Source organism: Leptidea sinapis, chromosome 30 (genome assembly GCF_905404315.1).
Source record: "Leptidea sinapis chromosome 30, ilLepSina1.1, whole genome shotgun sequence".
In the NCBI taxonomy this organism is placed as follows: domain Eukaryota; kingdom Metazoa; phylum Arthropoda; class Insecta; order Lepidoptera; family Pieridae; genus Leptidea; species Leptidea sinapis.
In genome coordinates, this window is record NC_066294.1 from 12,189,776 (window position 1) to 12,333,954 (window position 144,179).

Below are 144,179 nucleotides of genomic sequence, written 5' to 3' on the forward strand. Positions count from 1 at the left end.
GAGGGTGCAGAAAACAATTTTGGGATCATTTTTAAATCTGAGATGGCCGCTGCTCAAAATTATGATAACAACATTATGGGTATCGTATCAGTGGTTCTCGAGGGTGCAGAGAACGATTCTGTGATCATTTTTCAAATCCAAGATGGCCGCCGCTCAAAAGTATGATAACTAGATAATGGCTATCGTATCTTAGGTTCTCGAGGGAGCAGAGAACGATTCTGTGATCATTTTTGAAATCCAAGAGGGCTGCCGCAAACAATAATGTTGTCAGCAATATGGATATCGTGTCTGAGGTTCACGAGGGTGCAGAAAATAATTTTGGGATCATTTTTAAGTCCGAGATGGCCGCCGTGCAAGATTATGATCACAAAAATATGGGTATCGTATCCGAGGTTCTCGAGAGTGCACAGAACGATTTTTTGATGATTTTTGAAATCCAAGGTGGCCGCCGCTCAAAATTATGATAACTAGATTATCGGTATCGTATCCTAGGTTCTCGAGGGTGCACAGAGCGATTTTGTGATAAGTTTTCAAATCCAAGAAGGCCGCCGCTCAAAAGAATGATAACTACATTATGGGTATCGTATCCGAGGTTCTCGAGGGTGCAGAGAACGATTTTGTGATCATTTTTGAAATCCAAGATGGCCGCCGCACAAAATTATGATTTCAGCAATATGGATATCGTACCCGAGGTTCTCGAGGGTGCAGAGAACGATTTTGTGATCATTTTTGAAATCCAAGCTGGCCGCCGCACAAAATTATGATTTCAGCAATATGGATATCGTACCCGAGGTTCTCGAGGGTGCAGAGAACGATTTGGTGATCATTTTTCAAATCCAAGAGAGCTTCCGCAAACAATTATGTTATCAGCAATATGGATATCGCGTCCGAGGTTCTCGAGGGTGCAGAAAACAATTTTGGGATCATTTTTAAATCTGAGATGGCCGCCGCTCAAAATTATGATAACGACATTATGGGTATCGTATCAGTGATTCTCCAGGGTGCAGAGAACGATTTTGTGATCATTTTTCAAATCCAAGATGGCCGCCGCTCAAAAGTATGATAACTACATTATGGGTATCTTATCCGAGGTTCTCGAGGGTGCTGAGAACGATTTTGTGATCATTTTTCAAATACAAGATGGCCGCAGTGCAAGATTATGATCATAAAAATATGGGTATCATATCTGAGGTTCTCGAGAGTGCACAGAACGATTTTGTGAATATTTTTGAAATCCAAGATGGCCGCCGCTCAAAATTATGATAAGTAAATTATGGGTATCGTATCTAAAGTTCTCGAGGGTGCAGAGAACGATTTTGTGAACATTTTTGAAATCCAAGATGGCCGCCGCTCAAAATTAGGATAACTACATTATGGGGTATCGTATCCGAGGTTCTCGAGGGTGCTGAGAACGATTTTGTGATCATTTTTCTAATCCAAGATGATCGCCGCACAAAATTATGTTGATGGCCGCCGCTCAAAATAATGATAACTAGATTATGGGTATCGTATCCGAGGTTCTCGAAGGTGCAGAGAACGATTTTGTGGTCAGTTTTCAAATCCAAGATGGCCACCGCTCTAAAGTATTATAATAACATTATGGATATCGTATCCTAGTTTCTCGAGGGTGCTGAGAACGATTTTGTGATCATTTTTCAAATCCAAGATGGCCGCCGTGTAAGATAATGATCACAAAAATATGGGTATCGTATCCAATATTCTCGAGAGTGCACAGAACGATTTTGTGATCATTTTTTAAATCCAAGATGGCCGCCGCACAAAATTATGATTTTTGCAATATAGATATCGTGTCCGAGGTTCTCGAGGATGCAGAGAACAATTCTGTGATCATTTTTGAAATCCAAGAGCGCTGTCGCAATCAATTATGTTTTCAGCAATATGGATATCATGTCCGAGGTTCTCGAGGGTGCACAGAACGATTTTGTGATCATTTTTTAAATCCAAGATGGCCGCCGCACAAAATTATGATTTTTGCAATATGGATATCGTGTCCGAGGTTCTCGAGGATGCAGAGAACAATTCTGTGATCATTTTTGAAATCCAAGAGCGCTGTCGCAATCAATTATGTTTTCAGCAATATGGATATCATGTCCGAGGTTCTCGAGGGTGCAGAAAACAATTTTGGGATCATTTTTAAATCTGAGATGGCCGCCGCTCAAAATTATGATAACGACATTATGGGTATCGTATCAGTGGTTCTCGAGGGTGCAGAGAACGATTCTGTGATCATTTTTCAAATCCAAGATGGCCGCCGCTCAAAAGTATGATAACTAGATTATGGCTATCGTATCTTAGGTTCTCGAGGGTGCAGAGAACGATTCTGTGATCATTTTTGAAATCCAAGAGAGCTGCCGCAAACAATAATGTTGTCAGCAATATGGATATCGTGTCTGAGGTTCACGAGGGTGCAGAAAATAATTTTGGGATCATTTTTAAGCCCGAGATGGCCGCCTCGCAAGATTATGATCACAAAAATATGGGTATCATATCCGAGGTTCTCGAGAGTGCACAGAACGATTTTTTTATCATATTTGAAATCCAAGGTGGCCGCCGCTCAAAATTATGATAACTTGATTATCGGTATCGTATCCTAGGTTCTCGAGGGTGCAGAGAGCGATTTTGTTATAAGTTTTCAAATCCAAAAAGGCCGCCGCTCAAAAGAATGATAACTACATTATGGGTATCGTATCCGAGGTTCTCGAGGGTGCAGAGAACGATTTTGTGATCATTTTTGAAATCCAAGATGGCCGCCGCACAAAATTATGATTTCAGCAATATGGATATCGTACCCGAGGTTCTCGAGGGAGCAGAGAACGATTTTGTGATCATTTTCAAATCCAAGATGGCCGCCGCACAAAATTATGATTTTAGCAATATGGATATCGTGTCCGAGGTTCTCGAGGGTACAGAGAACGATTTTGTGATCATTTTTCAAATCGAAGATAGCCGCCACTTTAAAGTATGATAACTACATTATGGGTATCGTATCCGAGGTTCTCGAGGGTGTTGAGAACGATTTTATGACAATTTTTCAAATCGAAGGCCGCCGCACAAAATTATGATTTCAGCAATATGGATATCGTACCCGAGGTTCTCGAGGGTGCAGAGAACGATTTGGTGATCATTTTTCAAATCCAAGAGAGCTGCCGCAAACAATTATGTTATCAGCAATATGGATATCGCGTCCGAGGTTCTCGAGGGTGCAGAAAACAATTTTGGGATCATTTTTAAATCTGAGATGGCCGCCGCTCAAAATTATGATAACGACATTATGGGTATCGTATCAGTGATTCTCCAGGGTGCAGAGAACGATTTTGTGATCATTTTTCAAATCCAAGATGGCCGCCGCTCAAAAGTATGATAACTACATTATGGGTATCTTATCCGAGGTTCTCGAGGGTGCTGAGAACGATTTTGTGATCATTTTTCAAATACAAGATGGCCGCAGTGCAAGATTATGATCATAAAAATATGGGTATCATATCTGAGGTTCTCGAGAGTACACAGAACGATTTTGTGAATATTTTTGAAATCCAAGATGGCCGCCGCTCAAAATTATGATAACGACATTATGGGTATCGTATCAGTGGTTCTCGAGGGTGCAGAGAACGATTTTGTGATCATTTTTCAAATCTTAGATGTCCGCCGCTCAAAAGTATGATAACTACATTATGGGTATCTTATCCGAGGTTCTCGAGGGTGATGAGAACGATTTTGTGATCATTTTTCAAATACAAGATGGCCGCCGTGCAAGATTATGATCATAAAAATACAGGTATCGTATCTGAGGTTCTCGAGAGTGCACAGAACGATTTTTTGATGATTTTTGAAATCCAAGGTGGCCGCCGCTCAAAATTATGATAACTAGATTATCGGTATCGTATCCTAGGTTCTCGAGGGTGCACAGAGCGATTTTGTGATAAGTTTTCAAATCCAAGAAGGCCGCCGCTCAAAAGAATGATAACTACATTATGGGTATCGTATCCGAGGTTCTCGAGGGTGCAGAGAACGATTTTGTGATCATTTTTGAAATCCAAGCTGGCCGCCGCACAAAATTATGATTTCAGCAATATGGATATCGTACCCGAGGTTCTCGAGGGTGCAGAGAACGATTTTGTGATCATTTTTGAAATCCAAGCTGGCCGCCGCACAAAATTATGATTTCAGCAATATGGATATCGTACCCGAGGTTCTCGAGGGTGCAGAGAACGATTTGGTGATCATTTTTCAAATCCAAGAGAGCTTCCGCAAACAATTATGTTATCAGCAATATGGATATCGCGTCCGAAGTTCTCGAGGGTGCAGAAAACAATTTTGGGATCATTTTTAAATCTGAGATGGCCGCCGCTCAAAATTATGATAACGACATTATGGGTATCGTATCAGTGGTTCTCGAGGGTGCAGAGAACGATTTTGTGATCATTTTTGAAATCCAAGATGGCCGCCGCTCAACATTATGATAACTACATTACGGGTATCGTATCCGAGGTTCGCGAGGGTGCTGAGAACGATTTTGTGATCATTTTTCTAATCCAAGATGATCGCCGCACAAAATTATGATTTCAGCAATATAGATATCGTACTCGAGGTTTTTGAGGGTGCAGAGAACGATTTGGTAATCATTTTTCAAATACAAGATGGCCGCCGCACAAAATTATGATTTTAGCAATATGGATATCGTGTCCGAGGTTCTCGAGGGTGCAGAGAACAATTCTGTGATCATTTTTGAAATCCAAGAGCGCTGTCGCAAACAATTATGTTTTCAGCAATATGGATATCATGTCCGAGGTTCTCGAGGGTGCAGAGAACAATTCTGTGATCATTTTTTTAATCCAAGAGGGCTGCCGCAAACAATTATGTTTTCAGCAATATGGATATCGTGTCCGAGGTTCTCGAGGGTGCAGAAAACAATTTTGGGATCATTTTTATATATGAGATGGCCGCCGCTCAAAATTATGATAACGACATTATGGGTATCGTATCAGTAGTTCTCGAGGGTGCAGAGAACGATTTTGTGATCATTTTTCAAAGCTTAGATGGCCGCCGCTCAAAAGTATGATAACTACATTATGGGTATCTTATCCGAGGTTCTCGAGGGTGATGAGAACGATTTTGTGATCATTTTTCAAATACTAGATGGCCGCCGTGCAAGATTATGATCATAAAAATACAGGTATCGTATCTGAGGTTCTCGAGAGTGCACAGAACGATTCTGTGATCATATTTCAAATCCAAGATGGCCGCCGCTCCAAAGTATGATAACTAGATTATGGCTATCGTATCCGAGGTTCTCGAGGGTGCAGAGAACGATTCTGTGATCATTTTTGAAATCCAAGAGGGCTGCCGCAAACAATAATGTTGTCAGCAATATGGATATCGTGTCTGAGGTTCACGAGGGTGCAGAAAATAATTTTGGGATCATTTTTAAGTCCGAGATGGCCGCCTCGCAAGATTATGATCACAAAAATATGGGTATCATATCCGAGGTTCTCGAGGGTGCAGAAAACAATTTTGGGATCATTTTTAAATCTGAGATGGCCGCTGCTCAAAATTATGATAACGACATTATGGGTATCGTATCAGTGGTTCTCGAGGGTGCAGAGAAAGATTCTGTGATCATTTTTCAAATCCAAGATGGCCGCCGCTCAAAAGTATGATAACTAGATTATGGCTATCGTATCTTAGGTTCTCGAGGGAGCAGAGAACGATTCTGTGATCATTTTTGAAATCCAAGAGGGCTGCCGCAAACAATAATGTTGTCAGCAATATGGATATCGTGTCTGAGGTTCACGAGGGTGCAGAAAATAATTTTAGGATCATTTTTAAGTCCGAGATGGCCGCCGTGCAAGATTATGATCACAAAAATATGGGTATCGTATCCGAGGTTCTCGAGAGTGCACAGAACGATTTTTTGATGATTTTTGAAATCCAAGGTGGCCGCCGCTCAAAATTATGATAACTAGATTATCGGTATCGTATCCTAGGTTCTCGAGGGTGCACAGAGCGATTTTGTGATAATTTTTCAAATCCAAGAAGGCCGCCGCTCAAAAGAATGATAACTACATTATGGGTATCGTATCCGAGGTTCTCGAGGGTGCAGAGAACGATTTTGTGATCATTTTTGAAATCCAAGCTGGCCGCCGCACAAAATTATGATTTCAGCAATATGGATATCGTACCCGAGGTTCTCGAGGGTGCAGAGAACGATTTTGTGATCATTTTTGAAATCCAAGCTGGCCGCCGCACAAAATTATGATTTCAGCAATATGGATATCGTACCCGAGGTTCTCGAGGGTGCAGAGAACGATTTGGTGATCATTTTTCAAATCCAAGAGAGCTTCCGCAAACAATTATGTTATCAGCAATATGGATATCGCGTCCGAGGTTCTCGAGGGTGCAGAAAACAATTTTGGGATCATTTTTAAATCTGAGATGGCCGCCGCTCAAAATTATGATAACGACATTATGGGTATCGTATCAGTGATTCTCCAGGGTGCAGAGAACAATTTTGGGATCATTTTTATATATGAGATGGCCGCCGCTCAAAATTATGATAACGACATTATGGGTATCATATCAGTGGTTCTCGAGCGTGCAGAGAACGATTCTGTGATCATTTTTCAAATCCAAGATGGCCGCCGCTCAAAAGTATGATAACTAGATTATGGCTATCGTATCTTAGGTTCTCGAGGGTGCAGAGAACGATTCTGTGATCATTTTTGAAATCCAAGAGGGCTGCCGCAAACAATAATGTTGTCAGCAATATGGATATCGTATCTGAGGTTCTCGAGAGTGCACAGAACGATTCTGTGATCATATTTCAAATCCAAGATGGCCGCCGCTCCAAAGTATGATAACTAGATTATGGCTATCGTATCCGAGGTTCTCGAGGGTGCAGAGAACGATTCTGTGATCATTTTTGAAATCCAAGAGGGCTGCCGCAAACAATAATGTTGTCAGCAATATGGATATCGTGTCTGAGGTTCACGAGGGTGCAGAAAATAATTTTGGGATCATTTTTAAGTCCGAGATGGCCGCCTCGCAAGATTATGATCACAAAAATATGGGTATCATATCCGAGGTTCTCGAGGGTGCAGAAAACAATTTTGGGATCATTTTTAAATCTGAGATGGCCGCTGCTCAAAATTATGATAACGACATTATGGGTATCGTATCAGTGGTTCTCGAGGGTGCAGAGAACGATTCTGTGATCATTTTTCAAATCCAAGATGGCCGCCGCTCAAAAGTATGATAACTAGATTATGGCTATCGTATCTTAGGTTCTCGAGGGAGCAGAGAACGATTCTGTGATCATTTTTGAAATCCAAGAGGGCTGCCGCAAACAATAATGTTGTCAGCAATATGGATATCGTGTCTGAGGTTCACGAGGGTGCAGAAAATAATTTTGGGATCATTTTTAAGTCCGAGATGGCCGCCGTGCAAGATTATGATCACAAAAATATGGGTATCGTATCCGAGGTTCTCGAGAGTGCACAGAACGATTTTTTGATGATTTTTGAAATCCAAGGTGGCCGCCGCTCAAAATTATGATAACTAGATTATCGGTATCGTATCCTAGGTTCTCGAGGGTGCACAGAGCGATTTTGTGATAAGTTTTCAAATCCAAGAAGGCCGCCGCTCAAAAGAATGATAACTACATTATGGGTATCGTATCCGAGGTTCTCGAGGGTGCAGAGAACGATTTTGTGATCATTTTTGAAATCCAAGCTGGCCGCCGCACAAAATTATGATTTCAGCAATATGGATATCGTACCCGAGGTTCTCGAGGGTGCAGAGAACGATTTTGTGATCATTTTTGAAATCCAAGCTGGCCGCCGCACAAAATTATGATTTCAGCAATATGGATATCGTACCCGAGGTTCTCGAGGGTGCAGAGAACGATTTGGTGATCATTTTTCAAATCCAAGAGAGCTTCCGCAAACAATTATGTTATCAGCAATATGGATATCGCGTCCGAGGTTCTCGAGGGTGCAGAAAACAATTTTGGGATCATTTTTAAATCTGAGATGGCCGCCGCTCAAAATTATGATAACGACATTATGGGTATCGTATCAGTGATTCTCCAGGGTGCAGAGAACGATTTTGTGATCATTTTTCAAATCCAAGATGGCCGCCGCTCAAAAGTATGATAACTACATTATGGGTATCTTATCCGAGGTTCTCGAGGGTGCTGAGAACGATTTTGTGATCATTTTTCAAATACAAGATGGCCGCAGTGCAAGATTATGATCATAAAAATATGGGTATCATATCTGAGGTTCTCGAGAGTGCACAGAACGATTTTGTGAATATTTTTGAAATCCAAGATGGCCGCCGCTCAAAATTATGATAAGTAAATTATGGGTATCGTATCTAAAGTTCTCGAGGGTGCAGAGAACGATTTTGTGATCATTTTTGAAATCCAAGATGGCCGCCGCTCAAAATTAGGATAACTACATTATGGGTATCGTATCCGAGGTTCTCGAGGGTGCAGAGAACGATTTTGTGATCATTTTTCAAATCCAAGATGATCGCCGCACAAAATTATGTTGATGGCCGCCGCTCAAAATAATGATAACTAGATTATGGGTATCGTATCCGAGGTTCTCGAAGGTGCAGAGAACGATTTTGTGGTCAGTTTTCAAATCCAAGATGGCCACCGCTCTAAAGTATGATAATAACATTATGGATATCGTATCCTAGTTTCTCGAGGGTGCTGAGAACGATTTTGTGATCATTTTTCAAATCCAAGATGGCCGCCGTGTAAGATAATGATCACAAAAATATGGGTATCGTATCCAATATTCTCGAGAGTGCACAGAACGATTTTGTGATCATTTTTTAAATCCAAGATGGCCGCCGCACAAAATTATGATTTTAGCAATATGGATATCGTGTCCGAGGTTCTCGAGGATGCAGAGAACAATTCTGTGATCATTTTTGAAATCCAAGAGCGCTGTCGCAATCAATTATGTTTTCAGCAATATGGATATCATGTCCGAGGTTCTCGAGGGTGCAAAAAACAATTTTGGGATCATTTTTTAATCTGAGATGGCCGCCGCTCAAAATTATGATAACGACATTATGGGTATCATATCAGTGGTTCTCGAGCGTGCAGAGAACGATTCTGTGATCATTTTTCAAATCCAAGATGGCCGCCGCTCAAAAGTATGATAACTAGATTATGGCTATCGTATCTTAGGTTCTCGAGGGTGCAGAGAACGATTCTGTGATCATTTTTGAAATCCAAGAGGGCTGCCGCAAACAATAATGTTGTCAGCAATATGGATATCGTGTCTGAGGTTCACGAGGGTGCAGAAAATAATTTTGGGATCATTTTTAAGTCCGAGATGGCCGCCTCGCAAGATTATGATCACAAAAATATGGGTATCATATCCGAGGTTCTCGAGAGTGCACAGAACGATTTTTTTATCATATTTGAAATCCAAGGTGGCCGCCGCTCAAAATTATGATAACTTGATTATCGGTATCGTATCCTAGGTTCTCGAGGGTGCAGAGAGCGATTTTGTGATAAGTTTTCAAATCCAAGAAGGCCGCCGCTCAAAAGAATGATAACTACATAATGGGTATCGTATCCGAGGTTCTCGAGGGTGCAGAGAACGATTTTGTGATCATTTTTCAAATCCAAGATGGCCGCCGCACAAAATTATGATTTCAGCAATATGGATATCGTACCCGAGGTTCTCGAGGGTGCAGAGAACGATTTTGTGATCATTTTCAAATCCAAGATGGCCGCCGCACAAAATTATGATTTTAGCAATATGGATATCGTTTCCGAGGTTCTCGAGGGTGCAGAGAACGATTTTGTGATCATTTTTCAAATCGAAGATAGCCGCCACTTTAAAGTATGATAACTACATTATGGGTATCGTATCCGAGGTTCTCGAGGGTGTTGAGAACGATTTTATGACAATTTTTCAAATCGAAGGCCGCCGCACAAAATTATGATTTCAGCAATATGGATATCGTACCCGAGGTTCTCGAGGGTGCAGAGAACGATTTGGTGATCATTTTTCAAATCCAAGAGAGCTGCCGCAAACAATTATGTTATCAGCAATATGGATATCGCGTCCGAGGTTCTCGAGGGTGCAGAAAACAATTTTGGGATCATTTTTAAATCTGAGATGGCCGCCGCTCAAAATTATGATAACGACATTATGGGTATCGTATCAGTGATTCTCCAGGGTGCAGAGAACGATTTTGTGATCATTTTTCAAATCCAAGATGGCCGCCGCTCAAAAGTATGATAACTACATTATGGGTATCTTATCCGAGGTTCTCGAGGGTGCTGAGAACGATTTTGTGATCATTTTTCAAATACAAGATGGCCGCAGTGCAAGATTATGATCATAAAAATATGGGTATCATATCTGAGGTTCTCGAGAGTGCACAGAACGATTTTGTGAATATTTTTGAAATCCAAGATGGCCGCCGCTCAAAATTATGATAAGTAAATTATGGGTATCGTATCTAAAGTTCTCGAGGGTGCAGAGAACGATTTTGTGATCATTTTTGAAATCCAAGATGGCCGCCGCTCAAAATTAGGATAACTACATTATGGGTATCGTATCCGAGGTTCTCGAGGGTACTGAGTACGATTTTGTGATCATTTTTCTAATCCAAGATGATCGCCGCACAAAATTATGTTGATGGCCGCCGCTCAAAATAATGATAACTAGATTATGGGTATCGTATCCGAGGTTCTCGAAGGTGCAGAGAACGATTTTGTGATCAGTTTTCAAATCCAAGATGGCCACCGCTCTAAAGTATGATAATAACATTATGGATATCGTATCCTAGTTTCTCGAGGGTGCTGAGAACGATTTTGTGATCATTTTTCAAATCCAAGATGGCCGCCGTGTAAGATTATGATCACAAAAATATGGGTATCGTATCCAATGTTCTCGAGAGTGCACAGAACGATTTAGTGATCATTTTTGAAATCCAAGATGGCCGCCGCACAAAATTATGATTTTAGCAATATGGATATCGTGTCCGAGGTTCTCGAGGGTGCAGAGAACAATTCTGTGATCATTTTTGAAATCCAAGAGCGCTGTCGCAATCAATTATGTTTTCAGCAATATGGATATCATGTCCGAGGTTCTCGAGGGTGCAGAAAACAATTTTGGGATCATTTTTAAATCTGAGATGGCCGCCGCTCAAAATTATGATAACGACATTATGGGTATCGTATCAGTGGTTCTCGAGGGTGCAGAGAACGATTCTGTGATCATTTTTCAAATCCAAGATGGACGCCGCTCAAAAGTATGATAACTAGATTATGGCTATCGTATCTTAGGTTCTCGAGGGTGCAGAGAACGATTCTGTGATCATTTTTGAAATCCAAGAGAGCTGCCGCAAACAATAATGTTGTCAGCAATATGGATATCGTGTCTGAGGTTCACGAGGGTGCAGAAAATAATTTTGGGATCATTTTTAAGCCCGAGATGGCCGCCTCGCAAGATTATGATCACAAAAATATGGGTATCATATCCGAGGTTCTCGAGAGTGCACAGAACGATTTTTTTATCATATTTGAAATCCAAGGTGGCCGCCGCTCAAAATTATGATAACTTGATTATCGGTATCGTATCCTAGGTTCTCGAGGGTGCAGAGAGCGATTTTGTTATAAGTTTTCAAATCCAAAAAGGCCGCCGCTGAAAAGAATGATAACTACATTATGGGTATCGTATCCGAGGTTCTCGAGGGTGCAGAGAACGATTTTGTGATCATTTTTGAAATCCAAGATGGCCGCCGCACAAAATTATGATTTCAGCAATATGGATATCGTACCCGAGGTTCTCGAGGGTGCAGAGAACGATTTTGTGATCATTTTCAAATCCAAGATGGCCGCCGCACAAAATTATGATTTTAGCAATATGGATATCGTGTCCGAGGTTCTCGAGGGTGCAGAGAACGATTTTGTGATCATTTTTCAAATCGAAGATAGCCGCCACTTTAAAGTATGATAACTACATTATGGGTATCGTATCCGAGGTTCTCGAGGGTGTTGAGAACGATTTTATGACAATTTTTCAAATCGAAGGCCGCCGCACAAAATTATGATTTCAGCAATATGGATATCGTACCCGAGGTTCTCGAGGGTGCAGAGAACGATTTGGTGATCATTTTTCAAATCCAAGAGAGCTGCCGCAAACAATTATGTTATCAGCAATATGGATATCGCGTCCGAGGTTCTCGAGGGTGCAGAAAACAATTTTGGGATCATTTTTAAATCTGAGATGGCCGCCGCTCAAAATTATGATAACGACATTATGGGTATCGTATCAGTGATTCTCCAGGGTGCAGAGAACGATTTTGTGATCATTTTTCAAATCCAAGATGGCCGCCGCTCAAAAGTATGATAACTACATTATGGGTATCTTATCCGAGGTTCTCGAGGGTGCTGAGAACGATTTTGTGATCATTTTTCAAATACAAGATGGCCGCAGTGCAAGATTATGATCATAAAAATATGGGTATCATATCTGAGGTTCTCGAGAGTGCACAGAACGATTTTGTGAATATTTTTGAAATCCAAGATGGCCGCCGCTCAAAATTATGATAAGTAAATTATGGGTATCGTATCTAAAGTTCTCGAGGGTGCAGAGAACGATTTTGTGATCATTTTTGAAATCCAAGATGGCCGCCGCTCAAAATTAGGATAACTACATTATGGGTATCGTATCCGAGGTTCTCGAGGGTGCTGAGTACGATTTTGTGATCATTTTTCTAATCCAAGATGATCGCCGCACAAAATTATGTTGATGGCCGCCGCTCAAAATAATGATAACTAGATTATGGGTATCGTATCCGAGGTTCTCGAAGGTGCAGAGAACGATTTTGTGATCAGTTTTCAAATCCAAGATGGCCACCGCTCTAAAGTATGATAATAACATTATGGATATCGTATCCTAGTTTCTCGAGGGTGCTGAGAACGATTTTGTGATCATTTTTCAAATCCAAGATGGCCGCCGTGTAAGATTATGATCACAAAAATATGGGTATCGTATCCAATGTTCTCGAGAGTGCACAGAACGATTTTGTGATCATTTTTGAAATCCAAGATGGCCGCCGCACAAAATTATGATTTTAGCAATATGGATATCGTGTCCGAGGTTCTCGAGGGTGCAGAGAACAATTCTGTGATCATTTTTGAAATCCAAGAGCGCTGTCGCAATCAATTATGTTTTCAGCAATATGGATATCATGTCCGAGGTTCTCGAGGGTGCAGAAAACAATTTTGGGATCATTTTTAAATCTGAGATGGCCGCCGCTCAAAATTATGATAACGACATTATGGGTATCGTATCAGTGGTTCTCGAGGGTGCAGAGAACGATTCTGTGATCATTTTTCAAATCCAAGATGGCCGCCGCTCAAAAGTATGATAACTAGATTATGGCTATCGTATCTTAGGTTCTCGAGGGTGCAGAGAACGATTCTGTGATCATTTTTGAAATCCAAGAGAGCTGCCGCAAACAATAATGTTGTCAGCAATATGGATATCGTGTCTGAGGTTCACGAGGGTGCAGAAAATAATTTTGGGATCATTTTTAAGCCCGAGATGGCCGCCTCGCAAGATTATGATCACAAAAATATGGGTATCATATCCGAGGTTCTCGAGAGTGCACAGAACGATTTTTTTATCATATTTGAAATCCAAGGTGGCCGCCGCTCAAAATTATGATAACTTGATTATCGGTATCGTATCCTAGGTTCTCGAGGGTGCAGAGAGCGATTTTGTTATAAGTTTTCAAATCCAAGAAGGCCGCCGCTCAAAAGAATGATAACTACATTATGGGTATCGTATCCGAGGTTCTCGAGGGTGCAGAGAACGATTTCGTGATCATTTTTGAAATCCAAGATGGCCGCCGCACAAAATTATGATTTCAGCAATATGGATATCGTACCCGAGGTTCTCGAGGGTGCAGAGAACGATTTTGTGATCATTTTCAAATCCAAGATGGCCGCCGCACAAAATTATGATTTTAGCAATATGGATATCGTGTCCGAGGTTCTCGAGGGTGCAGAGAACGATTTTGTGATCATTTTTCAAATCGAAGATAGCCGCCACTTTAAAGTATGATAACTACATTATGGGTATCGTATCCGAGGTTCTCGAGGGTGTTGAGAACGATTTTATGACAATTTTTCAAATCGAAGGCCGCCGCACAAAATTATGATTTCAGCAATATGGATATCGTACCCGAGGTTCTCGAGGGTGCAGAGAACGATTTGGTGATCATTTTTCAAATCCAAGAGAGCTGCCGCAAACAATTATGTTATCAGCAATATGGATATCGCGTCCGAGGTTCTCGAGGGTGCAGAAAACAATTTTGGGATCATTTTTAAATCTGAGATGGCCGCCGCTCAAAATTATGATAACGACATTATGGGTATCGTATCAGTGATTCTCCAGGGTGCAGAGAACGATTTTGTGATCATTTTTCAAATCCAAGATGGCCGCCGCTCAAAAGTATGATAACTACATTATGGGTATCTTATCCGAGGTTCTCGAGAGTGCACAGAACGATTTTGTGATCATTTTTCAAATACAAGATGGCCGCAGTGCAAGATTATGATCATAAAAATATGGGTATCATATCTGAGGTTCTCGAGAGTGCACAGAACGATTTTGTGAATATTTTTGAAATCCAAGATGGCCGCCGCTCAAAATTATGATAAGTAAATTATGGGTATCGTATCTAAAGTTCTCGAGGGTGCAGAGAACGATTTTGTGATCATTTTTGAAATCAAAGATGGCCGCCGCTCAAAATTAGGATAACTACATTATGGGTATCGTATCCGAGGTTCTCGAGGGTGCTGAGTACGATTTTGTGATCATTTTTCTAATCCAAGATGATCGCCGCACAAAATTATGTTGATGGCCGCCGCTCAAAATAATGATAACTAGATTATGGGTATCGTATCCGAGGTTCTCGAAGGTGCAGAGAACGATTTTGTGATCAGTTTTCAAATCCAAGATGGCCACCGCTCTAAAGTATGATAATAACATGATGGATATCGTATCCTAGTTTCTCGAGGGTGCTGAGAACGATTTTGTGATCATTTTTCAAATCCAAGATGGCCGCCGTGTAAGATTATGATCACAAAAATATGGGTATCGTATCCAATGTTCTCGAGAGTGCACAGAACGATTTTGTGATCATTTTTTAAATCCAAGATGGCCGCCGCACAAAATTATGATTTTAGCAATATGGATATCATGTCCGAGGTTCTCGAGGGTGCAGAGAACAATTCTGTGATCATTTTTTTAATCCAAGAGGGCTGCCGCAAACAATTATGTTTTCAGCAATATGGATATCGTGTCCGAGGTTCTCGAGGGTGCAGAAAACAATTTTGGGATCATTTTTATATATGAGATGGCCGCCGCTCAAAATTATGATAACGACATTATGGGTATCGTATCCGAGGTTCTCGAGGGTGTTGAGAACGATTTTATGACAATTTTTAAAATCGAAGGCCGCCGCACAAAATTATGATTTCAGCAATATGGATATCGTACCCGAGGTTCTCGAGGGTGCAGAGAACGATTTGGTGATCATTTTTCAAATCCAAGATGGCCGCCGTGTAAGATTATGATCACAAAAATATGGGTATCGTATCCAATGTTCTCGAGAGTGCACAGAACGATTTTGTGATCATTTTTTAAATCCAAGATGATCGCCGCACAAAATTATGTTGATGGCCGCCGCTCAAAATAATGATAACTAGATTATGGGTATCGTATCCGAGGTTCTCGAAGGTGCAGAGAACGATTTTGTGGTCAGTTTTCAAATCCAAGATGGCCACCGCTCTAAAGTATGATAATAACATTATGGATATCGTATCCTAGTTTCTCGAGGGTGCTGAGAACGATTTTGTGATCATTTTTCAAATCCAAGATGGCCGCCGTGTAAGATAATGATCACAAAAATATGGGTATCGTATCCAATATTCTCGAGAGTGCACAGAACGATTTTGTGATCATTTTTTAAATCCAAGATGGCCGCCGCACAAAATTATGATTTTAGCAATATGGATATCGTGTCCGAGGTTCTCGAGGGTGCAGAGAACAATTCTGTGATCATTTTTGAAATCCAAGAGCGCTGTCGCAATCAATTATGTTTTCAGCAATATGGATATCATGTCCGAGGTTCTCGAGGGTGCAAAAAACAATTTTGGGATCATTTTTTAATCTGAGATGGCCGCCGCTCAAAATTATGATAACGACATTATGGGTATCATATCAGTGGTTCTCGAGCGTGCAGAGAACGATTCTGTGATCATTTTTCAAATCCAAGATGGCCGCCGCTCAAAAGTATGATAACTAGATTATGGCTATCGTATCTTAGGTTCTCGAGGGTGCAGAGAACGATTCTGTGATCATTTTTGAAATCCAAGAGGGCTGCCGCAAACAATAATGTTGTCAGCAATATGGATATCGTGTCTGAGGTTCACGAGGGTGCAGAAAATAATTTTGGGATCATTTTTAAGTCCGAGATGGCCGCCTCGCAAGATTATGATCACAAAAATATGGGTATCATATCCGAGGTTCTCGAGAGTGCACAGAACGATTTTTTTATCATATTTGAAATCCAAGGTGGCCGCCGCTCAAAATTATGATAACTTGATTATCGGTATCGTATCCTAGGTTCTCGAGGGTGCAGAGAGCGATTTTGTGATAAGTTTTCAAATCCAAGAAGGCCGCCGCTCAAAAGAATGATAACTACATAATGGGTATCGTATCCGAGGTTCTCGAGGGTGCAGAGAACGATTTTGTGATCATTTTTGAAATCCAAGATGGCCGCCGCACAAAATTATGATTTCAGCAATATGGATATCGTACCCGAGGTTCTCGAGGGTGCAGAGAACGATTTTGTGATCATTTTCAAATCCAAGATGGCCGCCGCACAAAATTATGATTTTAGCAATATGGATATCGTTTCCGAGGTTCTCGAGGGTGCAGAGAACGATTTTGTGATCATTTTTCAAATCGAAGATAGCCGCCACTTTAAAGTATGATAACTACATTATGGGTATCGTATCCGAGGTTCTCGAGGGTGTTGAGAACGATTTTATGACAATTTTTCAAATCGAAGGCCGCCGCACAAAATTATGATTTCAGCAATATGGATATCGTACCCGAGGTTCTCGAGGGTGCAGAGAACGATTTGGTGATCATTTTTCAAATCCAAGAGAGCTGCCGCAAACAATTATGTTATCAGCAATATGGATATCGCGTCCGAGGTTCTCGAGGGTGCAGAAAACAATTTTGGGATCATTTTTAAATCTGAGATGGCCGCCGCTCAAAATTATGATAACGACATTATGGGTATCGTATCAGTGATTCTCCAGGGTGCAGAGAACGATTTTGTGATCATTTTTCAAATCCAAGATGGCCGCCGCTCAAAAGTATGATAACTACATTATGGGTATCTTATCCGAGGTTCTCGAGGGTGCTGAGAACGATTTTGTGATCATTTTTCAAATACAAGATGGCCGCAGTGCAAGATTATGATCATAAAAATATGGGTATCATATCTGAGGTTCTCGAGAGTGCACAGAACGATTTTGTGAATATTTTTGAAATCCAAGATGGCCGCCGCTCAAAATTATGATAAGTAAATTATGGGTATCGTATCTAAAGTTCTCGAGGGTGCAGAGAACGATTTTGTGATCATTTTTCAAATCCAAGATGGCCGCCGCTCAAAATTATGATAACTAGATTATGGGTATCGTATCCGAGGTTCTCGAGGGTACTGAGTACGATTTTGTGATCATTTTTCTAATCCAAGATGATCGCCGCACAAAATTATGTTGATGGCCGCCGCTCAAAATAATGATAACTAGATTATGGGTATCGTATCCGAGGTTCTCGAAGGTGCAGAGAACGATTTTGTGATCAGTTTTCAAATCCAAGATGGCCACCGCTCTAAAGTATGATAATAACATTATGGATATCGTATCCTAGTTTCTCGAGGGTGCTGAGAACGATTTTGTGATCATTTTTCAAATCCAAGATGGCCGCCGTGTAAGATTATGATCACAAAAATATGGGTATCGTATCCAATGTTCTCGAGAGTGCACAGAACGATTTAGTGATCATTTTTGAAATCCAAGATGGCCGCCGCACAAAATTATGATTTTAGCAATATGGATATCGTGTCCGAGGTTCTCGAGGGTGCAGAGAACAATTCTGTGATCATTTTTGAAATCCAAGAGCGCTGTCGCAATCAATTATGTTTTCAGCAATATGGATATCATGTCCGAGGTTCTCGAGGGTGCAGAAAACAATTTTGGGATCATTTTTAAATCTGAGATGGCCGCCGCTCAAAATTATGATAACGACATTATGGGTATCGTATCAGTGGTTCTCGAGGGTGCAGAGAACGATTCTGTGATCATTTTTCAAATCCAAGATGGACGCCGCTCAAAAGTATGATAACTAGATTATGGCTATCGTATCTTAGGTTCTCGAGGGTGCAGAGAACGATTCTGTGATCATTTTTGAAATCCAAGAGAGCTGCCGCAAACAATAATGTTGTCAGCAATATGGATATCGTGTCTGAGGTTCACGAGGGTGCAGAAAATAATTTTGGGATCATTTTTAAGCCCGAGATGGCCGCCTCGCAAGATTATGATCACAAAAATATGGGTATCATATCCGAGGTTCTCGAGAGTGCACAGAACGATTTTTTTATCATATTTGAAATCCAAGGTGGCCGCCGCTCAAAATTATGATAACTTGATTATCGGTATCGTATCCTAGGTTCTCGAGGGTGCAGAGAGCGATTTTGTTATAAGTTTTCAAATCCAAAAAGGCCGCCGCTGAAAAGAATGATAACTACATTATGGGTATCGTATCCGAGGTTCTCGAGGGTGCAGAGAACGATTTTGTGATCATTTTTGAAATCCAAGATGGCCGCCGCACAAAATTATGATTTCAGCAATATGGATATCGTACCCGAGGTTCTCGAGGGTGCAGAGAACGATTTTGTGATCATTTTCAAATCCAAGATGGCCGCCGCACAAAATTATGATTTTAGCAATATGGATATCGTGTCCGAGGTTCTCGAGGGTGCAGAGAACGATTTTGTGATCATTTTTCAAATCGAAGATAGCCGCCACTTTAAAGTATGATAACTACATTATGGGTATCGTATCCGAGGTTCTCGAGGGTGTTGAGAACGATTTTATGACAATTTTTCAAATCGAAGGCCGCCGCACAAAATTATGATTTCAGCAATATGGATATCGTACCCGAGGTTCTCGAGGGTGCAGAGAACGATTTGGTGATCATTTTTCAAATCCAAGAGAGCTGCCGCAAACAATTATGTTATCAGCAATATGGATATCGCGTCCGAGGTTCTCGAGGGTGCAGAAAACAATTTTGGGATCATTTTTAAATCTGAGATGGCCGCCGCTCAAAATTATGATAACGACATTATGGGTATCGTATCAGTGATTCTCCAGGGTGCAGAGAACGATTTTGTGATCATTTTTCAAATCCAAGATGGCCGCCGCTCAAAAGTATGATAACTACATTATGGGTATCTTATCCGAGGTTCTCGAGGGTGCTGAGAACGATTTTGTGATCATTTTTCAAATACAAGATGGCCGCAGTGCAAGATTATGATCATAAAAATATGGGTATCATATCTGAGGTTCTCGAGAGTGCACAGAACGATTTTGTGAATATTTTTGAAATCCAAGATGGCCGCCGCTCAAAATTATGATAAGTAAATTATGGGTATCGTATCTAAAGTTCTCGAGGGTGCAGAGAACGATTTTGTGATCATTTTTGAAATCCAAGATGGCCGCCGCTCAAAATTAGGATAACTACATTATGGGTATCGTATCCGAGGTTCTCGAGGGTGCTGAGTACGATTTTGTGATCATTTTTCTAATCCAAGATGATCGCCGCACAAAATTATGTTGATGGCCGCCGCTCAAAATAATGATAACTAGATTATGGGTATCGTATCCGAGGTTCTCGAAGGTGCAGAGAACGATTTTGTGATCAGTTTTCAAATCCAAGATGGCCACCGCTCTAAAGTATGATAATAACATTATGGATATCGTATCCTAGTTTCTCGAGGGTGCTGAGAACGATTTTGTGATCATTTTTCAAATCCAAGATGGCCGCCGTGTAAGATTATGATCACAAAAATATGGGTATCGTATCCAATGTTCTCGAGAGTGCACAGAACGATTTTGTGATCATTTTTGAAATCCAAGATGGCCGCCGCACAAAATTATGATTTTAGCAATATGGATATCGTGTCCGAGGTTCTCGAGGGTGCAGAGAACAATTCTGTGATCATTTTTGAAATCCAAGAGCGCTGTCGCAATCAATTATGTTTTCAGCAATATGGATATCATGTCCGAGGTTCTCGAGGGTGCAGAAAACAATTTTGGGATCATTTTTAAATCTGAGATGGCCGCCGCTCAAAATTATGATAACGACATTATGGGTATCGTATCAGTGGTTCTCGAGGGTGCAGAGAACGATTCTGTGATCATTTTTCAAATCCAAGATGGCCGCCGCTCAAAAGTATGATAACTAGATTATGGCTATCGTATCTTAGGTTCTCGAGGGTGCAGAGAACGATTCTGTGATCATTTTTGAAATCCAAGAGAGCTGCCGCAAACAATAATGTTGTCAGCAATATGGATATCGTGTCTGAGGTTCACGAGGGTGCAGAAAATAATTTTGGGATCATTTTTAAGCCCGAGATGGCCGCCTCGCAAGATTATGATCACAAAAATATGGGTATCATATCCGAGGTTCTCGAGAGTGCACAGAACGATTTTTTTATCATATTTGAAATCCAAGGTGGCCGCCGCTCAAAATTATGATAACTTGATTATCGGTATCGTATCCTAGGTTCTCGAGGGTGCAGAGAGCGATTTTGTTATAAGTTTTCAAATCCAAGAAGGCCGCCGCTCAAAAGAATGATAACTACATTATGGGTATCGTATCCGAGGTTCTCGAGGGTGCAGAGAACGATTTCGTGATCATTTTTGAAATCCAAGATGGCCGCCGCACAAAATTATGATTTCAGCAATATGGATATCGTACCCGAGGTTCTCGAGGGTGCAGAGAACGATTTTGTGATCATTTTCAAATCCAAGATGGCCGCCGCACAAAATTATGATTTTAGCAATATGGATATCGTGTCCGAGGTTCTCGAGGGTGCAGAGAACGATTTTGTGATCATTTTTCAAATCGAAGATAGCCGCCACTTTAAAGTATGATAACTACATTATGGGTATCGTATCCGAGGTTCTCGAGGGTGTTGAGAACGATTTTATGACAATTTTTCAAATCGAAGGCCGCCGCACAAAATTATGATTTCAGCAATATGGATATCGTACCCGAGGTTCTCGAGGGTGCAGAGAACGATTTGGTGATCATTTTTCAAATCCAAGAGAGCTGCCGCAAACAATTATGTTATCAGCAATATGGATATCGCGTCCGAGGTTCTCGAGGGTGCAGAAAACAATTTTGGGATCATTTTTAAATCTGAGATGGCCGCCGCTCAAAATTATGATAACGACATTATGGGTATCGTATCAGTGATTCTCCAGGGTGCAGAGAACGATTTTGTGATCATTTTTCAAATCCAAGATGGCCGCCGCTCAAAAGTATGATAACTACATTATGGGTATCTTATCCGAGGTTCTCGAGGGTGCTGAGAACGATTTTGTGATCATTTTTCAAATACAAGATGGCCGCAGTGCAAGATTATGATCATAAAAATATGGGTATCATATCTGAGGTTCTCGAGAGTGCACAGAACGATTTTGTGAATATTTTTGAAATCCAAGATGGCCGCCGCTCAAAATTATGATAAGTAAATTATGGGTATCGTATCTAAAGTTCTCGAGGGTGCAGAGAACGATTTTGTGATCATTTTTGAAATCAAAGATGGCCGCCGCTCAAAATTAGGATAACTACATTATGGGTATCGTATCCGAGGTTCTCGAGGGTGCTGAGTACGATTTTGTGATCATTTTTCTAATCCAAGATGATCGCCGCACAAAATTATGTTGATGGCCGCCGCTCAAAATAATGATAACTAGATTATGGGTATCGTATCCGAGGTTCTCGAAGGTGCAGAGAACGATTTTGTGATCAGTTTTCAAATCCAAGATGGCCACCGCTCTAAAGTATGATAATAACATGATGGATATCGTATCCTAGTTTCTCGAGGGTGCTGAGAACGATTTTGTGATCATTTTTCAAATCCAAGATGGCCGCCGTGTAAGATTATGATCACAAAAATATGGGTATCGTATCCAATGTTCTCGAGAGTGCACAGAACGATTTTGTGATCATTTTTTAAATCCAAGATGGCCGCCGCACAAAATTATGATTTTAGCAATATGGATATCATGTCCGAGGTTCTCGAGGGTGCAGAGAACAATTCTGTGATCATTTTTTTAATCCAAGAGGGCTGCCGCAAACAATTATGTTTTCAGCAATATGGATATCGTGTCCGAGGTTCTCGAGGGTGCAGAAAACAATTTTGGGATCATTTTTATATATGAGATGGCCGCCGCTCAAAATTATGATAACGACATTATGGGTATCGTATCCGAGGTTCTCGAGGGTGTTGAGAACGATTTTATGACAATTTTTAAAATCGAAGGCCGCCGCACAAAATTATGATTTCAGCAATATGGATATCGTACCCGAGGTTCTCGAGGGTGCAGAGAACGATTTGGTGATCATTTTTCAAATCCAAGAGAGCTGCCGCAAACAATTATGTTATCAGCAATATGGATATCGCGTCCGAGGTTCTCGAGGGTGCAGAAAACAATTTTGGGATCATTTTTAAATCTGAGATGGCCGCCGCTCAAAATTATGATAACGACATTATGGGTATCGTATCAGTGGTTCTCGAGGGTGCAGAGAACGATTTTGTGATCATTTTTGAAATCCAAGATGGCCGCCGCTCAACATTATGATAACTACATTACGGGTAACGTATCCGAGGTTCGCGAGGGTGCTGATAACGATTTTGTGATCATTTTTCTAATCCAAGATGATCGCCGCACAAAATTATGATTTCAGCAATATAGATATCGTACTCGAGGTTTTTGAGGGTGCAGAGAACGATTTGGTAATCATTTTTCAAATACAAGATGGCCGCCGCACAAAATTATGATTTTAGCAATATGGATATCGTGTCCGAGGTTCTCGAGGGTGCAGAGAACAATTCTGTGATCATTTTTGAAATCCAAGAGCGCTGTCGCAAACAATTATGTTTTCAGCAATATGGATATCGCGTCCGAGGTTCTCGAGGGTGCAGAAAACAATTTTGGGATCATTTTTAAATCTGAGATGGCCGCCGCTCAAAATTATGATAACGACATTATGGGTATCGTATCAGTGGTTCTCCAGGGTGCAGAGAACGATTTTGTGATCATTTTTCAAATCCAAGATGGCCGACGCTCAAAAGTATGATAACTAGATTATGGCTATCGTATCCGAGGTTCTCGAGGGTGCAGAGAACGATTCTGTGATCATTTTCAAATCCAAGATGGCCGCCGCACAAAATTATGATTTTAGCAATATGGATATCATGTCCGAGGTTCTCGAGGTTGCAGAGCAATTCTGTGATCATTATTTTAATCCAAGAGGGCTGCCGCAAACAATTATGTTTTCAGCAATATGGATATCGTGTCCGAGGTTCTCGAGGGTGCAGAAAACAATTTTGGGATCATTTTAAGTCCTAGATGGCCGACGTGCAAGATTATGATTTTAGCAATATGGATATCATGTCCGAGGTTCTCGAGGGTGCAGAGAACAATTCTGTGATCATTTTTTTAATCCAAGATGGACGCCGCACAAAATTATGATTTCAGCAATATAGATATCGTACTCGAGGTTTTCGAGGGTGCAGAGAACGATTTGGTGATCATTTTTCAAATCCAAGATGGCCGCCGCACAAAATTATGATTTTAGCAATATTGATATCGTGTCCGAGGTTCTCGAGGGTGCAGAGAACAATTCTGTGATCATTTTTGAAATCCAAGAGGGCTGTCGCAAACAATTATGTTTTCAGCAATATGGATATCGTGTCCGAGGTTCTCGAGGGTGCAGAAAACAATTTTGGGATCATTTTTATATATGAGATGGCCGCTGCTCAAAATTATGATAACGAAATTATGGGTATCGTATCAGTAGTTCTCGAGGGTGCAGAGAACGATTTTGTGATCATTTTTCAAATCTTAGATGTCCGCCGCTCAAAAGTATGATAACTACATTATGGGTATCTTATCCGAGGTTCTCGAGGGTGATGAGAACGATTTTGTGATCATTTTTCAAATACAAGATGGCCGCCGTGCAACATTATGAACATAAAAATACAGGTATCGTATCTGAGGTTCTCGAGAGTGCACAGAACGATTTTTTGATGATTTTTGAAATCCAAGGTGGCCGCCGCTCAAAATTATGATAACTAGATTATTGGTATCGTATCCTAGGTTCTCGAGGGTGCACAGAGCGATTTTGTGATAAGTTTTCAAATCCAAGAAGGCCGCCGCTCAAAAGAATGATAACTACATTATGGGTATCGTATCCGAGGTTCTCGAGGGTGCAGAGAACGATTTTGTGATCATTTTTGAAATCCAAGCTGGCCGCCGCACAAAATTATGATTTCAGCAATATGGATATCGTACCCGAGGTTCTCGAGGGTGCAGAGAACGATTTTGTGATCATTTTTGAAATCCAAGCTGGCCGCCGCACAAAATTATGATTTCAGCAATATGGATATCGTACCCGAGGTTCTCGAGGGTGCAGAGAACGATTTGGTGATCATTTTTCAAATCCAAGAGAGCTTCCGCAAACAATTATGTTATCAGCAATATGGATATCGCGTCCGAGGTTCTCGAGGGTGCAGAAAACAATTTTGGGATCATTTTTAAATCTGAGATGGCCGCCGCTCAAAATTATGATAACGACATAATGGGTATCGTATCAGTGGTTCTCGAGGGTGCAGAGAACGATTTTGTGATCATTTTTGAAATCCAAGATGGCCGCCGCTCAACATTATGATAACTACATTATGGGTATCGTATCCGAGGTTCGCGAGGGTGCTGAGAACGATTTTGTGATCATTTTTCTAATCCAAGATGATCGCCGCACAAAATTATGATATTAGCAATATGGATATCGTGTCCGAGGTTCTCGAGGGTGCAGAGAACAATTCTGTGATCATTTTTGAAATCCATGAGCGCTGCCGCAAACAATTATATATTCAGCAATATGGATATCGCGTCCGAGGTTCTCGAGGGTGCAGAAAACAATTTTGGGATCATTTTTAAATCTGAGATGGCCGCCGCTCAAAATTATGATAACGACATTATGGGTATCGTATCAGTGGTTCTCGAGGGTGCTGAGAACGATTTTGTGATCATTTTTCTAATCCAAGATGGACGCCGCACAAAATGATGATTTCAGCAATATAGATATCGTACTCGAGGTTTTTGAGGGTGCAGAGAACGATTTGGTAATCATTTTTCAAATACAAGATGGCCGCCGCACAAAATTATGATTTTAGCAATATGGATATCGTGTCCGAAGTTCTCGAGGGTGCAGAGAACAATTCTGTGATCATTTTTGAAATCCAAGAGCGCTGTCGCAAACAATTATGTTTTCAGCAATATGGATATCATGTCCGAGGTTCTCGAGGGTGCAGAGAACAATTCTGTGATCATTTTTTTAATCCAAGAGGGCTGCCGCAAACAATTATGTTTTCAGCAATATGGATATCGTGTCCGAGGTTCTCGAGGGTGCAGAAAACAATTTTGGGATCATTTTTATATATGAGATGGCCGCCGCTCAAAATTATGATAACGACATTATGGGTATCGTATCAGTAGTTCTCGAGGGTGCAGAGAACGATTTTGTGATCATTTTTCAAAGCTTAGATGGCCGCCGCTCAAAAGTATGATAACTACATTATGGGTATCTTATCCGAGGTTCTCGAGGGTGATGAGAACGATTTTGTGATTATTTTTCAAATACTAGATGGCCGCCGTGCAAGATTATGATCATAAAAATACAGGTATCGTATCTGAGGTTCTCGAGAGTGCACAGAACGATTCTGTGATCATATTTCAAATCCAAGATGGCCGCCGCTCCAAAGTATGATAACTAGATTATGGCTATCGTATCCGAGGTTCTCGAGGGTGCAGAGAACGATTCTGTGATCATTTTTGAAATCCAAGAGGGCTGCCGCAAACAATAATGTTGTCAGCAATATGGATATCGTGTCTGAGGTTCACGAGGGTGCAGAAAATAATTTTGGGATCATTTTAAGTCCTAGATGGCCGACGTGCAAGATTATGATTTTAGCAATATGGATATCATGTCCGAGGTTCTCGAGGGTGCAGAGAACAATTCTGTGATCATTTTTTTAATCCAAGATGGACGCCGCACAAAATTATGATTTCAGCAATATAGATATCGTACTCGAGGTTTTTGAGGGTGCAGAGAACGATTTGGTGATCATTTTTCAAATCCAAGATGGCCGCCGCACAAAATTATGATTTTAGCAATATTGATATCGTGTCCGAGGTTCTCGAGGGTGCAGAGAACAATTCTGTGATCATTTTTGAAATCCAAGAGGGCTGTCGCAAACAATTATGTTTTCAGCAATATGGATATCGTGTCCGAGGTTCTCGAGGGTGCAGAAAACAATTTTGGGATCATTTTTAAATCCGAGATGGCCGCTGCTCAAAATTATGATAACAACATTATGGGTATCGTATCAGTGGTTCTCGAGGGTGCAGAGAACGATTCTGTGATCATTTTTCAAATCCAAGATGGCCGCCGCTCAAAAGTATGATAACTAGATAATGGCTATCGTATCTTAGGTTCTCGAGGGAGCAGAGAACGATTCTGTGATCATTTTTGAAATCCAAGAGGGCTGCCGCAAACAATAATGTTGTCAGCAATATGGATATCGTGTCTGAGGTTCACGAGGGTGCAGAAAATAATTTTGGGATCATTTTTAAGTCCGAGATGGCCGCCGTGCAAGATTATGATCACAAAAATATGGGTATCGTATCCGAGGTTCTCGAGAGTGCACAGAACGATTTTTTGATGATTTTTGAAATCCAAGGTGGCCGCCGCTCAAAATTATGATAACTAGATTATCGGTATCGTATCCTAGGTTCTCGAGGGTGCACAGAGCGATTTTGTGATAAGTTTTCAAATCCAAGAAGGCCGCCGCTCAAAAGAATGATAACTACATTATGGGTATCGTATCCGAGGTTCTCGAGGGTGCAGAGAACGATTTTGTGATCATTTTTGAAATCCAAGCTGGCCGCCGCACAAAATTATGATTTCAGCAATATGGATATCGTACCCGAGGTTCTCGAGGGTGCAGAGAACGATTTGGTGATCATTTTTCAAATCCAAGAGAGCTTCCGCAAACAATTATGTTATCAGCAATATGGATATCGCGTCCGAGGTTCTCGAGGGTGCAGAAAACAATTTTGGGATCGTTTTTAAATCTGAGATGGCCGCCGCTCAAAATTATGATAACGACATTATGGGTATCGTATCAGTGATTCTCCAGGGTGCAGAGAACGATTTTGTGATCATTTTTCAAATCCAAGATGGCCGCCGCTCAAAAGTATGATAACTACATTATGGGTATCTTATCCGAGGTTCTCGAGGGTGCTGAGAACGATTTTGTGATCATTTTTCAAATACAAGATGGCCGCAGTGCAAGATTATGATCATAAAAATATGGGTATCATATCTGAGGTTCTCGAGAGTGCACAGAACGATTTTGTGAATATTTTTGAAATCCAAGATGGCCGCCGCTCAAAATTATGATAAGTAAATTATGGGTATCGTATCTAAAGTTCTCGAGGGTGCAGAGAACGATTTTGTGATCATTTTTGAAATCCAAGATGGCCGCCGCTCAAAATTAGGATAACTACATTATGGGGTATCGTATCCGAGGTTCTCGAGGGTGCTGAGAAAGATTTTGTGATCATTTTTCTAATCCAAGATGATCGCCGCACAAAATTATGTTGATGGCCGCCGCTCAAAATAATGATAACTAGATTATGGGTATCGTATCCGAGGTTCTCGAAGGTGCAGAGAACGATTTTGTGGTCAGTTTTCAAATCCAAGATGGCCACCGCTCTAAAGTATGATAATAACATTATGGATATCGTATCCTAGTTTCTCGAGGGTGCTGAGAACGATTTTGTGATCATTTTTCAAATCCAAGATGGCCGCCGTGTAAGATTATGATCACAAAAATATGGGTATCGTATCCAATATTCTCGAGAGTGCACAGAACGATTTTGTGATCATTTTTTAAATCCAAGATGGCCGCCGCACAAAATTATGATTTTTGCAATATGGATATCGTGTCCGAGGTTCTCGAGGATGCAGAGAACAATTCTGTGATCATTTTTGAAATCCAAGAGCGCTGTCGCAATCAATTATGTTTTCAGCAATATGGATATCATGTCCGAGGTTCTCGAGGGTGCACAGAACGATTTTGTGATCATTTTTTAAATCCAAGATGGCCGCCGCACAAAATTATGATTTTTGCAATATGGATATCGTGTCCGAGGTTCTCGAGGATGCAGAGAACAATTCTGTGATCATTTTTGAAATCCAAGAGCGCTGTCGCAATCAATTATGTTTTCAGCAATATGGATATCATGTCCGAGGTTCTCGAGGGTGCAGAAAACAATTTTGGGATCATTTTTAAATCTGAGATGGCCGCCGCTCAAAATTATGATAACGACATTATGGGTATCGTATCAGTGGTTCTCGAGGGTGCAGAGAACGATTCTGTGATCATTTTTCAAATCCAAGATGGACGCCGCTCAAAAGTATGATAACTAGATTATGGCTATCGTATCTTAGGTTCTCGAGGGTGCAGAGAACGATTCTGTGATCATTTTTGAAATCCAAGAGAGCTGCCGAAAACAATAATGTTGTCAGCAATATGGATATCGTGTCTGAGGTTCACGAGGGTGCAGAAAATAATTTTGGGATCATTTTTAAGCCCGAGATGGCCGCCTCGCAAGATTATGATCACAAAAATATGGGTATCATATCCGAGGTTCTCGAGAGTGCACAGAACGATTTTTTTATCATATTTGAAATCCAAGGTGGCCGCCGCTCAAAATTATGATAACTTGATTATCGGTATCGTATCCTAGGTTCTCGAGGGTGCAGAGAGCGATTTTGTTATAAGTTTTCAAATCCAAAAAGGCCGCCACTCAAAAGAATGATAACTACATTATGGGTATCGTATCCGAGGTTCTCGAGGGTGCAGAGAACGATTTTGTGATCATTTTTGAAATCCAAGATGGCCGCCGCACAAAATTATGATTTCAGCAATATGGATATCGTACCCGAGGTTCTCGAGGGTGCAGAGAACGATTTTGTGATCATTTTCAAATCCAAGATGGCCGCCGCACAAAATTATGATTTTAGCAATATGGATATCGTGTCCGAGGTTCTCGAGGGTGCAGAGAACGATTTTGTGATCATTTTTCAAATCGAAGATAGCCGCCACTTTAAAGTATGATAACTACATTATGGGTATCGTATCCGAGGTTCTCGAGGGTGTTGAGAACGATTTTATGACAATTTTTCAAATCGAAGGCCGCCGCACAAAATTATGATTTCAGCAATATGGATATCGTACCCGAGGTTCTCGAGGGTGCAGAGAACGATTTGGTGATCATTTTTCAAATCCAAGAGAGCTGCCGCAAACAATTATGTTATCAGCAATATGGATATCGCGTCCGAGGTTCTCGAGGGTGCAGAAAACAATTTTGGGATCATTTTTAAATCTGAGATGGCCGCCGCTCAAAATTATGATAACGACATTATGGGTATCGTATCAGTGATTCTCCAGGGTGCAGAGAACGATTTTGTGATCATTTTTCAAATCCAAGATGGCCGCCGCTCAAAAGTATGATAACTACATTATGGGTATCTTATCCGAGGTTCTCGAGGGTGCTGAGAACGATTTTGTGATCATTTTTCAAATACAAGATGGCCGCAGTGCAAGATTATGATCATAAAAATATGGGTATCATATCTGAGGTTCTCGAGAGTGCACAGAACGATTTTGTGAATATTTTTGAAATCCAAGATGGCCGCCGCTCAAAATTATGATAAGTAAATTATGGGTATCGTATCTAAAGTTCTCGAGGGTGCAGAGAACGATTTTGTGATCATTTTTGAAATCCAAGATGGCCGCCGCTCAAAATTAGGATAACTACATTATGGGTATCGTATCCGAGGTTCTCGAGGGTGCTGAGTACGATTTTGTGATCATTTTTCTAATCCAAGATGATCGCCGCACAAAATTATGTTGATGGCCGCCGCTCAAAATAATGATAACTAGATTATGGGTATCGTATCCGAGGTTCTCGAAGGTGCAGAGAACGATTTTGTGATCAGTTTTCAAATCCAAGATAGCCACCGCTCTAAAGTATGATAATAACATTATGGATATCGTATCCTAGTTTCTCGAGGGTGCTGAGAACGATTTTGTGATCATTATTCAAATCCAAGATGGCCGCCGTGTAAGATTATGATCACAAAAATATGGGTATCGTATCCAATGTTCTCGAGAGTGCACAGAACGATTTTGTGATCATTTTTGAAATCCAAGATGGCCGCCGCACAAAATTATGATTTTAGCAATATGGATATCGTGTCCGAGGTTCTCGAGGGTGCAGAGAACAATTCTGTGATCATTTTTGAAATCCAAGAGCGCTGTCGCAATCAATTATGTTTTCAGCAATATGGATATCATGTCCGAAGTTCTCGAGGGTGCAGAAAACAATTTTGGGATCATTTTTAAATCTGAGATGGCCGCCGCTCAAAATTATGATAACGACATTATGGGTATCGTATCAGTGGTTCTCGAGGGTGCAGAGAACGATTCTGTGATCATTTTTCAAATCCAAGATGGCCGCCGCTCAAAAGTATGATAACTAGATTATGGCTATCGTATCTTAGGTTCTCGAGGGTGCAGAGAACGATTCTGTGATCATTTTTGAAATCCAAGAGAGCTGCCGCAAACAATAATGTTGTCAGCAATATGGATATCGTGTCTGAGGTTCACGAGGGTGCAGAAAATAATTTTGGGATCATTTTTAAGCCCGAGATGGCCGCCTCGCAAGATTATGATCACAAAAATATGGGTATCATATCCGAGGTTCTCGAGAGTGCACAGAACGATTTTTTTTATCATATTTGAAATCCAAGGTGTCCGCCGCTCAAAATTATGATAACTTGATTATCGGTATCGTATCCTAGGTTCTCGAGGGTGCAGAGAGCGATTTTGTTATAAGTTTTCAAATCCAAGAAGGCCGCCGCTCAAAAGAATGATAACTACATTATGGGTATCGTATCCGAGGTTCTCGAGGGTGCAGAGAACGATTTTGTGATCATTTTTGAAATCCAAGATGGCCGCCGCACAAAATTATGATTTCAGCAATATGGATATCGTACCCGAGGTTCTCGAGGGTGCAGAGAACGATTTTGTGATCATTTTCAAATCCAAGATGGCCGCCGCACAAAATTATGATTTTAGCAATATGGATATCGTGTCCGAGGTTCTCGAGGGTGCAGAGAACGATTTTGTGATCATTTTTCAAATCGAAGATAGCCGCCACTTTAAAGTATGATAACTACATTATGGGTATCGTATCCGAGGTTCTCGAGGGTGTTGAGAACGATTTTATGACAATTTTTCAAATCGAAGGCCGCCGCACAAAATTATGATTTCAGCAATATGGATATCGTACCCGAGGTTCTCGAGGGTGCAGAGAACGATTTGGTGATCATTTTTCAAATCCAAGAGAGCTGCCGCAAACAATTATGTTATCAGCAATATGGATATCGCGTCCGAGGTTCTCGAGGGTGCAGAAAACAATTTTGGGATCATTTTTAAATCTGAGATGGCCGCCGCTCAAAATTATGATAACGACATTATGGGTATCGTATCAGTGATTCTCCAGGGTGCAGAGAACGATTTTGTGATCATTTTTCAAATCCAAGATGGCCGCCGCTCAAAAGTATGATAACTACATTATGGGTATCTTATCCGAGGTTCTCGAGGGTGCTGAGAACGATTTTGTGATCATTTTTCAAATACAAGATGGCCGCAGTGCAAGATTATGATCATAAAAATATGGGTATCATATCTGAGGTTCTCGAGAGTGCACAGAACGATTTTGTGAATATTTTTGAAATGCAAGATGGCCGCCGCTCAAAATTATGATAAGTAAATTATGGGTATCGTATCTAAAGTTCTCGAGGGTGCAGAGAACGATTTTGTGATCATTTTTGAAATCCGAGATGGCCGCCGCTCAAAATTAGGATAACTACATTATGGGTATCGTATCCGAGGTTCTCGAGGGTGCTGAGTACGATTTTGTGATCATTTTTCTAATCCAAGATGATCGCCGCACAAAATTATGTTGATGGCCGCCGCTCAAAATAATGATAACTAGATTATGGGTATCGTATCCGAGGTTCTCGAAGGTGCAGAGAACGATTTTGTGATCAGTTTTCAAATCCAAGATGGCCACCGCTCTAAAGTATGATAATAACATTATGGATATCGTATCCTAGTTTCTCGAGGGTGCTGAGAACGATTTTGTGATCATTTTTCAAATCCAAGATGGCCGCCGTGTAAGATTATGATCACAAAAATATGGGTATCGTATCCAATGTTCTCGAGAGTGCACAGAACGATTTTGTGATCATTTTTGAAATCCAAGATGGCCGCCGCACAAAATTATGATTTTAGCAATATGGATATCATGTCCGAGGTTCTCGAGGGTGCAGAGAACAATTCTGTGATCATTTTTTTAATCCAAGAGGGCTGCCGCAAACAATTATGTTTTCAGCAATATGGATATCGTGTCCGAGGTTCTCGAGGGTGCAGAAAACAATTTTGGGATCATTTTTATATATGAGATGGCCGCCGCTCAAAATTATGATAACGACATTATGGGTATCGTATCCGAGGTTCTCGAGGGTGTTGAGAACGATTTTATGACAATTTTTCAAATCGAACGCCGCCGCACAAAATTATGATTTCAGCAATATGGATATCGTACCCGAGGTTCTCGAGGGTGCAGAGAACGATTTGGTGATCATTTTTCAAATCCAAGAGAGCTGCCGCAAACAATTATGTTATCAGCAATATGGATATCGCGTCCGAGGTTCTCGAGGGTGCAGAAAACAATTTTGGGATCATTTTTAAATCTGAGATGGCCGCCGCTCAAAATTATGATAACGACATTATGGGTATCGTATCAGTGGTTCTCCAGGGTGCAGAGAACGATTTTGTGATCATTTTTCAAATCCAAGATGGCCGACGCTCAAAAGTATGATAACTAGATTATGGCTATCGTATCCGAGGTTCTCGAGGGTGCAGAGAACGATTCTGTGATCATTTTCAAATCCAAGATGGCCGCCGCACAAAATTATGATTTTAGCAATATGGATATCATGTCCGAGGTTCTCGAGGGTGCAGAGCAATTCTGTGATCATTATTTTAATCCAAGAGGGCTGCCGCAAACAATTATGTTTTCAGCAATATGGATATCGTGTCCGAGGTTCTCGAGGGTGCAGAAAACAATTTTGGGATCATTTTTATATATGAGATGGCCGCCGCTCAAAATTATGATAACGACATTATGGGTATCGTATCAGTAGTTCTCGAGGGTGCAGAGAACGATTTTGTGATCATTTTTCAAATCTTAGATGTCCGCCGCTCAAAAGTATGATAACTACATTATGGGTATCTTATCCGAGGTTCTCGAGGGTGATGAGAACGATTTTGTGATCATTTTTCAAATACAAGATGGCCGCCGTGCAAGATTATGATCATAAAAATACAGGTATCGTATCTGAGGTTCTCGAGAGTGCACAGAACGATTCTGTGATCATATTTCAAATCCAAGATGGCCGCCGCTCCAAAGTATGATAACTAGATTATGGCTATCGTATCCGAGGCTCTCGAGGGTGCAGAGAACGATTCTGTGATCATTTTTGAAATCCAAGAGGGCTGCCGCAAACAATAATGTTGTCAGCAATATGGATATCGTGTCTGAGGTTCACGAGGGTGCAGAAAATAATTTTGGGATCATTTTTAAGTCCGAGATGGCCGCCTCGCAAGATTATGATCACAAAAATATGGGTATCATATCCGAGGTTCTCGAGGGTGCAGAAAACAATTTTGGGATCATTTTTAAATCTGAGATGGCCGCTGCTCAAAATTATGATAACGACATTATGGGTATCGTATCAGTGGTTCTCGAGGGTGCAGAGAACGATTCTGTGATCATTTTTCAAATCCAAGATGGCCGCCGCTCAAAAGTATGATAACTAGATTATGGCTATCGTATCTTAGGTTCTCGAGGGAGCAGAGAACGATTCTGTGATCATTTTTGAAATTCAAGAGGGCTGCCGCAAACAATAATATTGTCAGCAATATGGATATCGTGTCTGAGGTTCACGAGGGTGCAGAAAATAATTTTGGGATCATTTTTAAGTCCTAGATGGCCGCCGTGCAAGATAATGATTTTAGCAATATGGATATCATGTCCGAGGTTCTCGAGGGTGCAGAGAACAATTCTGTGATCATTTTTTTAATCCAAGATGGACGCTGCACAAAATTATGATTTCAGCAATATAGATATCGTACTCGAGGTTTTTGAGGGTGCATAGAACGATTTGGTGATCATTTTTCAAATCCAAGATGGCCGCCGCACAAAATTATGATTTTAGCAATATTGATATCGTTTCCGAGGTTCTCGAGGGTGCAGAGAACGATTTTGTGATCATTTTTCAAATCGAAGATAGCCGCCACTTTAAAGTATGATAACTACATTATGGGTATCGTATCCGAGGTTCTCGAGGGTGTTGAGAACGATTTTATGACAATTTTTCAAATCGAAGGCCGCCGCACAAAATTATGATTTCAGCAATATGGATATCGTACCCGAGGTTCTCGAGGGTGCAGAGAACGATTTGGTGATCATTTTTCAAATCCAAGAGAGCTGCCGCAAACAATTATGTTATCAGCAATATGGATATCGCGTCCGAGGTTCTCGAGGGTGCAGAAAACAATTTTGGGATCATTTTTAAATCTGAGATGGCCGCCGCTCAAAATTATGATAACGACATTATGGGTATCGTATCAGTGATTCTCCAGGGTGCAGAGAACGATTTTGTGATCATTTTTCAAATCCAAGATGGCCGCCGCTCAAAAGTATGATAACTACATTATGGGTATCTTATCCGAGGTTCTCGAGGGTGCTGAGAACGATTTTGTGATCAATTTTCAAATACAAGATGGCCGCAGTGCAAGATTATGATCATAAAAATATGGGTATCATATCTGAGGTTCTCGAGAGTGCACAGAACGATTTTGTGAATATTTTTGAAATCCAAGATGGCCGCCGCTCAAAATTATGATAAGTAAATTATGGGTATCGTATCTAAAGTTCTCGAGGGTGCAGAGAACGATTTTGTGATCATTTTTGAAATCCAAGATGGCCGCCGCTCAAAATTAGGATAACTACATTATGGGTATCGTATCCGAGGTTCTCGAGGGTGCTGAGTACGATTTTGTGATCATTTTTCTAATCCAAGATGATCGCCGCACAAAATTATGTTGATGGCCGCCGCTCAAAATAATGATAACTAGATTATGGGTATCGTATCCGAGGTTCTCGAAGGTGCAGAGAACGATTTTGTGATCAGTTTTCAAATCCAAGATGGCCACCGCTCTAAAGTATGATAATAACATTATGGATATCGTATCCTAGTTTCTCGAGGGTGCTGAGAACGATTTTGTGATCATTTTTCAAATCCAAGATGGCCGCCGTGTAAGATTATGATCACAAAAATATGGGTATCGTATCCAATGTTCTCGAGAGTGCACAGAACGATTTTGTGATCATTTTTGAAATCCAAGATGGCCGCCGCACAAAATTATGATTTTAGCAATATGGATATCGTGTCCGAGGTTCTCGAGGGTGCAGAGAACAATTCTGTGATCATTTTTGAAATCCAAGAGCGCTGTCGCAATCAATTATGTTTTCAGCAATATGGATATCATGTCCGAGGTTCTCGAGGGTGCAGAAAACAATTTTGGGATCATTTTTAAATCTGAGATGGCCGCCGCTCAAAATTATGATAACGACATTATGGGTATCGTATCAGTGGTTCTCGAGGGTGCAGAGAACGATTCTGTGATCATTTTTCAAATCCAAGATGGCCGCCGCTCAAAAGTATGATAACTAGATTATGGCTATCGTATCTTAGGTTCTCGAGGGTGCAGAGAACGATTCTGTGATCATTTTTGAAATCCAAGAGAGCTGCCGCAAACAATAATGTTGTCAGCAATATGGATATCGTGTCTGAGGTTCACGAGGGTGCAGAAAATAATTTTGGGATCATTTTTTAGCCCGAGATGGCCGCCTCGCAAGATTATGATCACAAAAATATGGGTATCATATCCGAGGTTCTCGAGAGTGCACAGAACGATTTTTTTATCATATTTGAAATCCAAGGTGGCCGCCGCTCAAAATTATGATAACTTGATTATCGGTATCGTATCCTAGGTTCTCGAGGGTGCAGAGAGCGATTTTGTGATCATTTTCAAATCCAAGATGGCCGCCGCACAAAATTATGATTTCAGCAATATGGATATCGTACCCGAGGTTCTCGAGGGTGCAGAGAACGATTTTGTGATCATTTTCAAATCCAAGATGGCCGCCGCACAAAATTATGATTTTAGCAATATGGATATCGTGTCCGAGGTTCTCGAGGGTGCCGAGAACGATTTTGTGATCATTTTTCAAATCGAAGATAGCCGCCACTTTAAAGTATGATAACTACATTATGGGTATCGTATCCGAGGTTCTCGAGGGTGTTGAGAACGATTTTATGACAATTTTTCAAATCGAAGGCCGCCGCACAAAATTATGATTTCAGCAATATGGATATCGTACCCGAGGTTCTCGAGGGTGCAGAGAACGATTTGGTGATCATTTTTCAAATCCAAGAGAGCTGCCGCAAACAATTATGTTATCAGCAATATGGATATCGCGTCCGAGGTTCTCGAGGGTGCAGAAAACAATTTTGGGATCATTTTTAAATCTGAGATGGCCGCCGCTCAAAATTATGATAACGACATTATGGGTATCGTATCAGTGATTCTCCAGGGTGCAGAGAACGATTTTGTGATCATTTTTCAAATCCAAGATGGCCGCCGCTCAAAAGTATGATAACTACATTATGGGTATCTTATCCGAGGTTCTCGAGGGTGCTGAGAACGATTTTGTGATCATTTTTCAAATACAAGATGGCCGCAGTGCAAGATTATGATCATAAAAATATGGGTATCATATCTGAGGTTCTCGAGAGTGCACAGAACGATTTTGTGAATATTTTTGAAATCCAAGATGGCCGCCGCTCAAAATTATGATAAGTAAATTATGGGTATCGTATCTAAAGTTCTCGAGGGTGCAGAGAACGATTTTGTGATCATTTTTGAAATCCAAGATGGCCGCCGCTCAAAATTAGGATAACTACATTATGGGTATCGTATCCGAGGTTCTCGAGGGTGCTGAGTACGATTTTGTGATCATTTTTCTAATCCAAGATGATCGCCGCACAAAATTATGTTGATGGCCGCCGCTCAAAATAATGATAACTAGATTATGGGTATCGTATCCGAGGTTCTCGAAGGTGCAGAGAACGATTTTGTGATCAGTTTTCAAATCCAAGATGGCCACCGCTCTAAAGTATGATAATAACATTATGGATATCGTATCCTAGTTTCTCGAGGGTGCTGAGAACGATTTTGTGAACATTTTTCAAATCCAAGATGGCCGCCGTGTAAGATTATGATCACAAAAATATGGGTATCGTATCCAATGTTCTCGAGAGTGCACAGAACGATTTTGTGATCATTTTTGAAATCCAAGATGGCCGCCGCACAAAATTATGATTTTAGCAATATGGATATCGTGTCCGAGGTACTCGAGGGTGCAGAGAACAATTCTGTTATCATTTTTGAAATCCAAGAGCGCTGTCGCAATCAATTATGTTTTCAGCAATATGGATATCATGTCCGAGGTTCTCGAGGGTGCAGAAAACAATTTTGGGATCATTTTTAAATCTGAGATGGCCGCCGCTCAAAATTATGATAACGACATTATGGGTATCGTATCAGTGGTTCTCGAGGGTGCAGAGAACGATTCTGTGATCATTTTTCAAATCCAAGATGGCCGCCGCTCAAAAGTATGATAACTAGATTATGGCTATCGTATCTTAGGTTCTCGAGGGTGCAGAGAACGATTCTGTGATCATTTTTGAAATCCAAGAGAGCAGCCGCAAACAATAATGTTGTCAGCAATATGGATATCGTGTCTGAGGTTCACGAGGGTGCAGAAAATAATTTTGGGATCATTTTTAAGCCCGAGATGGCCGCCTCGCAAGATTATGATCACAAAAATATGGGTATCATATCCGAGGTTCTCGAGAGTGCACAGAACGATTTTTTTATCATATTTGAAATCCAAGGTGGCCGCCGCTCAAAATTATGATAACTTGATTATCGGTATCGTATCCTAGGTTCTCGAGGGTGCAGAGAGCGATTTTGTTATAAGTTTTCAAATCCAAGAAGGCCGCCGCTCAAAAGTATGATAACTACATTATGGGTATCGTATCCGAGGTTCTCGAGGGTGCAGAGAACGATTTTGTGATCATTTTTGAAATCCAAGATGGCCGCCGCACAAAATTATGTTTTCAGCAATATGGATATCGTGTCCGAGGTTCTCGAGGGTGCAGAAAACAATTTTGGGATCATTTTTATATATGAGATGGCCGCCGCTCAAAATTATGATAACGACATTATGGGTATCGTATCCGAGGTTCTCGAGGGTGTTGAGAACGATTTTATGACAATTTTTCAAATCGAAGGCCGCCGCACAAAATTATGATTTCAGCAATATGGATATCGTACCCGAGGTTCTCGAGGGTGCAGAGAACAATTCTGAGATCATTTTTGAAATCCAAGATGGCCGCCGTCCAAAAGTATGATAACTAGATTATGGCTATCGTATCTTAGGTTCTCGAGGGTGCAGAGAACGATTCTGTGATCATTTTTGAAATCCAAGAGAGCTGCCGCAAACAATAATGTTGTCAGCAATATGGATATCGTGTCTGAGGTTCACGAGGGTGCAGAAAATAATTTTGGGATCATTTTTTAGCCCGAGATGGCCGCCTCGCAAGATTATGATCACAAAAATATGGGTATCATATCCGAGGTTCTCGAGAGTGCACAGAACGATTTTTTTATCATATTTGAAATCCAAGGTGGCCGCCGCTCAAAATTATGATAACTTGATTATCGGTATCGTATCCTAGGTTCTCGAGGGTGCAGAGAGCGATTTTGTGATCATTTTCAAATCCAAGATGGCCGCCGCACAAAATTATGATTTCAGCAATATGGATATCGTACCCGAGGTTCTCGAGGGTGCAGAGAACGATTTTGTGATCATTTTCAAATCCAAGATGGCCGCCGCACAAAATTATGATTTTAGCAATATGGATATCGTGTCCGAGGTTCTCGAGGGTGCAGAGAACGATTTTGTGATCATTTTTCAAATCGAAGATAGCCGCCACTTTAAAGTATGATAACTACATTATGGGTATCGTATCCGAGGTTCTCGAGGGTGTTGAGAACGATTTTATGACAATTTTTCAAATCGAAGGCCGCCGCACAAAATTATGATTTCAGCAATATGGATATCGTACCCGAGGTTCTCGAGGGTGCAGAGAACGATTTGGTGATCATTTTTCAAATCCAAGAGAGCTGCCGCAAACAATTATGTTATCAGCAATATGGATATCGCGTCCGAGGTTCTCGAGGGTGCAGAAAACAATTTTGGGATCATTTTTAAATCTGAGATGGCCGCCGCTCAAAATTATGATAACGACATTATGGGTATCGTATCAGTGATTCTCCAGGGTGCAGAGAACGATTTTGTGATCATTTTTCAAATCCAAGATGGCCGCCGCTCAAAAGTATGATAACTACATTATGGGTATCTTATCCGAGGTTCTCGAGGGTGCTGAGAACGATTTTGTGATCATTTTTCAAATACAAGATGGCCGCAGTGCAAGATTATGATCATAAAAATATGGGTATCATATCTGAGGTTCCCGAGAGTGCACAGAACGATTTTGTGAATATTTTTGAAATCCAAGATGGCCGCCGCTCAAAATTATGATAAGTAAATTATGGGTATCGTATCTAAAGTTCTCGAGGGTGCAGAGAACGATTTTGTGATCATTTTTGAAATCCAAGATGGCCGCCGCTCAAAATTAGGATAACTACATTATGGGTATCGTATCCGAGGTTCTCGAGGGTGCTGAGTACGATTTTGTGATCATTTTTCTAATCCAAGATGATCGCCGCACAAAATTATGTTGATGGCCGCCGCTCAAAATAATGATAACTAGATTATGGGTATCGTATCCGAGGTTCTCGAAGGTGCAGAGAACGATTTTGTGATCAGTTTTCAAATCCAAGATGGCCACCGCTCTAAAGTATGATAATAACATTATGGATATCGTATCCTAGTTTCTCGAGGGTGCTGAGAACGATTTTGTGAACATTTTTCAAATCCAAGATGGCCGCCGTGTAAGATTATGATCACAAAAATATGGGTATCGTATCCAATGTTCTCGAGAGTGCACAGAACGATTTTGTGATCATTTTTGAAATCCAAGATGGCCGCCGCACAAAATTATGATTTTAGCAATATGGATATCGTGTCCGAGGTACTCGAGGGTGCAGAGAACAATTCTGTTATCATTTTTGAAATCCAAGAGCGCTGTCGCAATCAATTATGTTTTCAGCAATATGGATATCATGTCCGAGGTTCTCGAGGGTGCAGAAAACAATTTTGGGATCATTTTTAAATCTGAGATGGCCGCCGCTCAAAATTATGATAACGACATTATGGGTATCGTATCAGTGGTTCTCGAGGGTGCAGAGAACGATTCTGTGATCATTTTTCAAATCCAAGATGGCCGCCGCTCAAAAGTATGATAACTAGATTATGGCTATCGTATCTTAGGTTCTCGAGGGTGCAGAGAACGATTCTGTGATCATTTTTGAAATCCAAGAGAGCAGCCGCAAACAATAATGTTGTCAGCAATATGGATATCGTGTCTGAGGTTCACGAGGGTGCAGAAAATAATTTTGGGATCATTTTTAAGCCCGAGATGGCCGCCTCGCAAGATTATGATCACAAAAATATGGGTATCATATCCGAGGTTCTCGAGAGTGCACAGAACGATTTTTTTATCATATTTGAAATCCAAGGTGGCCGCCGCTCAAAATTATGATAACTTGATTATCGGTATCGTATCCTAGGTTCTCGAGGGTGCAGAGAGCGATTTTGTTATAAGTTTTCAAATCCAAGAAGGCCGCCGCTCAAAAGAATGATAACTACATTATGGGTATCGTATCCGAGGTTCTCGAGGGTGCAGAGAACGATTTTGTGATCATTTTTGAAATCCAAGATGGCCGCCGCACAAAATTATGTTTTCAGCAATATGGATATCGTGTCCGAGGTTCTCGAGGGTGCAGAAAACAATTTTGGGATCATTTTTATATATGAGATGGCCGCCGCTCAAAATTATGATAACGACATTATGGGTATCGTATCCGAGGTTCTCGAGGGTGTTGAGAACGATTTTATGACAATTTTTCAAATCGAAGGCCGCCGCACAAAATTATGATTTCAGCAATATGGATATCGTACCCGAGGTTCTCGAGGGTGCAGAGAACAATTCTGAGATCATTTTTGAAATCCAAGAGCGCTGTCGCAATCAATTATGTTTTCAGCAATATGGATATCATGTCCGAGGTTCTCGAGGGTGCAGAGAACAATTCTGTGATCATTTTTTTAATCCAAGAGGGCTGCCGCAAACAATTATGTTTTCAGCAATATGGATATCGTGTCCGAGGTTCTCGAGGGTGCAGAAAACAATTTTGGGATCATTTTTATATATGAGATGGCCGCCGCTCAAAATTATGATAACGACATTATGGGTATCGTATCAGTAGTTCTCGAGGGTGCAGAGAACGATTTTGTGATCATTTTTCAAATCTTAGATGTCCGCCGCTCAAAAGTATGATAACTACATTATGGGTATCTTATCCGAGGTTCTCGAGGGTGATGAGAACGATTTTGTGATCATTTTTCAAATACAAGATGGCCGCCGTGCAAGATTATGATCATAAAAATACAGGTATCGTATCTGAGGTTCTCGAGAGTGCACAGAACGATTCTGTGATCATATTTCAAATCCAAGATGGCCGCCGCTCCAAAGTATGATAACTAGATTATGGCTATCGTATCCGAGGCTCTCGAGGGTGCAGAGAACGATTCTGTGATCATTTTTGAAATCCAAGAGGGCTGCCGCAAACAATAATGTTGTCAGCAATATGGATATCGTGTCTGAGGTTCACGAGGGTGCAGAAAATAATTTTGGGATCATTTTTAAGTCCGAGATGGCCGCCTCGCAAGATTATGATCACAAAAATATGGGTATCATATCCGAGGTTCTCGAGGGTGCAGAAAACAATTTTGGGATCATTTTTAAATCTGAGATGGCCGCTGCTCAAAATTATGATAACGACATTATGGGTATCGTATCAGTGGTTCTCGAGGGTGCAGAGAACGATTCTGTGATCATTTTTCAAATCCAAGATGGCCGCCGCTCAAAATTATGATTTTAGCAATATGGATATCGTATCCGAGGTTCTCGAGGGTGCAGAGAACAATTCTGAGATCATTTTTGAAATCCAAGAGCGCTGTCGCAATCAATTATGTTTTCAGCAATATGGATATCATGTCCGATGTTCTCGAGGGTGCAGAGAACAATTCTGTGATCATTTTTTTAATCCAAGAGGGCTGCCGCAAACAATTATGTTTTCAGCAATATGGATATCGTGTCCGAGGTTCTCGAGGGTGCAGAAAACAATTTTGGGATCATTTTTATATATGAGATGGCCGCCGCTCAAAATTATGATAACGACATTATGGGTATCGTATCAGTAGTTCTCGAGGGTGCAGAGAACGATTTTGTGATCATTTTTCAAATCTTAGATGTCCGCCGCTCAAAAGTATGATAACTACATTATGGGTATCTTATCCGAGGTTCTCGAGGGTGATGAGAACGATTTTGTGATCATTTTTCAAATACAAGATGGCCGCCGTGCAAGATTATGATCATAAAAATACAGGTATCGTATCTGAGGTTCTCGAGAGTGCACAGAACGATTCTGTGATCATATTTCAAATCCAAGATGGCCGCCGCTCCAAAGTATGATAACTAGATTATGGCTATCGTATCCGAGGCTCTCGAGGGTGCAGAGAACGATTCTGTGATCATTTTTGAAATCCAAGAGGGCTGCCGCAAACAATAATGTTGTCAGCAATATGGATATCGTGTCTGAGGTTCACGAGGGTGCAGAAAATAATTTTGGGATCATTTTTAAGTCCGAGATGGCCGCCTCGCAAGATTATGATCACAAAAATATGGGTATCATATCCGAGGTTCTCGAGGGTGCAGAAAACAATTTTGGGATCATTTTTAAATCTGAGATGGCCGCTGCTCAAAATTATGATAACGACATTATGGGTATCGTATCAGTGGTTCTCGAGGGTGCAGAGAACGATTCTGTGATCATTTTTCAAATCCAAGATGGCCGCCGCTCAAAAGTATGATAACTAGATTATGGCTATCGTATCTTAGGTTCTCGAGGGAGCAGAGAACGATTCTGTGATCATTTTTGAAATTCAAGAGGGCTGCCGCAAACAATAATATTGTCAGCAATATGGATATCGTGTCTGAGGTTCACGAGGGTGCAGAAAATAATTTTGGGATCATTTTTAAGTCCTAGATGGCCGCCGTGCAAGATTATGATTTTAGCAATATGGATATCATGTCCGAGGTTCTCGAGGGTGCAGAGAACAATTCTGTGATCATTTTTTTAATCCAAGATGGACGCTGCACAAAATTATGATTTCAGCAATATAGATATCGTACTCGAGGTTTTTGAGGGTGCATAGAACGATTTGGTGATCATTTTTCAAATCCAAGATGGCCGCCGCACAAAATTATGATTTTAGCAATATTGATATCGTTTCCGAGGTTCTCGAGGGTGCAGAGAACGATTTTGTGATCATTTTTCAAATCGAAGATAGCCGCCACTTTAAAGTATGATAACTACATTATGGGTATCGTATCCGAGGTTCTCGAGGGTGTTGAGAACGATTTTATGACAATTTTTCAAATCGAAGGCCGCCGCACAAAATTATGATTTCAGCAATATGGATATCGTACCCGAGGTTCTCGAGGGTGCAGGGAACGATTTGGTGATCATTTTTCAAATCCAAGAGAGCTGCCGCAAACAATTATGTTATCAGCAATATGGATATCGCGTCCGAGGTTCTCGAGGGTGCAGAAAACAATTTTGGGATCATTTTTAAATCTGAGATGGCCGCCGCTCAAAATTATGATAACGACATTATGGGTATCGTATCAGTGATTCTCCAGGGTGCAGAGAACGATTTTGTGATCATTTTTCAAATCCAAGATGGCCGCCGCTCAAAAGTATGATAACTACATTATGGGTATCTTATCCGAGGTTCTCGAGGGTGCTGAGAACGATTTTGTGATCAATTTTCAAATACAAGATGGCCGCAGTGCAAGATTATGATCATAAAAATATGGGTATCATATCTGAGGTTCTCGAGAGTGCACAGAACGATTTTGTGAATATTTTTGAAATCCAAGATGGCCGCCGCTCAAAATTATGATAAGTAAATTATGGGTATCGTATCTAAAGTTCTCGAGGGTGCAGAGAACGATTTTGTGATCATTTTTGAAATCCAAGATGGCCGCCGCTCAAAATTAGGATAACTACATTATGGGTATCGTATCCGAGGTTCTCGAGGGTGCTGAGTACGATTATGTGATCATTTTTCTAATCCAAGATGATCGCCGCACAAAATTATGTTGATGGCCGCCGCTCAAAATAATGATAACTAGATTATGGGTATCGTATCCGAGGTTCTCGAAGGTGCAGAGAACGATTTTGTGATCAGTTTTCAAATCCAAGATGGCCACCGCTCTAAAGTATGATAATAACATTATGGATATCGTATCCTAGTTTCTCGAGGGTGCTGAGAACGATTTTGTGATCATTTTTCAAATCCAAGATGGCCGCCGTGTAAGATTATGATCACAAAAATATGGGTATCGTATCCAATGTTCTCGAGAGTGCACAGAACGATTTTGTGATCATTTTTGAAATCCAAGATGGCCGCCGCACAAAATTATGATTTTAGCAATATGGATATCGTGTCCGAGGTTCTCGAGGGTGCAGAGAACAATTCTGTGATCATTTTTGAAATCCAAGAGCGCTGTCGCAATCAATTATGTTTTCAGCAATATGGATATCATGTCCGAGGTTCTCGAGGGTGCAGAAAACAATTTTGGGATCATTTTTAAATCTGAGATGGCCGCCGCTCAAAATTATGATAACGACATTATGGGTATCGTATCAGTGGTTCTCGAGGGTGCAGAGAACGATTCTGTGATCATTTTTCAAATCCAAGATGGCCGCCGCTCAAAAGTATGATAACTAGATTATGGCTATCGTATCTTAGGTTCTCGAGGGTGCAGAGAACGATTCTGTGATCATTTTTGAAATCCAAGAGAGCTGCCGCAAACAATAATGTTGTCAGCAATATGGATATCGTGTCTGAGGTTCACGAGGGTGCAGAAAATAATTTTGGGATCATTTTTTAGCCCGAGATGGCCGCCTCGCAAGATTATGATCACAAAAATATGGGTATCATATCCGAGGTTCTCGAGAGTGCACAGAACGATTTTTTTATCATATTTGAAATCCAAGGTGGCCGCCGCTCAAAATTATGATAACTTGATTATCGGTATCGTATCCTAGGTTCTCGAGGGTGCAGAGAGCGATTTTGTTATAAGTTTTCAAATCCAAAAAGGCCGCCGCTCAAAAGAATGATAACTACATTATGGGTATCGTATCCGAGGTTCTCGAGGGTGCAGAGAACGATTTTGTGATCATTTTTGAAATCCAAGATGGCCGCCGCACAAAATTATGATTTCAGCAATATGGATATCGTACCCGAGGTTCTCGAGGGTGCAGAGAACGATTTTGTGATCATTTTCAAATCCAAGATGGCCGCCGCACAAAATTATGATTTTAGCAATATGGATATCGTGTCCGAGGTTCTCGAGGGTGCAGAGAACGATTTTGTGATCATTTTTCAAATCGAAGATAGCCGCCACTTTAAAGTATGATAACTACATTATGGGTATCGTATCCGAGGTTCTCGAGGGTGTTGAGAACGATTTTATGACAATTTTTCAAATCGAAGGCCGCCGCACAAAATTATGATTTCAGCAATATGGATATCGTACCCGAGGTTCTCGAGGGTGCAGAGAACGATTTGGTGATCATTTTTCAAATCCAAGAGAGCTGCCGCAAACAATTATGTTATCAGCAATATGGATATCGCGTCCGAGGTTCTCGAGGGTGCAGAAAACAATTTTGGGATCATTTTTAAATCTGAGATGGCCGCCGCTCAAAATTATGATAACGACATTATGGGTATCGTATCAGTGATTCTCCAGGGTGCAGAGAACGATTTTGTGATCATTTTTCAAATCCAAGATGGCCGCCGCTCAAAAGTATGATAACTACATTATGGGTATCTTATCCGAGGTTCTCGAGGGTGCTGAGAACGATTTTGTGATCATTTTTCAAATACAAGATGGCCGCAGTGCAAGATTATGATCATAAAAATATGGGTATCATATCTGAGGTTCTCGAGAGTGCACAGAACGATTTTGTGAATATTTTTGAAATCCAAGATGGCCGCCGCTCAAAATTATGATAAGTAAATTATGGGTATCGTATCTAAAGTTCTCGAGGGTGCAGAGAACGATTTTGTGATCATTTTTGAAATCCAAGATGGCCGCCGCTCAAAATTAGGATAACTACATTATGGGTATCGTATCCGAGGTTCTCGAGGGTGCTGAGTACGATTTTGTGATCATTTTTCTAATCCAAGATGATCGCCGCACAAAATTATGTTGATGGCCGCCGCTCAAAATAATGATAACTAGATTATGGGTATCGTATCCGAGGTTCTCGAAGGTGCAGAGAACGATTTTGTGATCAGTTTTCAAATCCAAGATGGCCACCGCTCTAAAGTATGATAATAACATTATGGATATCGTATCCTAGTTTCTCGAGGGTGCTGAGAACGATTTTGTGAACATTTTTCAAATCCAAGATGGCCGCCGTGTAAGATTATGATCACAAAAATATGGGTATCGTATCCAATGTTCTCGAGAGTGCACAGAACGATTTTGTGATCATTTTTGAAATCCAAGATGGCCGCCGCACAAAATTATGATTTTAGCAATATGGATATCGTGTCCGAGGTACTCGAGGGTGCAGAGAACAATTCTGTTATCATTTTTGAAATCCAAGAGCGCTGTCGCAATCAATTATGTTTTCAGCAATATGGATATCATGTCCGAGGTTCTCGAGGGTGCAGAAAACAATTTTGGGATCATTTTTAAATCTGAGATGGCCGCCGCTCAAAATTATGATAACGACATTATGGGTATCGTATCAGTGGTTCTCGAGGGTGCAGAGAACGATTCTGTGATCATTTTTCAAATCCAAGATGGCCGCCGCTCAAAAGTATGATAACTAGATTATGGCTATCGTATCTTAGGTTCTCGAGGGTGCAGAGAACGATTCTGTGATCATTTTTGAAATCCAAGAGAGCAGCCGCAAACAATAATGTTGTCAGCAATATGGATATCGTGTCTGAGGTTCACGAGGGTGCAGAAAATAATTTTGGGATCATTTTTAAGCCCGAGATGGCCGCCTCGCAAGATTATGATCACAAAAATATGGGTATCATATCCGAGGTTCTCGAGAGTGCACAGAACGATTTTTTTATCATATTTGAAATCCAAGGTGGCCGCCGCTCAAAATTATGATAACTTGATTATCGGTATCGTATCCTAGGTTCTCGAGGGTGCAGAGAGCGATTTTGTTATAAGTTTTCAAATCCAAAAAGGCCGCCGCTCAAAAGAATGATAACTACATTATGGGTATCGTATCCGAGGTTCTCGAGGGTGCAGAGAACGATTTTGTGATCATTTTTGAAATCCAAGATGGCCGCCGCACAAAATTATGATTTCAGCAATATGGATATCGTACCCGAGGTTCTCGAGGGTGCAGAGAACGATTTTGTGGTCATTTTCAAATCCAAGATGGCCGCCGCACAAAATTATGATTTTAGCAATATGGATATCGTGTCCGAGGTTCTCGAGGGTGCAGAGAACGATTTTGTGATCATTTTTCAAATCGAAGATAGCCGCCACTTTAAAGTATGATAACTACATTATGGGTATCGTATCCGAGGTTCTCGAGGGTGTTGAGAACGATTTTATGACAATTTTTCAAATCGAAGGCCGCCGCACAAAATTATGATTTCAGCAATATGGATATCGTACCCGAGGTTCTCGAGGGTGCAGAGAACGATTTGGTGATCATTTTTTCAAATCCAAGAGAGCTGCCGCAAACAATTATGTTATCAGCAATATGGATATCGCGTCCGAGGTTCTCGAGGGTGCAGAAAACAATTTTGGGATCATTTTTAAATCTGAGATGGCCGCCGCTCAAAATTATGATAACGACATTATGGGTATCGTATCAGTGATTCTCCAGGGTGCAGAGAACGATTTTGTGATCATTTTTCAAATCCAAGATGGCCGCCGCTCAAAAGTATGATAACTACATTATGGGTATCTTATCCGAGGTTCTCGAGGGTGTTGAGAACGATTTTGTGATCATTTTTCAAATACAAGATGGCCGCAGTGCAAGATTATGATCATAAAAATATGGGTATCATATCTGAGGTTCTCGAGAGTGCACAGAACGATTTTGTGAATATTTTTGAAATCCAAGATGGCCGCCGCTCAAAATTATGATAAGTAAATTATGGGTATCGTATCTAAAGTTCTCGAGGGTGCAGAGAACGATTTTGTGATCATTTTTGAAATCCAAGATGGCCGCCGCTCAAAATTAGGATAACTACATTATGGGTATCGTATCCGAGGTTCTCGAGGGTGCTGAGTACGATTTTGTGATCATTTTTCTAATCCAAGATGATCGCCGCACAAAATTATGTTGATGGCCGCCGCTCAAAATAATGATAACTAGATTATGGGTATCGTATCCGAGGTTCTCGAAGGTGCAGAGAACGATTTTGTGATCAGTTTTCAAATCCAAGATGGCCACCGCTCTAAAGTATGATAATAACATTATGGATATCGTATCCTAGTTTCTCGAGGGTGCTGAGAACGATTTTGTGATCATTTTTCAAATCCAAGATGGCCGCCGTGTAAGATTATGATCACAAAAATATGGGTATCGTATCCAATGTTCTCGAGAGTGCACAGAACGATTTTGTGATCATTTTTGAAATCCAAGATGGCCACCGCACAAAATTATGATTTTAGCAATATGGATATCATGTCCGAGGTTCTCGAGGGTGCAGAGAACAATTCTGTGATCATTTTTTTAATCCAAGAGGGCTGCCGCAAACAATTATGTTTTCAGCAATATGGATATCGTGTCCGAGGTTCTCGAGGGTGCAGAAAACAATTTTGGGATCATTTTTATATATGAGATGGCCGCCGCTCAAAATTATGATAACGACATTATGGGTATCGTATCCGAGGTTCTCGAGGGTGTTGAGAACGATTTTATGACAATTTTTCAAATCGAAGGCCGCCGCACAAAATTATGATTTCAGCAATATGGATATCGTACCCGAGGTTCTCGAGGGTGCAGAGAACGATTTGGTGATCATTTTTCAAATCCAAGAGAGCTGCCGCAAACAATTATGTTATCAGCAATATGGATATCGCGTCCGAGGTTCTCGAGGGTGCAGAAAACAATTTTGGGATCATTTTTAAATCTGAGATGGCCGCCGCTCAAAATTATGATAACGACATTATGGGTATCGTATCAGTGGTTCTCCAGGGTGCAGAGAACGATTTTGTGATCATTTTTCAAATCCTAGATGGCCGCCGCTCAAAAGTATGATAACTACATTATGGGTATCTTATCCGAGGTTCTCGAGGGTGCTGAGAACGATTTTGTGATCATTTTTCAAATACAAGATGGCCGCAGTGCAAGATTATGATCATAAAAATATGGGTATCATATCTGAGGTTCTCGAGAGTGCACAGAACGATTTTGTGAATATTTTTGAAATCCAAGATGGCCGCCGCTCAAAATTATGATAAGTAAATTATGGGTATCGTATCTAAAGTTCTCGAGGGTGCAGAGAACGATTTTGTGATCATTTTTGAAATCCAAGATGGCCGCCGCTCAAAATTAGGATAACTACATTATGGGTATCGTATCCGAGGTTCTCGAGGGTGCTGAGTACGATTTTGTGATCATTTTTCTAATCCAAGATGATCGCCGCACAAAATTATGTTGATGGCCGCCGCTCAAAATAATGATAACTAGATTATGGGTATCGTATCCGAGGTTCTCGAAGGTGCAGAGAACGATTTTGTGATCAGTTTTCAAATCCAAGATGGCCACCGCTCTAAAGTATGATAATAAAATTATGGATATCGTATCCTAGTTTCTCGAGGGTGCTGAGAACGATTTTGTGATCATTTTTCAAATCCAAGATGGCCGCCGTGTAAGATTATGATCACAAAAATATGGGTATCGTATCCAATGTTCTCGAGAGTGCACAGAACGATTTTGTGATCATTTTTGAAATCCAAGATGGCCGCCGCACAAAATTATGATTTTAGCAATATGGATATCATGTCCGAGGTTCTCGAGGGTGCAGAGAACAATTCTGTGATCATTTTTTTAATCCAAGAGGGCTGCCGCAAACAATTATGTTTTCAGCAATATGGATATCGTGTCCGAGGTTCTCGAGGGTGCAGAAAACAATTTTGGGATCATTTTTATATATGAGATGGCCGCCGCTCAAAATTATGATAACGACATTATGGGTATCGTATCCGAGGTTCTCGAGGGTGTTGAGAACGATTTTATGACAATTTTTCAAATCGAAGGCCGCCGCACAAAATTATGATTTCAGCAATATGGATATCGTACCCGAGGTTCTCGAGGGTGCAGAGAACGATTTGGTGATCATTTTTCAAATCCAAGAGAGCTGCCGCAAACAATTATGTTATCAGCAATATGGATATCGCGTCCGAGGTTCTCGAGGGTGCAGAAAACAATTTTGGGATCATTTTTAAATCTGAGATGGCCGCCGCTCAAAATTATGATAACGACATTATGGGTATCGTATCAGTGGTTCTCCAGGGTGCAGAGAACGATTTTGTGATCATTTTTCAAATCCAAGATGGCCGACGCTCAAAAGTATGATAACTAGATTATGACTATCGTATCCGAGGTTCTCGAGGGTGCAGAGAACGATTCTGTGATCATTTTCAAATCCAAGATGGCCGCCGCACAAAATTATGATTTTAGCAATATGGATATCATGTCCGAGGTTCTCGAGGGTGCAGAGCAATTCTGTGATCATATTTTTAATCCAAGAGGGCTGCCGCAAACAATTATGTTTTCAGCAATATGGATATCGTGTCCGAGGTTCTCGAGGGTGCAGAAAACAATTTTGGGATCATTTTTATATATGAGATGGCCGCCGCTCAAAATTATGATAACGACATTATGGGTATCGTATCAGTAGTTCTCGAGGGTGCAGAGAACGATTTTGTGATCATTTTTCAAATCTTAGATGTCCGCCGCTCAAAAGTATGATAACTACATTATGGGTATCTTATCCGAGGTTCTCGAGGGTGATGAGAACGATTTTGTGATCATTTTTCAAATACAAGATGGCCGCCGTGCAAGATTATGATCATAAAAATACAGGTATCGTATCTGAGGTTCTCGAGAGTGCACAGAACGATTCTGTGATCATATTTCAAATCCAAGATGGCCGCCGCTCCAAAGTATGATAACTAGATTATGGCTATCGTATCCGAGGCTCTCGAGGGTGCAGAGAACGATTCTGTGATCATTTTTGAAATCCAAGAGGGCTGCCGCAAACAATAATGTTGTCAGCAATATGGATATCGTGTCTGAGGTTCACGAGGGTGCAGAAAATAATTTTGGGATCATTTTTAAGTCCGAGATGGCCGCCTCGCAAGATTATGATCACAAAAATATGGGTATCATATCCGAGGTTCTCGAATATGCACAGAACGATTTTTTTATCATATTTGAAATCCAAGGTGGCCGCCGCTCAAAATTAGGATAACTACATTATGGGTATCGTATCCGAGGTTCTCGAGGGTGCTGAGTACGATTTTGTGATCATTTTTCTAATCCAAGATGATCGCCGCACAAAATTATGTTGATGGCCGCCGCTCAAAATAATGATAACTAGATTATGGGTATCGTATCCGAGGTTCTCGAAGGTGCAGAGAACGATTTTGTGATCAGTTTTCAAATCCAAGATGGCCACCGCTCTAAAGAATGATAACTACATTATGGGTATCGTATCCGAGGTTCTCGAGGGTGCAGAGAACGATTTTGTGATCATTTTTGAAATCCAAGATGGCCGCCGCACAAAATTATGATTTCAGCAATATGGATATCGTACCCGAGGTTCTCGAGGGTGCAGAGAACGATTTTGTGATCATTTTCAAATCCAAGATGGCCGCCGCACAAAATTATGATTTTAGCAATATGGATATCGTGTCCGAGGTTCTCGAGGGTGCAGAGAACGATTTTGTGATCATTTTTCAAATCGAACATAGCCGCCACTTTAAAGTATGATAACTACATTATGGGTATCGTATCCGAGGTTCTCGAGGGTGTTGAGAACGATTTTATGACAATTTTTCAAATCGAAGGCCGCCGCACAAAATTATGATTTCAGCAATATGGATATCGTACCCGAGGTTCTCGAGGGTGCAGAGAACGATTTGGTGATCATTTTTCAAATCCAAGAGAGCTGCCGCAAACAATTATGTTATCAGCAATATGGATATCGCGTCCGAGGTTCTCGAGGGTGCAGAAAACAATTTTGGGATCATTTTTAAATCTGAGATGGCCGCCGCTCAAAATTATGATAACGACATTATGGGTATCGTATCAGTGATTCTCCAGGGTGCAGAGAACGATTTTGTGATCATTTTTCAAATCCAAGATGGCCGCCGCTCAAAAGTATGATAACTACATTATGGGTATCTTATCCGAGGTTCTCGAGGGTGCTGAGAACGATTTTGTGATCATTTTTCAAATACAAGATGGCCGCAGTGCAAGATTATGATCATAAAAATATGGGTATCATATCTGAGGTTCTCGAGAGTGCACAGAACGATTTTGTGAATATTTTTGAAATCCAAGATGGCCGCCGCTCAAAATTATGATAAGTAAATTATGGGTATCGTATCTAAAGTTCTCGAGGGTGCAGAGAACGATTTTGTGATCATTTTTGAAATCCAAGATGGCCGCCGCTCAAAATTAGGATAACTACATTATGGGTATCGTATCCGAGGTTCTCGAGGGTGCTGAGTACGATTTTGTGATCATTTTTCTAATCCAAGATGATCGCCGCACAAAATTATGTTGATGGCCGCCGCTCAAAATAATGATAACTAGATTATGGGTATCGTATCCGAGGTTCTCGAAGGTGCAGAGAACGATTTTGTGATCAGTTTTCAAATCCAAGATGGCCACCGCTCTAAAGTATGATAATAACATTATGGATATCGTATCCTAGTTTCTCGAGGGTGCAGAGAACGATTTTGTGATCATTTTTCAAATCCAAGATGGCCGCCGTGTAAGATTATGATCACAAAAATATGGGTATCGTATCCAATGTTCTCGAGAGTGCACAGAACGATTTTGTGATCATTTTTGAAATCCAAGATGGCCGCCGCACAAAATTATGATTTTAGCAATATGGATATCGTGTCCGAGGTTCTCGAGGGTGCAGAGAACAATTCTGTGATCATTTTTGAAATCCAAGAGCGCTGTCGCAAACAATTATGTTTTCAGCAATATGGATATCATGTCCGAGGTTCTCGAGGGTGCAGAAAACAATTTTGGGATCATTTTTAAATCTGTGATGGCCGCCGCTCAAAATTATGATAACGACATTATGGGTATCGTATCAGTGGTTCTCGAGGGTGCAGAGAACGATTCTGTGATCATTTTTCAAATCCAAGATGGCCGCTGCTCAAAAGTATGATAACTAGATTATGGCTATCGTATCTTAGGTTCTCGAGGGTGCAGAGAACGATTCTGTGATCATTTTTGAAATCCAAGAGAGCTGCCGCAAACAATAATGTTGTCAGCAATATGGATATCGTGTCTGAGGTTCACGAGGGTGCAGAAAATAATTTTGGGATCATTTTTAAGCCCGAGATGGCCGCCTCGCAAGATTATGATCACAAAAATATGGGTATCATATCCGAGGTTCTCGAGAGTGCACAGAACGATTTTTTTATCATATTTGAAATCCAAGGTGGCAGCCGCTCAAAATTATGATAACTTGATTATCGGTATCGTATCCTAGGTTCTCGAGGGTGCAGAGAGCGATTTTGTTATAAGTTTTCAAATCCAAAAAGGCCGCCGCTCAAAAGAATGATAACTACATTATGGGTATCGTATCCGAGGTTCTCGAGGGTGCAGAGAACGATTTTGTGATCATTTTTGAAATCCAAGATGGCCGCCGCACAAAATTATGATTTCAGCAATATGGATATCGTATCCGAGGTTCTCGAGGGTGCAGAGAACGATTTTGTGATCATTTTCAAATCCAAGATGGCCGCCGCACAAAATTATGATTTTAGCAATATGGATATCGTGTCCGAGGTTCTCGAGGGTGCAGAGAACGATTTTGTGATCATTTTTCAAATCGAAGATAGCCGCCACTTTAAAGTATTAATAACTACATTATGGGTATCGTATCCGAGGTTCTCGAGGGTGTTGAGAACGATTTTATGACAATTTTTCAAATCGAAGGCCGCCGCACAAAATTATGATTTCAGCAATATGGATATCGTACCCGAGGTTCTCGAGGGTGCAGAGAACGATTTGGTGATCGTTTTTCAAATCCAAGAGAGCTGCCGCAAACAATTATGTTATCAGCAATATGGATATCGCGTCCGAGGTTCTCGAGGGTGCAGAAAACAATTTTGGGATCATTTTTAAATCTGAGATGGCCGCCGCTCAAAATTATGATAACGACATTATGGGTATCGTATCAGTGATTCTCCAGGGTGCAGAGAACGATTTTGTGATCATTTTTCAAATCCAAGATGGCCGCCGCTCAAAAGTATGATAACTACATTATGGGTATCTTATCCGAGGTTCTCGAGGGTGCTGAGAACGATTTTGTGATCATTTTTCAAATACAAGATGGCCACAGTGCAAGATTATGATCATAAAAATATGGGTATCATATCTGAGGTTCTCGAGAGTGCACAGAACGATTTTGTGAATATTTTTGAAATCCAAGATGGCCGCCGCTCAAAATTATGATAAGTAAATTATGGGTATCGTATCTAAAGTTCTCGAGGGTGCAGAGAACAATTCTGTGATCTTTTTTTTAATCCAAGAGGGCTGCCGCAAACAATTATGTTTTCAGCAATATGGATATCGTGTCCGAGGTTCTCGAGGGTGCAGAAAACAATTTTGGAATCATTTTTATATATGAGATGGCCGCCGCTCAAAATTATGATAACGACATTATGGGTATCTTATCCGAGGTTCTCGAGGGTGTTGAGAACGATTTTATGACAATTTTTCAAATCGAAGGCCGCCGCACAAAATAATGATTTCAGCAATATGGATATCGTACCCGAGGTTCTCGAGGGTGCAGAGAACGATTTGGTGATCATTTTTCAAATCCAAGAGAGCTGCCGCAAACAATTATGTTATCAGCAATATGGATATCGCGTCCGTGGTTCTCGAGGGTGCAGAAAACAATTTTGGGATCATTTTTAAATCTGAGATGGCCGCCGCTCAAAATTATGATAACGACATTATGGGTATCGTATCAGTGGTTCTCCAGGGTGCAGAGAACGATTTTGTGATCATTTTTCAAATCCAAGATGGCCGCCGCTCAAAAGTATGATAACTACATTATGGGTATCTTATCCGAGGTTCTCGAGGGTGCTGAGAACGATTTTGTGATCATTTTTCAAATACAAGATGGCCGCAGTGCAAGATTATGATCATAAAAATATGGGTATCATATCTGAGGTTCTCGAGAGTGCACAGAACGATTTTGTGAATATTTTTGAAATCCAAGATGGCCGCCGCTCAAAATTATGATAAGTAAATTATAGGTATCGTATCTAAAGTTCTCGAGGGTGCAGAGAACGATTTTGTGATCATTTTTGAAATCCAAGATGGCCGCCGCTCAAAATTAGGATAACTACATTATGGGTATCGTATCCGAGGTTCTCGAGGGTGCTGAGTACGATTTTGTGATCATTTTTCTAATCCAAGATGATCGCCGCACAAAATTATGTTGATGGCCGCCGCTCAAAATAATGATAACTAGATTATGGGTATCGTATCCGAGGTTCTCGAAGGTGCAGAGAACGATTTTGTGATCAGTTTTCAAATCCAAGATGGCCACCGCTCTAAAGTATGATAATAACATTATGGATATCGTATCCTTGTTTCTCGAGGGTGCTGAGAACGATTTTGTGATCATTTTTGAAATCCAAGATGGCCGCCGCACAAAATTATGATTTTAGCAATATGGATATCATGTCCGAGGTTCTCGAGGGTGCAGAGAACAATTCTGTGATCATTTTTTTAATCCAAGAGGGCTGCCGCAAACAATTATGTTTTCAGCAATATGGATATCGTGTCCGAGGTTCTCGAGGGTGCAGAAAACAATTTTGGGATCATTTTTATATATGAGATGGCCGCCGCTCAAAATTATGATAACGACATTATGGGTATCGTATCCGAGGTTCTCGAGGGTGTTGAGAACGATTTTATGACAATTTTTCAAATCGAAGGCCGCCGCACAAAATTATGATTTCAGCAATATGGATATCGTACCCGAGGTTCTCGAGGGTGCAGAGAACGATTTGGTGATCATTTTTCAAATCCAAGAGAGCTGCCGCAAACAATTATGTTATCAGCAATATGGATATCGCGTCCGAGGTTCTCGAGGGTGCAGAAAACAATTTTGGGATCATTTTTAAATCTGAGATGGCCGCCGCTCAAAATTATGATAACGACATTATGGGTATCGTATCAGTGGTTCTCCAGGGTGCAGAGAACGATTTTGTGATCATTTTTCAAATCCAAGATGGCCGACGCTCAAAAGTATGATAACTAGATTATGGCTATCGTATCCGAGGTTCTCGAGGGTGCAGAGAACGATTCTGTGATCATTTTCAAATCCAAGATGGCCGCCGCACAAAATTATGATTTTAGCAATATGGATATCATGTCCGAGGTTCTCGAGGGTGCAGAGCAATTCTGTGATCATTTTTTTAATCCAAGAGGGCTGCCGCAAACAATTATGTTTTCAGCAATATGGATATCGTGTCCGAGGTTCTCGAGGGTGCAGAAAACAATTTTGGGATCATTTTTATATATGAGATGGCCGCCGCTCAAAATTATGATAACGACATTATGGGTATCGTATCAGTAGTTCTCGAGGGTGCAGAGAACGATTTTGTGATCATTTTTCAAATCTTAGATGTCCGCCGCTCAAAAGTATGATAACTACATTATGGGTATCTTATCCGAGGTTCTCGAGGGTGATGAGAACGATTTTGTGATCATTTTTCAAATACAAGATGGCCGCCGTGCAAGATTATGATCATAAAAATACAGGTATCGTATCTGAGGTTCTCGAGAGTGCACAGAACGATTCTGTGATCATATTTCAAATCCAAGATGGCCGCCGCTCCAAAGTATGATAACTAGATTATGGCTATCGTATCCGAGGCTCTCGAGGGTGCAGAGAACGATTCTGTGATCATTTTTGAAATCCAAGAGGGCTGCCGCAAACAATAATGTTGTCAGCAATATGGATATCGTGTCTGAGGTTCACGAGGGTGCAGAAAATAATTTTGGGATCATTTTTAAGTCCGAGATGGCCGCCTCGCAAGATTATGATCACAAAAATATGGGTATCATATCCGAGGTTCTCGAGAGTGCACAGAACGATTTTTTTATCATATTTGAAATCCAAGGTGGCCGCCGCTCAAAATTATGATAACTTGATTATCGGTATCGTATCCTAGGTTCTCGAGGGTGCAGAGAGCGATTTTGTTATAAGTTTTCAAATCCAAAAAGGCCGCCGCTCAAAAGAATGATAACTACATTATGGGTATCGTATCCGAGGTTCTCGAGGGTGCAGAGAACGATTTTGTGATCATTTTTGAAATCCAAGATGGCCGCCGCACAAAATTATGATTTCAGCAATATGGATATCGTACCCGAGGTTCTCGAGGGTGCAGAGAACGATTTTGTGATCATTTTCAAATCCAAGATGGCCGCCGCACAAAATTATGATTTTAGCAATATGGATATCGTGTCCGAGGTTCTCGAGGGTGCAGAGAACGATTTTGTGATCTTTTTTCAAATCGAAGATAGCCGCCACTTTAAAGTATGATAACTACATTATGGGTATCGTATCCGAGGTTCTCGAGGGTGTTGAGAACGATTTTATGACAATTTTTCAAATCGAAGGCCGCCGCACAAAATTATGATTTCAGCAATATGGATATCGTACCCGAGGTTCTCGAGGGTGCAGAGAACGATTTGGTGATCATTTTTCAAATCCAAGAGAGCTGCCGCAAACAATTATGTTATCAGCAATATGGATATCGCGTCCGAGGTTCTCGAGGGTGCAGAAAACAATTTTGGGATCATTTTTAAATCTGAGATGGCCGCCGCTCAAAATTATGATAACGACATTATGGGTATCGTATCAGTGATTCTCCAGGGTGCAGAGAACGATTTTGTGATCATTTTTCAAATCCAAGATGGCCGCCGCTCAAAAGTATGATAACTACATTATGGGTATCTTATCCGAGGTTCTCGAGGGTGCTGAGAACGATTTTGTGATCATTTTTCAAATACAAGATGGCCGCAGTGCAAGATTATGATCATAAAAATATGGGTATCATATCTGAGGTTCTCGAGAGTGCACAGAACGATTTTGTGAATATTTTTAAAATCCAAGATGGCCGTCGCTCAAAATTATGATAAGTAAATTATGGGTATCGTATCTAAAGTTCTCGAGGGTGCAGAGAACGATTTTGTGATCATTTTTGAAATCCAAGATGGCCGCCGCTCAAAATTAGGATAACTACATTATGGGTATCGTATCCGAGGTTCTCGAGGGTGCTGAGTACGATTTTGTGATCATTTTTCTAATCCAAGATGATCGCCGCACAAAATTATGTTGATGGCCGCCGCTCAAAATAATGATAACTAGATTATGGGTATCGTATCCGAGGTTCTCGAAGGTGCAGAGAACGATTTTGTGATCAGTTTTCAAATCCAAGATGGCCACCGCTCTAAAGTATGATAATAACATTATGGATATCGTATCCTAGTTTCTCGAGGGTGCTGAGAACGATTTTGTGATCATTTTTCAAATCCAAGATGGCCGCCGTGTAAGATTATGATCACAAAAATATGGGTATCGTATCCAATGTTCTCGAGAGTGCACAGAACGATTTTGTGATCATTTTTGAAATCCAAGATGGCCGCCGCACAAAATTATGATTTTAGCAATATGGATATCGTGTCCGAGGTTCTCGAGGGTGCAGAGAACAATTCTGTGATCATTTTTGAAATCCAAGATGGCCGCCGCTCAAAATTATGATAACTAGATTATGGCTATCGTATCTTAGGTTCTCGAGGGTGCAGAGAACGATTCTGTGATCATTGTTGAAATCCAAGAGAGCTGCCGCAAACAATAATGTTGTCAGCAATATGGATATCGTGTCTGAGGTTCACGAGGGTGCAGAAAATAATTTTGGGATCATTTTTAAGCCCGAGATGGCCGCCTCGCAAGATTATGATCACAAAAATATGGGTATCATATCCGAGGTTCTCGAGAGTGCACAGAACGATTTTTTTATCATATTTGAAATCAAAGGTGGCCGCCGCTCAAAATTATGATAACTTGATTATCGGTATCGTATCCTAGGTTCTCGAGGGTGCAGAGAGCGATTTTGTTATAAGTTTTCAAATCCAAAAAGGCCGCCGCTCAAAAGAATGATAACTACATTATGGGTATCGTATCCGAGGTTCTCGAGGGTGCAGAGAACGATTTTGTGATCATTTTTGAAATCCAAGATGGCCGCCGCACAAAATTATGATTTCAGCAATATGGATATCGTACCCGAGGTTCTCGAGGGTGCAGAGAACGATTTTGTGATCATTTTCAAATCCAAGATGGCCGCCGCACAAAATTATGATTTTAGCAATATGGATATCGTGTCCGAGGTTCTCGAGGGTGCAGAGAACGATTTTGTGATCATTTTTCAAATCGAAGATAGCCGCCACTTTAAAGTATGATAACTACATTATGGGTATCGTATCCGAGGTTCTCGAGGGTGTTGAGAACGATTTTATGACAATTTTTCAAATCGAAGGCCGCCGCACAAAATTATGATTTCAGCAATATGGATATCGTACCCGAGGTTCTCGAGGGTGCAGAGAACGATTTGGTGATCATTTTTCAAATCCAAGAGAGCTGCCGCAAACAATTATGTTATCAGCAATATGGATATCGCGTCCGAGGTTCTCGAGGGTGCAGAAAACAATTTTGGGATCATTTTTAAATCTGAGATGGCCGCCGCTCAAAATTATGATAACGACATTATGGGTATCGTATCAGTGATTCTCCAGGGTGCAGAGAACGATTTTGTGATCATTTTTCAAATCCAAGATGGCCGCCGCTCAAAAGTATGATAACTACATTATGGGTATCTTATCCGAGGTTCTCGAGGGTGCTGAGAACGATTTTATGATCATTTTTCAAATACAAGATGGCCGCAGTGCAAGATTATGATCATAAAAATATGGGTATCATATCTGAGGTTCTCGAGAGTGCACAGAACGATTTTGTGAATATTTTTGAAATCCAAGATGGCCGCCGCTCAAAATTATGATAAGTAAATTATGGGTATCGTATTTAAAGTTCTCGAGGGTGCAGAGAACGATTTTGTGATCATTTTTGAAATCCAAGATGGCCGCCGCTCAAAATTAGGATAACTACATTATGGGTATCGTATCCGAGGTTCTCGAGGGTGCTGAGTACGATTTTGTGATCATTTTTCTAATCCAAGATGATCGCCGCACAAAATTATGTTGATGGCCGCCGCTCAAAATAATGATAACTAGATTATGGGTATCGTATCCGAGGTTCTCGAAGGTGCAGAGAACGATTTTGTGATCAGTTTTCAAATCCAAGATGGCCACCGCTCTAAAGTATGATAATAAAATTATGGATATCGTATCCTAGTTTCTCGAGGGTGCTGAGAACGATTTTGTGATCATTTTTCAAATCCAAGATGGCCGCCGTGTAAGATTATGATCACAAAAATATGGGTATCGTATCCAATGTTCTCGAGAGTGCACAGAACGATTTTGTGATCATTTTTGAAATCCAAGATGGCCGCCGCACAAAATTATGATTTTAGCAATATGGATATCATGTCCGAGGTTCTCGAGGGTGCAGAGAACAATTCTGTGATCATTTTTTTAATCCAAGAGGGCTGCCGCAAACAATTATGTTTTCAGCAATATGGATATCGTGTCCGAGGTTCTCGAGGGTGCAGAAAACAATTTTGGGATCATTTTTATATATGAGATGGCCGCCGCTCAAAATTATGATAACGACATTATGGGTATCGTATCCGAGGTTCTCGAGGGTGTTGAGAACGATTTTATGACAATTTTTCAAATCGAAGGCCGCCGCACAAAATTATGATTTCAGCAATATGGATATCGTACCCGAGGTTCTCGAGGGTGCAGAGAACGATTTGGTGATCATTTTTCAAATCCAAGAGAGCTGCCGCAAACAATTATGTTATCAGCAATATGGATATCGCGTCCGAGGTTCTCGAGGGTGCAGAAAACAATTTTGGGATCATTTTTAAATCTGAGATGGCCGCCGCTCAAAATTATGATAACGACATTATGGGTATCGTATCAGTGGTTCACCAGGGTGCAGAGAACGATTTTGTGATCATTTTTCAAATCCAAGATGGCCGACGCTCAAAAGTATGATAACTAGATTATGGCTATCGTATCCGAGGTTCTCGAGGGTGCAGAGAACGATTCTGTGATCATTTTCAAATCCATGATGGCCACCGCACAAAATTATGATTTTAGCAATATGGATATCATGTCCGAGGTTCTCGAGGGTGCAGAGAACAATTCGTGATCATTTTTTTAATCCAAGAGGGCTGCCGCAAACAGTTATGTTTTCAGCAATATGGATATCGTGTCCGAGGTACTCGAGGGTGCAGAAAACAATTTTGGGATCATTTTTATATATGAGATGGCCGCCGCTCAAAATTATGATAACGACATTATGGGTATCGTATCAGTAGTTCTCGAGGGTGCAGAGAACGATTTTGTGATCATTTTTCAAATCTTAGATGTCCGCCGCTCAAAAGTATGATAACTACATTATGGGTATCTTATCCGAGGTTCTCGAGGGTGATGAGAACGATTTTGTGATCATTTTTCAAATACAAGATGGCCGCCGTGCAAGATTATGATCATAAAAATACAGGTATCGTATCTGAGGTTCTCGAGAGTGCACAGAACGATTCTGTGATCATATTTCAAATCCAAGATGGCCGCCGCTCCAAAGTATGATAACTAGATTATGGCTATCGTATCCGAGGCTCTCGAGGGTGCAGAGAACGATTCTGTGATCATTTTTGAAATCCAAGTGGGCTGCCACAAACAATAATGTTGTCAGCAATATGGATATCGTGTCTGAGGTTCACGAGGGTGCAGAAAATAATTTTGGGATCATTTTAAGTCCGAGATGGCCGCCTCGCAAGATTATGATCACAAAAATATGGGTATCATATCCGAGGTTCTCGAGGGTGCAGAAAACAATTTTGGGATCATTTTTAAATCTGAGATGGCCGCTGCTCAAAATTATGATAACGACATTATGGGTATCGTATCAGTGGTTCTCGAGGGTGCAGAGAACGATTCTGTGATCATTTTTCAAATCCAAGATGGCCGCCGCTCAAAAGAATGATAACTAGATTATGGCTATCGTATCTTAGGTTCTCGAGGGAGCAGAGAACGATTCTGTGATCATTTTTGAAATTCAAGAGGGCTGCCGCAAACAATAATATTGTCAGCAATATGGATATCGTGTCTGAGGTTCACGAGGGTGCTGAGTACGATTTTGTGATCATTTTTCTAATCCAAGATGATCGCCGCACAAAATTATGTTGATGGCCGCCGCTCAAAATAATGATAACTAGATTATGGGTATCGTATCCGAGGTTCTCGAAGGTGCAGAGAACGATTTTGTGATCAGTTTTCAAATCCAAGATGGCCACCGCTCTAAAGTATGATAATAAAATTATGGATATCGTATCCTAGTTTCTCGAGGGTGCTGAGAACGATTTTGTGATCATTTTTCAAATCCAAGATGGCCGCCGTGTAAGATTATGATCACAAAAATATGGGTATCGTATCCAATGTTCTCGAGAGTGCACAGAACGATTTTGTGATCATTTTTGAAATCCAAGATGGCCGCCGCACAAAATTATGATTTTAGCAATATGGATATCATGTCCGAGGTTCTCGAGGGTGCAGAGAACAATTCTGTGATCATTTTTTTAATCCAAGAGGGCTGCCGCAAACAATTATGTTTTCAGCAATATGGATATCGTGTCCGAGGTTCTCGAGGGTGCAGAAAACAATTTTGGGATCATTTTTATATATGAGATGGCCGCCGCTCAAAATTATGATAACGACATTATGGGTATCGTATCCGAGGTTCTCGAGGGTGCTGAGAACGATTTTATGACAATTTTTCAAATCGAAGGCCGCCGCACAAAATTATGATTTCAGCAATATGGATATCGTACCCGAGGTTCTCGAGGGTGCAGAGAACGATTTGGTGATCATTTTTCAAATCCAAGAGAGCTGCCGCAAACAATTATGTTATCAGCAATATGGATATCGCGTCCGAGGTTCTCGAGGGTGCAGAAAACAATTTTGGGATCATTTTTAAATCTGAGATGGCCGCCGCTCAAAATTATGATAACGACATTATGGGTATCGTATCAGTGGTTCACCAGGGTGCAGAGAACGATTTTGTGATCATTTTTCAAATCCAAGATGGCCGACGCTCAAAAGTATGATAACTAGATTATGGCTATCGTATCCGAGGTTCTCGAGGGTGCAGAGAACGATTCTGTGATCATTTTCAAATCCATGATGGCCACCGCACAAAATTATGATTTTAGCAATATGGATATCATGTCCGAGGTTCTCGAGGGTGCAGAGAACAATTCGTGATCATTTTTTTAATCCAAGAGGGCTGCCGCAAACAGTTATGTTTTCAGCAATATGGATATCGTGTCCGAGGTTCTCGAGGGTGCAGAAAACAATTTTGGGATCATTTTTATATATGAGATGGCCGCCGCTCAAAATTATGATAACGACATTATGGGTATCGTATCAGTAGTTCTCGAGGGTGCAGAGAACGATTTTGTGATCATTTTTCAAATCTTAGATGTCCGCCGCTCAAAAGTATGATAACTACATTATGGGTATCTTATCCGAGGTTCTCGAGGGTGATGAGAACGATTTTGTGATCATTTTTCAAATACAAGATGGCCGCCGTGCAAGATTATGATCATAAAAATACAGGTATCGTATCTGAGGTTCTCGAGAGTGCACAGAACGATTCTGTGATCATATTTCAAATCCAAGATGGCCGCCGCTCCAAAGTATGATAACTAGATTATGGCTATCGTATCCGAGGCTCTCGAGGGTGCAGAGAACGATTCTGTGATCATTTTTGAAATCCAAGTGGGCTGCCACAAACAATAATGTTGTCAGCAATATGGATATCGTGTCTGAGGTTCACGAGGGTGCAGAAAATAATTTTGGGATCATTTTAAGTCCGAGATGGCCGCCTCGCAAGATTATGATCACAAAAATATGGGTATCATATCCGAGGTTCTCGAGGGTGCAGATAACAATTTTGGGATCATTTTTAAATCTGAGATGGCCGCTGCTCAAAATTATGATAACGACATTATGGGTATCGTATCAGTGGTTCTCGAGGGTGCAGAGAACGATTCTGTGATCATTTTTCAAATCCAAGATGGCCGCCGCTCAAAAGAATGATAACTAGATTATGGCTATCGTATCTTAGGTTCTCGAGGGAGCAGAGAACGATTCTGTGATCATTTTTGAAATTCAAGAGGGCTGCCGCAAACAATAATATTGTCAGCAATATGGATATCGTGTCTGAGGTTCACGAGGGTGCAGAAAATAATTTTGGGATCATTTTTATGTCCTAGATGGCCGCCGTGCAAGATTATGAATTTAGCAATATGGATATCATGTCCGAGGTTCTCGAGGGTGCAGAGAACAATTCTGTGATCATTTTTTTAATCCAAGATGGACGCCGCACAAAATTATGATTTCAGCAATATAGATATCGTACTCGAGGTTTTTGAGGGTGCAGAGAACAATTCTGTGATCATTTTTGAAATCCAAGAGGGCTGTCGCAAACAATTATGTTTTCAGCAATATGGATTTCATGTCCGAGGTTCTCGAGGGTGCAGAGAACAATTCTGTGATCATTTTTGAAATCCAAGAGGGCTGTCGCAAACAATTATGTTTTCAGCAATATGGATTTCATGTCCGAGGTTCTCGAGGGTGCAGAAAACAATTTTGGGATCATTTTTAAATCTGAGATGGCCGCCGCTCAAAATTATGATAACAACATTATGGGTATCGTATCAGTGGTTCTCGAGGGTGCAGAGAACGATTCTGTGATCATTTTTCAAATCCAAGATGGCCGCCGCTCAAAAGTATGATAACTAGATTATGGCTATCGTATCTTAGGTTCTCGAGGGAGCAGAGAACGATTCTGTGATCATTTTTGAAATCCAAGAGGGCTGCCGCAAACAATAATGTTGTCAGCAATATGGATATCGTGTCTGAGGTTCACGAGGGTGTAGAAAATAATTTTGGGATCATTTTTAAGTCCGAGATGGCCGCCGTGCAAGATTATGATCACAAAAATATGGGTATCGTATCCGAGGTTCTCGAGAGTGCACAGAACGATTTTTTGATGATTTTTGAAATCCAAGGTGGCTGCCGCTCAAAATTATGATAACTAGATTATCGGTATCGTATCCTAGGTTCTCGAGGGTGCAGAGAGCGATTTTGTGATAAGTTTTCAAATCCAAGAAGGCCGCCGCTCAAAAGAATGATAACTACATTATGGGTATCGTATCCGAGGTTCTCGAGGGTGCAGAGAACGATTTTGTGATCATTTTTGAATTCCAAGATGGCCGCCGCACAAAATTATGATTTCAGCAATATGGATATCGTACCCGAGGTTCTCGAGGGTGCAGAGAACGATTTTGTGATCATTTTCAAATCCAAGATGGCCGCCGCACAAAATTATGATTTTAGCAATATGGATATCGTGTCCGAGGTTCTCGAGGGTGCAGAGAACGATTTTGTGATCATTTTTCAAATCGAAGATAGCCGCCACTTTAAAGTATGATAACTACATTATGGATATCGTACCCGATGTTCTCGAGGGTGCAGAGAACGATTTGGTGATCATTTTTCAAATCCAAGAGAGCTGCCGCAAACAATTATGTTATCAGCAATATGGATATCGCGTCCGAGGTTCTCGAGGGTGCAGAAAACAATTTTGGGATCATTTTTAAATCTGAGATGGCCGCCGCTCAAAATTATGATAACGACATTATGGGTATCGTATCAGTGATTCTCCAGGGTGCAGAGAACGATTTTGTGATCATTTTTCAAATCCAAGATGGCCGCCGCTCAAAAGTATGATAACTACATTATGGGTATCTTATCCGAGGTTCTCGAGGGTGCTGAGAACGATTTTGTGATCATTTTTCAAATACAAGATGGCCGCAGTGCAAGATTATGATCATAAAAATATGGGTATCATATCTGAGGTTCTCGAGAGTGCACAGAACGATTTTGTGAATATTTTTGAAATCCAAGATGGCCGCCGCTCAAAATTATGATAAGTAAATTATGGGTATCGTATCCAAAGTTCTCGAGGGTGCAGAGAACGATTTTGTGATCATTTTTGAAATCCAAGATGGCCGCCGCTCAAAATTAGGATAACTACATTATGGGTATCGTATCCGAGGTTCTCGAGGGTGCTGAGAACGATTTTGTGATCATTTTTCTAATCCAAGATGATCGCCGCACAAAATTATGTTGATGGCCGCCGCTCAAAATAATGATAACTAGATTATGGGTATCGTATCCGAGGTTCTCGAAGGTGCAGAGAACGATTTTGTGATCAGTTTTCAAATCCAAGATGGCCACCGCTCTAAAGTATGATAATAACATTATGGATATCGTATCCTAGTTTCTCGAGGGTGCTGAGAACGATTTTGTGATCATTTTTCAAATCCAAGATGGCCGCCGTGTAAGATTATGATCACAAAAATATGGGTATCGTATCCAATGTTCTCGAGAGTGCACAGAACGATTTTGTGATCATTTTTTAAATCCAAGATGGCCGCCGCACAAAATTATGATTTTAGCAATATGGATATCGTGTCCGAGGTTCTCGAGGATGCAGAGAACAATTCTGTGATCATTTTTGAAATCCAAGAGCGCTGTCGCAATCAATTATGTTTTCAGCAATATGGATATCATGTCCGAGGTTCTCGAGGGTGCAGAAAACAATTTTGGGATCATTTTTAAATCTGAGATGGCCGCCGCTCAAAATTATGATAACGACATTATGGGTATCGTATCAGTGGTTCTCGAGGGTGCAGAGAACGATTCTGTGATCATTTTTCAAATCCAAGATGGCCGCCGCTCAAAAGTATGATAACTAGATTATGGCTATCGTATCTTAGGTTCTCGAGGGTGCAGAGAACGATTCTGTGATCATTTTTGAAATCCAAGAGGGCTGCCGCAAACAATAATGTTGTCAGCAATATGGATATCGTGTCTGAGGTTCACGAGGGTGCAGAAAATAATTTTGGGATCATTTTTAAGTCCGAGATGGCCGCCTCGCAAGATTATGATCACAAAAATATGGGTATCATATCCGAGGTTCTCGAGAGTGCACAGAACGATTTTTTTATCATATTTGAAATCCAAGGTGGCCGCCGCTCAAAATTATGATAACTTGATTATCGGTATCGTATCCTAGGTTCTCGAAGGTGCAGAGAGCGATTTTGTGATAAGTTTTAAAATCCAAGAAGGCCGCCGCTCAAAAGAATGATAACTACATTATGGGTATCGTATCCGAGGTTCTCGAGGGTGCAGAGAACGATTTTGTGATCATTTTTGAAATCCAAGATGGCCGCCGCACAAAATTATGATTTCAGCAATATGGATATCGTACCCGAGGTTCTCGAGGGTGCAGAGAACGATTTTGTGATCATTTTCAAATCCAAGATGGCCGCCGCACAAAATTATGATTTTAGCAATATGGATATCGTGTCCGAGGTTCTCGAGGGTGCAGAGAACGATTTTGTGATCATTTTTCAAATCGAAGATAGCCGCCACTTTAAAGTATGATAACTACATTATGGGTATCGTATCCGAGGTTCTCGAGGGTGTTGAGAACGATTTTATGACAATTTTTCAAATCCAAGGCCGCCGCACAAAATTATGATTTCAGCAATATGGATATCGTACCCGAGGTTCTCGAGGGTGCAGAGAACGATTTGGTGATCATTTTTCAAATCCAAGAGAGCTGCCGCAAACAATTATGTTATCAGCAATATGGATATCGCGTCCGAGGTTCTCGAGGGTGCAGAAAACAATTTTGGGATCATTTTTAAATCTGAGATGGCCGCCGCTCAAAATTATGATAACGACATTATGGGTATCGTATCAGTGATTCTCCAGGGTGCAGAGAACGATTTTGTGATCATTTTTCAAATCCAAGATGGCCGCCGCTCAAAAGTATGATAACTACATTATGGGTATCTTATCCGAGGTTCTCGAGGGTGCTGAGAACGATTTTGTGATCATTTTTCAAATACAAGATGGCCGCAGTGCAAGATTATGATCATAAAAATATGGGTATCATATCTGAGGTTCTCGAGAGTGCACAGAACGATTTTGTGAATATTTTTGAAATCCAAGATGGCCGCCGCTCAAAATTATGATAAGTAAATTATGGGTATCGTATCTAAAGTTCTCGAGGGTGCAGAGAACGATTTTGTGATCATTTTTGAAATCCAAGATGGCCGCCGCTCAAAATTAGGATAACTACATTATGGGTATCGTATCAAAGGTTCTCGAGGGTGCTGAGTACGATTTTGTGATCATTTTTCTAATCCAAGATGATCGCCGCACAAAATTATGTTGATGGCCGCCGCTCAAAATAATGATAACTAGATTATGGGTATCGTATCCGAGGTTCTCGAAGGTGCAGAGAACGATTTTGTGATCAGTTTTCAAATCCAAGATGGCCACCGCTCTAAAGTATGATAATAACATTATGGATATCGTATCCTAGTTTCTCGAGGGTGCTGAGAACGATTTTGTGATCATTTTTCAAATCCAAGATGGCCGCCGTGTAAGATTATGATCACAAAAATATGGGTATCGTATCCAATGTTCTCGAGAGTGCACAGTACGATTTTGTGATCATTTTTGAAATCCAAGATGGCCGCCGCACAAAATTATGATTTTAGCAAAATGGATATCGTGTCCGAGGTTATCGAGGGTGCAGAGAACAATTCTATGATCATTTTTGAAATCCAAGAGCGCTGTCGCAATCAATTATGTTTTCAGCAATATGGATATCATGTCCGAGGTTCTCGAGGGTGCAGAAAACAATTTTGGGATCATTTTTAAATCTGAGATGGCCGCCGCTCAAAATTATGATAACGACATTATGGGTATCGTATCAGTGGTTCTCGAGGGTGCAGAGAACGATTCTGTGATCATTTTTCAAATCCAAGATGGCCGCCGCTCAAAAGTATGATAACTAGATTATGGCTATCGTATCTTAGGTTCTCGAGGGTGCAGAGAACGATTCTGTGATCATTTTTGAAATCCAAGAGGGCTGCCGCAAACAATAATGTTGTCAGCAATATGGATATCGTGTCTGAGGTTCACGAGGGTGCAGAAAATAATTTTGGGATCATTTTTTAGTCCGAGATGGCCGCCTCGCAAGATTATGATCACAAAAATATGGGTATCATATCCGAGGTTCTCGAGAGTGCACAGAACGATTTTTTTATCATATTTGAAATCCAAGGTGGCCGCCGCTCAAAATTATGATAACTAGATTATCGGTATCGTATCCTAGGTTCTCGAGGGTGCAGAGAGCGATTTTGTGATAAGTTTACAAACCCAAGAAGGCCGCTGCTCAAAAGAATGATAACTACATTATGGGTATCGTATCCGAGGTTCTCGAGGGTGCAAGGAACGATTTTGTGATCAATTTTGAAATCCAAGATGGCCGCCGCACAAAATTATGATTTTAGCAATATGGATATCGTGTCCGAGGTTCTCGAGGGTGCAGAGAACAATTCTGTGATCATTTTTGAAATCCATGAGGGCTGCCGCAAACAATTATATTTTCAGCAATATGGATATCGTGTCTGAGGTTCTCGAGGGTGCAGAAAACAATTTTGGGATCATTTTTAAATCCGAGATGGCCGCCGCTCAAAAGTATGATAACTACATTATGGGTATCGTATCCGAGGTTCTCGAGGGTGCTGAGTACGATTTTGTGATCATTTTTCTAATCCAAGATGATCGCCGCACAAAATTATGTTGATGGCCGCCGCTCAAAATAATGATAACTAGATTATGGGTATCGTATCCGAGGTTTTCGAAGGTGCAGAGAACGATTTTGTGATCAGTTTTCAAATCCAAGATGGCCACCGCTCTAAAGTATGATAATAACATTATGGATATCGTATCCTAGTTTCTCGAGGGTGCTGAGAACGATTTTGTGATCATTTTTCTAATCCAAGATGGACGCCGCACAAAATTATGATTTCAGCAATATAGATATCGTACTCGAGGTTTTTGAGGGTGCAGAGAACGATTTGGTGATCATTTTTCAAATCCAAGATGGCCGCCGCACAAAATTATGATTTTAGCAATATTGATATCGTGTCCGAGGTTCTCGAGGGTGCAGAGAACAATTCTGTGATCATTTTTGAAATCCAAGAGGGCTGTCGCAAACAATTATGTTTTCAGCAATATGGATATCATGTCCGAGGTTCTCGAGGGTGCAGAAAACAATTTTGGGATCATTTTTAAGTCCGAGATGGCCGCCGTGCAAGATTATGATCACAAAAATATGGGTATCGTATCCGAGGTTCTCGAGAGTGCACAGAACGATTTTTTGATGATTTTTGAAATCCAAGGTGGCCGCCGCTCAAAATTATGATAACTAGATTATCGGTATCGTATCCTAGGTTCTCGAGGGTGCAGAGAGCGATTTTGTGATAAGTTTTCAAATCCAAGAAGGCTGCCGCTCAAAAGAATGATAACTACATTATGGGTATCGTATCCGAGGTTCTCGAGGGTGCAGAGAACGATTTTGTGATCATTTTTGAAATCCAAGATGGCCCCCGCACAAAATTATGATTTCAGCAATATGGATATCGTACCCGAGGTTCTCGAGGGTGCAGAGAACGATTTTGTGATCATTTTCAAATCCAAGATGGCCGCCGCACAAAATTATGATTTTAGCAATATGGATATCGTGTCCGAGGTTCTCGAGGGTGCAGAGAACGATTTTGTGATCATTTTTCAAATCGAAGATAGCCGCCACTTTAAAGTATGATAACTACATTATGGGTATCTTATCCGAGGTTCTCGAGGGTGTTGAGAACGATTTTATGACAATTTTTCAAATCGAAGGCCGCCGCACAAAATTATGATTTCAGCAATATGGATATCGTACCCGAGGTTCTCGAGGGTGCAGAGAACGATTTGGTGATCATTTTTCAAATCCAAGAGAGCTGCCGCAAACAATTATGTTATCAGCAATATGGATATCGCGTCCGAGGTTCTCGAGGGTGCAGAAAACAATTTTGGGATCATTTTTAAATCTGAGATGGCCGCCGCTCAAAATTATGATAACGACATTATGGGTATCGTATCAGTGGTTCTCCAGGGTGCAGAGAACGATTTTGTGATCATTTTTCAAATCCAAGATGGCCGCCGCTCAAAAGTATGATAACTACATTATGGGTATCTTATCCGAGGTTCTCGAGGGTGCTGAGAACGATTTTGTGATCATTTTTCAAATACAAGATGGCCGCAGTGCAAGATTATGATCATAAAAATATGGGTATCATATCTGAGGTTCTCGAGAGTGCACAGAACGATTTTGTGAATATTTTTGAAATCCAAGATGGCCGCCGCTCAAAATTATGATAAGTAAATTATGGGTATCGTATCCAAAGTTCTCGAGGGTGCAGAAAACGATTTTGTGATCATTTTTGAAATCCATGATGGCCGCCGCTCAAAATTAGGATAACTACATTATGGGTATCGTATCCGAGGTTCTCGAGGGTGCTGAGAACGATTTTGTGATCATTTTTCTAATCCAAGATGATCGCCGCACAAAATTATGTTGATGGCCGCCGCTCAAAATAATGATAACTAGATTATGGGTATCGTATCCGAGGTTCTCGAAGGTGCAGAGAACGATTTTGTGATCAGTTTTCAAATCCAAGATGGCCACCGCTCTAAAGTATGATAATAACATTATGGATATCGTATCCTAGTTTCTCGAGGGTGCTGAGAACGATTTTGTGATCATTTTTCAAATCCAAGATGGCCGCCGTGTAAGATTATGATCACAAAAATATGGGTATCGTATCCAATGTTCTCGAGAGTGCACAGAACGATTTAATGATCATTTTTGAAATCCAAGATGGCCGCCGCACAAAATTATGATAACGACATTATGGGTATCGTATCAGTAGTTCTCGAGGGTGCAGAGAACGATTCTGTGATCATTTTTCAAATCCAAGTTTGCCGCCGCTCAAAAGTATGATAACTAGATTATGGCTATCGTATCTTAGGTTCTCGAGGGTGCAGAGAACGATTCTGTGATCATTTTTGAAATCCAAGAGGGCTGCCGCAAACAATAATGTTTTCAGCAATACGGATATCGTGTCTGAGGTTCACGAGGGTGCAGAAAATAATTTTGGGATCATTTTTAAGTCCGAGATGGCCGCCTCGCAAGATTATGATCACAAAAATATGGGTATCATATCCGAGGTTCTCGAGAGTGCACAGAACGATTTTTTTATCATATTTGAAATCCAAGGTGGCCGCCGCTCAAAATTATGATAACTAGATTATCGGTATCGTATCCTAGGTTCTCGAGGGTGCAGAGAGCGATTTTGTGATATGTTTTCAAATCCAAGAAGGCCGCCGCTCAAAAGAATGATAACTACATTATGGGTATCGTATCCGAGGTTCTCGAGGGTGCAAGGAACGATTTTGTGATCAATTTTGAAATCCAAGATGGCCGCCGCACAAAATTATGATTTTAGCAATATGGATATCGTGTCCGAGGTTCTCGAGGGTGCAGAGAACAATTCTGTGATCATTTTTGAAATCCATGAGGGCTGCCGCAAACAATTATATATTCAGCAATATGGATATCGTGTCTGAGGTTCTCGAGGGTGCAGAAAACAATTTTGGGATCATTTTTAAATCCGAGATGGACGCCGCTCAAAAGTATGATAACTACATTATGGGTATCGTATCCGAAGTTCTCGAGGGTGCTGAGAACGATTTTGTGATCATTTTTCTAATCATAGATGGACGCCGCACAAAATTATGATTTCAGCAATATAGATATCGTACTCGAGGTTTTTGAGGGTGCAGAGAACGATTTGGTGATCATTTTTCAAATCCAAGATGGCCGCCGCACAAAATTATGATTTTAGCAATATTGATATCGTGTCCGAGGTTCTCGAGGGTGCAGAGAACAATTCTGTGATCATTTTTGAAATCCAAGAGGGCTGTCGCAAACAATTATGTTTTCAGCAATATGGATATCATGTCCGAGGTTCTCGAGGGTGCAGAAAACAATTTTGGGATCATTTTTAAATCTGAGATGGCCGCTGCTCAAAATTATGATAACAACATTATGGGTATCGTATCAGTGGTTCTCGAGGGTGCAGAGAACGATTCTGTGATCATTTTTCAAATCCAAGATGGCCGCCGCTCAAAAGTATGATAACTAGATTATGGCTATCGTATCTTAGGTTCTCGAGGGAGCAGAGAACGATTCTGTGATCATTTTTGAAATCCAAGAGGGCTGCCGCAAACAATAATGTTGTCAGCAATATGGATATCGTGTCTGAGGTTCACGAGGGTGCAGAAAACAATTTTGGGGTCATTTTTAAATCTGTGATGGCCGCCGCTCAAAATTATGATAACTACATTATGGGTATCTTATCCGAGGTTCTCGAGGGTGCTGAGAACGATTTTGTGATCATTTTTCAAATACAAGATGGCCGCAGTGCAAGGTTATGATCATAAAAATATGGGTATCATATCTGAGGTTCTCGAGAGTGCACAGAACAATTTTGTGAATATTTTTGAAATCCAAGATGGCCGCCGCTCAAAATTATGATAAGTAAATTATGGGTATCGTATCCAAAGTTCTCGAGGGTGCAGAGAACGATTTTGTGATCATTTTTGAAATCCAAGATGGCCGCCGCTCAAAATTAGGATAACTACATTATGGGTATCGTATCCGAGGTTCTCGAGGGTGCTGAGAACGATTTTGTGATCATTTTTCTAATCCAAGATGACCGCCGCACAAAATTATGTTGATGGCCGCCGCTCAAAATAATGATAACTAGATTATGGGTATCGTATCCGAGGTTCTCGAAGGTGCAGAGAACGATTTTGTGATCAGTTTTCAAATCCAAGATGGCCACTGCTCTAAAGTATGATAATCACATTATGGATATCGTATCCTAGTTTCTCGAGGGTGCTGAGAACGATTTTGTGATCATTTTTCAAATCCAAGATGGCCGCCGTGTAAGATTATGATCACAAAAATATGGGTATCGTATCCAATGTTCTCGAGAGTGCACAGAACGACTTTGTGATCATTTTTGAAATCCAAGATGGCCGCCGCACAAAATTATGATTTTAGCAATATGGATATCGTGTCCGAGGTTCTCGAGGGTGCAGAGAACAATTCTGTGATCATTTTTGAAATCCATGAGGGCTGCCGCAAACAATTATGTTTTCAGCAATATGGATATCGTGTCTGAGGTTCTCGAGGGTGCAGAAAACAATTTTGGGATCATTTTTAAATCCGAGATGGCCGCCGCTCAAAAGTATGATAACTACATTATGGGTATCGTATCCGAGGTTTTCGAGGGTGCTGAGAACGATTTTGTGATCATTTTTCTAATCCAAGATGGACGCCGCACAAAATTATGATTTAAGCAATATAGATATCGTGCTCGAGGTTCTCGAGGGTGCAGAGAACGATTTGGTGATCATTTTTCAAATCCAAGATGGCCGCCGCTCAAAATTAGGATGACTACATTATGGGTATCGTATCCGAGGTTCTCGAGGGTGCTGAGAACGATTTTGTGATCATTTTTCTAATCCAAGATGATCGCCGCACAAAATTATGTTAATGGCCGCCGCTCAAAATTATGATAACTAGATTATGGGTATCGTATCCGAGGTTCTCGAAGGTGCAGAGAACAATTTTGTGATCAGTTTTCAAATCCAAGATGGCCGCCCCTCTAAGGTATGATAACCACATTATGGATATCGTATCCTAGTTTCTCGAGGGTGCTGAGAACGATTTTGTGATCATTTTTCAAATCCAAGATGGCCGCCGTACAAGATTATGATCACAAAAATATGGATATCGTATCCGATGTTCTCGAGAGTGCACAGAACAATTTTGTGATCATTTTTGAAATCCAAGATGGCCGCCGCACAAAATTATGATTTTAGCAATATGGATATCGTGTCCGAGGTTGTCTAGGGTGCAGAGAACAATTCTGTGATCATTTTTGAAATCCATGAGGGCTGCCGCAAACAATTGTTTTCAGCAATATGGATATCGTGTCTGAGGTTATCGAGGGTGCAGAAAACAATTTTGGGATCATTTTTAAATCCCAAATGGCCGCCGCTCAAACGTATGATAACTACATTATGGGTATCGTATCCGAAGTTCTCGAGGTTGCTGAGAACGATTTTGTGATCATTTTTCTAATCCAAGATGGACGCCGCACAAAATTATGATTTCAGCAATATAGATATCGTGTCCGAGGTTCTCGAGGGTGCAGAGAACAATTCTGTGATCATTTTTGAAATCCAAGAGGGCTGTCGCAAACAATTATGTTTTCAGCAATATGGATATCGTGTCCGAGGTTCTCGAGGGTGCAGAAAACAATTTTGGGATCATTTTTCAAATACAAGATGGCCGCAGTGCAAGATTATGATCATAAAAATATGGGTATCATATCTGAGGTTCTCGAGAGTGCACAGAACGATTTTGTGAATATTTTTGAAATCCAAGATGGCCGCCGCTCAAAATTATGATAAGTAAATTATGGGTATCGTATCCAAAGTTCTCGAGGGTGCAGAGAACGATTTTGTGATCATTTTTGAAATCCAAGATGGCCGCCGCTCAAAATTAGGATAACTACATTATGGGTATCGTATCCGAGGTTCTCGAGGGTGCTGAGAACGATTTTGTGATCATTTTTCTAATCCAAGATGATCGCCGCACAAAATTATGTTGATGGCCGCCGCTCAAAATAATGATAACTAGATTATGGGTATCGTATCCGAGGTTCTCGAAGGTGCAGAGAACGATTTTGTGATCAGTTTTCAAATCCAAGATGGCCACCGCTCTAAAGTATGATAATAACATTATGGATATCGTATCCTAGTTTCTCGAGGGTGCTGAGAACGATTTTGTGATCATTTTTCAAATCCAAGATGGCCGCCGTGTAAGATTATGATCACAAAAATATGGGTATCGTATCCAATGTTCTCGAGAGTGCACAGAACGATTTAATGATCATTTTTGAAATCCAAGATGGCCGCCGCACAAAATTATGATTTTAGCAATATGGATATCGTGTCCGAGGTTCTCGAGGGTGCAGAGAACAATTCTGTGATCATTTTTGAAATCCAAGAGCGCTGTCGCAATCAATTATGTTTTCAGCAATATGGATATCATGTCCGAGGTTCTCGAGGGTGCAGAAAACAATTTTGGGATCATTTTTAAATCTGAGATGGCCGTCGCTGAAAATTATCATAACGACATTATGGGTATCGTATCAGTGGTTCTCGAGGGTGCAGAGAACGATTCTGTGATCATTTTTCAAATCCAAGATTGCCGCCGCTCAAAAGTATGATACCTAGATTATGGCTATCGTATCTTAGGTTCTCGAGGGTGCAGAGAACGATTCTGTGATCATTTTTGAAATCCAAGAGGGCTGCCGCAAACAATAATGTTGTCAGCAATATGGATATCGTGTCTGAGTTTCACGAGGGTGCAGAAAATAATTTTGTGATCATTTTTAAGTCCGAGATGGCCGCCTCGCAAGATTATGATATATCGTGTCCGAGGTTGTCTAGGGTGCAGAGAACAATTCTGTGATCATTTTTGAAATCCATGAGGGCTGCCGCAAATAATTGTTTTCAGCAATATGGATATCGTGTCTGAGGTTATCGAGGGTGCAGAATACAATTTTGGGATCATTTTTAAATCCCAAATGGCCGCCGCTCAAACGTATGATAACTACATTATGGGTATCGTATCCGAAGTTCTCGAGGTTGCTGAGAACGATTTTGTGATCATTTTTCTAATCCAAGATGGACGCCGCACAAAATTATGATTTCAGCAATATAGATATCGTGTCCGAGGTTCTCGTGGGTGCAGAGAACAATTCTGTGATCATTTTTGAAATCCAAGAGGGCTGTCGCAAACAATTATGTTTTCAGCAATATGGATATCGTGTCCGAGGTTCTCGAGGGTGCAGAAAACAATTTTGGGATCATTTTTTAAATACAAGATGGCCGCAGTGCAAGATTATGATCATAAAAATATGGGTATCATATCTGAGGTTCTCGAGAGTGCACAGAACGATTTTGTGAATATTTTTGAAATCCAAGATGGCCGCCGCTCAAAATTATGATAAGTAAATTATGGGTATCGTATCTAAAGTTCTCGAGGGTGCAGAGAACGATTTTGTGATCATTTTTGAAATCCAAGATGGCCGCCGCTCAAAATTAGGATAACTACATTATGGGTATCGTATCCGAGGTTCTCGAGGGTGCTGAGAACGATTTTGTGATCATTTTTCTCATCCAAGATGATCGCCGCACAAAATTATGTTGATGGCCGCCGCTTAAAATAATGATAACTAGATTATGGGTATCGTATCCGAGGTTCTCGAAGGTGCAGAGAACGATTTTGTGATCATTTTTCAAATCCAAGATGGCCGCCGTGTAAGATTTTGATCACAAAAATATGGGTATCGTATCCAATGTTCTCGAGAGTGCACAGAACGATTTAATGATCATTTTTGAAATCCAAGATTGCCGCCGCACAAAATTATGATTTTAGCAATATGGATATCGTGTCCGAGGTTCTCGAGGTTGCAGAGAACAATTCTGTGATCATTTTTGAAATCCAAGAGCGCTGTCGCAATCAATTATGTTTTCAGCAATATGGATATCGTGTCCGAGGTTCTCGAGGGTGCAGAAAACAATTTTGGGATCATTTTTTAAATACAAGATGGCCGCAGTGCAAGATTATGATCATAAAAATATGGGTATCATATCTGAGGTTCTCGAGAGTGCACAGAACGATTTTGTGAATATTTTTGAAATCCAAGATGGCCGCCGCTCAAAATTATGATAAGTAAATTATGGGTATCGTATCCAAAGTTCTCGAGGGTGCAGAGAACGATTTTGTGATCATTTTTGAAATCCAAGATGGCCGCCGCTCAAAATTAGGATAACTACATTATGGGTATCGTATCCGAGGTTCTCGAGGGTGCTGAGAACGATTTTGTGATCATTTTTCTAATCCAAGATGATCGCCGCACAAAATTATGTTGATGGCCGCCGCTCAAAATAATGATAACTAGATTATGGGTATCGTATCCGAGGTTCTCGAAGGTGCAGAGAACGATTTTGTGATCAGTTTTCAAATCCAAGATGGCCACCGCTCTAAAGTATGATAATAACATTATGGATATCGTATCCTAGTTTCTCGAGGGTGCTGAGAACGATTTTGTGATCATTTTTCAAATCCAAGATGGCCGCCGTGTAAGATTATGATCACAAAAATATGGATATCGTATCCAATGTTCTCGAGAGTGCACAGAACGATTTAATGATCATTTTTGAAATCCAAGATGGCCGCCGCACAAAATTATGATTTTAGCAATATGGATATCGTGTCCGAGATTATCGAGGGTGCAGAGAACAATTCTGTGATCATTTTTGAAATCCAAGAGCGCTGTCGCAATCAATTATGTTTTCAGCAATATGGATATCATGTCCGAGGTTCTCGAGGGTGCAGAAAACAATTTTGGGATCATTTTTAAATCTGAGATGGCCGTCGCTGAAAATTATGATAACGACATTATGGGTATCGTATCAGTGGTTCTCGAGGGTGCAGAGAACGATTCTGTGATCATTTTTCAAATCCAAGATTGCCGCCGCTCAAAAGTATGATACCTAGATTATGGCTATCGTATCTTAGGTTCTCGAGGGTGCAGAGAACGATTCTGTGATCATTTTTGAAATCCAAGAGGGCTGCCGCAAACAATAATGTTGTCAGCAATATGGATATCGTGTCTGAGTTTCACGAGGGTGCAGAAAATAATTTTGTGATCATTTTTAAGTCCGAGATGGCCGCCTCGCAAGATTATCTATTGCAACGTCCGATTAATGACAGCTGGCAGGTAGCGAAACGTCCGATGACGCGATTAAGATTATCCGACGGCGAGCGCGAGATTCATCATTATTAAAAGCGATATAATTATATAACGACTCCACCTATGGCTATATAAAAAATACATTCACGTAGTTAAAAGTATAGAAAATCAACGTGTAAAATCATAAATTATGTTTTTGAACCCAAGTTATATATAAATAAAAGGTTAAAGCTCGAGATTATAGGTAGAAATGTGATAACATTTTCATTATATTAAGTTTTTATGTAAAATATTAGCGCACACATTAATAAAACTTAATTATTATTGAAATAGACTATATAACCTATTTTTTGATATTAATATGTCATTACTTCGACTTACGGGATTGTTGCATTAAACTAAAATAAAGCACCCATTCTTAGTATATACCTACAATTTATCTGCGGAATGCACAAGTAAAACGTGAAATACTTGGTTGTCTCAATACATCCAGATTGTTGAATATTATAAACATTATATTTATGATATTTTGTCCCTATTACAAGCAATGATTTACTGTTAATTAATTGGATTACAATAAAAATTTGATATTTAAACCAAATCGATAAAGTAGTATCGATCATACTGTTATAACTTGTCGATTTAATGTCGTAAGAAGAATTTTATATGAAATTTGTAGATAAAATCGGAAACTAGATATCATGAGGATTAATTTCATATATAAAACAAATATAATACGTAATTAAAATATTACACTTACATGATAAACAAAACAATAACAAAACACTTGACACTACAAAAATAAACAAATGACAATTCCCCCCGCAAACCGATTTTCAATTAATTATTTCTTTTAATTTTTGCTCGGATACTTGATATTTAAAGATAAGCCTATTACAATTACTTACCATAGAGTCTTAAAAATCGTATTTGACAAGCTAATTCACTCATACTACAGATTATAACACAAAATAAATACGCAAGTCGACTGGGCCACTCTGGTTGCCTGGACGTTTGACTGTCTAAAGAAAAAAGCCGCTCTAGTTGCCCGGACGTTTCAGTAGTTATGATATATCGTGTCCGAGGTTGTCTAGGGTGCAGAGAACAATTCTGTGATCATTTTTGAAATCCATGAGGGCTGCCGCAAATAATTGTTTTCAGCAATATGGATATCGTGTCTGAGGTTATCGAGGGTGCAGAAAACAATTTTGGGATCATTTTTAAATCCCAAATGGCCGCCGCTCAAACGTATGATAACTACATTATGGGTATCGTATCCGAAGTTCTCGAGGTTGCTGAGAACGATTTTGTGATCATTTTTCTAATCCAAGATGGACGCCGCACAAAATTATGATTTCAGCAATATAGATATCGTGTCCGAGGTTCTCGTGGGTGCAGAGAACAATTCTGTGATCATTTTTGAAATCCAAGAGGGCTGTCGCAAACAATTATGTTTTCAGCAATATGGATATCGTGTCCGAGGTTCTCGAGGGTGCAGAAAACAATTTTGGGATCATTTTTTAAATACAAGATGGCCGCAGTGCAAGATTATGATCATAAAAATATGGGTATCATATCTGAGGTTCTCGAGAGTGCACAGAACGATTTTGTGAATATTTTTGAAATCCAAGATGGCCGCCGCTCAAAATTATGATAAGTAAATTATGGGTATCGTATCCAAAGTTCTCGAGGGTGCAGAGAACGATTTTGTGATCATTTTTGAAATCCAAGATTGCCGCCGCTCAAAATTAGGATAACTACATTATGGGTATCGTATCCGAGGTTCTCGAGGGTGCTGAGAACGATTTTGTGATCATTTTTCTAATCCAAGATGATCGCCGCACAAAATTATGTTGATGGCCGCCGCTCAAAATAATGATAACTAGATTATGGGTATCGTATCCGAGGTTCTCGAAGGTGCAGAGAACGATTTTGTGATCAGTTTTCAAATCCAAGATGGCCACCGCTCTAAAGTATGATAATAACATTATGGATATCGTATCCTAGTTTCTCGAGGGTGCTGAGAACGATTTTGTGATCATTTTTCAAATCCAAGATGGCCGCCGTGTAAGATTATGATCACAAAAATATGGGTATCGTATCCAATGTTCTCGAGAGTGCACAGAACGATTTAATGATCATTTTTGAAATCCAAGATGGCCGCCGCACAAAATTATGATTTTAGCAATATGGATATCGTGTCCGAGGTTCTCGAGGGTGCAGAGAACAATTCTGTGATCATTTTTGAAATCCAAGAGCGCTGTCGCAATCAATTATGTTTTCAGCAATATGGATATCATGTCCGAGGTTCTCGAGGGTGCAGAAAACAATTTTGGGATCATTTTTAAATCTGAGATGGCCGTCGCTGAAAATTATGATAACGACATTATGGGTATCGTATCAGTGGTTCTCGAGGGTGCAGAGAACGATTCTGTGATCATTTTTCAAATCCAAGATTGCCGCCGCTCAAAAGTATGATACCTAGATTATGGCTATCGTATCTTAGGTTCTCGAGGGTGCAGAGAACGATTCTGTGATCATTTTTGAAATCCAAGAGGGCTGCCGCAAACAATAATGTTGTCATTAATATGGATATCGTGTCTGAGTTTCACGAGGGTGCAGAAAATAATTTTGTGATCATTTTTAAGTCCGAGATGGCCGCCTCGCAAGATTATGATATATCGTGTCCGAGGTTGTCTAGGGTGCAGAGAACAATTCTGTGATCATTTTTGAAATCCATGAGGGCTGCCGCAAATAATTGTTTTCAGCAATATGGATATAGTGTCTGAGGTTATCGAGGGTGCAGAAAACAATTTTGGGATCATTTTTAAATCCCAAATGGCCGCCGCTCAAACGTATGATAACTACATTATGGGTATCGTATCCGAAGTTCTCGAGGTTGCTGAGAACGATTTTGTGATCATTTTTCTAATCCAAGATGGACGCCGCACAAAATTATGATTTCAGCAATATAGATATCGTGTCCGAGGTTCTCGTGGGTGCAGAGAACAATTCTGTGATCATTTTTGAAATCCAAGAGGGCTGTCGCAAACAATTATGTTTTCAGCAATATGGATATCGTGTCCGAGGTTCTCGAGGGTGCAGAAAACAATTTTGGGATCATTTTTTAAATACAAGATGGCCGCAGTGCAAGATTATGATCATAAAAATATGGGTATCATATCTGAGGTTCTCGAGAGTGCACAGAACGATTTTGTGAATATTTTTGAAATCCAAGATGGCCGCCGCTCAAAATTATGATAAGTAAATTATGGGTATCGTATCCAAAGTTCTCGAGGGTGCAGAGAACGATTTTGTGATCATTTTTGAAATCCAAGATGGCCGCCGCTCAAAATTAGGATAACTACATTATGGGTATCGTATCCGAGGTTCTCGAGGGTGCTGAGAACGATTTTGTGATCATTTTTCTCATCCAAGATGATCGCCGCACAAAATTATGTTGATGGCCGCCGCTTAAAATAATGATAACTAGATTATGGGTATCGTATCCGAGGTTCTCGAAGGTGCAGAGAACGATTTTGTGATCATTTTTCAAATCCAAGATGGCCGCCGTGTAAGATTTTGATCACAAAAATATGGGTATCGTATCCAATGTTCTCGAGAGTGCACAGAACGATTTAATGATCATTTTTGAAATCCAAGATTGCCGCCGCACAAAATTATGATTTTAGCAATATGGATATCGTGTCCGAGGTTCTCGAGGTTGCAGAGAACAATTCTGTGATCATTTTTGAAATCCAAGAGCGCTGTCGCAATCAATTATGTTTTCAGCAATATGGATATCATGTCCGAGGTTCTCGAGGGTGCAGAAAACAATTTTGGGATCATTTTTAAATCTGAGATGGCCGCCGCTCAAAATTATGATAACGACATTATGGGTATCGTATCAGTGATTCTCGAGGGTGCAGAGAACGATTCTGTGATCATTTTTCAAATCCAAGATTGCCGCCGCTCAAAAGTATGATAACTAGATTATGGCTATCGTATCTTAGGTTCTCGAGGGTGCAGAGAACGATTCTGTGATCATTTTTGAAATCCAAGAGGGCTGCCGCAAACAATAATGTTGTCAGCAATATGTATATCGTGTCTGAGGTTCACGAGGGTGCAGAAAATAATTTTGGGATCATTTTTAAGTCCGAGATGGCCGCCTCGCAAGATTATGATCACAAAAATATGGGTATCATATCCGAGGTTCTCGAGAGTGCACAGAACGATTTTTTTATCATATTTGAAATCCAAGGTGGCCGCCGCTCAAAATTATGATAACTAGATTATCGGTATCGTATCCTAGGTTCTCGAGGATGCAGAGAGCGATTTTGTGATATGTTTTCAAATCCAAGAAGGCCGCCGCTCAAAAGAATGATAACTACATTATGGGTATCGTATCCGAGGTTCTCGAGGGTGCAAGGAACGATTTTGTGATCAATTTTGAAATCCAAGATGATCGCCGCACGAAATTATGTTGATGGCCGCCGCTCAAAATTATGATAACTAGATTGTGGGTATCGTATCCGAGGTTCTCGAAGGTGCAGAGAACGATTTTGTGATCAGTTTTCAAATCCAAGATGGCCGTCGCTCAAAAGTATGATAACTACATTATGGGTATCGTATCTGAGAATCTCGAGGTTGCTGAGAACGATTTTGTGATCATTTTTCAAATCCAAGAGGGCCGCCGTGCAAGATTATGATCACAAAAATATGAGTATCTTATTCGAGGTTCTCGAGGGTGCTGAGAACGATTTTGTGATCATTTTTCTAATCCAAGATGGCCGCCGCACAAAATTATGATTTCAGCAATATGGATATCGTGTCCCAGGTTCTCGAGGGTGCTGAGAACGATTTTGTGATCAGTTTTCAAATCCAAGATGGCCACCGCTCTAAAGTATGATAATAACATTATGGATATCGTATCCTAGTTTCTCGAGGGTGCTGAGAACGATTTTGTGATCAGTTTTCAAATCCAAGATGGCCACCGCTCTAAAGTATGATAATAACATTATGGATATCGTATCCTAGTTTCTCGAGGGTGCTGAGAACGATTTTGTGATCATTTTTCAAATCCAAGATGGCCGCCGTGTAAGATTATGATCACAAAAATATGGGTATCGTATCCAATGTTCTCGAGAGTGCACAGAACGATTTAATGATCATTTTTGAAATCCAAGATGGCCGCCGCACAAAATTATGATTTTAGCAATATGGATATCGTGTCCGAGGTTCTCGAGGGTGCAGAGAACAATTCTGTGATCATTTTTGAAATCCAAGAGCGCTGTCGCAATCAATTATGTTTTCAGCAATATGGATATCATGTCCGAGGTTCTCGAGGGTGCAGAAAACAATTTTGGGATCATTTTTAAATCTGAGATGGCCGTCGCTGAAAATTATGATAACGACATTATGGGTATCGTATCAGTGGTTCTCGAGGGTGCAGAGAACGATTCTGTGATCATTTTTCAAATCCAAGATTGCCGCCGCTCAAAAGTATGATACCTAGATTATGGCTATCGTATCTTAGGTTCTCGAGGGTGCAGAGAACGATTCTGTGATCATTTTTGAAATCCAAGAGGGCTGCCGCAAACAATAATGTTGTCAGCAATATGGATATCGTGTCTGAGTTTCACGAGGGTGCAGAAAATAATTTTGTGATCATTTTTAAGTCCGAGATGGCCGCCTCGCAAGATTATGATATATCGTGTCCGAGGTTGTCTAGGGTGCAGAGAACAATTCTGTGATCATTTTTGAAATCCATGAGGGCTGCCGCAAATAATTGTTTTCAGCAATATGGATATCGTGTCTGAGGTTATCGAGGGTGCAGAAAACAATTTTGGGATCATTTTTAAATCCCAAATGGCCGCCGCTCAAACGTATGATAACTACATTATGGGTATCGTATCCGAAGTTCTCGAGGTTGCTGAGAACGATTTTGTGATCATTTTTCTAATCCAAGATGGACGCCGCACAAAATTATGATTTCAGCAATATAGATATCGTGTCCGAGGTTCTCGTGGGTGCAGAGAACAATTCTGTGATCATTTTTGAAATCCAAGAGGGCTGTCGCAAACAATTATGTTTTCAGCAATATGGATATCGTGTCCGAGGTTCTCGAGGGTGCAGAAAACAATTTTGGGATCATTTTTTAAATACAAGATGGCCGCAGTGCAAGATTATGATCATAAAAATATGGGTATCATATCTGAGGTTCTCGAGAGTGCACAGAACGATTTTGTGAATATTTTTGAAATCCAAGATGGCCGCCGCTCAAAATTATGATAAGTAAATTATGGGTATCGTATCCAAAGTTCTCGAGGGTGCAGAGAACGATTTTGTGATCATTTTTGAAATCCAAGATGGCCGCCGCTCAAAATTAGGATAACTACATTATGGGTATCGTATCCGAGGTTCTCGAGGGTGCTGAGAACGATTTTGTGATCATTTTTCTAATCCAAGATGATCGCCGCACAAAATTATGTTGATGGCCGCCGCTCAAAATAATGATAACTAGATTATGGGTATCGTATCCGAGGTTCTCGAAGGTGCAGAGAACGATTTTGTGATCAGTTTTCAAATCCAAGATGGCCACCGCTCTAAAGTATGATAATAACATTATGGATATCGTATCCTAGTTTCTCGAGGGTGCTGAGAACGATTTTGTGATCATTTTTCAAATCCAAGATGGCCGCCGTGTAAGATTATGATCACAAAAATATGGGTATCGTATCCGAGGTTCTCGAGAGTGCACAGAACGATTTAATGATCATTTTTGAAATCCAAGATGGCCACCGCACAAAATTATGATTTTAGCAATATGGATATCGTGTTCGAGGTTCTCGAGGGTGCAGAGAACAATTCTGTGATCATTTTTGAAATCCAAGAGCGCTGTCGCAATCAATTATGTTTTCAGCAATATGGATATCATGTCCGAGGTTCTCGAGGGTGCAGAAAACAATTTTGGGATCATTTTTAAATCTGAGATGGCCGTCGCTGAAAATTATGATAACGACATTATGGGTATCGTATCAGTGGTTCTCGAGGGTGCAGAGAACGATTCTGTGATCATTTTTCAAATCCAAGATTGCCGCCGCTCAAAAGTATGATACCTAGATTATGGCTATCGTATCTTAGGTTCTCGAGGGTGCAGAGAACGATTCTGTGATCATTTTTGAAATCCAAGAGGGCTGCCGCAAACAATAATGTTGTCAGCAATATGGATATCGTGTCTGAGTTTCACGAGGGTGCAGAAAATAATTTTGTGATCATTTTTAAGTCCGAGATGGCCGCCTCGCAAGATTATGATATATCGTGTCCGAGGTTGTCTAGGGTGCAGAGAACAATTCTGTGATCATTTTTGAAATCCATGAGGGCTGCCGCAAATAATTGTTTTCAGCAATATGGATATAGTGTCTGAGGTTATCGAGGGTGCAGAAAACAATTTTGGGATCATTTTTAAATCCCAAATGGCCGCCGCTCAAACGTATGATAACTACATTATGGGTATCGTATCCGAAGTTCTCGAGGTTGCTGAGAACGATTTTGTGATCATTTTTCTAATCCAAGATGGACGCCGCACAAAATTATGATTTCAGCAATATAGATATCGTGTCCGAGGTTCTCGTGGGTGCAGAGAACAATTCTGTGATCATTTTTGAAATCCAAGAGGGCTGTCGCAAACAATTATGTTTTCAGCAATATGGATATCGTGTCCGAGGTTCTCGAGGGTGCAGAAAACAATTTTGGGATCATTTTTTAAATACAAGATGGCCGCAGTGCAAGATTATGATCATAAAAATATGGGTATCATATCTGAGGTTCTCGAGAGTGCACAGAACGATTTTGTGAATATTTTTGAAATCCAAGATGGCCGCCGCTCAAAATTATGATAAGTAAATTATGGGTATCGTATCCAAAGTTCTCGAGGGTGCAGAGAACGATTTTGTGATCATTTTTGAAATCCAAGATGGCCGCCGCTCAAAATTAGGATAACTACATTATGGGTATCGTATCCGAGGTTCTCGAGGGTGCTGAGAACGATTTTGTGATCATTTTTCTCATCCAAGATGATCGCCGCACAAAATTATGTTGATGGCCGCCGCTTAAAATAATGATAACTAGATTATGGGTATCGTATCCGAGGTTCTCGAAGGTGCAGAGAACGATTTTGTGATCATTTTTCAAATCCAAGATGGCCGCCGTGTAAGATTTTGATCACAAAAATATGGGTATCGTATCCAATGTTCTCGAGAGTGCACAGAACGATTTAATGATCATTTTTGAAATCCAAGATTGCCGCCGCACAAAATTATGATTTTAGCAATATGGATATCGTGTCCGAGGTTCTCGAGGTTGCAGAGAACAATTCTGTGATCATTTATGAAATCCAAGAGCGCTGTCGCAATCAATTATGTTTTCAGCAATATGGATATCATGTCCGAGGTTCTCGAGGGTGCAGAAAACAATTTTGGGATCATTTTTAAATCTGAGATGGCCGCCGCTCAAAATTATGATAACGACATTATGGGTATCGTATCAGTGATTCTCGAGGGTGCAGAGAACGATTCTGTGATCATTTTTCAAATCCAAGATTGCCGCCGCTCAAAAGTATGATAACTAGATTATGGCTATCGTATCTTAGGTTCTCGAGGGTGCAGAGAACGATTCTGTGATCATTTTTGAAATCCAAGAGGGCTGCCGCAAACAATAATGTTGTCAGCAATATGTATATCGTGTCTGAGGTTCACGAGGGTGCAGAAAATAATTTTGGGATCATTTTTAAGTCCGAGATGGCCGCCTCGCAAGATTATGATCACAAAAATATGGGTATCATATCCGAGGTTCTCGAGAGTGCACAGAACGATTTTTTTATCATATTTGAAATCCAAGGTGGCCGCCGCTCAAAATTATGATAACTAGATTATCGGTATCGTATCCTAGGTTCTCGAGGGTGCAGAGAGCGATTTTGTGATATGTTTTCAAATCCAAGAAGGCCGCCGCTCAAAAGAATGATAACTACATTATGGGTATCGTATCCGAGGTTCTCGAGGGTGCAAGGAACGATTTTGTGATCAATTTTGAAATCCAAGATGATCGCCGCACGAAATTATGTTGATGGCCGCCGCTCAAAATTATGATAACTAGATTGTGGGTATCGTATCCGAGGTTCTCGAAGGTGCAGAGAACGATTTTGTGATCAGTTTTCAAATCCAAGAAGGCCGTCGCTCAAAAGTATGATAACTACATTATGGGTATCGTATCTGAGAATCTCGAGGTTGCTGAGAACGATTTTGTGATCATTTTTCAAATCCAAGAGGGCCGCCGTGCAAGATTATGATCACAAAAATATGAGTATCTTATTCGAGGTTCTCGAGGGTGCTGAGAACGATTTTGTGATCATTTTTCTAATCCAAGATGGCCGCCGCACAAAATTATGATTTCAGCAATATGGATATCGTGTCCCAGGTTCTCGAGGGTGCTGAGAACGATTTTGTGATCATTTATCAAATACAAGATGGCCGCAGTGCAAGATTATGATCATAAAAATATGGGTATCATATCTGAGGTTCTCGAGAGTGCACAGAACAATTTTGTGAATATTTTTGAAATCCAAGATGGCCGCCGCTAAAAATTATGATAAGTAAATTATGGGTATCGTATCCAAAGTTCTCGAGGGTGCAGAGAACGATTTTGTGATCATTTTTGAAATCCAAGATGGCCGCCGCTCAAAATTAGGATAACTACATTATGGGTATCGTATCCGAGGTTCTCGAGGGTGCTGAGAACGATTTTGTGATCATTTTTCTAATCCAAGATGATCGCCGCACAAAATTATGTTGATGGCCGCCGCTCAAAATAATGATAACTAGATTATGGGTATCGTATCCGAGGTTCTCGAAGGTGCAGAGAACGATTTTGTGATCAGTTTTCAAATCCAAGATGGCCACTGCTCTAAAGTATGATAATCACATTATGGATATCGTATCCTAGTTTCTCGAGGGTGCTGAGAACGATTTTGTGATCATTTTTCAAATCCAAGATGGCCGCCGTGTAAGATTATGATCACAAAAATATGGGTATCGTATCCAATGTTCTCGAGAGTGCACAGAACGATTTTGTGATCATTTTTGAAATCCAAGATGGCCGCCGCTCAAAATTAGGATAACTACATTATGGGTATCGTATCCGAGGTTCTCGAGGGTGCTGAGAACGATTTTGTGATCATTTTTCTAATCCAAGATGATCGCCGCACAAAATTATGTTGATGGCCGCCGCTCAAAATAATGATAACTAGATTATGGGTATCGTATCCGAGGTTCTCGAAGGTGCAGAGAACGATTTTGTGATCATTTTTCAAATCCAAGATGGCCACTGCTCTAAAGTATGATAATCACATTATGGATATCGTATCCTAGTTTCTCGAGGGTGCTGAGAACGATTTTGTGATCATTTTTCAAATCCAAGATGGCCGCCGTGTAAGATTATGATCACAAAAATATGGGTATCGTATCCAAAGTTCTCGAGGGTGCACAGAACGATTTTGTGATCATTTTTGAAATCCAAGATGGCCGCCGCTCAAAATTAGGATAACTACATTATGGGTATCGTATCCGAGGTTCTCGAGGGTGCTGAGAACGATTTTGTGATCATTTTTCTAATCCAAGATGATCGCCGCACAAAATTATGTTGATGGCCGCTGCTCAAAATAATGATAACTAGATTATGGGTATCGTATCCGAGGTTCTCGAAGGTGCAGAGAACGATTTTGTGATCAGTTTTCAAATCCAAGATGGCCACTGCTCTAAAGTATGATAATCACATTATGGATATCGTATCCTAGTTTCTCGAGGGTGCTGAGAACGATTTTGTGATCATTTTTCAAATCCAAGATGGCCGCCGTGTAAGATTATGATCACAAAAATATGGGTATCGTATCCAATGTTCTCGAGAGTGCACAGAACGATTTTGTGATCATTTTTGAAATCCAAGATGGCCGCCGCTCAAAATTAGGATAACTACATTATGGGTATCGTATCCGAGGTTCTCGAGGGTGCTGAGAACGATTTTGTGATCATTTTTCTAATCCAAGATGATCGCCGCACAAAATTATGTTGATGGCCGCCGCTCAAAATAATGATAACTAGATTATGGGTATCGTATCCGAGGTTCTCGAAGGTGCAGAGAACGATTTTGTGATCAGTTTTCAAATCCAAGATGGCCACTGCTCTAAAGTATGATAATCACATTATGGATATCGTATCCTAGTTTCTCGAGGGTGCTGAGAACGATTTTGTGATCATTTTTCAAATCCAAGATGGCCGCCGTGTAAGATTATGATCACAAAAATATGGGTATCGTATCCAATGTTCTCGAGAGTGCACAGAACGATTTTGTGATCATTTTTGAAATCCAAGATGGCCGCCGCACAAAATTATGATTTTAGCAATATGGATATCGTGTCCGAGGTTGTCTAGGGTGCAGAGAACAATTCTGTGATCATTTTTGAAATCCATGAGGGCTGCCGCAAACAATTGTTTTCAGCAATATGGATATCGTGTCTGAGGTTATCGAGGGTGCAGAAAACAATTTTGGGATCATTTTTAAATCCCAAATGGCCGCCGCTCAAACGTATGATAACTACATTATGGGTATCGTATCCGCAGTTCTCGAGGTTGCTGAGATCGATTTTGTGATCATTTTTCTAATCCAAGATGGACGCCGCACAAAATTATGATTTCAGCAATATAGATATCGTGTCCGAGGTTCTCGAGGGTGCAGAGAACAATTCTGTGATCATTTTTGAAATCCAAGAGGGCTGTCGCAAACAATTATGTTTTCAGCAATATGGATATCGTGTCCGAGGTTCTTGAGGGTGCAGAAAACAATTTTGGAATCATTTTTCAAATACAATATGGCCGCAGTGCAAGATTATGATCATAAAAATATGGGTATCATATCTGAGGTTCTCGAGAGTGCACAGAACGATTTTGTGAATATTTTTGAAATCCAAGATGGCCGCCGCTCAAAATTATGATAAGTAAATTATGGGTATCGTATCCAAAGTTCTCGAGAGTGCAGAGAACGATTTTGTGATCATTTTTGGAATCCAAGATGGCCGCCGCTCAAAATTAGGATAACTACATTATGGGTATCGTATCCGAGGTTCTCGAGGGTGCTGAGAACGATTTTGTGATCATTTTTCTAATCCAAGATGATCGCCGCACAAAATTATGTTGATGGCCGCCGCTCAAAATAATGATAACTAGATTATGGGTATCGTATCCGAGGTTCTCGAAGGTGCAGAGAACGATTTTGTGATCAGTTTTCAAATCCAAGATGGCCACCGCTCTAAAGTATGATAATAACATTATGGATATCGTATCCTTGTTTCTCGAGGGTGCTGAGAACGATTTTGTGATCATTTTTCTAATCCAAGATGGCCGCCGTGTAAGATTATGATCACAAAAATATGGGTATCGTATCCAATGTTCTCGAGAGTGCACAGAACGATTTAATGATCATTTTTGAAATCCAAGATGGCCGCCGCACAAAATTATGATTTTAGCAATATGGATATCGTATCCGAGGTTCTCGAGGGTGCAGAGAACAATTCTGTGATCATTTTTGAAATCCAAGAGCGCTGTCGCAATCAATTATGTTTTCAGCAATATGGATATCATGTCCGAGGTTCTCGAGGGTGCAGAAAACAATTTTGGGATCATTTTTAAATCTGAGATGGCCGCCGCTCAAAATTATGATAACGACATTATGGGTATCGTATCTGTGGTTCTCGAGGGTGCAGAGAACGATTCTGTGATCATTTTTCAAATCCAAGATTGCCGCCGCTCAAAAGTATGATAACTAGATTATGGCTATCGTATCTTAGGTTCTCGAGGGTGCAGAGAACGATTCTGTGATCATTTTTGAAATCCAAGAGGGCTGCCGCAAACAATAATGTTGTCAGCAATATGGATATCGTGTCTGAGGTTCACGAGGGTGCAGAAAATAATTTTGGGATCATTTTTAAGTCCGAGATGGCCGCCTCGCAAGATTATGATATATCGTGTCCGAGGTTGTCTAGGGAACAGAGAACAATTCTGTGATCATTTTTGAAATCCATGAGGGCTGCCGCAAATAATTGTTTTCAGCAATATGGATATCGTGTCTGAGGTTATCGAGGGTGCAGAAAACAATTTTGGGATCATTTTTAAATCCCAAATGGCCGCCGCTCAAACGTATGATAACTACATTATGGGTATCGTATCCGAAGTTCTCGAGGTTGCTGAGAACGATTTTGTGATCATTTTTCTAATCCAAGATGGACGCCGCACAAAATTATGATTTCAGCAATATAGATATCGTGTCCGAGGTTCTCGTGGTTGCAGAGAACAATTCTGTGATCATTTTTGAAATCCAAGAGGGCTGTCGCAAACAATTATGTTTTCAGCAATATGGATATCGTGTCCGAGGTTCTCGAGGGTGCAGAAAACAATTTTGGGATCATTTTTCAAATACAAGATGGCCGCAGTGCAAGATTATGATCATAAAAATATGGGTATCATATCTGAGGTTCTCGAGAGTGCACAGAACGATTTTGTGAATATTTTTGAAATCCAAGATGGCCGCCGCTCAAAATTATGATAAGTAAATTATGGGTATCGTATCCAAAGTTCTCGAGGGTGCAGAGAACGATTTTGTGATCATTTTTGAAATCCAAGATGGCCGCCGCTCAAAATTATGATAACTAGATTGTGGGTATCGTATCCGAGGTTCTCGAAGGTGCAGAGAACGATTTTGTGATCAGTTTTCAAATCCAAGATGGCCGTCGCTCAAAAGTATGATAACTACATTATGGGTATCGTATCTGAGAATCTCGAAGTTGCTGAGAACGATTTTGTGATCATTTTTCAAATCCAAGAGGGCCGCCGTGCAAGATTATGATCACAAAAATATGAATTTCTTATTCGAGGTTCTCGAGGGTGCTGAGAACGATTTTGTGATCATTTTTCTAATCCAAGATGGCCGCCGCACAAAATTATGATTTCAGCAATATGGATATCGTGTCCCAGGTTCTCGAGGGTGCTGAGAACGATTTTGTGATCATTTTTCAAATACAAGATGGCCGCAGTGCAAGATTATGATCATAAAAATATGGGTATCATATCTGAGGTTCTCGAGAGTGCACAGAACAATTTTGTGAATATTTTTGAAATCCAAGATGGCCGCCGCTAAAAATTATGATAAGTAAATTATGGGTATCGTATCCAAGGTTCTCGAGGGTGCAGAGAACGATTTTGTGATCATTTTTGAAATCCAAGATGGCCGCCGCTCAAAATTAGGATAACTACATTATGGGTATCGTATCCGAGGTTCTCGAGTGTGCTGAGAACGATTTTGTGATCATTTTTCTAATCCAAGATGATCGCCGCACAAAATTATGTTGATGGCCGCCGCTCAAAATAATGATAACTAGATTATGGGTATCGTATCCGAGGTTCTCGAAGGTGCAGAGAACGATTTTGTGATCAGTTTTCAAATCCAAAATGGCCACTGCTCTAAAGTATGATAATCACATTATGGATATCGTATCCTAGTTTCTCGAGGGTGCTGAGAACGATTTTGTGATCATTTTTCAAATCCAAGATGGCCGCCGTGTAAGATTATGATCACAAAAATATGGGTATCGTATCCAATGTTCTCGAGAGTGCACAGAACGATTTTGTGATCATTTTTGAAATCCAAGTTGGCCGCCGCACAAAATTATGATTTTAGCAATATGGATATCGTGTCCGAGGTTGTCTAGGGTGCAGAGAACAATTCTGTGATCATTTTTGAAATCCATGAGGGCTGCCGCAAACAATTGTTTTCAGCAATATGGATATCGTGTCTGAGGTTATCGAGGGCGCAGAAAACAATTTTGGGATCATTTTTAAATCCCAAATGGCCGCCGCTCAAACGTATGATAACTACATTATGGGTATCGTATCCGCAGTTCTCGAGGTTGCTGAGAACGATTTTGTGATCATTTTTCTAATCCAAGATGGACGTCGCACAAAATTATGATTTCAGCAATATAGATATCGTGTCCGAGGTTCTCGAGGGTGCAGAGAACAATTCTGTGATCATTTTTGAAATCCAAGAGGGCTGTCGCAAACAATTATGTTTTCAGCAATATGGATATCGTGTCCGAGGTTCTCGAGGGTGCAGAAAAATATTTTGGAATCATTTTTCAAATACAATATGGCCGCAGTGCAAGATTATGATCATAAAAATATGGGTATCATATTTGAGGTTCTCGAGAGTGCACAGAACGATTTTGTGAATATTTTTGAAATCCAAGATGGCCGCCGCTCAAAATTATGATAAGTAAATTATGGGTATCGTATCCAAAGTTCTCGAGGGTGCAGAGAACGATTTTGTGATCATTTTTGAAATCCAAGATGGCCGCCGCTCAAAATTAGGATAACTACATTATGGGTATCGTATCCGAGGTTCTCGAGGGTGCTGAGAACGATTTTGTGATCATTTTTCTAATCCAAGATGATCGCCGCACAAAATTATGTTGATGGCCGCCGCTCAAAATAATGATAACTAGATTATGGGTATCGTATCCGAGGTTCTAGAAGGTGCAGAGAACGATTTTGTGATCAGTTTTCAAATCCAAGATGTCCACCGCTCTAAAGTATGATAATAACATTATGGATATCGTATCCTAGTTTCTCGAGGGTGCTGAGAACGATTTTGTGATCATTTTTCTAATCCAAGATGGCCGCCGTGTAAGATTATGATCACAAAAATATGGGTATCGTAACCAATGTTCTCGAGAGTGCACAGAACGATTTAATGATCATTTTTGAAATCCAAGATGGCCGCCGCACAAAATTATGATTTTAGCAATATGGATATCGTATCCGAGGTTCTCGAGGGTGCAGAGAACAATTCTGAGATCATTTTTGAAATCCAAGAGCGCTGTCGCAATCAATTATGTTTTCAGCAATATGGATATCATGTCCGAGGTTCTCGAGGGTGCAGAAACCAATTTTGGGATCATTTTTAAATCTGAGATGGCCGCCGCTCAAAATTATGATAACGACATTATGGGTATCGTATCTGTGGTTCTCGAGGGTGCAGAGAACGATTCTGTGATCATTTTTCAAATCCAAGATTGCCGCCGCTCAAAAGTATGATAACTAGATTATGGCTATCGTATCTTAGGTTCTCGAGGGTGCAGAGAACGATTCTGTGATCATTTTTGAAATCCAAGAGGGCTGCCGCAAACAATAATGTTGTCAGCAATATGGATATCGTGTCTGAGGTTCACGAGGGTGCAGAAAATAATTTTGGGATCATTTTTAAGTCCGAGATGGCCGCCTCGCAAGATTATGATATATCGTGTCCGAGGTTGTCTAGGGAACAGAGAACAATTCTGTGATCATTTTTGAAATCCATGAGGGCTGCCGCAAATAATTGTTTTCAGCAATATGGATATCGTGTCTGAGGTTATCGAGGGTGCAGAAAACAATTTTGGGATCATTTTTAAATCCCAAATGGCCGCCGCTCAAACGTATGATAACTACATTATGGGTATCGTATCCGAAGTTCTCGAGGTTGCTGAGAACGATTTTGTGATCATTTTTCTAATCCAAGATGGACGCCGCACAAAATTATGATTTCAGCAATATAGATATCGTGTCCGAGGTTCTCGAGGTTGCAGAGAACAATTCTGTGATCATTTTTGAAATCCAAGAGGGCTGTCGCAAACAATTATGTTTTCAGCAATATGGATATCGTGTCCGAGGTTCTCGAGGGTGCAGAAAACAATTTTGGGATCATTTTTCAAATACAAGATGGCCGCAGTGCAAGATTATGAGCATAAAAATATGGGTATCATATCTGAGGTTCTCGAGAGTGCACAGAACGATTTTGTGAATATTTTTGAAATCCAATATGGCCGCCGCTCAAAATTATGATAAGTAAATTATGGGTATCGTATCCAAAGTTCTCGAGGGTGCAGAGAACGATTTTGTGATCATTTTTGAAATCCAAGATGGCCGCCGCTCAAAATTAGGATAACTACATTATGGGTATCGTATCCGAGGTTCGCGAGGGTGCTGAGAACGATTTTGTGATCATTTTTCTAATCCAAGATGATCGCCGCACAAAATTATGTTGATGGCCGCCGCTTAAAATAATGATAACTAGATTATGGGTATCGTATCCGAGGTTCTCGAAGGTGCAGAGAACGATTTTGTGATCATTTTTCAAATCCAAGATGGCCGCCGTGTAAGATTATGATCACAAAAATATGGGTATCGTATCCAATGTTCTCGAGAGTGCACAGAACGATTTAATGATCATTTTTGAAATCCAAGATGGCCGCCGCACAAAATTATGATTTTAGCAATATGGATATCGTGTCCGAGGTTCTCGAGGGTGCAGAGAACAATTCTATGATCATTTTTGAAATCCAAGAGCGCTGTCGCAATCAATTATGTTTTCAGCAATATGGATATCATGTCCGAGGTTGTCGAGGGTGCAGAAAACAATTTTGGGATCATTTTTAAATCTGAGATGGCCGCCGCTCAAAATATGATAACGACATTATGGGTATCGTATCAGTATTTCTCGAGGGTGCAGAGAACGATTCTGTGATCATTTTTCAAATCCAAGATTGCCGCCGCTCAAAAGTATGATAACTAGATTATGGCTATCGTATCTTAGGTTCTCGAGGGTGCAGAGAACGATTCTGTGATCATTTTTGAAATCCAAGAGGGCTGCCGCAAACAATAATGTTGTCAGCAATATGTATATCGTGTCTGAGGTTCACGAGGGTGCAGAAAATAATTTTGGGATCATTTTTAAGTCCGAGATGGCCGCCTCGCAAGATTATGATCACAAAAATATGGGTATCATATCCGAGGTTCTCGAGAGTGCACAGAACGATTTTTTTATCATATTTGAAATCCAAGGTGGCCGCCGCTCAAAATTATGATAACTAGATTATCGGTATCGTATCCTAGGTTCTCGAGGGTGCAGAGAGCGATTTTGTGATATGTTTTCAAATCCAAGAAGGCCGCCGCTCAAAAGAATGATAACTACATTATGGGTATCGTATCCGAGGTTCTCGAGGGTGCAAGGAACGATTTTGTGATCAATTTTGAAATCCAAGATGGCCGCCGCACAAAATTATGATTTTAGCAATATGGATATCGTGTCCGAGGTTCTCGAGGGTGCAGAAAACAATTTTGGGATCATTTTTAAATCTGAGATGGCTGCCGCTCAAAATTATGATAACGACATTATGGGTATCGTATCAGTGTTTCTCGAGGGTGCAGAGAACGATTCTGTGATCATTTTTCAAATCCAAGATTGCCGCCGCTCAAAAGTATGATAACTAGATTATGGCTATCGTATCTTAGGTTCTCGAGGGTGCTGAGAACGATTTTGTGATCATTTTTCTAATCCAAGATGATCGCCGCACAAAATTATGTTGATGGCCGCCGCTCAAAATAATGATAACTAGATTATGGGTATCGTATCCGAGGTTCTCGAAGGTGCAGAGAACGATTTTGTGATCAGTTTTCAAATCCAAGATGGCCACTGCTCTAAAGTATGATAATCACATTATGGATATCGTATCCTAGTTTCTCGAGGGTGCTGAGAACGATTTTGTGATCATTTTTCAAATCCAAGATGGCCGCCGTGTAAGATTATGATCACAAAAATATAGGGTATCGTATCCAATGTTCTCGAGAGTGCACAGAACGATTTTGTGATCATTTTTGAAATCCAAGATGGCCGCCGCACAAAATTATGATTTTAGCAATATGGATATCGTGTCCGAGGTTGTCTAGGGTGCAGAGAACAATTCTGTGATCATTTTTGAAATCCATGAGGGCTGCCGCAAACAATTGTTTTCAGCAATATGGATATCGTGTCTGAGGTAATCGAGGGTGCAGAAAACAATTTTGGGATCATTTTTAAATCCCAAATGGCCGCCGCTCAAACGTATGATAACTACATTATGGGTATCGTATCCGCAGTTCTCGAGGTTGCTGAGATCGATTTTGTGATCATTTTTCTAATCCAAGATGGACGCCGCACAAAATTATGATTTCAGCAATATAGATATCGTGTCCGAGGTTCTCGAGGGTGCAGAGAACAATTCTGTGATCATTTTTGAAATCCAAGAGGGCTGTCGCAAACAATTATGTTTTCAGCAATATGGATATCGTGTCCGAGGTTCTCGAGGGTGCAGAAAACAATTTTGGAATCATTTTTCAAATACAATATGGCCGCAGTGCAAGATTATGATCATAAAAATATGGGTATCATATCTGAGGTTCTCGAGAGTGCACAGAACGATTTTGTGAATATTTTTGAAATCCAAGATGGCCGCCGCTCAAAATTATGATAAGTAAATTATGGGTATCGTATCCAAAGTTCTCGAGGGTGCAGAGAACGATTTTGTGATCATTTTTGAAATCCAAGATGGCCGCCGCTCAAAATTAGGATAACTACATTATGGGTATCGTATCCGAGGTTCTCGAGGGTGCTGAGAACGATTTTGTGATCATTTTTCTAATCCAAGATGATCGCCGCACAAAATTATGTTGATGGCCGCCGCTCAAAATAATGATAACTAGATTATGGGTATCGTATCCGAGGTTCTCGAAGGTGCAGAGAACGATTTTGTGATCAGTTTTCAAATCCAAGATGGCCACCGCTCTAAAGTATGATAATAACATTATGGATATCGTATCCTAGTTTCTCGAGGGTGCTGAGAACGATTTTGTGATCATTTTTCTAATCCAAGATGGCCGCCGTGTAAGATTATGATCACAAAAATATGGGTATCGTATCCAATGTTCTTGAGAGTGCACAGAACGATTTAATGATCATTTTTGAAATCCAAGATGGCCGCCGCACAAAATTATGATTTTAGCAATATGGATATCGTATCCGAGGTTCTCGAGGGTGCAGAGAACAATTCTGTGATCATTTTTGAAATCCAAGAGCGCTGTCGCAATCAATTATGTTTTCAGCAATATGGATATCATGTCCGAGGTTCTCGAGGGTGCAGAAAACAATTTTGGGATCATTTTTAAATCTGAGATGGCCGCCGCTCAAAATTATGATAACGACATTATGGGTATCGTATCTGTGGTTCTCGAGGGTGCAGAGAACGATTCTGTGATCATTTTTCAAATCCAAGATTGCCGCCGCTCAAAAGTATGATAACTAGATTATGGCTATCGTATCTTAGGTTCTCGAGGGTGCAGAGAACGATTCTGTGATCATTTTTGAAATCCAAGAGGGCTGCCGCAAACAATAATGTTGTCAGCAATATGGATATCGTGTCTGAGGTTCACGAGGGTGCAGAAAATAATTTTGGGATCATTTTTAAGTCCGAGATGGCCGCCTCGCAAGATTATGATATATCGTGTCCGAGGTTGTCTAGGGAACAGAGAACAATTCTGTGATCATTTTTGAAATCCATGAGGGCTGCCGCAAATAATTGTTTTCAGCAATATGGATATCGTATCTGAGGTTATCGAGGGTGCAGAAAACAATTTTGGGATCATTTTTAAATCCCAAATGGCCGCCGCTCAAACGTATGATAACTACATTATGGGTATCGTATCCGAAGTTCTCGAGGTTGCTGAGAACGATTTTGTGATCATTTTTCTAATCCAAGATGGACGCCGCACAAAATTATGATTTAAGCAATATAGATATCGTGTCCGAGGTTCTCGAGGTTGCAGAGAACAATTCTGTGATCATTTTTGAAATCCAAGAGGGCTGTCGCAAACAATTATGTTTTCAGCAATATGGATATCGTGTCCGAGGTTCTCGAGGGTGCAGAAAACAATTTTGGGATCATTTTTCAAATACAAGATGGCCGCAGTGCAAGATTATGATCATAAAAATATGGGTATCATATCTGAGGTTCTCGAGAGTGCACAGAACGATTTTGTGAATATTTTTGAAATCCAAGATGGCCGCCGCTCAAAATTATGATAAGTAAATTATGGGTATCGTATCCAAAGTTCTCGAGGGTGCAGAGAACGATTTTGTGATCATTTTTGAAATCCAAGATGGCCGCCGCTCAAAATTAGGATAACTACATTATGGGTATCGTATCCGAGGTTCTCGAAGGTGCTGAGAACGATTTTGTGATCATTTTCCAAATCCAAGATGATCGCCGCACGAAATTATGTTGATGGCCGCCGCTCAAAATTATGATAACTAGATTGTGGGTATCGTATCCGAGGTTCTTGAAGGTGCAGAGAACGATTTTGTGATCAGTTTTCAAATCCAAGATGGCCGTCGCTCAAAAGTATGATAACTACATTATGGGTATCGTAACTGAGAATCTCGAGGTTGCTGAGAACGATTTTGTGATCATTTTTCAAATCCAAGAGGGCCGCCGTGCAAGATTATGATCACAAAAATATGAATTTCTTATTCGAGGTTCTCGAGGGTGCTGAGAACGATTTTGTGATCATTTTTCTAATCCAAGATGGCCGCCGCACAAAATTATGATTTCAGCAATATGGATATCGTGTCCCAGGTTCTCGAGGGTGCTGAGAACGATTTTGTGATCATTTTTCAAATACAAGATGGCCGCAGTGCAAGATTATGATCATAAAAATATGGGTATCATATTTGAGGTTCTCGAGAGTGCACAGAACAATTTTGTGAATATTTTTGAAATCCAAGATGGCCGCCGCTAAAAATTATGATAAGTAAATTATGGGTATCGTATCCAAGGTTCTCGAGGGGGCAGAGAACGATTTTGTGATCATTTTTGAAATCCAAGATGGCCGCCGCTCAAAATTAGGATAACTACATTATGGGTATCGTATCCGAGGTTCTCGAGGGTGCTGAGAACGATTTTGTGATCATTTTTCTAATCCAAGATGATCGCCGCACAAAATTATGTTGATGGCCGCCGCTCAAAATAATGATAACTAGATTATGGGTATCGTATCCGAGGTTCTCGAAGGTGCAGAGAACGATTTTGTGATCAGTTTTCAAATCCAAAATGGCCACTGCTCTAAAGTATGATAATCACATTATGGATATCGTATCCTAGTTTCTCGAGGGTGCTGAGAACGATTTTGTGATCATTTTTCAAATCCAAGATGGCCGCCGTGTAAGATTATGATCACAAAAATATGGGTATCGTATCCAATGTTCTCGAGAGTGCACAGAACGATTTTGTGATCATTTTTGAAATCCAAGATGGCCGCCGCACAAAATTATGATTTTAGCAATATGGATATCGTGTCCGAGGTTGTCTAGGGTGCAGAGAACAATTCTGTGATCATTTTTGAAATCCATGAGGGCTGCCGCAAACAATTGTTTTCAGCAATATGGATATCGTGTCTGAGGTTATCGAGGGCGCAGAAAACAATTTTGGGATCATTTTTAAATCCCAAATGGCCGCCGCTCAAACGTATGATAATTACATTATGGGTATCGTATCCGCAGTTCTCGAGGTTGCGGAGAACGATTTTGTGATCATTTTTCTAATCCAAGATGGACGTCGCACAAAATTATGATTTCAGCAATATAGATATCGTGTCCGAGGTTCTCGAGGGTGCAGAGAACAATTCTGTGATCATTTTTGAAATCCAAGAGGGCTGTCGCAAACAATTATGTTTTCAGCAATATGGATATCGTGTCCGAGGTTCTCGAGGGTGCAGAAAACAATTTTGGAATCATTTTTCAAATACAATATGGCCGCAGTGCAAGATTATGATCATAAAAATAAGGGTATCATATTTGAGGTTCTCGAGAGTGCACAGAACGATTTTGTGAATATTTTTGAAATCCAAGATGGCCGCCGCTCAAAATTATGATAAGTAAATTATGGGTATCGTATCCAAAGTTCTCGAGGGTGCAGAGAACGATTTTGTGATCATTTTTGAAATCCAAGATGGCCGCCGCTCAAAATTAGGATAACTACATTATGGGTATCGTATCCGAGGTTCTCGAGGGTGCTGAGAACGATTTTGTGATCATTTTTCTAATCCAAGATGATTGCCGCACAAAATTATGTTGATGGCCGCCGCTCAAAATAATGATAACTAGATTATGGGTATCGTATCCGAGGTTCTAGAAGGTGCAGAGAACGATTTTGTGATCAGTTTTCAAATCCAAGATGGCCACCGCTCTAAAGTATGATAATAACATTATGGATATCGTATCCTAGTTTCTCGAGGGTGCTGAGAACGATTTTGTGATCATTTTTCTAATCCAAGATGGCCGCCGTGTAAGATTATGATCACAAAAATATGGGTATCGTAACCAATGTTCTCGAGAGTGCACAGAACGATTTAATGATCATTTTTGAAATCCAAGATGGCCGCCGCACAAAATTATGATTTTAGCAATATGGATATCGTATCCGAGGTTCTCGAGGGTGCAGAGAACAATTCTGAGATCATTTTTGAAATCCAAGAGCGCTGTCGCAATCAATTATGTTTTCAGCAATATGGATATCATGTCCGAGGTTCTCGAGGGTGCAGAAAACAATTTTGGGATCATTTTTAAATCTGAGATGGCCGCCGCTCAAAATTATGATAACGACATTATGGGTATCGTATCTGTGGTTGTCGAGGGTGCAGAGAACGATTCTGTGATCATTTTTCAAATCCAAGATTGCCGCCGCTCAAAAGTATGATAACTAGAATATGGCTATCGTATCTTAGGTTCTCGAGGGTGCAGAGAACGATTCTGTGATCATTTTTGAAATCCAAGAGGGCTGCCGCAAACAATAATGTTGTCAGCAATATGGATATCGTGTCTGAGGTTCACGAGGGTGCAGAAAATAATTTTGGGATCATTTTTAAGTCCGAGATGGCCACCTCGCAAGATTATGATATATCGTGTCCGAGGTTGTCTAGGGAACAGAGAACAATTCTGTGATCATTTTTGAAATCCATGAGGGCTGCCGCAAATAATTGTTTTCAGCAATATGGATATCGTGTCTGAGGTTATCGAGGGTGCAGAAAACAATTTTGGGATCATTTTTAAATCCCAAATGGCCGCCGCTCAAACGTATGATAACTACATTATGGGTATCGTATCCGAAGTTCTCGAGGTTGCTGAGAACGATTTTGTGATCATTTTTCTAATCCAAGATGGACGCCGCACAAAATTATGATTTCAGCAATATAGATATCGTGTCCGAGGTTCTCGAGGTTGCAGAGAACAATTCTGTGATCATTTTTGAAATCCAAGAGGGCTGTCGCAAACAATTATGTTTTCAGCAATATGGATATCGTGTCCGAGGTTCTCGAGGGTGCAGAAAACAATTTTGGGATCATTTTTCAAATACAAGATGGCCGCAGTGCAAGATTATGATCATAAAAATATGGGTATCATATCTGAGGTTCTCGAGAGTGCACAGAACGATTTTGTGAATATTTTTGAAATCCAAGATGGCCGCCGCTCAAAATTATGATAAGTAAATTATGGGTATCGTATCCAAAGTTCTCGAGGGTGCAGAGAACGATTTTGTGATCATTTTTGAAATCCAAGATGGCCGCCGCTCAAAATTAGGATAACTACATTATGGGTATCGTATCCGAGGTTCTCGAAGGTGCTGAGAACGATTTTGTGATCATTTTCCAAATCCAAGATGATCGCCGCACGAAATTATGTTGATGGCCGCCGCTCAAAATTATGATAACTAGATTGTGGGTATCGTATCCGAGGTTCTCGAAGGTGCAGAGAACGATTTTGTGATCAGTTTTCAAATCCAAGATGGCCACCGCTCTAAAGTATGATAATAACATTATGGATATCGTATCCTAGTTTCTCGAGGGTGCTGAGAACGATTTTGTGATCATTTTTCTAATCCAAGATGGCCGCCGTGTAAGATTATGATCACAAAAATATGGGTATCGTAACCAATGTTCTCGAGAGTGCACAGAACGATTTAATGATCATTTTTGAAATCCAAGATGGCCGCCGCACAAAATTATGATTTTAGCAATATGGATATCGTATCCGAGGTTCTCGAGGGTGCAGAGAACAATTCTGAGATCATTTTTGAAATCCAAGAGCGCTGTCGCAATCAATTATGTTTTCAGCAATATGGATATCATGTCCGAGGTTCTCGAGGGTGCAGAAAACAATTTTGGGATCATTTTTAAATCTGAGATGGCCGTCGCTCAAAATTATGATAACGACATTATGGGTATCGTATCTGTGGTTCTCGAGGGTGCAGAGAACGATTCTGTGATCATTTTTCAAATCCAAGATTGCCGCCGCTCAAAAGTATGATAACTAGATTATGGCTATCGTATCTTAGGTTCTCGAGGGTGCAGAGAACGATTCTGTGATCATTTTTGAAATCCAAGAGGGCTGCCGCAAACAATAATGTTGTCAGCAATATGGATATCGTGTCTGAGGTTCACGAGGGTGCAGAAAATAATTTTGGGATCATTTTTAAGTCCGAGATGGCCGCCTCGCAAGATTATGATATATCGTGTCCGAGGTTGTCTAGGGAACAGAGAACAATTCTGTGATCATTTTTGAAATCCATGAGGGCTGCCGCAAATAATTGTTTTCAGCAATATGGATATCGTGTCTGAGGTTATCGAGGGTGCAGAAAACAATTTTGGGATCATTTTTAAATCCCAAATGGCCGCCGCTCAAACGTATGATAACTACATTATGGGTATCGTATCCGAAGTTCTCGAGGTTGCTGAGAACGATTTTGTGATCATTTTTCTAATCCAAGATGGACGCCGCACAAAATTATGATTTCAGCAATATAGATATCGTGTCCGAGGTTCTCGAGGGTGCAGAGAACGATTCTGTGATCATTTTTGAAATCCAAGAGGGCTGCCGCAAACAATAATGTTGTCAGCAATATGGATATCGTGTCTGAGGTTCACGAGGGTGCAGAAAATAATTTTGGGATCATTTTTAAGTCCGAGATGGCCACCTCGCAAGATTATGATATATCGTGTCCGAGGTTGTCTAGGGAACAGAGAACAATTCTGTGATCATTTTTGAAATCCATGAGGGCTGCCGCAAATAATTGTTTTCAGCAATATGGATATCGTGTCTGAGGTTATCGAGGGTGCAGAAAACAATTTTGGGATCATTTTTAAATCCCAAATGGCCGCCGCTCAAACGTATGATAACTACATTATGGGTATCGTATCCGAAGTTCTCGAGGTTGCTGAGAACGATTTTGTGATCATTTTTCTAATCCAAGATGGACGCCGCACAAAATTATGATTTCAGCAATATAGATATCGTGTCCGAGGTTCTCGAGGTTGCAGAGAACAATTCTGTGATCATTTTTGAAATCCAAGAGGGCTGTCGCAAACAATTATGTTTTCAGCAATATGGATATCGTGTCCGAGGTTCTCGAGGGTGCAGAAAACAATTTTGGGATCATTTTTCAAATACAAGATGGCCGCAGTGCAAGATTATGATCATAAAAATATGGGTATCATATCTGAGGTTCTCGAGAGTGCACAGAACGATTTTGTGAATATTTTTGAAATCCAAGATGGCCGCCGCTCAAAATTATGATAAGTAAATTATGGGTATCGTATCCAAAGTTCTCGAGGGTGCAGAGAACGATTTTGTGATCATTTTTGAAATCCAAGATGGCCGCCGCTCAAAATTAGGATAACTACATTATGGGTATCGTATCCGAGGTTCTCGAAGGTGCTGAGAACGATTTTGTGATCATTTTCCAAATCCAAGATGATCGCCGCACGAAATTATGTTGATGGCCGCCGCTCAAAATTATGATAACTAGATTGTGGGTATCGTATCCGAGGTTCTCGAAGGTGCAGAGAACGATTTTGTGATCAGTTTTCAAATCCAAGATGGCCACCGCTCTAAAGTATGATAATAACATTATGGATATCGTATCCTAGTTTCTCGAGGGTGCTGAGAACGATTTTGTGATCATTTTTCTAATCCAAGATGGCCGCCGTGTAAGATTATGATCACAAAAATATGGGTATCGTAACCAATGTTCTCGAGAGTGCACAGAACGATTTAATGATCATTTTTGAAATCCAAGATGGCCGCCGCACAAAATTATGATTTTAGCAATATGGATATCGTATCCGAGGTTCTCGAGGGTGCAGAGAACAATTCTGAGATCATTTTTGAAATCCAAGAGCGCTGTCGCAATCAATTATGTTTTCAGCAATATGGATATCATGTCCGAGGTTCTCGAGGGTGCAGAAAACAATTTTGGGATCATTTTTAAATCTGAGATGGCCGCCGCTCAAAATTATGATAACGACATTATGGGTATCGTATCTGTGGTTCTCGAGGGTGCAGAGAACGATTCTGTGATCATTTTTCAAATCCAAGATTGCCGCCGCTCAAAAGTATGATAACTAGATTATGGCTATCGTATCTTAGGTTCTCGAGGGTGCAGAGAACGATTCTGTGATCATTTTTGAAATCCAAGAGGGCTGCCGCAAACAATAATGTTGTCAGCAATATGGATATCGTGTCTGAGGTTCACGAGGGTGCAGAAAATAATTTTGGGATCATTTTTAAGTCCGAGATGGCCGCCTCGCAAGATTATGATATATCGTGTCCGAGGTTGTCTAGGGAACAGAGAACAATTCTGTGATCATTTTTGAAATCCATGAGGGCTGCCGCAAATAATTGTTTTCAGCAATATGGATATCGTGTCTGAGGTTATCGAGGGTGCAGAAAACAATTTTGGGATCATTTTTAAATCCCAAATGGCCGCCGCTCAAACGTATGATAACTACATTATGGGTATCGTATCCGAAGTTCTCGAGGTTGCTGAGAACGATTTTGTGATCATTTTTCTAATCCAAGATGGACGCCGCACAAAATTATGATTTCAGCAATATAGATATCGTGTCCGAGGTTCTCGAGGTTGCAGAGAACAATTCTGTGATCATTTTTGAAATCCAAGAGGGCTGTCGCAAACAATTATGTTTTCAGCAATATGGATATCGTGTCCGAGGTTCTCGAGGGTGCAGAAAACAATTTTGGGATCATTTTTCAAATACAAGATGGCCGCAGTGCAAGATTATGATCATAAAAATATGGGTATCATATCTGAGGTTCTCGAGAGTGCACAGAACGATTTTGTGAATATTTTTGAAATCCAAGATGGCCGCCGCTCAAAATTATGATAAGTAAATTATGGGTATCGTATCCAAAGTTCTCGAGGGTGCAGAGAACGATTTTGTGATCATTTTTGAAATCCAAGATGGCCGCCGCTCAAAATTAGGATAACTACATTATGGGTATCATATCCGAGGTTCGCGAGGGTGCTGAGAACGATTTTGTGATCATTTTTCTAATCCAAGATGATCGCCGCACAAAATTATGTTGATGGCCGCCGCTTAAAATAATGATAACTAGATTATGGGTATCGTATCCGAGGTTCTCGAAGGTGCAGAGAACGATTTTGTGATCATTTTTCAAATCCAAGATGGCCGCCGTGTAAGATTATGATCACAAAAATATGGGTATCGTATCCAATGTTCTCGAGAGTGCACAGAACGATTTAATGATCATTTTTGAAATCCAAGATGGCCGCCGCACAAAATTATGATTTTAGCAATATGGATATCGAGTCCGAGGTTCTCGAGGGTGCAGAGAACAATTCTATGATCATTTTTGAAATCCAAGAGCGCTGTCGCAATCAATTATGTTTTCAGCAATATGGATATCATGTCCGAGGTTCTCGAGGGTGCAGAAAACAATTTTGGGATCATTTTTAAATCTGAGATGGCCGCCGCTCAAAATTATGATAACGACATTATGGGTATCGTATCAGTGTTTCTCGAGGGTGCAGAGAACGATTCTGTGATCATTTTCAAATCCAAGATTGCCGCCGCTCAAAAGTATGATAACTAGATTATGGCTATCGTATCTTAGGTTCTCGAGGGTGCAGAGAACGATTCTGTGATCATTTTTGAAATCCAAGAGGGCTGCCGCAAACAATAATGTTGTCAGCAATATGTATATCGTGTCTGAGGTTCACGAGGGTGCAGAAAATAATTTTGGGATCATTTTTAAGTCCGAGATGGCCGCCTCGCAAGATTATGATCACAAAAATATGGGTATCATATCCGAGGTTCTCGAGAGTGCACAGAACGATTTTTTTATGATATTTGAAATCCAAGGTGGCCGCCGCTCAAAATTATGATAACTAGATTATCGGTATCGTATCCTAGGTTCTCGAGGGTGCAGAGAGCGATTTTGTGATATGTTTTCAAATCCAAGAAGGCCGCCGCTCAAAAGAATGATAACTACATTATGGGTATCGTATCCGAGGTTCTCGAGGGTGCAAGGAACGATTTTGTGATCAATTTTGAAATCCAAGATGGCCGCCGCACAAAATTATGATTTTAGCAATATGGATATCGTGTCCGAGGTTCTCGAGGGTGCAGAGAACAATTCTGTGATCATTTTTGAAATCCATGAGGGCTGCCGCAAACAATTATATATTCAGCAATATGGATATCGTGTCTGAGGTTCTCGAGGGTGCAGAAAACAATTTTGGGATCATTTTTAAATCTGAGATGGCCGCTGCTCAAAATTATGATAACAACATTATGGGTATCGTATCAGTGGTTCTCGAGGGTGCAGAGAACGATTCTATGATCATTTTTCAAATCCAAGATGGCCGCCGCTCAAAAGTATGATAACTAGATTATGGCTATCGTATCCGAAGTTCTCGAGGGTGCTGAGAACGATTTTGTGATCATTTTTCTAATCCAAGATGGACGCCGCACAAAATTATGATTTCAGCAATATAGATATCGTACTCGAGGTTTTTGAGGGTGCAGAGAACGATTTGGTGATCATTTTTCAAATCCAAGATGGCCGCCGCACAAAATTATGATTTTAGCAATATTGATATCGTGTCCGAGGTTCTCGAGGGTGCAGAGAACCATTCTGTGATCATTTTTGAAATCCAAGAGGGCTGTCGCAAACAATTATGTTTTCAGCAATATGGATATCATGTCCAAGGTTCTCGAGGGTGCAGAAAACAATTTTGGGATCATTTTTAAATCTGAGATGGCCGCTGCTCAAAATTATGATAACAACATTATGGGTATCGTATCAGTGGTTCTCGAGGGTGCAGAGAACGATTCTATGATCATTTTTCAAATCCAAGATGGCCGCCGCTCAAAAGTATGATAACTAGATTATGGCTATCGTATCTTAGGTTCTCGAGGGAGCAGAGAACGATTCTGTGATCATTTTTGAAATCCAAGAGGGCTGCCGCAAACAATAATGTTGTCAGCAATATGGATATCGTGTCTGAGGTTCACGAGGTTGCAGAAAATAATTTTGGGATCATTTCTAAGTCCGAGATGGCCGCCGTGCAAGATTATGATCACAAAAATATGGGTATCGTATCCGAGGTTCTCGAGAGTGCACAGAACGATTTTTTGATCATTTTTGAAATCCAAGGTGGCCGCCGCTCAAAATTATGATAACTAGATTATCGGTATCGTATCCTAGGTTCTCGAGGGTGCAGAGAGCGATTTTGTGATAAGTTTTCAAATCCAAGAAGGCCGCCGCTCAAAAGAATGATAACTACATTATGGGTATCGTATCCGAGGTTCTCGAGGGTGCAGAGAACGATTTTGTGATCATTTTTGAAATCCAAGATGGCCGCCGCACAAAATTATGATTTCAGCAATATGGATATCGTTCCCGAGGTTCTCGAGGGTGCAGAGAACGATTTTGGGATCATTTTTAAATCCAAGATGGCCGCCGCACAAAATTATGATTTTAGCAATATGGATATCGTGTCCGAGGTTCTCGAGGGTGCAGAGAACGATTTTGTGATCATTTTTCAAATCGAAGATAGCCGCCACTTTAAAGTATGATAACTACATTATGGGTATCGTATCCGAGGTTCTCGAGGGTGTTGAGAACGATTTTATGACAATTTTTCAAATCGAAGGCCGCCAAACAAAATTGTGATTTCAGCAATATGGATATCGTACCCGAGGTTCTCGAGGGTGCAGAGAACGATTTGGTGATCATTTTTCAAATCCAAGAGAGCTGCCGCAAACAATTATGTTATCAGCAATATGGATATCGCGTCCAAGGTTCTCGAGGGTGCAGAATACAATTTTGGGGTCATTTTTAAATCTGTGATGGCCGCCGCTCAAAATTATGATAACGACATTATGGGCATCGTATCAGTGGTTCTCCAGGGTGCAGAGAACGATTTTGTGATCATTTTTCAAATACAAGATGGCCGCAGTGCAAGATTATGATCATAAAAATATGGGTATCATATGTGAGGTTCTCGAGAGTGCACAGAACAATTTCGTGAATATTTTTGAAATCCAAGATGGCCGCCGCTCAAAATTATGATAAGTAAATTATGGGTATCGTATCCAAAGTTCTCGAGGGTGCAGAGAACGATTTTGTGATCATTTTTGAAATCCAAGATGGCCGCCGCTCAAAATAAGAATAACTACATTATGGGTATCGATTCCGAGGTTCTCGAGGGTGCTGAGAACGATTTTGTGATCATTTTTCTAATCCAAGATGATCGCCGCACAAAATTATGTTGATGGCCGCCGCTCAAAATAATGATAACTAGATTATGGGTATCGTATCCGAGGTTCTCGAAGGTGCAGAGAACGATTTTGTGATAAGTTTTCAAATCCAAGATGGCCACTGCTCTAAAGTATGATAATCACATTATGGATATCGTATCGTAGTTTCTCGAGGGTGCTGAGAACGATTTTATGATCATTTTTCAAATCCAAGATGGCCGCCGTGTAAGATTATGATCACAAAAATATGGGTATCGTATCCAATGTTCTCGAGAGTGCACAGAACGATTTTGTGATCATTTTTGAAATCCAAGATGGCCGCCGCACAAAATTATGATTTTAGCAATATGGATATCGTGTCCGAGGTTCTCAAGGGTGCAGAGAACAATTCTGTGATCATTTTTGAAATCCATGAGGGCTGCCGCAAACAATTATGTTTTCAGCAATATGGATATCGTGTCTGAGGTTCTAGAGGGTGCAGAAAACAATTTTGGGATCATTTTTAAATCCGAGATGGCCGCCGCTCAAAAGTATGATAACTACATTATGGGTATCGTATCCGAGGTTCTCGAGGGTGCTGAGAACGATTTTGTGATCATTTTTCTAATCCGAGATGGACACCGCACAAAATTATGATTTAAGCAATAAAGATATCGTACTCGAGGTTCTCGAGGGTGCAGAGAACGATTTGGTGATCATTTTTCAAATCCAAGATGGCCGCCGCTCAAAATTAGGATAACTACATTATGGGTATCGTATCCGAGGTTCTCGAAGGTGCAGAGAACCATTTTGTGATCAGTTTTCAAATCCAAGATGGCCGCCCCTCTAAGGTATGATAACCACATTATGGATATCGTATCCTAGTTTCTCGAGGGTGCTGAGAACGATTTTGTGATCATTTTTCAAATCCAAGATGGCCGCCGTACAAGATTATGATCACAAAAATATGGATATCGTATCCGATGTTCTCGAGAGTGCACAGAACAATTTTGTGATCATTTTTCTAATCCAAGATGATCGCCGCACAAAATTATGTTGATGGCCGCCGCTCAAAATAATGATAACTAGATTATGGGTATCGTATCCGAGGTTCTCGAAGGTGCAGAGAACGATTTTGTGATCAGTTTTCAAATCCAAAATGGCCACTGCTCTAAAGTATGATAATCACATTATGGATATCGTATCCTAGTTTCTCGAGGGTGCTGAGAACGATTTTGTGATCATTTTTCAAATCCAAGATGGCCGCCGTGTAAGATTATGATCACAAAAATATGGGTATCGTATGCAATGTTCTCGAGAGTGCACAGAACGATTTTGTGATCATTTTTGAAATCCAAGATGGCCGCCGCACAAAATTATGATTTTAGCAATATGGATATCGTGTCCGAGGTTGTCTAGGGTGCAGAGAACAATTCTGTGATCATTTTTGAAATCCATGAGGGCTGCCGCAAACAATTGTTTTCAGCAATATGGATATCGTGTCTGAGGTTATCGAGGGCGCAGAAAACAATTTTGGGATCATTTTTAAATCCCAAATGGCCGCCGCTCAAACGTATGATAACTACATTATGGGTATCGTATCCGCAGTTCTCGAGGTTGCTGAGAACGATTTTGTGATCATTTTTCTAATCCAAGATGGACGTCGCACAAAATTATGATTTCAGCAATATAGATATCGTGTCCGAGGTTCTCGAGGGTGCAGAGAACAATTCTGTGATCATTTTTGAAATCCAAGAGGGCTGTCGCAAACAATTATGTTTTCAGCAATATGGATATCGTGTCCGAGGTTCTCGAGGGTGCAGAAAACAATTTTGGAATCATTTTTCAAATACAATATGGCCGCAGTGCAAGATTATGATCATAAAAATATGGGTATCATATTTGAGGTTCTCGAGAGTGCACAGAACGATTTTGTGAATATTTTTGAAATCCAAGATGGCCGCCGCTCAAAATTATGATAAGTAAATTATGGGTATCGTATCCAAAGTTCTCGAGGGTGCAGAGAACGATTTTGTGATCATTTTTGAAATCCAAGATGGCCGCCGCTCAAAATTAGGATAACTACATTATGGGTATCGTATCCGAGGTTCTCGAGGGTGCTGAGAACGATTTTGTGATCATTTTTCTAATCCAAGATGATTGCCGCACAAAATTATGTTGATGGCCGCCGCTCAAAATAATGATAACTAGATTATGGGTATCGTATCCGAGGTTCTAGAAGGTGCAGAGAACGATTTTGTGATCAGTTTTCAAATCCAAGATGGCCACCGCTCTAAAGTATGATAATAACATTATGGATATCGTATCCTAGTTTCTCGAGGGTGCTGAGAACGATTTTGTGATCATTTTTCTAATCCAAGATGGCCGCCGTGTAAGATTATGATCACAAAAATATGGGTATCGTAACCAATGTTCTCGAGAGTGCACAGAACGATTTAATGATCATTTTTGAAATCCAAGATGGCCGCCGCACAAAATTATGATTTTAGCAATATGGATATCGTATCCGAGGTTCTCGAGGGTGCAGAGAACAATTCTGAGATCATTTTTGAAATCCAAGAGCGCTGTCGCAATCAATTATGTTTTCAGCAATATGGATATCATGTCCGAGGTTCTCGAGGGTGCAGAAAACAATTTTGGGATCATTTTTAAATCTGAGATGGCCGCCGCTCAAAATTATGATAACGACATTATGGGTATCGTATCTGTGGTTCTCGAGGGTGCAGAGAACGATTCTGTGATCATTTTTCAAATCCAAGATTGCCGCCGCTCAAAAGTATGATAACTAGATTATGGCTATCGTATCTTAGGTTCTCGAGGGTGCAGAGAACAATTCTGTGATCATTTTTGAAATCCAAGAGGGCTGCCGCAAACAATAATGTTGTCAGCAATATGGATATCGTGTCTGAGGTTCACGAGGGTGCAGAAAATAATTTTGGGATCATTTTTAAGTCCGAGATGGCCGCCTCGCAAGATTATGATATATCGTGTCCGAGGTTGTCTAGGGAACAGAGAACAATTCTGTGATCATTTTTGAAATCCATGAGGGCTGCCGCAAATAATTGTTTTCAGCAATATGGATATCGTGTCTGAGGTTATCGAGGGTGCAGAAAACAATTTTGGGATCATTTTTAAATCCCAAATGGCCGCCGCTCAAACGTATGATAACTACATTATGGGTATCGTATCCGAAGTTCTCGAGGTTGCTGATAACGATTTTGTGATCATTTTTCTAATCCAAGATGGACGCCGCACAAAATTATGATTTCAGCAATATAGATATCGTGTCCGAGGTTCTCGAGGGTGCAGAGAACAATTCTGTGATCATTTTTGAAATCCAAGAGGGCTGTCGCAAACAATTATGTTTTCAGCAATATGGATATCGTGTCCGAGGTTCTCGAGGGTGCAGAAAACAATTTTGGAATCATTTTTCAAATACAATATGGCCGCAGTGCAAGATTATGATCATAAAAATATGGGTATCATATTTGAGGTTCTCGAGAGTGCACAGAACGATTTTGTGAATATTTTTGAAATCCAAGATGGCCGCCGCTCAAAATTATGATAAGTAAATTATGGGTATCGTATCCAAAGTTCTCGAGGGTGCAGAGAACGATTTTGTGATCATTTTTGAAATCCAAGATGGCCGCCGCTCAAAATTAGGATAACTACATTATGGGTATCGTATCCGAGGTTCTCGAGGGTGCTGAGAACGATTTTGTGATCATTTTTCTAATCCAAGATGATCGCCGCACAAAATTATGTTGATGGCCGCCGCTCAAAATAATGATAACTAGATTATGGGTATCGTATCCGAGGTTCTCGAAGGTGCAGAGAACGATTTTGTGATCAGTTTTCAAATCCAAAATGGCCACTGCTCTAAAGTATGATAATCACATTATGGATATCGTATCCTAGTTTCTCGAGGGTGCTGAGAACGATTTTGTGATCATTTTTCAAATCCAAGATGGCCGCCGTGTAAGATTATGATCACAAAAATATGGGTATCGTATCCAATGTTCTCGAGAGTGCACAGAACGATTTTGTGATCATTTTTGAAATCCAAGATGGCCGCCGCACAAAATTATGATTTTAGCAATATGGATATCGTGTCCGAGGTTGTCTAGGGTGCAGAGAACAATTCTGTGATCATTTTTGAAATCCATGAGGGCTGCCGCAAACAATTGTTTTCAGCAATATGGATATCGTGTCTGAGGTTATCGAGGGCGCAGAAAACAATTTTGGGATCATTTTTAAATCCCAAATGGCCGCCGCTCAAACGTATGATAACTACATTATGGGTATCGTATCCGCAGTTCTCGAGGTTGCTGAGAACGATTTTGTGATCATTTTTCTAATCCAAGATGGACGTCGCACAAAATTATGATTTCAGCAATATAGATATCGTGTCCGAGGTTCTCGAGGGTGCAGAGAACAATTCTGTGATCATTTTTGAAATCCAAGAGGGCTGTCGCAAACAATTATGTTTTCAGCAATATGGATATCGTGTCCGAGGTTCTCGAGGGTGCAGAAAACAATTTTGGAATCATTTTTCAAATACAATATGGCCGCAGTGCAAGATTATGATCATAAAAATATGGGTATCATATTTGAGGTTCTCGAGAGTGCACAGAACGATTTTGTGAATATTTTTGAAATCCAAGATGGCCGCCGCTCAAAATTATGATAAGTAAATTATGGGTATCGTATCCAAAGTTCTCGAGGGTGCAGAGAACGATTTTGTGATCATTTTTGAAATCCAAGATGGCCGCCGCTCAAAATTAGGATAACTACATTATGGGTATCGTATCCGAGGTTCTCGAGGGTGCTGAGAACGATTTTGTGATCATTTTTCTAATCCAAGATGATTGCCGCACAAAATTATGTTGATGGCCGCCGCTCAAAATAATGATAACTAGATTATGGGTATCGTATCCGAGGTTCTAGAAGGTGCAGAGAACGATTTTGTGATCAGTTTTCAAATCCAAGATGGCCACCGCTCTAAAGTATGATAATAACATTATGGATATCGTATCCTAGTTTCTCGAGGGTGCTGAGAACGATTTTGTGATCATTTTTCTAATCCAAGATGGCCGCCGTGTAAGATTATGATCACAAAAATATGGGTATCGTAACCAATGTTCTCGAGAGTGCACAGAACGATTTAATGATCATTTTTGAAATCCAAGATGGCCGCCGCACAAAATTATGATTTTAGCAATATGGATATCGTATCCGAGGTTCTCGAGGGTGCAGAGAACAATTCTGAGATCATTTTTGAAATCCAAGAGCGCTGTCGCAATCAATTATGTTTTCAGCAATATGGATATCATGTCCGAGGTTCTCGAGGGTGCAGAAAACAATTTTGGGATCATTTTTAAATCTGAGATGGCCGCCGCTCAAAATTATGATAACGACATTATGGGTATCGTATCTGTGGTTCTCGAGGGTGCAGAGAACGATTCTGTGATCATTTTTCAAATCCAAGATTGCCGCCGCTCAAAAGTATGATAACTAGATTATGGCTATCGTATCTTAGGTTCTCGAGGGTGCAGAGAACGATTCTGTGATCATTTTTGAAATCCAAGAGGGCTGCCGCAAACAATAATGTTGTCAGCAATATGGATATCGTGTCTGAGGTTCACGAGGGTGCAGAAAATAATTTTGGGATCATTTTTAAGTCCGAGATGGCCGCCTCGCAAGATTATTATATATCGTGTCCGAGGTTGTCTAGGGAACAGAGAACAATTCTGTGATCATTTTTGAAATCCATGAGGGCTGCCGCAAATAATTGTTTTCAGCAATATGGATATCGTGTCTGAGGTTATCGAGGGTGCAGAAAACAATTTTGGGATCATTTTTAAATCCCAAATGGCCGCCGCTCAAACGTATGATAACTACATTATGGGTATCGTATCCGAAGTTCTCGAGGTTGCTGAGAACGATTTTGTGATCATTTTTCTAATCCAAGATGGACGCCGCACAAAATTATGATTTCAGCAATATAGATATCGTGTCCGAGGTTCTCGAGGTTGCAGAGAACAATTCTGTGATCATTTTTGAAATCCAAGAGGGCTGCCGCAAACAATTATGTTTTCAGCAATATGGATATCGTGTCCGAGGTTCTCGAGGGTGCAGAAAACAATTTTGGGATCATTTTTCAAATACAAGATGGCCGCAGTGCAAGATTATGATCATAAAAATATGGGTATCATATCTGAGGTTCTCGAGAGTGCACAGAACGATTTTGTGAATATTTTTGAAATCCAAGATGGCCGCCGCTCAAAATTATGATAAGTAAATTATGGGTATCGTATCCAAAGTTCTCGAGGGTGCAGAGAACGATTTTGTGATCATTTTTGAAATCCAAGATGGCCGCCGCTCAAAATTAGGATAACTACATTATGGGTATCATATCCGAGGTTCGCGAGGGTGCTGAGAACGATTTTGTGATCATTTTTCTAATCCAAGATGATCGCCGCACAAAATTATGTTGATGGCCGCCGCTTAAAATAATGATAACTAGATTATGGGTATCGTATCCGAGGTTCTCGAAGGTGCAGAGAACGATTTTGTGATCATTTTTCAAATCCAAGATGGCCGCCGTGTAAGATTATGATCACAAAAATATGGGTATCGTATCCAATGTTCTCGAGAGTGCACAGAACGATTTAATGATCATTTTTGAAATCCAAGATGGCCGCCGCACAAAATTATGATTTTAGCAATATGGATATCGAGTCCGAGGTTCTCGAGGGTGCAGAGAACAATTCTATGATCATTTTTGAAATCCAAGAGCGCTGTCGCAATCAATTATGTTTTCAGCAATATGGATATCATGTCCGAGGTTCTCGAGGGTGCAGAAAACAATTTTGGGATCATTTTTAAATCTGAGATGGCCGCCGCTCAAAATTATGATAACGACATTATGGGTATCGTATCAGTGTTTCTCGAGGGTGCAGAGAACGATTCTGTGATCATTTTCAAATCCAAGATTGCCGCCGCTCAAAAGTATGATAACTAGATTATGGCTATCGTATCTTAGGTTCTCGAGGGTGCAGAGAACGATTCTGTGATCATTTTTGAAATCCAAGAGGGCTGCCGCAAACAATAATGTTGTCAGCAATATGTATATCGTGTCTGAGGTTCACGAGGGTGCAGAAAATAATTTTGGGATCATTTTTAAGTCCGAGATGGCCGCCTCGCAAGATTATGATCACAAAAATATGGGTATCATATCCGAGGTTCTCGAGAGTGCACAGAACGATTTTTTTATGATATTTGAAATCCAAGGTGGCCGCCGCTCAAAATTATGATAACTAGATTATCGGTATCGTATCCTAGGTTCTCGAGGGTGCAGAGAGCGATTTTGTGATATGTTTTCAAATCCAAGAAGGCCGCCGCTCAAAAGAATGATAACTACATTATGGGTATCGTATCCGAGGTTCTCGAGGGTGCAAGGAACGATTTTGTGATCAATTTTGAAATCCAAGATGGCCGCCGCACAAAATTATGATTTTAGCAATATGGATATCGTGTCCGAGGTTCTCGAGGGTGCAGAGAACAATTCTGTGATCATTTTTGAAATCCATGAGGGCTGCCGCAAACAATTATATATTCAGCAATATGGATATCGTGTCTGAGGTTCTCGAGGGTGCAGAAAACAATTTTGGGATCATTTTTAAATCTGAGATGGCCGCTGCTCAAAATTATGATAACAACATTATGGGTATCGTATCAGTGGTTCTCGAGGGTGCAGAGAACGATTCTATGATCATTTTTCAAATCCAAGATGGCCGCCGCTCAAAAGTATGATAACTAGATTATGGCTATCGTATCCGAAGTTCTCGAGGGTGCTGAGAACGATTTTGTGATCATTTTTCTAATCCAAGATGGACGCCGCACAAAATTATGATTTCAGCAATATAGATATCGTACTCGAGGTTTTTGAGGGTGCAGAGAACGATTTGGTGATCATTTTTCAAATCCAAGATGGCCGCCGCACAAAATTATGATTTTAGCAATATTGATATCGTGTCCGAGGTTCTCGAGGGTGCAGAGAACCATTCTGTGATCATTTTTGAAATCCAAGAGGGCTGTCGCAAACAATTATGTTTTCAGCAATATGGATATCATGTCCAAGGTTCTCGAGGGTGCAGAAAACAATTTTGGGATCATTTTTAAATCTGAGATGGCCGCTGCTCAAAATTATGATAACAACATTATGGGTATCGTATCAGTGGTTCTCGAGGGTGCAGAGAACGATTCTATGATCATTTTTCAAATCCAAGATGGCCGCCGCTCAAAAGTATGATAACTAGATTATGGCTATCGTATCTTAGGTTCTCGAGGGAGCAGAGAACGATTCTGTGATCATTTTTGAAATCCAAGAGGGCTGCCGCAAACAATAATGTTGTCAGCAATATGGATATCGTGTCTGAGGTTCACGAGGTTGCAGAAAATAATTTTGGGATCATTTCTAAGTCCGAGATGGCCGCCGTGCAAGATTATGATCACAAAAATATGGGTATCGTATCCGAGGTTCTCGAGAGTGCACAGAACGATTTTTTGATCATTTTTGAAATCCAAGGTGGCCGCCGCTCAAAATTATGATAACTAGATTATCGGTATCGTATCCTAGGTTCTCGAGGGTGCAGAGAGCGATTTTGTGATAAGTTTTCAAATCCAAGAAGGCCGCCGCTCAAAAGAATGATAACTACATTATGGGTATCGTATCCGAGGTTCTCGAGGGTGCAGAGAACGATTTTGTGATCATTTTTGAAATCCAAGATGGCCGCCGCACAAAATTATGATTTCAGCAATATGGATATCGTTCCCGAGGTTCTCGAGGGTGCAGAGAACGATTTTGTGATCATTTTCAAATCCAAGATGGCCGCCGCACAAAATTATGATTTTAGCAATATGGATATCGTGTCCGAGGTTCTCGAGGGTGCAGAGAACGATTTTGTGATCATTTTTCAAATCGAAGATAGCCGCCACTTTAAAGTATGATAACTACATTATGGGTATCGTATCCGAGGTTCTCGAGGGTGTTGAGAACGATTTTATGACAATTTTTCAAATCGAAGGCCGCCAAACAAAATTGTGATTTCAGCAATATGGATATCGTACCCGAGGTTCTCGAGGGTGCAGAGAACGATTTGGTGATCATTTTTCAAATCCAAGAGAGCTGCCGCAAACAATTATGTTATCAGCAATATGGATATCGCGTCCAAGGTTCTCGAGGGTGCAGAATACAATTTTGGGGTCATTTTTAAATCTGTGATGGCCGCCGCTCAAAATTATGATAACGACATTATGGGCATCGTATCAGTGGTTCTCCAGGGTGCAGAGAACGATTTTGTGATCATTTTTCAATTACAAGATGGCCGCAGTGCAAGATTATGATCATAAAAATATGGGTATCATATGTGAGGTTCTCGAGAGTGCACAGAACAATTTCGTGAATATTTTTGAAATCCAAGATGGCCGCCGCTCAAAATTATGATAAGTAAATTATGGGTATCGTATCCAAAGTTCTCGAGGGTGCAGAGAACGATTTTGTGATCATTTTTGAAATCCAAGATGGCCGCCGCTCAAAATAAGAATAACTACATTATGGGTATCGATTCCGAGGTTCTCGAGGGTGCTGAGAACGATTTTGTGATCATTTTTCTAATCCAAGATGATCGCCGCACAAAATTATGTTGATGGCCGCCGCTCAAAATAATGATAACTAGATTATGGGTATCGTATCCGAGGTTCTCGAAGGTGCAGAGAACGATTTTGTGATAAGTTTTCAAATCCAAGATGGCCACTGCTCTAAAGTATGATAATCACATTATGGATATCGTATCGTAGTTTCTCGAGGGTGCTGAGAACGATTTTATGATCATTTTTCAAATCCAAGATGGCCGCCGTGTAAGATTATGATCACAAAAATATGGGTATCGTATCCAATGTTCTCGAGAGTGCACAGAACGATTTTGTGATCATTTTTGAAATCCAAGATGGCCGCCGCACAAAATTATGATTTTAGCAATATGGATATCGTGTCCGAGGTTCTCAAGGGTGCAGAGAACAATTCTGTGATCATTTTTGAAATCCATGAGGGCTGCCGCAAACAATTATGTTTTCAGCAATATGGATATCGTGTCTGAGGTTCTAGAGGGTGCAGAAAACAATTTTGGGATCATTTTTAAATCCGAGATGGCCGCCGCTCAAAAGTATGATAACTACATTATGGGTATCGTATCCGAGGTTCTCGAGGGTGCTGAGAACGATTTTGTGATCATTTTTCTAATCCGAGATGGACACCGCACAAAATTATGATTTAAGCAATAAAGATATCGTACTCGAGGTTCTCGAGGGTGCAGAGAACGATTTGGTGATCATTTTTCAAATCCAAGATGGCCGCCGCTCAAAATTAGGATAACTACATTATGGGTATCGTATCCTAAGTTCTCGAGGGTGCTGAGAACGATTTTGTGATCATTTTTCTAATCCAAGATGATCGCCGCACAAAATTATGTTAATGGCCGCCGCTCAAAATTATGATAACTAGATTATGGGTATCGTATCCGAGGTTCTCGAAGGTGCAGAGAACCATTTTGTGATCAGTTTTCAAATCCAAGATGGCCGCCCCTCTAAGGTATGATAACCACATTATGGATATCGTATCCTAGTTTCTCGAGGGTGCTGAGAACGATTTTGTGATCATTTTTCAAATCCAAGATGGCCGCCGTACAAGATTATGATCACAAAAATATGGATATCGTATCCGATGTTCTCGAGAGTGCACAGAACAATTTTGTGATCATTTTTGAAATCCAAGATGGCCGCCGCACAAAATTATGATTTTAGCAATACGGATATCGTGTCCGAGGTTGTCTAGGGTGCAGAGAACAATTCTGTGATCATTTTTGAAATCCATGAGGGCTGCCGCAAACAATTGTTTTCAGCAATATGGATATCGTGTCTGAGGTTATCGAGGGTGCAGAAAACAATTTTGGGATCATTTTTAAATCCCAAATGGCCGCCGCTCAAACGTATGATAACTACATTATGGGTATCGTATCCGAAGTTCTCGAGGTTGCTGAGAACGATTTTGTGATCATTTTTCTAATCCAAGATGGACGCCGCACAAAATTATGATTTCAGCAATATAGATATCGTGTCCGAGGTTCTCGAGGGTGCAGAGAACAATTCTGTGATCATTTTTGAAATCCAAGAGGGCTGTCGCAAACAATTATGTTTTCAGCAATATGGATATCGTGTCCGAGGTTCTCGAGGGTGCAGAAAACAATTTTGGGATCATTTTTAAATCTGAGATGGCCGCCGCTCAAAATTATGATAACGACATTATGGGTATCGTATCAGTGGTTCTCGAGGGTGCAGAGAACGATTTTGTGATCATTTTTCAAATCCAAGATGGCCGCCGCTCAAAAGTATGATAACTAGATTATGGCTATCGTATCTTAGGTTCTCGAGGGTGCAGAGAACGATTCTGTGATCATTTTTGAAATCCAAGGTGGCCGCCGCTCAAAATTATGATAACTACATTATGGGTATCCTATCCGAGGTTCTCGAGGGTGCAGAGAACGATTTTGTGATCATTTTTTAAATCGAAGATAGCCGCCGCTTAAAAGTATGATAACTACATTATGGGTATCGTATCCGAGGTTCTCGAGGGTGTTGAGAACGATTTTGTGATCATTTTTCAAATCGAAGGCCGCCGCACAAAATTATGATTTCAGCAATATGGATATCGTACCCGAGGTTCTCGAGGGTGCAGAGAACGATTTTGTGATCATTTTCAAATCCAAGATGGCCGCCGCACAAAATTATGATTTTAGCAATATGGATATCGTGTCCGAGGATCTCGAGGGTGCAGAGAACGATTTTGTGATCATTTTTGAAATCCAAGATGGCCGCCGCTCAACATTATGATAACTACATTTTGGGTATCTTATCCTAGGTTCTCGAGGGTGCTGAGAACGATTTTGTGATCATTTTTCAAATACAAGATGGCCGCCGTGCAAGATTATGATCATAAAAATATGGGTATCATATCTGAGGTTCTCGAGAGTGCACAGAACGATTTTGTGAATATTTTTGAAATCCAAGATGGCCGCCGCTCAAAATTATGATAAGTAAATTATGGGTATCGTATCCAAAGTTCTCGAGGGTACAGAGAACGATTTTGTGATCATTTTTGAAATCCAAGATGGCCGCCGCACAAAATTATGATTTTAGCAATATGGATATCGTGTCCGAGGTTCTCGAGGGTGCAGAGAACAATTCTGTGATCATTTTTGAAATCCATGAGGGCTGCCGCAAACAATTATGTTTTCAGCAATATGGATATCGTGTCTGAGGTTCTCTAGGGTGCAGAAAACAATTTTGGGATCATTTTTAAATCCGAGATGGCCGCCGCTCAAAAGTATGATAACTACATTATGGGTATCGTATCCGAAGTTCTCGAGGGTGCAGAGAACGATTTGGTGATCATTTTTCAAATCCAAGATGGCCGCCGTACAAAATTATGATTTAAGCAATATGGATATCGTGTCCGAGGTTCTCGAGGGTGCAGAGAACAATTCTGTGATCATTTTTGAAATCCAAGATGGCCGCCACTCTAAGGTATGATAACCACATTATGGATATCGTATCCTAGTTTCTCGAGGGTGCTGAGTACGATTTTGTGATCATTTTTCATATCCAAGATGGCCGCCGCACAAAATTATGATTTTAGCAATATGGATATCGTGTCCGAGGTTGTCTAGGGTGCAGAGAACAATTCTGTGATCATTTTTGAAATCCATGAGGGCTGCCGCAAACAATTGTTTTCAGCAATATGGATATCGTGTCTGAGGTTATCGAGGGTGCAGAAAACAATTTTGGGATCATTTTTAAATCCCAAATGGCCGCCGCTCAAACGTATGATAACTACATTATGGGTATCGTATCCGAAGTTCTCGAGGTTGCTGAGAACGATTTTGTGATCATTTTTCTAATCCAAGATGGACGCCGCACAAAATTATGATTTCAGCAATATAGATATCGTACTCGAGGTTCTAGAGGGTGCAGAGAACGATTTGGTGATCATTTTTCAAATCCAAGATGGCCGCCGCTCAAAAATATGATAACTAGATTATGGCTATCGTATCTTAGGTTCTCGAGGGTGCAGAGAACGATTCTGTGATCATTTTTGAAATCCAAGGTGGCCGCCGCTCAAAATTATGATAACTACATTATGGGTATCATATCTGAGGTTCTCGAGAGTGCACAGAACGATTTTGTGAATATTTTTGAAATCCAAGATGGCCGCCACTCTAAGGTATGATAACCACATTATGGATATCGTATCCTAGTTTCTCGAGGGTGCTGAGAACGATTTTGTGATCATTTTTCATATCCAAGATGACCGCCGCAAAAAATTATGATTTTAGCCATATAGATATCGTGTCCGAGGTTCTCGAGGGTGCAGAGAACAATTCTGTGATCATTTTTGAAATCCAAGAGGGCTGTCGCAAACAATTATGTTTTCAGCAATATGGATATCGTGTCCGAGGTTCTCGAGGGTGCAGAAAACAATTTTGGGATCATTTTTAAATCTGAGATGGCCGCCGCTCAAAATTATGATAACGACATTATGGGTATCGTATCAGTGGTTCTCGAGGGTGCAGAGAACGATTCTGTGATCATTTTTCAAATCCAAGATGGCCGCCGCTCAAAAATATGATAACTAGATTATGGCTATCGTATCTTAGGTTCTCGAGGGTGCAGAGAACGATTCTGTGATCATTTTTGAAATCCAAGGTGGCCGCCGCTCAAAATTATGATAACTACATTATGGGTATCCTATCCGAGGTTCTCGAGGGTGCAGAGAACGATTTTGTGATCATTTTTCAAATCGAAGATAGCCGCCGCTTAAAAGTATGATAACTACATTATGGGTATCGTATCCGAGGTTCTCGAGAGTGTTGAGAACGATTTTATGATCATTTTTCAAATCGAAGGCCGCCGCACAAAATTATGATCACAGAAATATGGGTATCGTATCCGATGTTCTCGAGAGTGCACAGAACGATTTTGTGATCATTTTTGAAATCCAAGATGGCCGCCGCACAAAATTATGATTTTAGCAATATGGATATCGTGTCCGAGGTTCTCGAGGGTGCAGAGAACAATTCTGTGATCATTTTTGAAATCCATGAGGGCTGCCGCAAACAATTATGTTTTCAGCAACATGGATATCGTGTCTGAGGTTCTCTAGGGTGCAGAAAACAATTTTGGGATCATTTTTAAATCCGAGATGGCCGCCGCTCAAAAGTATGATAACTACATTATGGGTATCGTATCCGAAGTTCTCGAGGGTGCAGAGAACGATTTGGTGATCATTTTTCAAATCCAAGATGGCCGCCGCACAAAATTATGATTTTAGCAATATGGATATCGTGTCCGAGGTTCTCGAGGGTGCAGAGAACAATTCTGTGATCATTTTTGAAATCCAAGAGGGCTGTCGCAAACAATTATGTTTTCAGCAATATGGATATCGTGTCCGAGGTTCTCGAGGGTGCTGAGAACGATTTTGTGAACATTTTTCATATCCAAGATGGCCGCCGCACAAAATTATGATTTTAGCAATATGGATATCGTGTCCGAGGTTGTCTAGGGTGCAGAGCACAATTCTGTGATCATTTTTGAAATCCATGAGGGCTGCCGCAAACAATTGTTTTCAGCAATATGGATATCGTGTCTGAGGTTATCGAGGGTGCAGAAAACAATTTTGGGATCATTTTTAAATCCCAAATGGCCGCCGCTCAAACGTATGATAACTACATTATGGGTATCGTATCCGAAGTTCTCGAGGTTGCTGAGAACGATTTTGTGATCATTTTTCTAATCCAAGATGGACGCCGCACAAAATTATGATTTCAGCAATATAGATATCGTACTCGAGGTTCTAGAGGGTGCAGAGAACGATTTGGTGATCATTTTTCAAATCCAAGATGGCCGCCGCTCAAAAATATGATAACTAGATTATGGCTATCGTATCTTAGGTTCTCGAGGGTGCAGAGAACGATTCTGTGATCATTTTTGAAATCCAAGGTGGCCGCCGCTCAAAATTATGATAACTACATTATGGGTATCATATCTGAGGTTCTCGAGAGTGCACAGAACGATTTTGTGAATATTTTTGAAATCCAAGATGGCCGCCACTCTAAGGTATGATAACCACATTATGGATATCGTATCCTAGTTTCTCGAGGGTGCTGAGAACGATTTTGTGATCATTTTTCATATCCAAGATGACCGCCGCAAAAAATTATGATTTTAGCCATATAGATATCGTGTCCGAGGTTCTCGAGGGTGCAGAGAACAATTCTGTGATCATTTTTGAAATCCAAGAGGGCTGTCGCAAACAATTATGTTTTCAGCAATATGGATATCGTGTCCGAGGTTCTCGAGGGTGCAGAAAACAATTTTGGGATCATTTTTAAATCTGAGATGGCCGCCGCTCAAAATTATGATAACGACATTATGGGTATCGAATCAGTGGTTCTCGAGGGTGCAGAGAACGATTCTGTGATCATTTTTCAAATCCAAGATGGCCGCCGCTCAAAAATATGATAACTAGATTATGGCTATCGTATCTTAGGTTCTCGAGGGTGCAGAGAACGATTCTGTGATCATTTTTGAAATCCAAGGTGGCCGCCGCTCAAAATTATGATAACTACATTATGGGTATCCTATCCGAGGTTCTCGAGGGTGCAGAGAACGATTTTGTGATCATTTTTCAAATCGAAGATAGCCGCCGCTTAAAAGTATGATAACTACATTATGGGTATCGTATCCGAGGTTCTCGAGAGTGTTGAGAACGATTTTATGATCATTTTTCAAATCGAAGGCCGCCGCACAAAATTATGATCACAGAAATATGGGTATCGTATCCGATGTTCTCGAGAGTGCACAGAACGATTTTGTGATCATTTTTGAAATCCAAGATGGCCGCCGCACAAAATTATGATTTTAGCAATATGGATATCGTGTCCGAGGTTCTCGAGGGTGCAGAGACAAATTCTGTGATCATTTTTGAAATCCATGAGGGCTGCCGCAAACAATTATGTTTTCAGCAATATGGATATCGTGTCTGAGGTTCTCTAGGGTGCAGAAAACAATTTTGGGATCATTTTTAAATCCGAGATGGCCGCCGCTCAAAAGTATGATAACTACATTATGGGTATCGTATCCGAAGTTCTCGAGGGTGCAGAGAACGATTTGGTGATCATTTTTCAAATCCAAGATGGCCGCCGCACAAAATTATGATTTTAGCAATATGGATATCGTGTCCGAGGTTCTCGAGGGTGCAGAGAACAATTCTGTGATCATTTTTGAAATCCAAGAGGGCTGTCGCAAACAATTATGTTTTCAGCAATATGGATATCGTGTCCGAGGTTCTCCAGGGTGCAGAAAACAATTTTGGGATCATTTTTAAATCTGAGATGGCCGCCGCTCAAAATTATGATATCTACATTATGGGTATCGTATCAGTGGTTCTCGTGGGTGCAGAGAACGATTCTGTGATCATTTTTCAAATCCAAGATGGACGCCGCACAAAATTATGATTTCAGCAATATAGATATCGTACTCGAGGTTCTCGAGGGTGCAGAGAACGATTTGGTGATCATTTATCAAATCCAAGATGGCCGCCGCACAAAATTATGATTTTAGCAATATGGATATCGTGTCCGAGGTTCTCGAGGGTGCTGAGAACGATTTTGTGATCATTTTTCTAATCCAAGATGGACGCCGCACAAAATTATGATCACAGAAATATGGGTATCGTATCCGATGTTCTCGAGAGTGCACAGAACGATTTTGTGATCATTTTTGAAATCCAAGATGGCCGCCGCACATAATTATGATTTTAGCAATATGGATATCGTGTCCGAGGTTCTCGAGGGTGCAGAGAACAATTCTGTGATCATTTTTGAAATCTATGAGGGCTGCCGCAAACAATTATGTTTTCAGCAATAATGATATCGTGTCTGAGGTTCTCTAGGGTGCAGAAAACAATTTTGGGATCATTTTTAAATCCGAGATGGCCGCCGCTCAAAAGTATGATAACTTCATTATGGGTATCGTATCCGAAGTTCTCGAGGGTGCAGAGAACGATTTGGTGATCATTTTTCAAATCCAAGATGGCCGCCGTACAAAATTATGATTTAAGCAATATGGATATCGTGTCCGAGTTTCTCGAGGGTGCAGAGAACAATTCTGTGATCATTTTTGAAATCCAGGAGGGCTGTCGCAAACAATTATGTTTTCAGCAATATGGATATCGTGTCCGAGGTTCTCGAGGGTGCAGAAAACAATTTTGGGATCATTTTTAAATCTGAGATGGCCGCCGCTCAAAATTATGATATCGACATTATGGGTATCGTATCAGTGATTCTCGAGGGTGCAGAGAACGATTCTGTGATCATTTTTCAAATCCAAGATGGCCGCCGCTCAAAAGTATAATAACTAGATTATGGCTATCGTATCTTAGGTTCTCGAGGGTGCAGAGAACGATTCTGTGATCATTTTTGAAATCCAAGAGGGCTGCCGCAAACAATAATGTTGTCAGCAATATGGATATCGTATCAGTGGTTCTCCAGGGTGCAGAGAACGATTTTGTGATCATTTTTCAAATCCAAGATGGCCGCCGCTCAAAAGTATGACAACTACATTATGGGTATCTTATCCGAGGTTCTCGAGGGTGCTGAGAACGATTTTGTGATCATTTTTCAAATACAAGATGGCCGCCGTGCAAGATTATGATCATAAAAATATGGGTATCATATCTGAGGTTCTCGAGAGTGCACAGAACGATTTTGTGAATATTTTTGAAATCCAAGATGGCCGCCGCTCAAAATTATGATAAGTAAATTATGGGTATCGTATACAAAGTTCTCGAGGGTGCAGAGAACGATTTTGTGATCATTTTTGAAATCCAAGATGGCCGCCACTCAAAATTATGATAAGTACATTATGAGTATCGTATCCGAGGTTCTCGAAGGTGCAGAGAACGATTTTGTGATCAGTTTTCAAATCCAAGATGGCCGCCGCTCAAAAGTATGATAACCACATTATGTATGTCGTATCCTAGTGTCTCGAGGGTGCTGAGAACGATTTTGTGATCATTTTTCAAATCCAAGATGGCCGCCGTGCAAGATTATGATCACAAAAATATGGGTATCGTATCCAATGTTCTCGAGAGTGCACAGAACGATTTTGTGATCATTTTTGAAATCCAAGATGGCCGCCGCACAAAATTATGATTTTAGCAATATGGATATCGATTCGGAGGTTATCGAGGGTGCAGAGAACAATTCTGTGATCATTTTTGAAATCCATGAGGGCTGCCGCAAACAATTATGTTTTCAGCAATATGGATATCGTGTCTGAGGTTCTCGAGGGTGCAGAAAACAATTTTGGGATCATTTTTAAATCCGAGATGGCCGCCGCTCAAAAGTATGATAACTACATTATGGGTATCGTATCCGAGGTTCTCGAGGGTGCAGAGAACGATTCTGTGATCATTTTTGAAATCCAAGAGGGCTGCCGCAAACAATTATGTTTTCAGCAATATGGATATCGTGTCCGAGGTTCTCGAGGGTGCAGAAAACAATTTTGGGATCATTTTTAAATCTGAGATGGCCGCCGCTCAAAATTATGATAACTACATTATGGGTATCGTATCCGAGGTTCTCGAGGGTGCTGAGAACGATTTTGTGATCATTTTTGAAATCCAAGATGGCCGCCGCTCAAAATTATGATAACTACATTATGGGTATCGTATCCGAGGTTCTCGAGGGTGCTGAGAACGATTTTGTGATCATTTTTCTAATCCAAGATGATCGCCGCACAAAATTATGTTGATGGCCACCGCTCAAAATTATGATAACTAGATTATGGGTATCGTATCCGAGGTTCTCGAGGGTGCAGAGAGCGATTTTGTGATAAGTTTTCAAATCCAAGAAGGCCGCCTCTCAAAAGAATGATAACTACATTATGGGTATCGTATCCGAGGTTCTCGAGGGTGCAGAGAACGATTTTGTGATCATTTTTGAAATCCAAGATGGCCGCCGTACAAAATTATGATTTCAGCAATATGGATATCGTACCCGAGGTTCTCGATGGTGCAGAGAACGATTTTGTGATCATTTTCAAATCCAAGATGGCAGCCGCAAAAAATTATGATTTTAGCAATATGGATATCGTGTCCGAGGTTCTCGAGGGTGCAGAGAACGATTTTTTGATCATTTTTCAAATCGAAGATAGCCGCCTCTTTAAAGTATGATAACTACATTATGGGTATCGTATCCGAGGTTCTCGAGGGTGTTGAGAACGATTTTATGACAATTTTTCAAATCGAAGGCCGCCGCACAAAATTATGATTTCAGCAATATGGATATCGTACCCGAGGTTCTCGTGGGTGCAGAGAACGATTTGGTGATCATTTTTCAAATCCAAGAGAGCTGCCGCAAACAATTATGTTTTCAGCAATATGGATATCGCGTCCGAGGTTCTCGAGGGTGCAGAAAACAATTTTGGGATCATTTTTATATATGAGATGGCCGCCGCTCAAAATTATGATAACGACATTATGGGTATCGTATCAGTAGTTCTCGAGGGTGCAGAGAACGATTTTGTGATCATTTTTCAAATCCAAGATGGCCGCCGCTCAAAAGTATGATAACTACATTATGGGTATCGTATCCGAGGTTCTCGAGGGTGCAGAAAATAATTTTGGGATCATTTTTAAATCCGAGATGGCCGCCGTGCAAGATTATGATCATAAAAATACAGGTATCGTATCTGAGGTTCTCGAGAGTGCACAGAACGATTTTGTGATCATATTTCAAATCCAAGATGGCCGCCGCTCCAAAGTATGATAACTAGATTATGGCTATCGTATCCGAGGTTCTCGAGGGTGCAGAGAACGATTCTGTGATCATTTTTGAAGTCCAAGAGGGCTGCCGCAAACAATAATGTTGTCAGCAATATTGATATCGTGTCTGAGGTTCTCGAGGGTGCAGAGAACGATTTTGTGATCATTTTTCAAATCCAAGATGGCCGCCGCTCAAAAGTATGATAACTACATTATGGGTATCTTATCCGAGGTTCGCGAGGGTGATGAGAACGATTTTGTGATCATTTTTCAAATACAAGATGGCCGCCGTGCAAGATTATGATCATAAAAATACAGGTATCGTATCTAAGGTTCTCGAGAGTGCACAGAACGATTCTGTGATCATATTTCAAATCCAAGATGGCCGCCGCTCCAAAGTATGATAACTAGATTATGGCTATCGTATCCGAGGTTCTCGAGGGTGTTGAGAACGATTTTATGACAATTTTTCAAATCGAAGGCCGCCGCACAAAATTATGATTTCAGCAATATGGATATCGTACCCGAGGTTCTCGTGGGTGCAGAGAACGATTTGGTGATCATTTTTCAAATCCAAGAGAGCTGCCGCAAACAATTATGTTTTCAGCAATATGGATATCGCGTCCGAGGTTCTCGAGGGTGCAGAAAACAATTTTGGGATCATTTTTATATATGAGATGGCCGCCGCTCAAAATTATGATAACGACATTATGGGTATCGTATCAGTAGTTCTCGAGGGTGCAGAGAACGATTTTGTGATCATTTTTCAAATCCAAGATGGCCGCCGCTCAAAAGTATGATAACTACATTATGGGTATCTTATCCGAGGTTCTCGAGGGTGCAGAAAATAATTTTGGGATCATTTTTAAATCCGAGATGGCCGCCGTGCAAGATTATGATCATAAAAATACAGGTATCGTATCTGAGGTTCTCGAGAGTGCACAGAACGATTTTGTGATCATATTTCAAATCCAAGATGGCCGCCGCTCCAAAGTATGATAACTAGATTATGGCTATCGTATCCGAGGTTCTCGAGGGTGCAGAGAACGATTCTGTGATCATTTTTGAAGTCCAAGAGGGCTGCCGCAAACAATAATGTTGTCAGCAATATGGATATCGTGTCTGAGGTTCTCGAGGGTGCAGAGAACGATTTTGTGATCATTTTTCAAATCCAAGATGGCCGCCGCTCAAAAGTATGATAACTACATTATGGGTATCTTATCTTAGGTTCGCGAGGGTGATGAGAACGATTTTGTGATCATTTTTCAAATACAAGATGGCCGCCGTGCAAGATTATGATCATAAAAATACAGGTATCGTATCTAAGGTTCTCGAGAGTGCACAGAACGATTCTGTGATCATATTTCAAATCCAAGATGGCCGCCGCTCCAAAGTATGATAACTAGATTATGGCTATCGTATCCGAGGTTCTCGAGGGTGCAGAGAACGATTCTGTGATCATTTTTGAAGTCCAAGAGGGCTGCCGCAAACAATAATGTTGTCAGCAATATGGATATCGTGTCTGAGGTTCTCGAGGGTGCAGAAAACAATTTTGGGATCATTTTTAAATCTGAGATGGCCGCCGCTCAAAATTATGATAACGACATTATGGGTATCGTATCAGTGGTTCTCCAGGGTGCACAGAACGATTTTGAGATCATTTTTCAAATTCAAGATGGCCGCCGCTCAAAAGTATGATAACTACATTATGGGTATCTTATCCGAGGTTCTCGAGGGTGCTGAGAACGATTTTTTGATCATTTTTCTTATCCAAGATGATCGCCGCACAAAATTATGTTGATGGCCGCCGCTCAAAATTATGATAAGTAAATTATGGTTATCGTATCCGAGGTTCTCGAGGGTGCAGAAAACAATTTTGGGATCATTTTTAAATCTGAGATGGCCGCCGCTCAAAATTATGATAACGACATTATGGGTATCGTATCAGTGGTTCTCCAGGGTGCACAGAACGATTTTGAGATCATTTTTCAAATTCAAGATGGCCGCCGCTCAAAAGTATGATAACTACATTATGGGTATCTTATCCGAGGTTCTCGAGGGTGCTGAGAACGATTTTGTGATCATTTTTCAAATACAAGATGGCCGCCGTGCAAGATTATGATCATAAAAATATGGGTATCGTATCTGAGGTTCTCGAGAGTGCACAGAACTATTTTGTGAAAATTTTTGAAATCCAAGATGGCCGCCGCTCAAAATTATGAAAAGTAAATTATGGTTATCGTATCCGAGGTACTCGAGGGTGCAGAGAATGATTTTGTGATCATTTTTGAAATCCAAGATGGCCGCCGCTCAACATTATGATAACTACATTATGGGTATCGTATCCGAGGTTCTCGAGGGTGCTGAGAACGATTTTTTGATCATTTTTCTTATCCAAGATGATCGCCGCACAAAATTATGTTGATGGCCGCCGCTCAAAATTATGATAAGTAAATTATGATTATCGTATCCGAGGTTCTCGAGGGTGCAGAGAACGATTTTGTGATCAGTTTTCAAATCCAAGATGGACGCCGCACAAAATTTATGATTTAAGCAATATAGATATCGTACTCGAGGTTCTCGAGGGTGCACAGAACGATTTTGTGATCATTTTTCAAATCCTAGATGGCCGCCGTGCAAGATTATGATCACAAAAATATGGGTATCGTATCTGAGGTTCTCGAGAGTGCACAGAACTATTTTGTGAAAATTTTTGAAATCCAAGATGGCCGCCGCTCAAAATTATGAAAAGTAAATTATGGTTATCGTATCCGAGGTACTCGAGGGTGCAGAGAACGATTTTGTGATCATTTTTGAAATCCAAGATGGCCGCCGCTCAACATTATGATAACTACATTATGGGTATCGTATCCGAGGTTCTCGAGGGTGTTGAGAACGATTTTGTGATCATTTTTCAAATCGAAGGCCGCCGCACAAAATTATGATTTCAGCAATATGGATATCGTACCCGAGGTTCTCGAGGGTGCAGAGAACGATTTTGTGATCATTTTCAAATCCAAGATGGCCGCCGCACAAAATTATGATTTTAGCAATATGGATATCGTGTCCGAGGATCTCGAGGGTGCAGAGAACGATTTTGTGATCATTTTTGAAATCCAAGATGGCCGCCGCTCAACATTATGATAACTACATTTTGGGTATCTTATCCTAGGTTCTCGAGGGTGCTGAGAACGATTTTGTGATCATTTTTCAAATACAAGATGGCCGCCGTGCAAGATTATGATCATAAAAATATGGGTATCATATCTGAGGTTCTCGAGAGTGCACAGAACGATTTTGTGAATATTTTTGAAATCCAAGATGGCCGCCGCTCAAAATTATGATAAGTAAATTATGGGTATCGTATCCAAAGTTCTCGAGGGTACAGAGAACGATTTTGTGATCATTTTTGAAATCCAAGATGGCCGCCGCACAAAATTATGATTTTAGCAATATGGATATCGTGTCCTAGGTTCTCGAGGGTGCAGAGAACAATTCTGTGATCATTTTTGAAATCCATGAGGGCTGCCGCAAACAATTATGTTTTCAGCAATATGGATATCGTGTCTGAGGTTCTCTAGGGTGCAGAAAACAATTTTGGGATCATTTTTAAATCCGAGATGGCCGCCGCTCAAAAGTATGATAACTACATTATGGGTATCGTATCCGAAGTTCTCGAGGGTGCAGAGAACGATTTGGTGATCATTTTTCAAATCCAAGATGGCCGCCGTACAAAATTATGATTTAAGCAATATGGATATCGTGTCCGAGGTTCTCGAGGGTGCAGAGAACAATTCTGTGATCATTTTTGAAATCCAAGATGGCCGCCACTCTAAGGTATGATAACCACATTATGGGTATCGTATCCTAGTTTCTCGAGGGTGCTGAGAACGATTTTGTGATCATTTTTCATATCCAAGATGGCCGCCGCACAAAATTATGATTTTAGCAATATGGATATCGTGTCCGAGGTTGTCTAGGGTGCAGAGAACAATTCTGTGATCATTTTTGAAATCCATGAGGGCTGCCGCAAACAATTGTTTTCAGCAATATGGATATCGTGTCTGAGGTTATCGAGGGTGCAGAAAACAATTTTGGGATCATTTTTAAATCGCAAATGGCCGCCGCTCAAACGTATGATAACTACATTATGGGTATCGTATCCGAAGTTCTCGAGGTTGCTGAGAACGATTTTGTGATCATTTTTTTAATCCAAGATGGACGCCGCACAAAATTATGATTTCAGCAATATAGATATCGTACTCGAGGTTCTAGAGGGTGCAGAGAACGATTTGGTGATCATTTTTCAAATCCAAGATGGCCGCCGCTCAAAAATATGATAACTAGATTATGGCTATCGTATCTTAGGTTCTCGAGGGTGCAGAGAACGATTCTGTGATCATTTTTGAAATCCAAGGTGGCCGCCGCTCAAAATTATGATAACTACATTATGGGTATCATATCTGAGGTTCTCGAGAGTGCACAGAACGATTTTGTGAATATTTTTGAAATCCAAGATGGCCGCCACTCTAAGGTATGATAACCACATTATGGATATCGTATCCTAGTTTCTCGAGGGTGCTGAGAACGATTTTGTGATCATTTTTCATATCCAAGATGACCGCCGCAAAAAATTATGATTTTAGCCATATAGATATCGTGTCCGAGGTTCTCGAGGGTGCAGAGAACAATTCTGTGATCATTTTTGAAATCCAAGATGGCCGCCGCTCAAAAATATGATAACTAGATTATGGCTATCGTATCTTAGGTTCTCGAGGGTGCAGAGAACGATTCTGTGATCATTTTTGAAATCCAAGGTGGCCGCCGCTCAAAATTATGATAACTACATTATGGGTATCCTATCCGAGGTTCTCGAGGGTGCAGAGAACGATTTTGTGATCATTTTTCAAATCGAAGATAGCCGCCGCTTAAAAGTATGATAACTACATTATGGGTATCGTATCCGAGGTTCTCGAGAGTGTTGAGAACGATTTTATGATCATTTTTCAAATCGAAGGCCGCCGCACAAAATTATGATCACAGAAATATGGGTATCGTATCCGATGTTCTCGAGAGTGCACAGAACGATTTTGTGATCATTTTTGAAATCCAAGATGGCCGCCGCACAAAATTATGATTTTAGCAATATGGATATCGTGTCCGAGGTTCTCGAGGGTGCAGAGAACAATTCTGTGATCATTTTTGAAATCCATGAGGGCTGCCGCAAACAATTATGTTTTCAGCAATATGGATATCGTGTCTGAGGTTCTCTAGGGTGCAGAAAACAATTTTGGGATCATTTTTAAATCCGAGATGGCCGCCGCTCAAAAGTATGATAACTACATTATGGGTATCGTATCCGAAGTTCTCGAGGGTGCAGAGAATGATTTGGTGATCATTTTTCAAATTCAAGATGGCCGCCGCACAAAATTATGATTTTAGCAATATGGATATCGTGTCCGAGGTTCTCGAGGGTGCAGATAACAATTATGTGATCATTTTTGAAATCCAAGAGGGCTGTCGCAAACAATTATGTTTTCAGCAATATGGATATCGTGTCCGAGGTTCTCGAGGGTGCAGAAAACAATTTTGGGATCATTTTTAAATCTGAGATGGCCGCCGCTCAAAATTATGATATCTACATTATGGGTATCGTATCAGTGGTTCTCGTGGGTGCAGAGAACGATTCTGTGATCATTTTTCAAATCCAAGATGGCCGCCGCTCAAAAATATGATAACTAGATTATGGCTATCGTATCTTAGGTTCTCGAGGGTGCAGAGAACGATTCTGTGATCATTTTTGAAATCCAAGGTGGCCGCCGCTCAAAATTATGATAACTACATTATGGGTATCATATCTGAGGTTCTCGAGAGTGCACAGAACGATTTTGTGAATATTTTTGAAATCCAAGATGGCCGCCACTCTAAGGTATGATAACCACATTATGGATATCGTATCCTAGTTTCTCGAGGGTGCTGAGAACGATTTTGTGATCATTTTTCATATCCAAGATGGCCGCCGCACAAAATTATGATTTTAGCAATATGGATATCGTGTCCGAGGTTGTCTAGGGTGCAGAGAACAATTCTGTGATCATTTTTGAAATCCATGAGGGCTGCCGCAAACAATTGTTTTCAGCAATATGGATATCGTGTCTGAGGTTATCGAGGGTGCAGAAAACAATTTTGGGATCATTTTTAAATCGCAAATGGCCGCCGCTCAAACGTATGATAACTACATTATGGGTATCGTATCCGAAGTTCTCGAGGTTGCTGAGAACGATTTTGTGATCATTTTTTTAATCCAAGATGGACGCCGCACAAAATTATGATTTCAGCAATATAGATATCGTACTCGAGGTTCTAGAGGGTGCAGAGAACGATTTGGTGATCATTTTTCAAATCCAAGATGGCCGCCGCTCAAAAATATGATAACTAGATTATGGCTATCGTATCTTAGGTTCTCGAGGGTGCAGAGAACGATTCTGTGATCATTTTTGAAATCCAAGGTGGCCGCCGCTCAAAATTATGATAACTACATTATGGGTATCATATCTGAGGTTCTCGAGAGTGCACAGAACGATTTTGTGAATATTTTTGAAATCCAAGATGGCCGCCACTCTAAGGTATGATAACCACATTATGGATATCGTATCCTAGTTTCTCGAGGGTGCTGAGAACGATTTTGTGATCATTTTTCATATCCAAGATGACCGCCGCAAAAAATTATGATTTTAGCCATATAGATATCGTGTCCGAGGTTCTCGAGGGTGCAGAGAACAATTCTGTGATCATTTTTGAAATCCAAGATGGCCGCCGCTCAAAAATATGATAACTAGATTATGGCTATCGTATCTTAGGTTCTCGAGGGTGCAGAGAACGATTCTGTGATCATTTTTGAAATCCAAGGTGGCCGCCGCTCAAAATTATGATAACTACATTATGGGTATCCTATCCGAGGTTCTCGAGGGTGCAGAGAACGATTTTGTGATCATTTTTCAAATCGAAGATAGCCGCCGCTTAAAAGTATGATAACTACATTATGGGTATCGTATCCGAGGTTCTCGAGAGTGTTGAGAACGATTTTATGATCATTTTTCAAATCGAAGGCCGCCGCACAAAATTATGATCACAGAAATATGGGTATCGTATCCGATGTTCTCGAGAGTGCACAGAACGATTTTGTGATCATTTTTGAAATCCAAGATGGCCGCCGCACAAAATTATGATTTTAGCAATATGGATATCGTGTCCGAGGTTCTCGAGGGTGCAGAGAACAATTCTGTGATCATTTTTGAAATCCATGAGGGCTGCCGCAAACAATTATGTTTTCAGCAATATGGATATCGTGTCTGAGGTTCTCTAGGGTGCAGAAAACAATTTTGGGATCATTTTTAAATCCGAGATGGCCGCCGCTCAAAAGTATGATAACTACATTATGGGTATCGTATCCGAAGTTCTCGAGGGTGCAGAGAATGATTTGGTGATCATTTTTCAAATTCAAGATGGCCGCCGCACAAAATTATGATTTTAGCAATATGGATATCGTGTCCGAGGTTCTCGAGGGTGCAGATAACAATTATGTGATCATTTTTGAAATCCAAGAGGGCTGTCGCAAACAATTATGTTTTCAGCAATATGGATATCGTGTCCGAGGTTCTCGAGGGTGCAGAAAACAATTTTGGGATCATTTTTAAATCTGAGATGGCCGCCGCTCAAAATTATGATATCTACATTATGGGTATCGTATCAGTGGTTCTCGTGGGTGCAGAGAACGATTCTGTGATCATTTTTCAAATCCAAGATGGCCGCCGCTCAAAAATATGATAACTAGATTATGGCTATCGTATCTTAGGTTCTCGAGGGTGCAGAGAACGATTCTGTGATCATTTTTGAAATCCAAGGTGGCCGCCGCTCAAAATTATGATAACTACATTATGGGTATCATATCTGAGGTTCTCGAGAGTGCACAGAACGATTTTGTGAATATTTTTGAAATCCAAGATGGCCGCCACTCTAAGGTATGATAACCACATTATGGATATCGTATCCTAGTTTCTCGAGGGTGCTGAGAACGATTTTGTGATCATTTTTCATATCCAAGATGACCGCCGCAAAAAATTATGATTTTAGCCATATAGATATCGTGTCCGAGGTTCTCGAGGGTGCAGAGAACAATTCTGTGATCATTTTTGAAATCCAAGAGGGCTGTCGCAAACAATTATGTTTTCAGCAATATGGATATCGTGTCCGAGGTTCTCGAGGGTGCAGAAAACAATTTTGGGATCATTTTTAAATCTGAGATGGCCGCCGCTCCAAATTATGATAACGACATTATGGGTATCGTATCAGTGGTTCTCGAGGGTGCAGAGAACGATTCTGTGATCATTTTTCAAATCCAAGATGGCCGCCGCTCAAAAATATGATAACTAGATTATGGCTATCGTATCTTAGGTTCTCGAGGGTGCAGAGAACGATTCTGTGATCATTTTTGAAATCCAAGGTGGCCGCCGCTCAAAATTATGATAACTACATTATGGGTATCCTATCCGAGGTTCTCGAGGGTGCAGAGAACGATTTTGTGATCATTTTTCAAATCGAAGATAGCCGCCGCTTAAAAGTATGATAACTACATTATGGGTATCGTATCCGAGGTTCTCGAGAGTGTTGAGAACGATTTTATGATCATTTTTCAAATCGAAGGCCGCCGCACAAAATTATGATCAGAGAAATATGGGTATCGTATCCGATGTTCTCGAGAGTGCACAGAACGATTTTGTGATCATTTTTGAAATCCAAGATGGCCGCCGCACAAAATTATGATTTTAGCAATATGGATATCGTGTCCGAGGTTCTCGAGGGTGCAGAGAACAATTCTGTGATCATTTTTGAAATCCATGAGGGCTGCCGCAAACAATTATGTTTTCAGCAATATGGATATCGTGTCTGAGGTTCTCTAGGGTGCAGAAAACAATTTTGGGATCATTTTTAAATCCGAGATGGCCGCCGCTCAAAAGTATGATAACTACATTATGGGTATCGTATCCGAAGTTCTCGAGGGTGCAGAGAACGATTTGGTGATCATTTTTCAAATCCAAGATGGCCGCCGCACAAAATTATGATTTTAGCAATATGGATATCGTGTCCGAGGTTCTCGAGGGTGCAGAGAACAATTCTGTGATCATTTTTGAAATCCAAGAGGGCTGTCGCAAACAATTATGTTTTCAGCAATATGGATATCGTGTCCGAGGTTCTCGAGGGTGCAGAAAACAATTTTGGGATCATTTTTAAATCTGAGATGGCCGCCGCTCAAAATTATGATATCTACATTATGGGTATCGTATCAGTGGTTCTCGTGGGTGCAGAGAACGATTCTGTGATCATTTTTCAAATCCAAGATGGACGCCGCACAAAATTATGATTTCAGCAATATAGATATCGTACTCGAGGTTCTCGAGGGTGCAGAGAACGATTTGGTGATCATTTTTCAAATCCAAGATGGCCGCCGCACAAAATTATGATTTTAGCAATATGGATATCGTGTCCGAGGTTCTCGAGGGTGCTGAGAACGATTTTGTGATCATTTTTCTAATCCAAGATGGACGCCGCACAAAATTATGATCACAGAAATATGGGTATCGTATCCGATGTTCTCGAGAGTGCACAGAACGATTTTGTGATCATTTTTGAAATCCAAGATGGCCGCCGCACATAATTATGATTTTAGCAATATGGATATCGTGTCCGAGGTTCTCGAGGGTGCAGAGAACAATTCTGTGATCATTTTTGAAATCTATGAGGGCTGACGCAAACAATTATGTTTTCAGCAATAATGATATCGTGTCTGAGGTTCTCTAGGGTGCAGAAAACAATTTTGGGATCATTTTTAAATCCGAGATGGCCGCCGCTCAAAAGTATGATAACTTCATTATGGGTATCGTATCCGAAGTTCTCGAGGGTGCAGAGAACGATTTGGTGATCATTTTTCAAATCCAAGATGGCCGCCGTACAAAATTATGATTTAAGCAATATGGATATCGTGTCCGAGGTTCTCGAGGGTGCAGAGAACAATTCTGTGATCATTTTTGAAATCCAAGATGGCCGCCACTCTAAGGTATGATAACCACATTATGGATATCGTATCCTAGTTTCTCGAGGGTGCTGAGAACGATTTTGTGATCATTTTTCATATCCAAGATGGCCGCCGCACAAAATTATGATTTTAGCAATATGGATATCGTGTCCGAGGTTGTCTAGGGTGCAGAGAACAATTCTGTGATCATTTTTGAAATCCATGAGGGCTGCCGCAAACAATTGTTTTCAGCAATATGGATATCGTGTCTGAGGTTATCGAGGGTGCAGAAAACAATTTTGGGATCATTTTTAAATCCCAAATGGCCGCCGCTCAAACGTATGATAACTACATTATGGGTATCGTATCCGAAGTTCTCGAGGTTGCTGAGAACGATTTTGTGATCATTTTTCTAATCCAAGATGGACGCCGCACAAAATTATGATTTCAGCAATATAGATATCGTACTCGAGGTTCTAGAGGGTGCAGAGAACGATTTGGTGATCATTTTTCAAATCCAAGATGGCCGCCGCTCAAAAATATGATAACTAGATTATGGCTATCATATCTGAGGTTCTCGAGAGTGCACAGGACGATTTTGTGAATATTTTTGAAATCCAAGATGGCCGCCACTCTAAGGTATGATAACCACATTATGGATATCGTATCCTAGTTTCTCGAGGGTGCTGAGAACGATTTTGTGATCATTTTTCATATCCAAGATGACCGCCGCAAAAAATTATGATTTTAGCCATATAGATATCGTGTCCGAGGTTCTCGAGGGTGCAGAGAACAATTCTGTGATCATTTTTGAAATCCAAGAGGGCTGTCGCAAACAATTATGTTTTCAGCAATATGGATATCGTGTCCGAGGTTCTCGAGGGTGCAGAAAACAATTTTGGGATCATTTTTAAATCTGAGATGGCCGCCGCTCAAAATTATGATAACGACATTATGGGTATCGTATCAGTGGTTCTCGAGGGTGCAGAGAACGATTCTGTGATCATTTTTCAAATCCAAGATGGCCGCCGCTCAAAAATATGATAACTAGATTATGGCTATCGTATCTTAGGTTCTCGAGGGTGCAGAGAACGATTCTGTGATCATTTTTGAAATCCAAGGTGGCCGCCGCTCAAAATTATGATAACTACATTATGGGTATCCTATCCGAGGTTCTCGAGGGTGCAGAGAACGATTTTGTGATCATTTTTCAAATCGAAGATAGCCGCCGCTTAAAAGTATGATAACTACATTATGGGTATCGTATCCGAGGTTCTCGAGAGTGTTGAGAACGATTTTATGATCATTTTTCAAATCGAAGGCCGCCGCACAAAATTATGATCACAGAAATATGGGTATCGTATCCGATGTTCTCGAGAGTGCACAGAACGATTTTGTGATCATTTTTGAAATCCAAGATGGCCGCCGCACAAAATTATGATTTTAGCAATATGGATATCGTGTCCGAGGTTCTCGAGGGTGCAGAGACAAATTCTGTGATCATTTTTGAAATCCATGAGGGCTGCCGCAAACAATTATGTTTTCAGCAATATGGATATCGTGTCTGAGGTTCTCTAGGGTGCAGAAAACAATTTTGGGATCATTTTTAAATCCGAGATGGCCGCCGCTCAAAAGTATGATAACTACATTATGGGTATCGTATCCGAAGTTCTCGAGGGTGCAGAGAACGATTTGGTGATCATTTTTCAAATCCAAGATGGCCGCCGCACAAAATTATGATTTTAGCAATATGGATATCGTGTCCGAGGTTCTCGAGGGTGCAGAGAACAATTCTGTGATCATTTTTGAAATCCAAGAGGGCTGTCGCAAACAATTATGTTTTCAGCAATATGGATATCGTGTCCGAGGTTCTCGAGGGTGCAGAAAACAATTTTGGGATCATTTTTAAATCTGAGATGGCCGCCGCTCAAAATTATGATATCTACATTATGGGTATCGTATCAGTGGTTCTCGTGGGTGCAGAGAACGATTCTGTGATCATTTTTCAAATCCAAGATGGACGCCGCACAAAATTATGATTTCAGCAATATAGATATCGTACTCGAGGTTCTCGAGGGTGCAGAGAACGATTTGGTGATCATTTTTCAAATCCAAGATGGCCGCCGCACAAAATTATGATTTTAGCAATA